The following is a 115080-nucleotide window of genomic DNA, read 5'->3' as shown; positions in this document are numbered from 1 at the left end:
GAAGGAAAGGAGTCACTATCCACTGGCTGGGAAAACCACATGGAGCAGAAAGCAATGACCTGCAGACTACAAACATAGGTATACCCATCCATCGGGGCCACTAAGGCTCATCCTGGACTCTCCTGTCCTTTCCCCTGACATTTCATCCATCTCCAAGCCTCACTGGTTCCTCCCCCCACCTTGGATCTGTTCCCCTCTCTTCCTTGGGACACCCACCTGTTCACACGGCGTCTGGGACGGGGATGCACCTTCCCTGCCCCCAACTAACAGTCACGCAGTTTTGACTGCTTACCAGGCACAGCGCGGCAGGAAGAGGGACATAGCGGTAAACAAACTTGCAAGCCCTGATGCACTCAGCGCCGGTTTTACTCCGACAGCCTCCTGCCTGGCCCTGGGCCTCTAACCCTCACCCTCCTGCCTTCGCCAGAAGGCTCTGACAGTGCCTCCCCGCCTGCACCGTCCACCGGCCAGGGGATGACGCCATGGCGCCGTATATTGCACATCTTCCCCGTTCTGTCCAACGCTAAGCTCCACCTTCCTAGCCGCGGCTTCTTCCAGCGAGCCTCCGCGCATTCGCACCAGCTGTTCCCTCTGCCGGGCGCGCCCTTCCACTCGGGTCTCAGCTACAGTGACACCTCCTCGGAAGCGCCTCCCTTTCTGCACATTATCTTCTACCCTGCAGTTTGCTGCCCGTGCGTTCTGGCTGCACAACCCCGTCTTGCCCACCAGGCCGAATTCCGCCGGCGCAGAAGCTGAGTCTACACGGTAACCCCTCACACCACTAGTGGTAATCGCAAGAACCCATCCCCGCAATGGGCCCGGCCCGCTGAGCCGCCTCTGCCATGCGGGTCCCCACGGCCTGCCGCCAAAGGCCGCAGCACCTGCACACCCCTCCCCTAACACCGCCGCCCGGCCTCTCCCAGCGCGAAGCTGCGGGGTCTGGAGACAAGCGCCTAGGCAAGCCGGGAGGCACGCCGCGAGCCCGGTGCGCACGCGCACGGATAGGGGCGGGGCCACGGCCCCCTTAACCCGCTCCGCGCCGGCCCGCGAGCTACCCACACAGCGCAGTCCTCCCAGCCCCAGAGAGCTGCCAGCTTGCCGACCCCATGAGGGGTGCAGCTAGCCCGGGACAGCCCCAGTCGCCCCTCCAGAGAGGGAGACAGAGTATAAGCGCCCCGACTCCTCTCTCCCCAAAAAGGCCTTGGCCCTTTAACCCTCTCCTCACTCGCACTCATTGGTTGAGGCGGTCTACGTCATCGCTGCGCGCCGGACGAGGGTGCCTTCCCGCTCCCTAATCCTGACGCCAGAGCGGCGCCCGCGTCAGAGGCTGAGGAGAGCGAGCGGAGGTCGTGGCGGCGGGAAGATGTAAGTAGGGGGAATCCGACCCCATCCAAGCTTCAGGGGCCGCCCGCCAGGCTCGGCGGGGCGCATCGTGGAGCCGGCCTGCTCCCCGGCCACGCGGTGACAACGGCGGCCTAGCGGCGCGGTACAGTGTTTGAGAATAAAGAGTGTGGCCCGGGGCGGGCTGAGTGGGAGGCGCCGAGGCCGCGGCCCGGAAGTGGTCGGGGCCGCGGCGGGCGGAAGGGCGCCCTCGCTTCGTCCGCTCTGCGGCGGGCCCAGTGAGGCCCCCGGAATTCGGAGCAGCCGGGAGCTCGGCCTCCGCCCTCGGGGCCTTCTCGCCGGGCTGGAGACCCAGGCCCGCAACGCCGGGCCCTACCCTGGAAGTGCTCGCGGCCCGGCGCCTGGACTGGGGAGTTGTGAGTGAACGCGGACGGTGGGCGGCGAGATCGCGTGTGGGGCCGGTGCCGGTGGGTGCGGAGTTGCTTTGTGGGATGCCCTGGGTGACCGACTGACCCTCCCTTCGAAGCCGTTAATTCAAACATCGACTCCACGAACGTCTGCCGGGTTCCTGTGTGCCGTTCTCGGTGCTAGTCCTTGGGGATAGGCCCCTAACGTCTTGGAGCTCAGTTTGACGGGTAACCCCAGGAGGTAGGATACGGGAAGGTTAAAATCGATGGAGGAGAGGCATGGCTTTTTCTCTTTGTTATTTCGCATGAATTGTGCCTAAAATGTACTTTTAAATGGGGAAGGTGCTCTGAAGATGTGAGCTGAAACGCCGTCTACTCGAGATTTAACTAATTGTTCTCTCCTCTCTCTGGCTGTTGGACGCGCACCTTTCCGGAGGATGGGGGAGGTAATCAAGGTCCTGTGCTGTTACCTGAACTTGTGTAAACAAAGAACCTCAACCTTTGCTTTCTAGTACTCAGGCCACGCCCAGCAAAGCGTTCACTTACTCTGTGGTTCTTAATTTTTAGTGTTTTAAGAATAACCGGTGGTGCTTGTTTTCACAAAGTACATTAGGGCAGATCTTTAGGACGGCGGTGGGGTCCAGGAATCTGCATTCTGGGACAGTTAAACAGTAAGGTAGCCATTGGCCACACGTGGCTATTGAGTACTTGAAATATACCTAGTTCAAATTGAGGTGTTTCAAAGACTTAGTATGGGGAGGTGTAGATGTTTTATTAATGAATTTGTATACTGATTGGTGAAAAGATAATACTTGGTGTGTAGCATGTCAAATAAATATATTACTAATAGTTAACTTTATCTGTTAACCAAGATTTTTTGTAATGCAGCTACTAGAAAATTTTAGAGTACTCTTGTAGCTGGCACTCTTTCTATTGGACAGTGCTGCTCTTGGTGACCCTAATAGGGGCAATCCAGGGACCCCTGTTGAGCATTCAGAGACTGTGTGTGACTTTAGAGTCAAGAATTTATGTGGGAGAAGAGCCTCCAGAGCCTCTCTTCTAACATTAGCTACCGTTTATTGAGCCTTAACTAGGTGCCAAATTAACTCCTTTATGGGTTAATTTGGTTTATGTCCCTGATAACTATGAGGTGTAGGAACTGTCTGTGTCACTGTACTGCTGATGAGAACTTGAGGCTCAGAAAGGTTAAGTGATTTGTCCAAGGTCACACAACAGAGCTTTGAATCAAACCCAGGCAGGCTGACTCCAGACTCTTAACCATTGAATTATACTCACTGATTGTCCAAGGACACTAACCTTATCCAATGTTGCCTGCTGGGTGTCTATAGTACCTTATTATTTTAAAACAAAACATCTTTAAAAATTTTATAGTCCTGGAAAAGAGCAGCAAAAGTGACATTCTCTTTTGTACTTCACTTGCATGTCCAAAGCTGGGTACTCTTTTCTTCAGTCAGAATGTTTATCCAGCATTTTGGCAGCACTATTCACGTGGAAACAGGATCCCGATTGGTGTGCCGTGTCCAAGTTACTTACAGGAAGGTGAGCTAGAGGTAGTTGAGGCTGACATCCCGAGATCTTTGCTTGCAACTCAAGCAGATTGTACAAAACCTCAGTGGAAATACTAAAGACAACAGTCCTGAGGAAACAGGGCACATAATTAATTGTTTGTTCTTGAGTAATATTTACTATTGCTTGTTCACTGAGTACATGGCAGTCCAGGCACTTGGCTAAACCCTTACATGTGGTACCTCATCCAATTCCAATGTCTACTTTTTTCCCTCCAACATTTTATTTTTGAAAAAATGTGAACATACAGAAAAGCTGAAAAAATTTTGTGCAGTGAATAGCCACGTCACCACCACCTAGATTCTACATGATACATTTCTGTTAACATTTGCTTTATTTATATCTAGCCACCCATCAATCTTATTTTTTCTTGCATTTCAAAGTAAGTTGCAGACTTTGGTATACTTCCCCCCCTAACTCATATGCATATCATTAACATTAGTCAGTGTTTACAATGACTATTCTTCAACGGCTTATTTTACTGCTTTTTAAGTGTTCATGGGGAACGTTTCATTTGTTTGTGTTTGGGTATTAAATGTTTTGATGCCGGTACCAGTCACTTTTGAAATGGTTTTTGCTTCCAGTCATATCATATATTCAATGTATCCTACAAAGATTACAGCAATGAAACAAGAAATCTAATCCTATCAGTTGGGTTTTTCTCTGTTCTGCATGCAAATGTGGTGCTGTAGTATTTCTAAAGGACTGTGGAGGGCTCATCATCAAACTTAAGAATGAAAAACGGGTATTGTACCGCCTGTAAAATAACAGGACACCACCATCCACACCGTTCCTTAAGAAAAAGACAAGCTGAGGTGATGGTTCTACCTGTGCCTCCTGTGGGGGCGGGATTCCCCCCCTGAGGAAACAGTGCTCATCCCCCGTGTGTTCCTGGCTTTGTGGATGCTTGCTGCTTACTGTGTTCCTTGCTGCCTTCTCCTGTGCTCAGCTTTTGATTGCAAAGTAGATATGTTGCCTTGCCAATTTACTCTGTAAATCCTTTTATCTTGTTATTAGGCTGCACTTTGGCGTAAATTGCAATCGATTAGGGATCGTTTCTCAGACTCAAGTTAGAAGTGAGAGTTCAGATAAGTGAGGCCGCCATTGCTGCTTTGAACACCTCAGAAGGGGAGAATGGATTTATCAGGAGTGAAAAAGAAGAGCTTGCTAGGAGTCAAAGAAAATAATAAAAAGTCCAGCACTAGGTAATCCTTCTGTTAGATTTTTCTAGTGCTACTTTGGGGGTGCTCATTGCTAGGGACCCTCAGAAAGGGGAAAATTGGAAATGTCTTGAATTTTACAGTGAAAGTGTCCTAAGCCACAGATATTTTGCCCTGTGATTGCCTGGGATTTGTGTAGCCCTTTGGGGTTGTGCTGTTGTTTCAGGGTTCATTCAAAGGGGCATGTAATCTCATACTCTTCCTCACTATCCAGGGCTCCTTCTCCTACCAAACGCAAAGACCGCTCTGATGAGAAGTCCAAGGATCGCTCTAAAGATAAGGGGGCCACCAAGGAGTCAAGCGAGAAGGATCGTGGCAGGGATAAAACTCGAAAGAGACGCAGCGCTTCCAGTGGTAGCAGCAGCACCAGGTGGGGCTGACGGGTTAGAGCATTGCCAGGGCCTCTCGTCCACAGCCGTGTCCCTCTTCCTTCCCGAAGAGCCTGCAGAGTGCTCTGTCTTCTTAAAAAGGAACACACTCAGATTTTTAATAGAGACTCTAATTTATGGCAAACTGGTTTGGGGTTTGCTCTCATTATATACAGGGGATGGTGTTGGGATTCTTTCTTTTCTGGAGATGTTAAGGAATGGGACATCTTGGGGTATGCTTTTCTGTCAAGTGCTTTTGATTTGGAGTTGTGCTTGGATTGCCCTAGCCTGGAGCTTCCTTTTCCTTCTGTTGAAAACCAGCCTGTGTTAGTCAGTAGCTGCCTTCCAAGCTGAGTTAGTGGCTCTGACTTGCCAGGCTCCTCCTTTACCTCCCAGTAGGCAAGGCTTCTGTGTAGGTTGGAAGCAGCTCATTCTTCCTTCCCTATCACTGCACAATATGTATGCTGTTTTCTGTCCCTACCAAGGGCTTTGGCTTAGGGCAGGGATCGGAGGATGTCAGTGTTTGCCCCGCTGGGGAAAGTAGTGGGTTTTGAAAATACGAGGCCAGCGGTTCATCTTGGGAGCATGTGCAGGCTTGCCTGTTCAGTGAAGAAATGCTGCTCCCACCACTTGTCTGTGACCCCCTCCCTCTTGCCCCTCAGGTCTCGGTCCAGCTCTACCTCCAGCTCAGGCTCCAGCACCAGCACAGGCTCCAGCAGCGGATCCAGCTCATCTTCAGCATCAAGCCGCTCAGGAAGTTCCAGCACATCCCGCAGCTCCAGCTCCAGCAGCTCCTCTGGCTCACCGAGTCCGTCTCGGCGCAGACATGACAACAGGCGGCGTTCCCGCTCGAAGTGAGCTCCCTTCCAGCACCACTTCTCCACCCGGGAGTAATTGGCTTGAGGGCTCTCCCCCAAAACCTGTGAATTACCTGGGGACCTAAATTAACAAACGGGGGGCTGTAAAGTCACCGTAGTTATTATAAAAATAGACCAAAAAAGGAGTTTTACTGTCTTAATAGGATTTTTTGTTTTTTCAATCAGATCCAAACCACCCAAAAGAGATGAAAAGGAAAGGAAAAGGCGGAGCCCTTCCCCTAAACCCACCAAAGTGCACATTGGAAGGCTCACCAGGAATGTGACCAAGGTGAGGAATCCTGTTTCTGTCCAGTGGACAGTGGGGTGTGTCTGTTTTGCAAATTTTCAAAGTGGAAAGCTGGAGAAGCAAGCCTCTGCCAGAAGGTGAACTTAGAATGTAGCATTTCGGAGGGCTGACTTGGTGGTGCATGACCAAGTAGAGCACTGGTTAATTCATTTTAATGGAATATATTATATGTATGTGTTTAGATTTACCCCCAGGTGCCAAGGTTGTAGTCATTGTGTAGTGGGTTCTCTGACTCTTACACAAGTGATTAGTGGGTGAGCATTAGTGACTCTTCTTTCTCCCTAGGATCATATCATGGAGATATTCTCCACCTATGGGAAAATTAAAATGATTGACATGCCTGTAGAAAGGATGCACCCCCATCTGTCTAAAGGCTATGCATATGTGGAGTTTGAGAATCCAGATGAGGCCGAGAAGGCGCTGAAGCACATGGACGGAGGTGAGTTAAGCCCTGCCAGCTCCCCTCTGAACCCCTGTTTCTTTGTCCCCTGTCCACGACCAGCTACCCACCACGCATAGTGTGTTTAAAACCGACTTTCAACCTGGCTGCATGTAAGAATCTCCCTGGAGCTCTTTCAAGATTCCAGTTCTTACTCAGTGGGTGGGTGTTTACCAAAAACATGTTTTGTGGAGCATGGTTCTTGAAAAAAAACTCATCAAATATGAATATCAATCAAAGTTTAAGGATCAAATGAACGGTTCCCCCCCGCAAGGAGTATATTATGAATATAACAAAGCATCATTTTTATATGGAAATGTTTTCTTTAATCCTCTCTGAGTCATTCTCTCTCTCTCTCCCTCTCTCTCTCCCTCTCTCTCCCTCTCTCTCCCTCTCTCTCTCTCTCTCTCTCTCTCTCTCTCTTTTTATTTGGCTGCATTGGGTCTTTGTTGCTGTGCACGGGCTTCTCATTGCGTTGGCTTCTCTTGTTGCGGAGCACGGGCTCAGTAGTGGTGACTCGCAGGCTCTAGAGCGCAGGCTCAGTAGTTGTGGCACATGGGCTTAGTTGCTCTGCGGCATGTGGGATCTTCCTGGACCAAGGCTCAAACCCATGTCCCCTGCATTGGCAGGCGGATTCTTAACCACTTCGCTGCTAGGGAAGTCCTGAATCATTTTGTCTTTTGCTAACATTTCAGCATTTTTAGGATAACTTCGCTGAATTCACAAATTTTACCCATTTCCCATAGCCACTTTTTATTCGGTAGAATGATTTGTCAACCTTTGAACGCTTGTGAATAGCTTCAAATTTCGAATAGTCTGCATTTGAAGGAATATGGGATTTGTCTGTGCCCCAGTTCACTGCTGCTGTACTCTAGGCAGCTGGAGCTGAGCCGGGACTGCCCACAGCACTGTGTGGGCTGCCAGGCCAAGTGGGAAGGAGATTCTGAACCCCTTACAATCTTGACATCCTTGGAGGCCCTCTTATACATTTGATAAATAGCCTCACAGGTCTTTGGCCCTTGAGCTCTGGTAGAGTTTGTATACTACAAAATTTTCCTTGGTACTGAGGTACAACTCTTTCAATCTACTTAAATCCCTCTGGAGTGTTTTATGAGTTAAGCATAAACTATGATCCATCCCTCTGCACACTTCAGCTCTTGGCTTTGTTGAGTCACACCTTTGTTTTAGAGACTGTTGATCTTGTGTATTTGATAGAGTCTGAGCACTTGCTAAAAATTTGGGAGACTTGGGCACGTTCAGGATGTGTGTGATTATAAATATTCCACGTTTTCTTAAGATTCTGGTAGGACTTTCCTGTGTGTATTGTGCTGTGCACCACTGAATGGAACAGCTCCACACTGTCTCCAGAAAGAAAGCGGGGGGGGGCTTTGCCTTTACTGGTAGCTAGCCAGAGGATGACTTTGCCTCTGTTGTTACATAGTCAGTGCCTGTGAAATCCCTGACTTGGACTGGCTTTTGGCCATAGGCCAGGGCCACCTTAAGCCGTGTTTACTTAAATTGAGCCTTTCAAGTATGTTGCGAACATAGGTCCAAATTCCTGAGTCACCTTAATACCTCAGAAGTTCCCTTGAAAGTAGGAGCTGAGAAGATAGAAGACCCTCCACTCTTTGGGGGTACACGGGCTGTGCTTGGTCCCCTGAGCAGTCCCTGGACTGGATCCGGGTGCCTTATCCCCTGGGATTCTTGGGTCTGTGCCTCAGTGTCCTTTGCTCTTTCTTTCCCTGAGGTCCTGCGGTTTCCTTGTGCCTCCATTCTGAGCTGCCTCCCCTTGCCGTTCTACGATTTCATTCACACGTGGTTTTAGTACTTGCTGCACGTGGACTCACCTCCCTGAAGCACTTTTTTCAAACTCTTTAGACAGACTTGACAACTCCTGAACATCCTTTCATTTTGTTCCCCACCCCAGAAGTCCCTTCTTCCTCTCGGGCCCCACCTCTCAGGAGATCACAGATCATCCAAAACCCTGGTGCTGATCATCCTTCACCCCACCCCTGGGCTTGCTCACCTGATCCATCACCAAGCTCCGGTGATTATACCTCCCCGTTATCCCTTGAGTTCTTATGTTTCACCCCCATCTCAGTCCTGCCAAAGCCCCCTGCCAGGTCTCCTCACTGCAGTGCCCCCTTCACATTGCTCTTAAGAAGGAAGTTCAAGTGCAACACCACCTTCCAGCTCAGGGCGGGAGCATAGCTCTTCCCCTCACTTAGCAAATTCCAGGCTGTTCTTTAGGTGTTGACTTGGATGGTGCTTCCCGTGGAAGGCTATCCCAATGCACTAAGATTAGGTTCCCTGCTTCCTGGTAGTTTTCTTTATGAAACCTCCAATAACAGTAATTATGAGGTTCTTTCTGTGACCAGAGTAGTTTGTCCTTGTCCCCCCAGGCTCCTCTGTCTCACTCACCATGGTATGCCCATAGCTGGCATTGGGCCTGGCCCAGGGTAGGTGCTTGTTAGATATTTTGTGACTTTATCCTTTTTTCAACAGGACAAATCGATGGCCAGGAGATCACTGCCACTGCTGTGCTGGCCCCCTGGCCTCGGCCACCCCCTAGGCGATTCAGCCCTCCCAGGAGAATGCTGCCACCACCTCCCATGTGGCGCAGGTCACCCCCACGGATGAGGAGAAGGTGAATCACTTCGGGGTCTCACAGGGGACTGGTTAGGGCCAGTTTCCGTTTATCTTATTTACAAACATAAAGTTAGGATGATGACTTTGGGACTTTGTCCAGCCCTGCCTGTCCTCTGTGCCTCATGATGGGGGTGGGAAAGCAGCATTGGCATAGGCAGTCTTCAGAGCTCATCGTGTTCTTTCCAGCTGGGGAAAGGAAGAGCTGCCTGATTGAGGGACCCTCGGGAGGTGTGACCCCTCCCCTCCCTCCATGAGAAAACCGGAAGGGTCAGAGGAGTAGGGGAGAGGCTAACAACACCCTTGGCAGAGGCCAGTGTCAGGCTGTCCTCTGCTAGCGGTGTCAAGGTGCACTTTGCACAGCCCTCGAAGAAGAGAGTGCCTGGGGTCATGCCCTTGGTCTCTAGAACATTTGTGTGTCTCCCAAGGGTTCTGCGTCAGGGACATCCAAAGGGAGCTGTCCTGACTGGAGTGTTGGAGTGTGAAGCTGTGTAGAATTGTTCCCGAAAGAAGGCAGCTTTACCCCTGTGATTCCAGATGCGGAGCTGCTCCCGGGGCGTGGGTTTCATGTCTGATGTGGTTTCTCCTCTTCCCACAGGTCACGTTCCCCTCGGCGCAGGTCCCCTGTGCGCCGGCGATCCCGCTCCCCTGGCCGCCGCCGCCACAGGAGCCGCTCCAGCTCCAACTCCTCCCGATAAGCAGGGCCACCGAAGCTCTGCCCTGTGACTTGTATACCATCCAACTCACTTTTGTCACTTTTCTAGCAGAAGGAGGATCGGTAGGAAAGAAATCCCTCACTCAGGGGCAGGCTTCGAAGGTGAAGGCAGTAATTGCTACATTTCCCCTGGCGGCAGAGTTCCGGCTGCAGGAGTGTTGTTGGTTTGGGGTCGTGCTTATAATGATGCCCTCCAGTTTTCTGGCTAGAAAGCTTCCACATTTCTAGTTCCTGAGAGTCAGTTTAGTGGCAAAGCCAGCAGGGATGAGCAGGGGGCTCCAGGCGGTGGTACAGCCCCAGCCTGGGAGCATGTTTTCCCATTCCACAGATGACGTGGGGTCCATCTGGTGGGCTGGTTGTGCCCTAACCTGTTGGCCTGCAGGGTCCCACAGGAAAGGGTGTGCTTTTACGCAGCTGCCATTCTTGTTAGCCTGGCCCTGTTCCCCTGCTTGAGTCCTCTTCTGACCTCTAGGGCCAAATACCCAAAATGGTTCTTTTCACGTGTACTCATGTGCGTGCACACACACACACACACACACAGACAAACCCATGTCTCCCTTTCTCTCTGAAACTTGTAAGTTGAGAGCCAGCTCTGTCCGGTCATCACAGAACCCCCCGTTGTGTTGGTATTCATGGTGGTCGTGCAGGTTACTTGGGCAACGTGTACATTGCTTTTTTGGCTTTTATTGTACAGTCAGTACTATACATTTTCTGTTTTGAGTTTTGTAACTTTGTAGCATTTTAGATAATATTGTGTTTGTACTTTGTCGTGTAGAGAAAAGAATTGTGTTGAATAAACCTAGGATTAGAGTGCAGCTCGAGTGTTGGGTTCGCTGCCTCCTTCCTGTCCCTTGGCCCCAAAGGCAGCTTCAGTTGTGAGGTAATTAAACATGATTGTCTAAAAAATGTTTTGGTTTCATTCCCACAGTCACAGCTCCAAAACCTCTCAACCAGAAAAACACTGGAAGTGTTTATGAGTGTTGGGCTGCTCCTTGGCTAGACACATTTTAGAAAGAGGTGTTTTTTGTTTTTCTTTATTGGCCACACCATGCAGCATGCAGGATCTTAGTTCCCTAATCAGGGATCAAACCTCTGCCCCCTGCACTGGGAGTGCTGAGTCTTTAACCACTGGACCACCAGGGAAGTCCCAGAAAGAGGTGTTTTATCACCTTTATATTACAGGAGCTTTGAATTCTGCCTGACCAGAAATGTGGATTTCATTTGCTGCTGCTATTTTAGGTGGCCATGGAAAAGCTATTTTCCACCTCAAAAACTGGTTTGTTTCACAAGGAACAATTGAAAACACTTAAGATGTTACAAAAACAAGTCTCAGTTGCCCCCCCCCCCCCCCGTACTTGGCCCTTGGCCCTTACTGTGTCCAGTGTTCAAACTGAATGGTCAGAACAGTGTTCAGGCAGGATCAAGTAAATACAAACACGAGATGTCTCCTTCCCCTTCCTTGTGGGGAGCACTGCAGTTCCACAGTGGTGTGAGAGCACCTCACCCCTTGGGGAAGGTGAAGGGTCAGTTCTTAGTCACCAGGCTATGCTGCCCCACGCCTGTGGCTAAACCACCAGCTGAGATTCCTGGTCCCCCCCACAGGCAGGAGGCGGAGTTCACACTGGCCCCCATCAGCATCCCCTCTAGCATCCTTTCCAGTGCCCACAGCTCTAGCTGACGGCTCTGCGGGGCCGCAAGCTGCCGGGGTCCCCACAGTCCCTGACTACCACTCGGTTCACAACCCTCTCCGGGACTCGCACACTCCGTGACTTACGTGTGGTCCCGGGCCTGGGCGGCTCGATCTTTGCGTGGTGGCGCAGCTGCGAGTCGTGGGGAGGTCGTGGGGAGTGCGGCGTCTGGCCTGTCCGGTTTTCCCTATCGGCGACCCTTCACCCCGCAGCCCCAGCGTCCTGCTCAGCTTAAGCCCGAGGCTCCTCCCGCTCGGGCCTCCGACCGCGGCCTTCGCCGGGTGCAGTAGCCCCCGCCTCCCGGAGGAGAGGCCTAGGCCCTGGGGGCGGGGCGGGCGGCAAGGCCACACCCCGGCGCCGCGACCCCGACCCAGTGCGGTCAAGATGGCGCTGGCGGCTGGAGCGCGCGTCTTGTCGCGTGCCCTGCTCTGCCCGTGTGCGTGACTGGGGGCGGCGGCCGGGTTGGGCAAGGGCCTGGGGAGGGGGGCAGGGGCGCGGCAGGCTAACGGGCCTCGCGCTGCCCTCCGCAGGGGCCTTGCTCCGGGGCGCGACCATCAGGCGGACGGAGCCGACGGCCGGCAGCGTGGACAGCGCGCGGCGTTTCGGGACCCAGCGGGTGCTGGTGGAGCCGGACGCAGCCGCAGGTAAGCGCCCGGAGCGCGGTCGCCCGAGCGCCCGGCCGCCCGGCTGTGGGGAAAGAGGGGGGCGCTGGCAGCAGAGCGGGCTTCACTGGGCAGTGCGTTTGATCTCCCCCAGCTCCAGGCCCAGACCTGGAATCCAGACTCGGGAGAACGCTCGAATTTCTAAAGGCCACGGGATAAAGCCCAATTTTAAAGGCAGTCTCTGTTGAGTTCAAAGCTTAAGGGTCATCAGTCTAGGTGTTTTCGCCCCCCAGTTCATTATGAAGATAAAAATATTTCAGTTTTTAAAGTTTGGGGCATGTGCTCCTTAGCTGTTAAATTGGGAACTAAAATAATTGGAAGTATTTCAGAATAAAATATTTTAATTTTTCTTAATACTCCCAAGTGGCACAGAACCCAGCAGATATTTTTTTAATTAAAGCCAGGAGCCACAAGTGAAGTCACTCCTACCCACTCCCATCAGAACACCTCCTAAAAGTCTCCAAGGGGGATTTTAAAAAGATAGAAAAAGCACTTTTGAAAGAGAAACCAGTGCTTTCTCTACCAGAGGGCACTTCAGAGCTGGGTCCTGAGCAGGCTTGACATCGGAGACGTGCAGTGTCAGATTTTAGGACAAGCTGTCTCATGACCTCCCAGCTCCTGGCCTCAGCCTTTCAAGATGCCTCCCATCCCCAGTCCACTCTGGCTTGGCAGGGAGCCAAGCTCCTCCCCAAAAGGGGCTACAGTTTCAGCCCCCCATAGCCCCCCAGACACGCACAGGTTGTGCATCGCTGCCTGTGCCTGGACTGCTGTCAGGGCACCCACCGTGTTCCTTGGTTCAGTTCTCTAGTTTAGCTCCTCTCTGGGTTGGGGGCTGCCCGAGCCAGGTGATGAGGGGCCCAACTACGAGTCCAACAAAAACCTGAGTTTCTGAAAGGATTGTTTCTGTGACAGATTTGAATATATCAGAACTTGAATAAAACACATTTTTAAAGTATTGAAGTAGGTGGTGGTGGTTGCACAAGATTGTGAATATACTTAATACCACTTAGTTGTACACTTAAAAATGGTTTGAATGGTAGACTTTCTTTTATGTAAACAAGTAAGAAAAAAATTATCAGTGAGACAATTTTTTACCAAAGTGCTTTCCCACCCCACCATGGAAGAACTCGCTAGCTTCACCGGCTTATCGTGGTAGAAGGTTGAGTTTGAGGTCAGAAAGCCAGGCTTGGTTCTGTCCTCACTGCCAGACCTGGGTAACCTTCAGGCATCTTGAGGCTTGGAGGAATTAATGGAATAAAAGTACTTTTTTAAATGTTTTCATTTGAGACTTCCCTGGTGACTCAGTGGTTAAGCATTTGCCTGCCAATGCTGGGGACACGGGTTCAATCCCTGGTCTGGGAAGATCCCACATGCTGTGGAGCAACTAAACCTGTGTGCCACAACTACTCTGAGCCTGTGCTCTAGAGCCCACGTGCCACAACTACTGAAGCCCATGTGTCTAGAGCCCATGCTCCGCAACAAGAGAAGCCACCGCAATGAGAAGCCGACACACCGCAACAAAGAGTAGCCCCTGCTCGCCACAACTAGAGAAGAGCTTGCGCACAGCAACAAAGACCCAATGCTGCCAAAAATAAAATAAATAAATAAATTATAAAAAAAGAAAAAAGAAACTTACCTCCGAACCAAGTTTGGGGAGCTCACTTCTGAAAGTTTTGATTGCTTCTTATTTTTACATGTACATACCTGTAGCCAGTTAATAATTACCTCTTCCTCATAAATCATAGGTCTCAAAAGAGTCTCCTTGCCTTCAGGACTTAATTCTCATTCCTAGAGAATGGTTTGTGTTGACTATCCAGAGATTTCCAAGGCCTTGACCAGGGAGATGTACCCTAAGTGAACGGTGGCATTTCTAAAGCCCTTGGGGTCTGCCCTTGGGCCAGGCAGTGAGAACAGATGGCCCCAGCCGGCCCAGGCCAGCAGCTGCACTGTCCACAAGGGCAGGCCCTACCACTCCTGCTTTCCCTGCTGCTGGCAGTATAAATGAATAGATGGAGTGTTTAAGAACATCTGACCCCTGATATTCTTACTCTCAATCCTTAAACAAGCATGAACCAGAGGCCCCCACTGGCGTTCCTCCTTGCACATCTGGTTTAGTGTTTGCTCACTTACTCAAGAAACTAAGGCCATTTCTTACTCCCCTGAGGATGTAGGACTTACATCTGGGAGAAAAAGATCAACAAAAATTTGTACATGAATGTTCACAGCAGTATTACAATGGCCAAAAGGTGGAACTAACCCAAGTGTCCATCAGCAGGTGACTGGATAAGCAAAACATGCTGTACACAGTTAATGGAACGTTATTTGATCTTAAGAAGGAATGAAGCACTGACACATGCTACTACATAAATGAACCTTGAAAACAGTGAAGACAGACACAAAAGGTCACATATGATTCCACTTATATGAAATGTCCACAACTGGCAAATCCATAGGAACAGGAAAGAGATTACTGATTGCCAGGGGCTGGAACAGGAAGAATGGTAACTGCTGATGGGTACAGGGTTCCCTTTCTTATAAGGTATATGAATCTCACCTCAATTTAAAAAACCCCAAATCTGTGTAGCTTCCCATGGCCTGGTTGAGGGTGCAGGGTAGTTGGGGGTACCTTTCCCATGTTGGGTATGAGTTTTGTCCTTTTCATTTTCAAACTAGGGATCGCCGTGATGAAGTTCAAGAACCCCCCAGTGAACAGCCTCAGCCTAGAGCTGCTGACAGAGTTCATTATCAGCCTGGAAAAGCTGGAGAATGACAAGACCTTCCGAGGCATCATCCTGACTTCGGTGGGTGCTCCTTAGCTCCCCCAAGGCCCCAAGTTCTCAGGTCGAAGTCCAGACTCAGGAGCCCTCCTACACACTTCACATGGTGGAGAAAACCCAGGCGGCCCAGGTGTGGGTGCCACCACAAAGGGCTTCCAGGGCTTGTAGTCCTGGGTGTGGGGGCTCGAGGGGGCCGTGCCATGGGCAGCTGGTTCTCCCGCAGGAGGCTGATCCTTAGTTCCCAGGTCATGCGGTTGTGGAGCCAGACCTGGGGCAAGCCTCGGCCCTCCACACCCAGGGCCAGGATGTAGGTGAGGGCAGGTGACATTTCTGCAGGATACCCTTGAGGCCATTCGACCTCACGAAGGGTGGACCCTGTGCAAACTTGACAACAGCTTCCTGGGGACCTACCCAGGCCAGCCCCAGTGACGGTGCTCATCCCAAAAGCTGTGCCCTCCATTCCCATCTGGGCAGGTCCTAGAGTTGAGGTCTCAGAGGGCAGGCTTTTCCCTTCTGAATTCTCGAGGGGAATGGGAACGGCAGCATTTCCCCTACAAGCCAGCAAATGCTGGTAACAACAGGACTTTGTTGGGTCAGGAAGAGCACTGGGGTCACCTTTCAAGTTAGAAGGAGCCACAGACAGCATAAGCGTCCCCCAAAGCTAAGTGCCACGATACTAGAGACCAATGGGAACACCTTGGCCCTGCCGTCATTAAAGGTGCAGGAAGCAGACGGTCACAGCCTGCTTCCTGCACCTTTTAGGCCAAGGTTTGGAAGGTCCACTGTGGGCTCGCACCTGCTTCCTTAAACCCTCAGGTTGTCCTGGGGTGGCCTGGAGTTGCAGCTCTGGAGAGCCTGGCTGCCTCTGACGAGGGGACCCATCACTGTGCTGGAGGCACGGACCAGCAGGGAACCCTCAGGGGCTGGCCTGATGCACGCACCCAGTGCGTCCCGTGAAGCTGGGGTTTGCAGAGCCAAGCCTTGCCCCATCCCATGGGAGTGAGATGACCTTATTGCTCCAAGGGTAGGACTTATACTGGGTGTAGATCATTTGAGGGAACTTTCTAACCTGCCTAGAGATGCTGAAATTGCCTAGGAACTTTTCACCCTGGATAATTCCTGAAAATACTCCATTTAAGGTGTCATTTCATAGCCTGACGTTTTCTTTATTATGCTCTGAAAATGAGAGAATTGCGTGTCACCAGAGATAGGACCTTTAGAACGAAAGAGGGGAAGACCTGTCGCTTGTCCAGGCCCCCAGCCCCTGTGCTCTGGGGACAGGGAGCCAGCATTTGTCCCTCCGGAGCCTGCGTTCTCCTTGTGACAGTGTCCTCCCCTCCAGCAATGTGTCTGCGCCTCGTGTTCTGTATCAAGTTCCTCCTGTGTACGTAGCACAAGGCCTGGCCCAAAGTGGGTCCTCAGCAAATGTTTTGGAAGGACTTGTGTTAGTTGGGGCCACCTTAACGAAGGACCACCAACGGGTAGCAGTGGGGCAGAACAACAGAAATGTATTCCCTCACGGTCTGGAGGCCACAGGTTCAAAATCAAGGTGTCAACAGGGCCAATCACATCTAGAGGCCATGGGGGAGAATCCTTTGCTTCTGCCAGCTTCGGGGGGCCCCTGGGTTCCTGTACTTGTCTCCATGTGGCTGTCTGCCCTATCTCTGTGTCCAAATCCTCCTCAGAAGGACACCAGTCAAAGGATTTAGGACCCCCATACTCCGGTACGGCCTCATCTTCACTTGATCTCATCTGCAAAGATGCTATTTCTGAATAAGGTCACATTCTTAGGTACTGGGGTGAGGACTTGACCTTGTCTTCTTCGGTGACACAGTTCGGCCCACTACAGATACGTTGCTGAATCACAGAAATCACGGAAATAGGCCAACCCACATCCATTTTCATCTGTCTGGCAGAGGCCATCCCCAGCTGGGATTAATGTGTTTGCTTCTCTCGCATCCAGAATAGAGTTCTTTGCCTTTGCTTCCCTCCAGCGCCAGGACTGTGGGCAAGTGCTGTCAGCCCCTCCAGCTTCTGTGCTGAGAAAATGAATTGGGGAGGCAGTGAGGAGGGGGGAGCCAGGAGCTCATGGTGGGAAGAGATTAAGGAGGAAGGCTGAAAAGCTGAACGTCAGTCCTGCCACATCTTCAGAGCAGGAGCAGCTCCATCCCCCTGCCGTCCCACCCCCAACAGGCGCTGGCTCACGGGTCCCTGCTCGGCCTGTGAGACAGCAGGACGTGGTGTACCGAGCGCCAGTCTTTCCATCCCTGTGGGGCCTTTTTAGTGACAGGAGTGGAACACGTTCCACGTAAACAAAAGGCCAGCCTGCTGGTATCAGTGCACACACAGGCATGTGTGTATATGAGAAACACGGGGCTGCATCTATGCCCTGCACTGCAACTTGCTTTTGTCGCTTAATATAAGGATGTAGAGGACTTCGAGTGTGGCTGCCCCTCCTCACAGACACTGCAGGCAGGGGAGGGGGTTCGGTCGTTGCTGCAGCAGCACATGGTGACCGCGGCCAGTGCTGGTTAGTGATCAGCAACCCCAGGTGCGGTGTTCTCGGGTGAGGGCTGGGGAGCTGCCCCTCCCCTGGCCTGCATTCTTGACAGAGCACCCAGAACCTGGTGCCCATTCCCAGAAGCACCTTCTGCCTTGGTCTGCGCTCCCCACCCCCACTTCAGCGGCTGTGTTGGGGCCTGGGGCGTCCACACAGGACACACGTGCCTTACAGATCCTTCCCCAGGCTTATGTCTCACGTGTGACAGCCCAGGGTAGAGGTCTGTCTTCTTTTTTTTAAAAAAAAGCTAACTGCATGATGACTAGACTGCAGCCATGACATAAGTTGGTCCATCTTTTTTTTTTTTTTTTTAAACAGAAACCATTTTATTTTATTTATTTACTTTTGGCTGTGTCGAGTCTTAGTTGCAGCACGCGGGATCTTTCATTGCGGTTCACAGGCTTAGTTGCCTGCGGCCTGTGGGATCTTAGTTCCCCGACAGGGATCGAACCCACATCCCCTGCACTGGAAGGCAGATTCTTAACCACTGGACCACCAGGGGAGTCCCGAGGTCTGTCTTCTTGACTGCTCACCACTCCCTCCTTCCCTGGCCGGGTCCTGACAGCTCCTTCTGGCCTGCACCGGAGTCTGCAGTTTGCTTTTGGGGTACATCAGAACATGTGTCCCCTCCGACTGTCAGGAGTCCTCCCCCGCCCCTGAGTTCCTCTGCCCAGGATGAGTACAGAGGTATGCACAGAGTCCAGTGTGTTTATGTCCCTGGGGGAGCACCTGGCCCTGCTGCCTTTTCTTCCAGTTTGAAGCTGGAAAGGGAAGAATATCCCAGGATGCAGAAGGAACAGAGTCCAAGGGAGGTCCAGGCTGCCTCCCTGGAGCCCCCAGCTCTGGGCTTCTGGAGGCAGCATCCTGCTGCCCAAGCATGACCTCAGTTCCCCTGTCTCTTGAGCACCTGTGGGCTCCCTGGGCCCTGGGGCTGTGTTGGCACTGTGGGGCAGACTCTGACGGGGCCCCTGCCCACCCCCCCCCACCTCCCCAGGACTGCCCCAGGGTCTTCTCCGCAGGCCTGGACCTGACAGAGATGTGCGGGAAGAACCCGGCCCACTACGCCGAGTACTGGAAGGCGGTGCAGGAGCTGTGGCTGCGGCTGTACCTATCCAACCTGGTGCTGATCGCCGCCATCAACGTGAGTGTCCCCGCTCCCGAGGGGCCTCCATGGCTCGCTGCGGGCCAGCCCTTAGGGTGGGTGTGGATGTGGCCCTGCCCTCAAAAAGCCCTCAGAGAGGCAGGGGGCAGTCGGGAGACCCTCAGAGGTGCACAGGTCAGCTTGCCATTACAGACCAGGTGAAGGGGTGGGGCTGGGGGGGACTTGCTCACTGAGGTGGGGGTGAGTGTGGGGGCAGGAACCAGGGCCCATGGTCAACGTGGTCCAGCAGGAGGGTTATGAGGGTGGGGGCAAGTGGGATCAGATCTACATTTTGGGAATATCACTTTGGCCTAACCTAGGGAAGGCAGGGGTGGGGCTAAGGCCAGAGAGGTGCCAGGAGGGCCTGAGCTGGGTGGAGAGGAGGGATGGCCAGAGTCAGGAAGACTCCATGGGGTGTGGTGGCCGCTGACAGCCTCTGTTTGGGGCAGTGGATGTATGAGATGAGGGCAGGGTGAGGTCGGGCCTCGGAGGACCTCCTGCTGGAGGAGAGGAGAGGCCGCTTGCTGCCCTGACATGTGCGTGAGAACAGAGGGGGTGTTCTGGGCCTGAGCGCTGGCCACCTTGCCAGTGCCCGCGGCCTCAGGCTGATGGGCAAGCCGGAGCCCCTTGTGCGCACACCCCCAGTGTTGGTACAGCATCCTGGGGGCTGGAAGCACCCAAGAGCTCACGGCCACCTGAGGCCCTTCCTTGGGACCCTGGGTCTCTGGAAGATGACCGGAACCAGCCACAGCAGCACCCAGAGCCCGTTGGTCCTGCTTCCCCTGTAGGGAGCCTGCCCGGCCGGAGGCTGCCTTATCTCCCTCACCTGCGACTACCGGATCCTGGCTGACAACCCCAAGTACCTCATTGGGCTGAACGAGACCCTGCTGGGCATCGTCGCCCCCTTCTGGTAAGACCGGGGGCTGCACCCACACTCCACCAGACCCGGGGCTGAACCCACCACCGCCCCCCCACCCGACCCCCATTCCCCGGGAGCCCTGAGCCCACCGTGAGTGGGTGTCTGCTTCCAGGTTCAAAGACACCCTTGTGAACACCATTGGGCATCGTGCCTCAGAGCAGGCCCTGCAGCTGGGGTTGCTCTTTCTGCCAGCAGAGGCCCTCCAGGTGGGCCTGGTGGACCAGGTGGTGCCTGAGGACCAGGTGCTGAGCACAGCGCTCTCGGTGATGGCCCGGTGGATGGCCATTCCAGGTGAGGGGCGTGGCGGGGGGGGGGCAACAGCTGTGGGTACCGGTGGGCAAGTAGAGAGCCCCGTCCCCTCCCCAGCCTGGAGCTTCTGGTGAGACAGGAGGTTCTCAAGCAATTCACAAATGAGCCATTCACAATAGCAGACTGACCTAGTGTCCTGAGGCTGATGTAACAAATTACCACAAGAGGGGGAGTTGCGGGGCAGGGGGGTGCTTAAAACAAGGGAAATGCATTCTCTCTCAGTCTGGAGGCCAGAAGTCTAAAATCGGTGTGGGCAGGCCCTCGCTCCTGCCAGAGGCTCTGGGGGAGGCTCCTTCCTGCCTCTTTCAGTTTTGGGGGCTCCAGGTGTCCTTGGCTGTGGCTGCGTCACTCCCATCCCTGCTGTGTCTTCACATGACCTTCTCCCACAGTGTGTCTCTATATCTCAGAGCTCCCTCTCCTTTTACGGACACCTGTCCCTGGATTTAGGGCCCACCCTGAATCCAAGATGATCTCAGTTACACCTGCAAAGACCTTTTTCCAAGTAAGGTCTCTTGCAGATACTTTTTTGGGGTCCACTGTTCAACTCACTACACAGACAACTGGAAACAGCTTGTGTGTCTGTGTATAGAAATAGGGCTGCTTGGGACTTCTCTGGTGGTCCAGTGGTTAAGACTGCCTGCTTCCACTGCAGGGGGTGCAGGTTCGATCCCTGGTCAGGGAACTAAGATCCCACATGCAATGTGGCCAAAAAAGAAATAGGGCTGCTTATATCAACTATGGTAGAAACCAGGGATCAGCAGGCTGTCTGTAAAGAGCCAGGGAGATTTTCGGCTTTGTTGGTCACATGGTCTCTGCCATAACGCCAGAGCAGGAGGGCGGACTTAGAGCACGTGAACTAACAAGCGTGTCTGTGTTCCAATAAAACCAGGCCACCGAATTCTGAATTTCATGTAATTTTCACGTATCACAAAATATTACCCTTTTAAAATTTTTTCCATCTATATAAAAATGTAAATACCATTCTTGGCTCTTGAGCTCTGGGGGGCCAGGTTTGCCGATGCCTGACACAGACAAATGCCTGAATACCGTGCAGCCATTAATTATGTTGTAAAAGAGTATGTAGTGACATGGAAAATATTGCCGACAATATAGTTGAGGGAAAATAACAGGTTAAAAAGGCAACTTTCACAATATCATCCTGTATGATTTTAAAGGAAATCGATGGACAGTAGGGAACAGGTGGCTTTCATTTTCTTCTCTTTGCTCATTTGAATTTTCTAAGTTTTCTACCGGAGTTTCAGTTGGAACTCCCTTGGAAAGCTTGGGAATACCACTGTCCCAGAGAAGAGCATGGGTTTTCACAGGTGGGACCCATCTTCTTTAGATCACGCTCGACAGCTGACCAAGAACATGATGCGAAAGACCACGGTAGATCGCCTGGTGAAGCAGCGCGACGCGGACATCCAGAACTTTGTCAGTTTCATCTCCAGAGACTCCATCCAGAAGTCCCTGCAGATGTACTTAGAAAAGCTCAAACAAAAGAAAGGCTAAGGGCTGGGCTGCCATGCAGGGTTTTTAGCCGTTTGCACCCTTCTGGGGGCCCTATGGTTCCAAGGGATTTAAAGAAGGTGTTTTCCAATTTAAACGTACTTTTAGCTCTTTGTTTTGCTCATCTCCCTAAAAGGCCTGTTCCTTGTAGCCATAGTCCTAAGGCCTGTTACCACTCACGAGTACCCTTTGTGCATGGCGGGTGGGCAGATGGGCACAGCTGGCAAGCAGTGTCTTGATTTGGGAATCATAAAGTGGTAGATGGCACCCTTCTGGACCTCAGCGATGTCACTGTTGAGTGTCTCCTCTCCCAGAGCAGAATAAAGCCCTTGAGTTTCCCATCCCTGGCTGGTGGGATGCCTGACTGCTGGAGGCATAAGGCCAGGTAGTTGTGGGCCCTGGCAAGCCACACAAGAAAAGGAAAAGGGAAAAGCCCTTGGGCTGCCATGGTTTTTTGTTTGGATGGAAAGCCTGTATAAATTTCAGAGAAATTGGGTGACTTGGAGAGGGAGGAGGGAGGCATTTTACATCACAGGTGTCCTAAATCTGACTTTAGAAAGATCTAACAAGAAAAGCTTGTTCAGATTCTTGAAACAAAGGTTTTTCTCTCCCATACAATTCAGGCCAGTTAAATCCTGCCAAAGGTGAGACGCTTCGAAAACCAGAAACCTCATCAGGCCCCTGTCATTTACACTGTGTACCCCAGTTCTACTTGTTCCCAATCCTCAGGTGATGGGTTTACTCAGGGTGCAGGCCACTGTCCTCCCTGCTGAGTCCTTGCCCAGCCCAGGGCTCCTGAGGAAGAAGCTACCAGGAAGGCACCTTTGAAGGGGCTGTAACCACTGTGAGCTGTTCAGGTTCTGTGGACAGGACCTTAACCCAACCTGCCTGCTCACCACTGAGGAGGCTCTCCACATGTCCCAGCGCCGCCAGCCGGCTGGTTGCAGGGGGCCAGCCTTCTTGACCTCCCCCCCGCCAACTGCAGTGCTGGGTAGGAAAGGACCCTCATACACAAGTGCCTGTGAGTGGCCTGCAGGCCTGGGAACCGGGGCCATAGGAGGAACACTGAAGACTGGGAGGTTGGCCTCGCACATCCACCCTACACCCTGTGTGAGCACTTACCCCAGCTGCACTCAGTACAGGTTCTTGAAAGCATTTAGTTTGCACAAAGAGCGAGCAGGGAGCTTCAGCCAGTGAGCACAGGAGCTGCCTTCTGGAGCCAGCCTGGTCTGGAGGTGGTCAGTTCCCAGCAGGATGTGGAATGGGCAGGCCAGGCTGTCCCTGTCCCCTAAATGGGTTGGGACCGGGGACCTGCTTGGCTGCAAGACGAAGGTTTGTGCCCCAGAAGAGCTGAGTCCTAAGAAAGGACATGAAGGCTTCGGAGCCAACACGTGTGTGTGGTCCTGGCTGAGGGTTCGCTGTTTATTGAGCTCAGCTGTATGCCCAGTGCTCTACGAGGTGCTTCTCACAACTTTATGAGGTAGTGGTGGCGGCCCATTTCACGATGGGGAAACAGGCTCGGAGTAGTCCCATCACTTGTCCAGGCCCAGCTGACCCTACCCTGCAGCCCTGTGGGGTTTCCTCCTTGTGGCCAGAGTCTGCAGGCAGCCTGCCCTGGCCAGGGTTCAGGGCTGTCAGTAGGACTTGAGGGTCACCTCCACAGGAAAATGGTCACTGATGGCCAGGGCCTGAAGGGAGAAGGGGCCAACTCTGAGGCCCTGCTGAGCAGCCAGTCCTCCCTCAGGCTCCACCCCCAGAAAACTGCCCCATCTCCCCCCAGGAAGGGGCCCACTGGGTGTCCACAAACCACTGCATCTGGGGGTGGGGGAACAGACCAGCGAGGCCTGGGCTATCCAGCCCAGCTGTGCGAGTTCAGTGGGAGCATGGCCTCGGGACCCCACTCTGGGGAGGTAAAGAGCTTCCTGTACTGCCATCCCAGATTTGTTCCATTCAGCCAGAACTGAACCTTTAAGGGCCTTTTCTAGAAACAGTGCAGGGAGGGGAGCGCCAGGTGTACTGAGGTTGGGCCTTGCTCCTACTGGGCCCAGCACTCGCCTGAGCCTGGTACAGGCCAAATTCCTCCTGGAAGTCGTATACGGCGGCCGACTGGGGCTTCAGACTGCTGCGCAGGCGGGCACCACAGACCACGATGCGGTCGTAAGCACAGTCTGACTTGCCCACCGTGGTGTCGGCGCTGTCCGGGATGAGCCACTTGAAGACCTCGCTGCTGCGCAGGCGATGGCCGGCCAGTCCTGAGCCTGCACGTAGCTGCAGTCGGCGTTGAAGTCGCCCAGAAACAGCATGTCCTGTGGGGCACCGCGGAACTGGGTCTGAGGCTGCGGGAGGGGCCGCGCGCGCAGAGCCTCACGCTTGTGGCCGACCCCCAGGGCGCACCTCCGGGACCCTGGGCCGTGGGGCAGGGCGGGGCCGCACGGACATAGGGGCTTACGTAGGTGCCCCACTTGTCTATCACGTCCAGGTACACATCGTAGAGCGCGTCGATCTCGGCTACAGCTTGGTGCGGTGCCGCGTGCAGCGGAATCAACACTAACTCCTCGGCAGCTGCAGGAGGTAGATGTCAGGGGCTGGGGCGGGGCCAGCGGGACGGGCGGGGCCTGCGGGACGGGCGGGGCCTCACCTGACCCGGGTGCCGAGAACTTGACCACGAAAGGTTCACGACTGAAGGCGTCCTCCGGGTCCAGGTACTGGTACGTGTCCACGACCGACACCGTGTCCTTCCTGGGTGTAGAGGGTGGGTGGGCGCCCCAAGTGGGCCCCCTCCTGCCCTGCGCACCCCTCCCCCGCATCCCCGCCCCTCACCTGTAGACGAACAGGTACGTTTCCTTATACTGGTCCCGACCCAGGGGCTTACTGCTCACGAAGCTGTACTCGTGCCTGGACACGCTGCGGAGACACCGGCCAAGCCCGGGGTCAAGGCATCGCTCGGAGACCTGGGCCCACGTTGGGCCCTGCCCGCCATACCTGTTGATCAGCTCCATGAGCGCGGATACAGCGCTCAGGTCGGAGTCCCGCACCTCCTGCACCAGCGTGATGTCATAGCCAGCCAGGATCTGGGGGAGGGGCCGGCAGGTGCGGGGTCACGTGTGCGCGGCAAATTAGCCCGCGGAGCCCAGCTACAACCCCGTCCAGGGTCCCCAGCCTCACTTGCGCGATGATGCCGCTGTAGGCCGGGTCTGACACTTTGCTGTCGCCGAAGCTCCGGATGTTGAAAGCTCCGATGCGCAGCGCCGCGTCTCCTGCAGCCCCTAGCGCCCAGAGCGCAGCCAATACGGCCAGGGGCCTGCCCATGGCGCAAAGCTGGCGGGCTTAGAGGGACAGACACAGCCCGCGTGAGCGCGGACGTGGAATCGGACACACCAGGCCACCCTTCTCAGTCCCGGCTGCTGGGACGCGGGGGCTGGGCAGGTTCTGCCACCCTTTGGTGGCTGGCAGGAAGGCATATCCTCCCCCTGCCACTCTCCAGGTCTCCCCAAAGTGGTGGGCTGGGCTTACGGCCGTGGCCGTTCTCCTCCGTGGGGAAACGGAGGCCCAAATATTGAGACTCCATTCACATCCAGCCCCCGGCTCAGTACCCCGCCCCCCCCCCCAGACTCACCTGAGGTATGTGGATTGGCTGTGTCAGAGGCTTAGGATCTGGGTCCCAGTAGAAGTCAGAGGTCCCAGCTGGGGGTGTGTCTGCAGCACAGGACAGACTGCAAGGGCTTGGTCTAGCAGCAGCTCTGGCGCCCCAGCTCCGTGAGTATTTGAAACCCTGCTCCAGGGAGGGGCCGGGACTGCACTGGGTCCCGCCCCCTCCACGAATTGGACACTGTAACTCCTAGCTCCCATTCCCACAGAGACCACCCCCACCCCCGCAGGGCAAGGCGGCAGGGGATCCACCTTGAGACTGCTGTGGTGCCCCCAAGCCTGTTAGAACAGGGACTCAGAAGGCCCTGCCACCCCAAGAGCTACATCAGGACTGGGAAAGAGGACCAGACATGCCCACGGTCCAGGTCTTGCTCCTGTCCCTGCCCCCAAGAAACTCGGTCACCCAGAATCTCCCTCAAGCTGCATCTCTTCAGGGAAACTAAGTCAACACAATCAGGAAAGACCGGCCCCATTTGTGGCCCAGCATCTCCTGCTGCTTCTCCACGTGCTGTCACCTCAAGGTAAAAAGCCGAGACTCCTAGGTCTCCCAGTCTCATTCCCCGGCCCCAGGGAGGCCCCAGGGTTGGAGGCTAGGAAGCAGCATCCCCTCCCACCCACCTCTATGGGCCTCAGGAAGCTGGGGTCACAGCTCCAGCTGGGCAAGGCAGCAGCAGGAGGCTGCCTGTCCACATACCAATGACACCCACACACTGCCAAGGTGCCGCCAGCCCTGTTGGGATCCCTGGGCGGGCAGGGGCTGCCACAGAGGAACCTGCCAGGGCAGTGGCACCAGCCCCTGAGGCTGCCACTGCCGCAACATCACAAGCGGCGGGTTTTCATCTTTTATTGTAAAGCAACCAAAAACTCTGTGTATTTACACTTCCACATCTCCTCTGAACGCCTGAGTTCTATGCCCATCTTCTCTGTACTCGGCCAGGCAGGCAAGGGCAGGGCACTCGGGGTCCTCACCCCCTGCCCCAGCCCAGCCCCCCGGGACCCTGCAGGCGCCCGTGTTAGACGATGACTGTCTGCACCTCAAGCTGGCCCTCCGGCGAGGCGATGACCAGCTCTCCCGCATGCTCCAGGATCTCAATGTCCTCTGATGAAACCATGGTCACAGTGGCTTGCTCGGCGCCATTTGTACCCGAGCGGGCTGTGAGCACAGTGCCCTCGCTGATGGCCGAGGCCAGCGTCATGGCCACCTGCTCCGTCAGGCTCTCGGGGGTGGCGATAGTGATGGTGTCAGCAGCAGCTGCCTCTGTGCCCAGCCCTGCCTCCTGGTCCATGGTCACATTCTGCACGATGATCTGGTGCCCGGCGCTGGCCTGGTGCACGATCTGCTGCACTACCTTCATGATGTGACTGTCCACCTGTGGGTGGCTCAAGGCTCAGCCCATGAGTCTGGTGAGGGTGCCAGGCCACCCCACCCCGCCCATCCCCCAGCCCCTCACCTCTGTCTGGGTGCCCTCGATGATCTCCGTGGCTTCGCTGGTCTCTGCATCATCCGCAGTGGCCTGGACGGAGGATCAGAAGTCAGCCTTGCCCGCCCCAGGCCCCATCCGAACTCTGGTGGCCCCATACCCACCTCGATGATGTACTCCTGGGTGTCGGCTACCACGGATGAGAACTCGACCAACACGGTGTGCGGGTCGTCGGCGAGGACGGCGGCGGCTGCTGCAGGGCTCTCCTCGGACACCAGCAACTCCTCTACCTCCAGCAGGCAGCCCCCTGTGGCAGGGAGCTCGGTCAGGGCTGGACGGCCGCGGCCCCCCACCCCGTCCCTGCCACCTCCCGGCCCTACCTTTGGTGCGCAGGTGCCGGTTGAGTGTGCCATGCTCGGCAAAGCCGCGGCCACACTTGTAGCACTTGAAGGGCTTCTCGCCCGTGTGGTGCCGCACGTGCCGCACCAGCGAGCCCTTCTCCCGGAAGCCTCGGCTGCAGAACGGGCACACGTGCGGCTTCTCCTCCAGGTGTGTCCGGAAGTGCACCTGCTGGGCATTCTGTGGAGACCCACCATCAGGGCCAGCCTGGCCTTGGCTCTCCCAGCCCCCTCTGAGGGCCCCGGTTAGGACTGAGCAGGCTGTCAGGTGAGGGGTGAGGAGGGAGGTCTGGGGGCACGGAACAAGGGACAAATCTGGCTTAGGGAGCAGGGAGCCCACAGATGGGGGATCAGGGGCCCACCTTGGTCTTGTAGCACTTGCCACACTCGGGACAGGGGTAGGGCCTCTCATCTGAATGGACACGCCGGTGGCCACGGACGTGGGCGATGGTCTTGTAGAGCTTCCCGCAGTCCCCACAGCGGAAACGGCGCTCGTGCACGTGCACCTCCTGGTGCTTCTTGAGCAGGTAGGCCTTGGGGAAGGCCTTGCCACACTGCGGGCATGTGAATGGCCTCGGCCCTGGGGCCACACTCCGTGTCAGGCCGGGACCACCACCCGAGGGCGCCACCCTAGCCACCTGCCCACAGGCAACCCTGACCATCCACGGCACACCCGAGAGCCCCTCCTGGCTACCCACGGCCGTCCACTGCCCAGTACCCCCACCATCCTGCCACCCACCTGCGTGGCCTCTTTTGTGGGCCTCCAGGGTGGCCGCCGTTGGGAAGGTCTCACTGCACTGAGGGCACGGGTGGGTCCTGGGCACAGCTGAGGCCTCACTGGCCACCTGCTGGGGGACCACAGCACACCTCTAGTACCCATTGCGGGCTGGGCCCAAGCAGCACCGTGGAGGCCAGACCGAGGCACCCTGACCCTGGGAGGCTCCATAATGGGCCCAAGGAAGGCGATAAACAGATCAGGGGACAAAGTCACTGCAGACAGTGATGCAACTTTCCACCTCAGGGAGCACAGCAAGGAGGCTGGTGGCGGCCAGGATAGCATGGTGACTTTGTACCCAAGGTCCAGCCCCCCAGAAGGGGCACGCCGGCAGCGCAGGCACCTACTGTCTCCACCTGTTCCACCTCCAGCAGCGGCAGTTCTGGGGGACCATCTCCCAGGGGCTGGGGACTGGACACAGTGGGAGGGGCTGGCTCCAGGGCTCCCTCCTCCCCAGGGACCCGCTCAAGGACAATGCCGGAGTTCTGCATGGCCTGGTGCAGCAGGTTCTCACGGCTGCCCTCGCTGGAACAGGGAAGCTCCTCAGGGCCGGGGGGCTGCAGGGGAGGCAAAGGGAGGCTGGCCAGGCAGCCCGGCACGCAGCACCCACCCGCCACCACCGCACAGGGCAGCCCCAGGGGCCCCCGTGCATACCTGGCATCTTCACTCAGGAATGCCCCTGGGAGCCCCACAGCCCACTCCACCTGCCTTCCCCTGCCCCACCTCATCCCCAGCTCACTCTCCGTTGCCCCTCCCTGCCATGACCTGGGTCTCCCATTTCCCCACCCAGCAACCAGACTGAGCAGCAGGAAGGCAGGCCCATGTCAGTCCTGTTCCCAATGGAGCCAGTGTCCAGAACAGAGCCTGGTGCTGAGCAGACAAAGGCCTCCCCTGACCTATCCCCACCTCTGGGGTGAGGGCTTTCATGCCCAGGGGAAGCTCTTGCATCTGGACGTGGACTTCGTGGATGACAGTGCCCTTGGCATCTGTCACCAGGTGAATCACAGGCGAAGTTTCCATGGGCCCACCTGTCATTGCCGATGATGTAACAGTCCCCACGGTGGAGGCACCAGGCCCTTTAAGGCAGAACCAAGAGAATCCATGAAGAAACACCCAACCAGGGTGGCACTCAGAGAGCAGGCAGGGCCGGGGCAGGGAGCCCCTGACCACACTGACCTGTGGGAGTGTCCTCTTTGCCAACAACCACATCTTTGCTCATGCTGAAGCGGATTTTTTCTGTGCACGGGGTGAGAGACTTGAGGTGCCGGGTCAGCGCACCCGACTCGCGGAAGCTCTTTCCACACTTGGCACACTTATAGGGACGCTCATCTGCAGAGAGAATGGCGTCAGCCTCGGGCGGGACGCTGACTTGGTTCTGAGGGGAAGGCAGGCCTGGAGTACCACCAGGAGGAAGGGGCCACGAAGCCTAGGAGCCGGGGCACCCCCAGGGCCAGCGGCAGCGTGCTGTGCAGCTCCCGGCCCCAGGCCCGAGGCCGGCTCACCTGTGTGCCGCCGGTGGTGCCGGATGAGTGAGCCTTTGGTGCGAAAGGAGGCCCCACACAGTTTGCACTCGTGGTCCTTTCGGCTACTGTGGGTGACCATGTGGGCCTTAAGGATGCTGCCCTGTGGGGGAGGGGCGGCGAGGCTCAGGCACCTCCCTGGGCAGGAGCGGGAAGGCCTGGCTCCCACAGCCAGTGCGCCCGCGGCCCCAGGGCCTCACCGTCTTGAAGGTCTTGTGGCACAGCATGCACACGTAGCGGCCGTCCTTGTTCACCAGCAGCTTGACCTGGGCCTGCTCACCCTCCCCAGAGAGCCCAGGCCCCTGACAGTTGGGGCTGCCCTGGGCCTCTGCCATCCCGCTGTCCCCCGGCTCCGCCTCAGAGGCCACGATGACCTCTTTGATGTGTCCACCACCTGAGGAGAGGCAGATGAGCCTGAGCCTTGGGATGCCATGGGCCCTGCTGCTTCCTCGGATCCCAGCCCGAGGACACTGCTGTGGCACAGTGGAGTTGTCTTGACCAACCCCCAGCCCCAGCACATGGCGCCTGCTCAGCCTGAAAGGGTGGGAGGTACTGTGCTCTGACTCCATGGAGCTGCCTAGAGGAGGTCCAGGCCTCCAGAATGTGTTCAGCAGGGAAACCCACCATGAGCACGGATGCCCCCTCCCCTCAGCCAAGAGGCACGCACGACTAGATGTGCACAGGGGTCCCGCCGTGTCCAAGGGCAGCAGAGTTCCGGCACAGAGGCAGTGGACAGGCCAACTCGCCACCATCGGCCTCCTCGCTGCTCTGGCTCCGGCTAACGTGAGGAGGAAATGCCTCTGGGGATCACCCACTAGCATCGGTTTCAAGACAGGCAGGCAAGAGACCCAGCCTGGGAGAGGGAGCGCTCGACACGCCTAGGACAGTCTGAGGAAGGAAGGCTGTGCTTTTGCAGCTCTCATGGGGGTTGAAGAAATCTGACACTGTGCAAAGCTAAGCTGTAAACACACTTCACAATTTCTGCTCATGAAAACAACACGTGGCAATCGGTTGTGAAGCCGCTTCTTAGAAACCATCTCAATCAGGCTGGCATCGTGTTTTGACAAGCCATTTTCCCAAAACAGAACAGAAGTGCCGTGACTCAAACAATTAAGGGCACCTCTCCCTCCTGCCCTAGCTGACATGCTTGAAGCTTTATTTTTCCTCCCCCTCAGGAGTGAATTTCCAAAAGAACAGGGATTTCTGCCAGGCTAGGACTTGAGTTTGAGTGTGGCACAGCAGACAGAGGGATCAGAGAAGGGGGGAACGTGGCTGCCCCGAGTCCAGAGACAGAATGCATATTTGTTTCCAGGGAAGAGGCAGGAGAGCCTGCAGTGGGTATCCAGCCCCCTGTGCAGTCCCTGGGAACTGCACCCCCCAGCCCAGCAAGGACTGAGAACCCCCAGCCCTGTGATGCCAGCAGCTGGTGGTTTAGGACTCTGGCCTGGGCTCCAGATCGCTGAGCAGCTGACACCAAAGGGACATTTGGGGTACCCAGGATGCCTGCAAAGGGGAAATTCCCAAAGGGGAAACTCCCAAGGGTGCAAGAGAGGCTGCGGGTGCCCAGAGAGGAGCCCCTGGAGCACAAGGAGCTGCCCAGCCGCGGGCTTGGGCCAGCTGGAGGCTGGATGGTAGGCAGGGCCTGGCTAGCCAGGGGGCCAGAGCCTGGAGATGCTGCCTGAACCCAGGGAACCTGTTTTCCCATATGACACCACCACCCAAGAAGCCAAACTCCACACCAGGGCTGGGCATGGCCCCACCTCCCACGTCAGCCGTCTTATCCCAGAGGAGCAACAGGCAACCGTCCTCGTCCACAGGAATGTCGGGGGAAAGACAGTGTGGAGACAGGGACAGGTCCTGTAGCTTCCCTGGGATGGGACCTTGGCAGAACAGCCTGCTCTGAGGTTCCCCTCCCCCAGGTCGCCTCCCCACCTCTTCCTACTCCAGCTGGTCCCAAGGGCTTCCCAAGGCCAAGTTCTACCTGTTGCCCAAACCTGTTTCCTGTCCAGTCACCTACTCACGTCCCTGCCAAGGCCCCTGCCCATTCCCTTCCCAACCTCCCGTGCCATCAGGCCCAGTCCAGCCTCCCTGCACTGCCACACTCACACCCAGCCCCCGGCTCCCTCGGGCTGCCCTTTGAATGTCCCAGCTGCACGCTCACCTGCCTCCTATTAAGCAGCACGTGACCCAATCCAGACCGCTCAACACCCCAACACTCCCTGCCCTACTGCACTTTAAAAAAGCCATCAAAGAGCCTGACTTGGCGTTGTATGCTCTTAAAGGCCATGTGAGAATCAGGATAGGAATCGCCACCCCCACGCCGGAGGGAGTGAGCACTGGGGAGGTGAAGGCCAAGGTCGGGCAGCAGGTCAGGGCAGAGCTGGAGCAGCAGGTGCACCCCACGCACACCCCAGCCTGACCCTCCAGAGCCAACTGTGGGGTGGGAAGTAGGAACCAGGGTTGGGGTTGGAGGGTGGCAAAAAAGTAGGGAAGATTCCAAAAGAACCAGGGCAGAGACAGTCCGGGGCAGCAGCAGGAGAGAGCAGCCAGCTGATGATTTATGCACAAAGTGAAGACTCCCCGAGGCCCAGGTGTCCCCCAGGGCTGCCCAGGTTCTGGGCTTCCGCTTTCTGGGCAGGGCAGGGCCTGGTGGCCAATGCCTGCTCTTGCTGCAGGCCCTGCCCTGGGGAAGGTGCACACAAGGTCTCAGCCCCTCCTCAGCCAGGCTTTGCTCTCGGGACAGCAGAGGGGCACAGGCAGCAGAGGTCCCCAGCTTCCAGCCTTGACCGTGGATGACTAACAGGTCAGCAATGCCTCAGCACTGAGAAAGCCACACGTGAACAGCCATGGTGGGGCCAAACCAGCTTACCGACAATGTCAGGAGTGTGGCTGATGTCTGCCGTGAGAGTGGCTGCCTCCACCACGATGTGGGCCACGGTGATGGGCTCCTCTGAGCCTGCTGCTGCTGGCTCCACCTGCCATTGGGTGACAGGGGACAGAGGAGACTCGTCTCCAGGGCTCCAGAGCTCAGGTTTATGTCCATGCAGGATGGCTGGGGTGGGGCCTCTCATCTCCCCCAACGGACCACTGCTCTGAGCCTGACTCCCAGCCTGAACCCTCCACCCCAGGCCCAGGGGTCGGCCCCATCACTCTAATGCCTCCAGCCACCAAGGGCCCCATGGGGAGCCCTGAGCACCCTCAGGGAGGACTCCAGGATGAAGTGACTAGAAGCTCCAGCTTGAGGCTCAGCTGGCTCTGCAGAGATGAAGGTGAGCACCTCCATCTACAGCCCAGCCAGGTGATCGGGGCAAAGGCCCCCCAGGGATGTGGGGCCGGGGGCCTTCTGGAGGAGAGGACACCTCTGGGAGGGGCAGGAAAAGAGCACAGAGTCAGAGTGAGACAATTCTGGGCCCACTCCTCTGGGCCATTCCCGGGGTGACCAGAGGCACCTGACTTCTCTTCGAGTCTCCTTTCCCACTTCCATAGGATGAGGATGACAAGAGCGCCCACAGGGGTGCCATGGGCCTCAGTAGACTGTGCGTATACAGCCCGAGTACACACCGAGTGCAACAAAGTTGGCCATTTTTATGACAGAGTTGTGGGATCCCCAGGAACCATATGTACAGGACAGGAGACAAAAGGACAAAAGCCACCATGATATCCCTAAGCCAGGGCAGGCCCTCAGGCTTCAAAAAAGGAGGGACCCCAGGCCCCAACTGTGCAGGCTTCAACCAGAGGCTGCTGAGAGGGCCCGCATCCCAGGCCATCCGGGAAAGCCCAGAGCACCGCCGGGAGTCACCCACCCACAGCCGGATGCCTGCCCTCTGCCCACCCCGGTGGCACAGGTCCGTCTCGACATGCCTCCACCTCCTCATCCTGCTGTCCGCCGAGGGGCAGGGTGGAGGGCACGCACGTGTGCAATGGCAGTAGGGGGATGCTACCTCCTGACCCAGCAGCGCAGTAGCATTGGTGGCAGGCAGGGCCTCCTGGGGCACCCGCTGGCAGACCTTCTGGAGCTTGTGCTGAACAAAGTCCTCCAAGGCGGTGAACTCCGCCTGGCAGCGGCCACATCGGTGCACGTCATCCTCATCTGCAACGAGCCTGCGGTCAGTGGGGCTTGGGAGGGATTCCAGCCCCAGGCAGATGCACCCAAGGGTGGCATCAGAACCAGAGACGCCTTCCCCAGCCCTCCCAAAGGGGCTGAGAACACTCTTGGGAGCCCAGGTTGCCAGGCCTTCTCCGGGGGTCTACAGCAGTGCCCACCCTAGGAAGAGCAGCATCCAGCAGGGGATAACCCTGACCATGCACTTAGGCTGTAGGGATCCAAAACGCCTACTTCACAGATAAGGGGAGAGAGGCCCAGGGAGCAGCTGGGAGGCAGAGGGATTCAGCCAAGCTGGTTTGGGGACAGTGGAGGACCAGGGTTTAAGACTGGTTGGGGTTTGCATGTGCCCTTGGGCACCTCAGTGACCAGGTCTGGGTCTGTTTCTTCATCTGTAAAATGGGCTGACTCAGTGTGTGTGTACAGGCTCTAGCTGAGAGGCCAGTCCTCAGCAAACATGGGAGAGGTAGGGCACCCTCAACCCATGACCACTCTTTTCTCACTCTGACTTCTGCTTCACTGGTTCCAAACAGGCGGCACCTCCGTACTCTGGTGAAGACGCGCAGGGTGGGACTTCCCAGAGGGGTTCCACACCCCAGGGCCATGGGCCACCGCACCTGAGCCCCTCACCATCTGGGCTGACCAGCCAGTGCCTGCCCCAGGTCCTGCAGGAGAGACTTCCGGCTCAATGAGTCCCCTACTATGTGCTGGGCATCTTACTGGGGCCAGCAGCAAATCCGGCCAGCACCCTGAGGAAACAGAAGTGACTACTCCCTCTCTAGAAAAACAACTTGAGATTCAAGGCCACCCAGCTGGTGCGTGTTGGGGCCAGAACCTGAACTTGAGGATCTACCCCAGACACCCTGCTGTTTACCCCAAGGGATAGGGGGATGCTCCTTCTGCTTTCATAAACGTCTGCCAGTTCCCACCACCTCACTGCAGTCCCACATCAAGGTCAAACCCAGGCCTGGAGGACAGAAGGAGCCCAGTTGATGTCTACTGGATTAATGAGCAAAGGGCCAAACCACAGCCAAGACTCACAGAAGGCCACCTGACAGAGGACGGTCCCCTCCAGATGGTTCACAGTCACAAGCCAAGCACTGAGGTGACTGTACCCTCCTAACCCTCCCACCCCACTCCCCAAGTCTGACTCAGCACCAGCGTGTTGCCATTGAAGGAATCCCCACCACAGAAGGGGACACACCCGGCCCCTGTAACACTGAGTGAGATAAGGCCCTGGGTAAGCCCAGCAGGGCACAGCAACCTCCAAAGAGACCCCTCTGCGGGTAGCACTGCCCCCCATGCCAAGCTACCTACCCAAGCTGGAATAAGGAGCAAGAAATGATGTACTGAGAATTACAAATCTTGTGGGGACAAAGACCACCACCCCGATATCACCACCAACCCCCTCCTGCCTGGCCCAGTCTAAAGCTTCCTGGGACAAGCTCAGAGGGTAGAGACCAGAATTCTGTCTCCAAAAGCTATCAGTGCCCCTGTGTGTCCCCAGAACTGTTCTCAGAGATTCACATACATCCTCTATTTTGATTCTCACCACCATCCTATGAGGCAGCAGAACCCAGAAGTTAAGGGAGTGGCTTGAGGAGTCACACAATCCTGGTATCCAACAAGTCCTTGGTACTTACTAGCTGGGTGACCTGGTCACTTTCACATCTTTGAACCTCAATTTTCCTCATCCACAAAATGGGAATAATAATAGTAATAATAATAATGGCATCTAGGGCTGGCTTGAGAATGAAAAATGCTGATGCATGGAAAGTACTCGATACATTATCCTCAACAGTAGCATCCCTATTCTGTAAGGGGTAATGGAGGCTCAGAGAGGTATGTGGTTACCTGCCCAGGATCAAACAGCTAGAAAGTGGCAGGTCTGGGACAGAGCTGGCTGCAGCTTTCCAGCACTGGGCTCTGCTGCCTCCCCCCGGGTGCTGGAAAGACCCGAGGCCCCGCCCTCCCGGAGCCTCCAGTCACACCCCGGCCAGGGCCCCAGTGGCCCATCAGGTGAAGTGGGAGGGGGCGCGGAGGAGGGCAGGGCCCTGTCGAGACTGGGAGGCAGAGGGGGGCCGGGCCGCTGGCCTGAGGGCGGGGCAGGCAGTGGAGGCGATCGCCGAGGTCTACACTGACAGCCCCGGTGGCTTGGACACAGGTGAGTATCCGCGGGTGGGCACTGGAGCCCACGGGGGTGATGGGCGCCCCTCCAGGGTTAGGCCTGAGGATCTGAGGAAACCAGGGGGCTCGTGGAAGGCTATGAGGGGTGCCGTGGGGACCTGTGAGGTCTGCAAGGAACCGGGCCTGGGAGGGTCTGTCGCGCCATCAGCTCAGGCCCTCGGGGCCTCCACCAGCCAAGCTGAGCCGTCCCCACCCTGGCCGCTCCCGGCCCCGTCCGGCCCTGTTACCTTCCTCGCTAAAGGGCGCCGGGAGGCCAAGGAAGCCACCGGGGGCCAAGGCCGCCGCCGCCGCCGCCGCCGCCGCAACCCCGCCCTCGCCCGCTTCCTGCCCGGCTTCGGCCCGGGCTTCTGCCGTATGCGCGGCTGTTACCCGCACTGCCATCGCGCCCTCCATGTCGCAACGCGCCGCAGGAAGATGGCGGATTTACGACCGTGTCGTCATAACAACGGGCCGCGCCAAGGCTAGCGAGAAGACGGGAGGAGGGCGATGGGGCGGAGCCAGGATGGGTTTGATTGGCAGGAGGCGGGGCGGAGTCCGAAGGGTGTGGCCTGGAACCGCAGAGGCGGGGCCAAGCTCAGGGAGAGAAGAGACGGGGCGGGACTACTGGGAGTGGTGTAGTTACGGTGGAGAGGACTGACAGGAGGAGGATCGGGGCCTGGGAGGGCCCGCTGGGCGTGGCTGGGGCTGGGTTCCGGCAGCTCCTTCAAGGCTCTAGCGAACTGGCGGCGCCAACTGACCGGCCCTGAGCCGGTGCTGCCGCCGCAGGTGCCCAGCCGCGATCCGAGCTCGAGTGGGCGGCTGCCGAGACGCCGCCCCAGCTCGGACCAGTAGAGTGGTGCTCGCTGCCCGCCCCCGACCCCCTCGGGTGGCAGAACCTCCCTTGATGGTTGACCCAGCCACAGGGGAAAACCCGAGTTGGGGATGGCTCACGGGTAGCTTCACTAACCCTTTCATTCTTTATTTATTTTTTATTTTATTTATTTTTTATTTTTATTTTTGGCTGCGTTGGGTCTTCGTTGCTGTGTGCGGGCTTTCTCTGGTTGCGGTGGGCAGGGGCTGCTCTTCATTGCGGTGCGCGGGCTTCTCACTGCAGTGGCTTCTCTTGTTGTGGAGCGCGGGCTCTAGGCGTGCCGGCTTCAGTAGTTGTGGCACACGAGCTCTAGATAGCAGGTAAGTACACATAAAAATTACCATTAGTGACAGTACATTCACAATGTTGTGCAACTATCACCAACATGTAGTTAGAGAACGTTGTCATCATTCCAAAAGGAAACCTGTACGCATTAGCAGTCACTCCCCATTCTCCCCTCCCCCCAGCCCCTAGCAAACCACTTTCTTTCTCTGTGGATTTGCTTTTTTTGGACATTTCATATAAACAGAATTACACGCGTGGTCTTTTTCATCTGGTTTTTTTCACTTTAGTATGATGTTTTTGAGGTTTATCCAGGTTGTAGCATGCAGCAGTACTTCATTCCTTTTTGTGGCTGAATAATATTCCATTATATGAATAGACTGATTTTCATTTTTCACGTCTGGGTTGTTTCCACCTAATCTACAATTGTAAATAGTGCTGCTATGAACATGTGCATACAGATTCTTTTTATTCTTTTTAAGGTAGCATTAGTTCTTTGAAGCTAAGTGCGTTCTAGGATTTTCTCATTTAAGATACCAATCATCCCCATCTTGAAGAAGAAACTGAGGCACAGAACTGATGGAACACTTGCCCAAGGGCAGACCAAAGATCTAACCCAGGTCTGTCCAGAGTCATGGGCTAGAAACCCACAGGTCGTGCTCTCCCAGCTTGGTTATTCTCTGTGGCTCAGCCCAGTGCTAGATTCCAAAGACTCAGGTGAATCAGACCCAGTTCCCTCCAGGAAGGCCAATCTCCGGGAAAGACCAAGCACGGACACAAGGGCCCAGACAGAGAGTGGGCAGCTCTGCCCTGGGAAGGACACCAGCAGAGATTGTCTGCATGCTGGGGCTGCCCAGCTAAGGAACTGAGGACCCTTAGCCTGTCAGGAGCTGGGATGTGTGAGGCACAGATTGGATCACCAGAAGTCAGGCTGGGGTAAAAATGGGGCTGCTTTCTGCAGGGGGCTTGCTCACCATTGCAGGCATTTAAACAGAGAGTGACAGTGTTTCAGAAGGATCCTCCTGACTGTGGTGCAGGAAAAGAAGATCTAGGATGGACAGTCTCTGAGAGGGACAAACAGGCGGAGGAGCAGGTGGGTACTTATGGAGCAGGAGGGATCTAGGGGGCACCTGGGAAGAGAGGACCAGGAGGACACCTCACTTGAGGATGTGTGGGGGAGTGATGGGAAAGCCAGCATCAGAGAGGAAGAGGAAGACCACTAGAGGAATGGAGTGGGGGTGGATTTCAAAGACAGAGCACAGCCTGGCTGTGGATGGACATGAGGAGGAGCTGGCCCCGGGGAGACAGACAACCTGCCCTGCTCCATGCTCCAGAGCCTGTAGGACAGAGTTGTCAGGGACGGGCCAGGGCTCCTGCCTGGTTATTCCCTGGGGGTCAGAAAAGGGAATCCTGACCCAGTGAGCTCTAGGCCCCACCTCAGCTGAAGCCCAGGCAGACCAGCGGCAACAGGAGTGGGCCTGAGGTCACTGGAAGGCGGAGTGGCCAGGGGCAGGCCTTCTCCCTTCCCCAAAGTCCTCCTTCCTCCAGATGGCCTCCTTTCCCACCCTGCCCTCGGCGTGGGCTCCACCTGCACACTGTGTGTTTGATAGTCAATAATGGCTTCTCTGTGGTCAGAGCCTGACAGGAACTCCATTATCCTTTATGATGGCTACTCAATCTCCCTTCCTTGGATGTACTTAAATCTATTCAACCAATCCCATGTTGAAGATTATTTAGGTTGCTTCCAATTTTTTTTTTTGCCACTTCAGTCCTTTTTCCTTTCTTTTTTTTTTTAAGGGTTTGTTGTTGTTGTTTTGTTTTGTTTTGGCTGCGCCGTGCGGCTTGCGGGATCTTGGTTCCCCAACCAGGGATCGAACCCACACCTTCGGCAGTGAAACCTCGGAGTCCTAACCACTGGACTGCCAGGGAATTCCCTTCAGTCCTTTTTCAATGACACCCTTTTTTGCTTAGCTCATTGGAAGTGATAACATCTGTGAAAACATTTTCAGTGGCTATTGGTATTTTCTAATACAATTCAAATCCATGCAATGCTATGAAGATTAGTGTCCTTGTACCACCTAAGTCCACGCCCCACTCCACCTGTGGTCCAGCTTCCTCACTTGGTAGGACCCTGGTGCCGTCCATTCGCAGGTATATAATGAGCACCTACTGTGTGTCAGGGACACAAAGCGATTGATCATGCTGTGCTCCTCTCCCATCCAGATGCATGGCACCTTGTCCAAGGACAGTCCTCCCCAATAAAGGGCACCGTCCTTTCCAACCTCCTTCAGGACCTTGTCCACAGCCATCCCCTCTCTTGATACTGGCCGTTCCATCTCTCCCACTATGCCAGCTCAGACTCTACAACCTACAGGGGATGTTAAACCAAACAGAGCTCAGCTTTGGGGTCAGCTGAGTTTAATCCCAACTCTGCATTGTTCAGCTGGTGACTCTCTGTGGCTCAGTTTCCTCATCTGTAAATGGGGACACTAATTGTCTCTGCCTCTCAGGGTTGTCCTGTGATTCTGACAAGGTAATGCAGGTAAGAAGCAGCACTCAGTGCCTAGATGCTTACTGAGTGCCCAGTAAACCAAGGCAACCGGGCAAGTACTGCACCAGGCAGCCTACGGCTGAACAGAGCAGTGTTTTCTCATTCTGGCCAGTGAACCACCTACACTGAATGTTTCCGGGTGTTAAAGCAGGATTTGTGATCTTCTGTCAAATCCAGTTCTTCCCAGTGTCAGTCGGCTCCACCAACAAAACTGAGTGGGAAGACACAGGGAGGAAGGTGCTGCTCCCCTCCTGGCTAGTGGGTGCGCCAGGCAGGAACACTGCATATCCTGCCCTCGTGGGCCATGGCCCCTGCCCTCCAGGTGTTCCCAGGCCAGCCAAGACCAAAGAACAGGCTGAAGGTAAACAATCAGGGCCTTAAGGGTACTGAGGTTACTGGCTTTACCTCATGGGTTTGGGGGTGAGGGGTGTCCAGAGTAGACATTATGGAGATTTGGGGCCCAAGAGAGGAGCAGGGATTTGACACGCTAGGAGTTGGAGGCCTGGATCGCCTGTCACAGGGTAAGCGCTCAGGAAGCTGGGGCCTGCTATTCTGTCACGTGGCCCTAGTGAAAGTAATAAGGAGAAACATACACCTACTCTATGAACTGGGAATTCCACTCCTAGGTATATACCCAAGAGAAATGAGGGCCCACATCCACAAATGAGTGTGTAGGAACAAGAACCTTCATAGGGACATTATTTACAATAGCTCCAAACTGGAAGCGACCCAAATGTCCATCACCTGGAGAAAAATCAGGGGAGTATATTCTTACAATGACCCATGTGGCAATTAAAAAAAAAAAAACAGAAGAATGGATTTCACAGATATTATGTTGATCCAAAAGAAGCAAGACTCAGAGGAGTACACAGGGTAAGCTCCTGTAAGACGGTCTAGAACAGGCAAAGGAGGCTATGACTCACTCTATGGTGACAGAAGTCAGAAAAGCAGTTCGGGGAGGGGTACCGCTATGGACTGGATTGTGACTTGAGGGAACTTTCTGGAGTGATGGAAATATTCTATACCTTGATCTAGGGTATGTTTTTATATACATATATAAATTTATTTATTGTTGGCTGCGTTGGGTCTTGGTTACTGCGTGGGGGCTTTCTCTAGTTGTGTCGAGCAGGGGCTACTCTTCATTGCGGTGCGTGGGCTTCTCATTGCGGTGGCTTCTCTTGTTGCAGAGCACAGGCTCTAGGCACGCAGGCTCCAGTAGCTGTGGCACACAGGCTGTAGAGCGCAGGCTCAGTAGTTGTGGCGCACGGGCTTAGTTGCTCTGCGGCATGTGGGATCTTCCCGGACTAGGGCTCGAACCCGTGTCCCCTGCATTGGCAGGTGGATTCTTAACCGCTGAGCCACAAGGGAAGTCCTGGGCTATGTTTACACATGCATAACAGGGATGTAAAAATTCCATCAAGCTGCACACTTAAAATTTATGCAATTTACTGTATGTTACGCCTCCATAAAAGTTAATACCTAATAATGATGATAATAGCGACCAATTGTTGAGTGCTTGTTCTAGGCACTACTGCCCTTCTCTTAGACCCTAAAGCCACTGTCTTGTAATTACTCGTCCACATGACCACCAAGGCACAAGGAAAGCGTTTTTGCGAACGACTGGAAATGAGAACGTGACGCTTGTTGGGAAGGAGCCTGCGGCTGGCTCTCAGGAATGGCCGTAGTCGGCCCACGCGCAGACACTGTCCGGACTGTGTCCACGGCGGAGGGCACAGCCCAGCCCCGCCCTGGCAAAGGTGCGGACGTGACTCCGGCCTAAAAGGGGACCGCGGCCCCGCCTTCTGCCGCGGTGCTACGGTGAGCCCCGCCGGCAAGATCGGAGACAAGCCAGCCAATCAGCAGCCGGCTCGGCCGGTTTGGGGGGGGGGTCACTGGATTAAGGGCCTCCGTCACCTAAGCTGACCAAGAGCCTCCAATGGGCGAGCTGCCCCGCGGCAGCCAATGAACGGCAGGCTTACGTCCTGCGCCGACTCTCCAGCTCCTCCGCTGAATTTCCGCAGTGAGCGTCCCACGCAGAATGCCGGTTGGCTCCCTGCCAGCCAGTCACCGGGGCGCCTAGGGCCTGGCAGCCAATGGCTGCCTGCCTGCCCGCGCCGGACCGTGAAGGTTGGCGCTGCGCTCCTGCAGCCCGCGGGAGGCGGGGGCGGATTGGCGCAGGCGGTGTCCAATGGGCGGCAAGTGCGAGGCGCGTGGCCAATGAGTGAGCCGGGGGCGGGGCGGGGGCGGTGGCGGGCGGCTGCGAGGAAGAGCTGGCGGTCGGTGGCGGCGGCGGCGGCGGCGGCGGCGGCGGGCCATGGCGGAGGTGGAGGCCGGCGGCGACGAGGGCCGCTGCGTGCGGCTGAATGCCAAGCGGGCCCAGGAGCTGCTGGCCGACGTGGACACGGTGCTGTTCGACTGCGACGGCGTGCTGTGGCGCGGTGAGACGGCGGTCTCCGGCGCGCCCGAGACCCTGACGGCGCTGCGGGCCCGCGGCAAGCGCCTCGGCTTCATCACCAACAACAGCAGCAAGACCCGCGAGGCCTACGCCGAGAAGCTGCGGCGCCTGGGCTTCGGCGGCCCGACGGGGCCCGGCGCCGGCAGCGAGGTCTTCGGCACGGCCTACTGTACCGCGCTCTACCTGCGCCAGCGCCTGACCGGTCTACCGACCCCCAAGGCCTACGTGCTGGGCAGCGTGGCCCTGGCCACCGAGCTGGAGGCCGTGGGCGTCTCCTGCGTGGGCGTGGGGCCCGAGCCGCTGCAGGGCGACGGCCCCAGCGCCTGGCTGGATGAGCCCCTGGAGCCTGATGTGCGCGCCGTCGTGGTGGGCTTCGACCCACACTTCAGCTACATGAAGCTCACGAAGGCTGTGCGCTACCTGCAGCAGCCCGGCTGCCTGCTCGTGGGCACCAACATGGACAACCGGCTCCCACTCGAGAACGGCCGCTTCATCGCGGGTCCGTGCGCCCCGGGGGAGGGAGGCTGGAGGGCGAGCGACGGGTCCCTCCCGGCCTCTGACCCCCGGCACTCTCCTCCTTTCCTTCTCCGCCCCGCAGGTACCGGCTGTCTGGTCCGAGCCGTGGAGATGGCCGCGCAGCGCCAAGCCGACGTCATAGGGAAGCCCAGCCGCTTCATCTTCGACTGCGTGTCCCAGGAATATGGCATCAACCCGGAGCGCACCATCATGGTGGGTGATCGCCTGGACACAGACATCCTCCTGGGCGTCACTTGTGGTCTGAAGACCATCCTGACCCTCACTGGGGTCTCCACTCTGCGGGATGTGAAGAGTAATCAGGAAAGTGACTGCCTGTCTAAGAAGAAAATGGTCCCTGACTTCTATGTTGACAGCATAGCCGACCTTTTGCCTGCCCTTCAAGGTTAAAGATTTAGTGTCTTTAATCTCCAAAATAAAAAAAAATTGAAAATCACCCAAATTAATAGGTGGGGCTTAAGCATCACTCAGCTAGGTGGCTTCAAGTTTGCTTACTTGGAGTTAAGCAAAGGTACTAGTTGTTAACCTTGTAAGTAAATGTTTGGGGGGTTGGATTTTTACAAATGCTTATATTTTAAGATGCACTTTTAAGCTTGGAGGGCATTGTGGGGGTCCTGGGCCTTAGGTGCCAATTGGTCTTGCAGTTGGGTTCAGCATATGTCTAGGATTCAGGTAACCTTGGGGCCTGCTAATGGGACTGAGGTGGGTCTAGGGGTGTCATGTATTTTATTGAAAATTTCAGGGATCTTGGGGAGGAGGGGCTGATTATTTTGACTGTTGTGAGAAACCCAGGGCCCCGTCTGTGTGGTCATCAGCAGAGGAGCCTACTGCTGCCTCAGCCCCTCACCTGCAGGTTGGGAGTGGAGGAAAGGGCTGGTCTCAGGTGGTGTCTCCCTGTCCATGGGGTGTGGGTGCTGCCCTCACCACCACCCCACACTTCCTTAAAAACCACTCTGATGTCACAATTGAGTGTATGTTCCGTTTTAGATACCCAGGGCTGCAACTCCTCATGCACGATTGTGCAGTTCTGTAAACTCAGCCTGGCTAAACCTCATCTTTTCCAAATGTGCATATAAACCCAGGTGACTTGGACTGAGCATATTGTTTGCTGAGCGCCAGGAGGGTATGAATGCCTTCGTTGAACTCTGGGCTGCCGTGCAGGGAGCTCAGAGCAGCATTGGTACCAAAAGTTTTTTTAACTTTTGAACAACTTTGTCAGGTGGTGGAATTGAACCGTAAGCGTGTCGATTAATAGCTGTGCTCTGTCTTGTAGGGAAAATCCCACTGAAGAAGTCTCCGTGCCCCGCAGCCAGCAGTATGGCCAAAGGCATGTGCTGGCTAAGGAATGCTTGTCACCCAAGGCTCCCTCTGGGTAGAGGAGGAAAGAGGTGTCCCTCAAAACAAGAAGTCGTTTTACAGAGCATCCAGTCTTTTCCTGTCTTGGTTGGGATGGGTGTCATATGTCAATGGTCCATGAGGCCACCTATTTTGACCCTGGAGTCCCTTGTCAGTTGCCATCTGGAGGACTGGAAGGGTCCACTGGCTAGCCAAGGGTTTTTGGCAGGGGGCCGTGCTTTTTCTGCCTGTTCCCTAAGTTGCTGACCGTTGAGAATAGGCCTGATAAGCAGACTCTCTGGCCGCACTTGTAGGGTAGGGCCTGGGAAGCTGTTCCTTTTGGCCGACTCCTTCCTGGCGCCTCGCCCTGCACCCAGTGGCATCTGCCCAGATCTTGTGACTTTTCTCCTAGCCCCAGGGTCACAGTGCTCCTTCATTAACTCTCGTAAGAGTGCTCAGAGCAATAAAGGGTGTCCTGAGCCTCCAGCTCCCCCCAGGCCTGGGTGTCTGGGGTTCGGACTCTGCCGTGGGCAACACGAGGGCAGCGGGCGCCTGTGAGGTTGGTGGTGCTGACGTTGGCTCTGCGAGGTCGGCTCAAGGTGGGTCAGGATATTGAGCAGGCCTGTCAGGGCGTTGTCACCCACACCAGGAACACGCGGCAGGTGCAGCAGCCAGCAACACCTCCCTTTTCTGCTGGGCGGCGGCCCGGGAGCCCTGTGCATCATGTCTACACCCCATTGCACTGTGTGAACCCAAAGGTATATTAAACTCTCAAACCCCAGCTGACTCTGGTGTTCCTCGCTCTCGCCTAGACAGCAGCCTTCACACAGGGTGCAGCTGTCTCACCACAGCTGGGCAGTGGAAAGGGCAGCAGGGCCGGGTACATTCAGTACAAGGCCATTCTGGGATTCCAATTCCAGAGTTGGGACGCTGACCACAGCAACTCCACCCCATTTCAGGCCCACTGCAGGGAGTCAGGTTCTGAAGAATCAGGAAAAACAAGGGACAAAGAAAGTATGAAAGGGCCATGGGGTGAAGCCGGTTAAGGAATGCACTTCCTGAAAGCTGCCAGTGCTGAGGGCCAGTAACTGTTGGGATCCACAGCATCAAGCAGCTAGAAATGCGCGGCACCAGTCAGAGAAAGCCACGCTGGGCAGGGCAGGGGTCAGTGGACATGAGGCTGACCTAACCATCCTGGGGCGTGCAGGAGATTTCAGGAAGCTGTCCTCACCGCAGTGGAGCCTCCTGGAAGCCATCCTGGTCTCAGGCAGGCACCTACCTGGGGGGGTGCCCTGTGTTGGTGGGGGCTGGGAAGCAGCTGGGAGCAGCTGGGGTGCATGGGGAGGAAAGGGAAGTGGCACAGAGTCCCATGCCTGTCATTCATGAAACAGGCACTTGTTAATGGTCTGCTGCGTGCCAGGCCCTGTACCGAGTCCTGGGAGTGTAGAGGTAACCCGAGAGACTAGAAACAGGCTTCTTTAGGAAAAATTAAATCTGCCCCCAACTAGACTCCCTATATAAAGTCGGCCAGGCCTCAGCTGCTCTCTGTGCCAGCCGCTGGGTCCTGACTTCCACAGTGGCCACGCTCTCATGACCTCCCGTGACCATGTGTGCTCTGGTCTGCACAGGCCAGGTGTTGGGAGAGCCAGGCACAGTGACGAGCAGCCTCCCCAGGTGACCTGTCTCTGACCCGGATATCAGGTAGCTGGGCTGGGGAGGAGGCAGGGGGGTCAGGAGGGGAAGGGGCCAGGTCGATTGTTTGACTCATCGGAGGTGTCCTGAGGTTTCCCGGGCTGCAGCAGACAATCAGCACATTGTCACCAGGGCTGCATCATGGAGCAGGGGAGCTGCCGGGCCGAGAGACCCGGGTCTGGACCTGTCGGGGTGAGTGCCTCCCACCACTCGGTGCCCTCTCCTTGGACAAAGACCCAGGGCCTGTCCTGCAGGGGCAGGAGAAGCGTCCACCTCCCATACCTCCTCAGCCCCTTCCTTCCCTGAGCCAGCCTGTTGCCTGGTCTCTACTCCAGGCCCCACTGACTGCAATGTGCCTCCACGTGAAGACCAAGCCCTGCCACGGGGGCTGGAGAGCTCCTGGCCTCCTACTGCTGCTGCTGGCACTGGCCACCGCTGGGGCTGTGGCTGGAGGGCTTCTTGGCTTCGCTCACAGCCCTCTCAAGGTGAGGCCCCCTCAGGACCCGGGCAGGGCACAGACAGTGGGGAGGAGGAGGAGAGACCAGCATAGCCCACACTTCCAGTGGAGCCAGGGCTCGGAGCAGACAGCAGGAGGACCAGAGGGGTGGCGGGGTTAGAAGCCTCGCAGCAGGGCTGGGGGAGTGTTGGGGTCTGCTCCAGCCTGGCCAGCTGAGCTCCTGCTTCCCACTCTTAGCCACTGCTGCAGACGCTCCGTCTGACCCTCCCGAGCCCCAGGGTACCCTGGTCCAACCAAACCGAACAGGTGGACGTGGCCCAGAACGTGGCAACCATCAGGGTGACTCCAGCTCAGAGCAACGGCAGCTGGGCAGTGCTGTTCGACGGGCAGAGCGTGAGTGGCCTGGGGAGGGGGGTGGGGGCGGGGGTGGATGTTCAGGTGGCCCTGCCTCACCTGCCTGCCTTCCCAGGGTTGTGTCTGTTACCGCCCCTCAGAGCACCGGGCCTGCTTCCTCCGCCTGATGGAACCCCGAGACCGCGAGACCCTGCAGCTGCTGGTGAACACCTCTTGGGTAAGGAGCCTCCAGCCAGGGGCCAGACAAAGGGTCCTGTGTGTGGTCTGGGCCCGGGGCAGGATGGGGCTCCAGTTTCAGGGGAACAGAAGCTCTATCTTCCTTTGGTTGAGGCTGCTGACAAGAGCCAGGGCAGGGCTGGCACAATGCCAGCATGTCCAGGGACATGTGGGCCCAACCCAGCCAGGGGCAGTGCGAGTGTCCTTCTCTGCAGCCCCAAGGGACTCGCAGCCCCAGCCAGGACACCCACTATGCCCAGGAGCTGCTGGCAGTGCTTGGGAGCCGTGAGGTGGACCCTGCCCAGGTGGGGGCTTCTGTGCGGAACCTTTGTGCAAAGACCCCCATTTACTGGGCCCGACGAGCAGAGAGTGAGTTGGGGCAGGCTGTGCGGAGGGGCCTGGGCTCCCGCAGGACAGTCGGTGGCGGGGTGGGGAAGGAGTCCTTTAGGGATCATGGAGGCCCCTCCCCCCAGGGCCCCAGAGGCAGCGGCTGATCTACCTATGCATCGACATCTGCTTCCCAAGCAACATCTGCATGTCCGTCTGCTTTTATTACCTCCCGGACTAAGCCCTTGCAGCGCAGCCCCTCAGGCCAGCCAGCTGGCTGGCGCGATCACCAGTCCATGGAGGGTAGCCGCTGGCGGGGCTAATAAACAACTCCACCTGGCCATGACGGTGTCCTCTGTGGCCTCGGGACACGAAACAGTGGCAGGGAGGGGAAGGAGGAGGCACTGGCTTGGGGATGGGCACCAGCCTCGGATCCCCCTCAGCGGCTCTACGCCCTGTGGGTCCAGAATTTCTGAAGGGAATGCAAGCTGCCTAGGGTGGGCCTCCTGAGCCTCCTCACATCCATGTAAGCAGCCGGGGCTGAGAGAGTCCCAGGATGGACCAGCCTGGCCAGTCTAGTCTGGCCAGGGACCAGGGTAGGTCAGTCAGGTCCAGCGAGCCTAGGATGGTAGAGACCAGCCATGGGGTGTCACTCTGATCTGGGCAGCTGGACAGACACATCCAGCTGGTGCCGCCTGGACAGCTGCCTGCAATCCTGAGGGGACACAGGTTAGCCCAGCACACTGTCGTTGAAGGCCAAGCAGACAACAGCTTTCTGGTGGCCGCCGTACTCTCTCTTGATCTCTCCCGTCTCCACGCACCAGAGCCGGGCCAGGTTGTCAGAGGAAGCTGCAGGGAGGGAGAGCGTGGGTGGCGGCTCAGAGTGCAGCCCCAGGCCGGGCCAACGGGCGCGGGGAGGCACGGCAGGCAGGCGGGGCTCACCGGTGACTATGTACTGGGAGTCCCCCGAGAAGGCGCAGCCCCACATCCAGCCTCGGGATGACTCTCCAGGGTTGCTGCTCTTGATGCTCAGCTCCGTCATCAGGGAGAAGTTGGACGTCCTCCAAATCTTGCATGTCTGGTCGGCCGAGCAGGTGGCGAGGAGCCTGGGGGTGGGTGTGAGCGTGGCAGGGGTGTCATCAACGGCCACTCCCATCCTGTACCCCCTTGCCGTCCTCCAAGCAGGCCCAACGCATTAGGCCCTCAGCCCCAGGCACACTGCTTCCTCCCCGCAGCCATGCAAGGGCTCCCGGCCCCCCAGGCCCTGCACACACGTGGAGTCTGGGCTGAAGCGGCACTGCAGGGCGTAGCGGGTGTGTGCTGGGATCTTGGTCTTGGGGATGAGCTGTGTCACCTCGTCACCAATGCCCCCAGTCAGGTTCCAGACATAGCAGTTCCCCTGTGGTGTAGGAGGGAAGTCACGGGAGGCCCGGAGCCTCCGGTCTGACAGGTGGGGAAGGATGCCCTGGCAGCAAGACCTAGATCCAGGGGCTGCCATCCAACATTGTGGCTGTGCACAAGGATCTGGGGGCCAGGGGACATGTGACAGGCACATCTGGCCCTGCCTGCAAGGAGCACCTGGGTGACCTGGCCCCAACCAAGGGCCATCCATACCTGATGAGCTGAGGGCAGGAGGCCATGCCTGGCCTTCCTGAAGGATGCCGCTGGCCAACAAGAATGTGAAGAACAAGATGAGAGGAGAGCACCCAGATAGAGGGAACAGCAGGGCAAAGGCTTGGAAGTGGGCGGTCTGGGGATGTCGGGAACAACTGATTTGCTGAGACTGAATGGACGTTAAAGGAAGAAAATGAGGCTGGATAGGAGTCCAGGGGTCAAATCACAGTGTCCTGAGGCCCTGGTAAGGAGCCTAGGGCATCTTGCAGTTCACCCAGGGAAGGATGCAGTCAGGCTGGTACTGCTGAAGGATGCTCTGGCAGTCGAGGGAAAATGGGTTAGGGGCAGGGGGAGGTCACAGAGGAAGGAAGGAGGTCAGAGAGGCTGCAATCACTGTCGGGAGAGACGAGGGAAACTTGGATCAGGAGGAGACAGGGAGGAGAAAGAAACGGACAACTGGAAAGACTCTGGAGATGGAGGTGACTGGACTGCTGGGTGGGCTATGGCAGGTAGCGAGAGGCAGCATCAGGAGTGACACCCAGGTTTCTGGCTTTGGTGGCTGGGTCAGAGCTGAAGCCCAGGACGGGGAAGCAGGACTGTGGGGGGAGGGTAGGGGCCAGAGGGACATCTGGGGAATAAGCCCACCTTCAGGGAATAAGGGAGGTAAGGGGCTGGGAGCTGAGCTGCACACCCGTCCCTGGGACTCACAGTGCTATTGACCGCGGCCATGTAGCTAGCATCCGGGTCGATGTGGGCCGATGTGATAGAGACCTCAGGCTCCGGGATCAGCTGCTCGTTGTGGTCAGTTTTCAAGTCCCAGATGTGGATGGCGCCGCTCTGGTCACCCACAATGAGTTCTGCCTGAGGTGCAGGGGATGTGAGGTGGGGCAGGACCCCTGCCCTCCAAAGCCCCAGGGTGCCCAGCCCTGTGCTTCCCCCTCACCTGGTTGGGGTGCAGGCACACACAGTTAATGGGCGCATTCACCTGGAAGATCCGCTGACACTGCAGGTTCCGGGACCTTCGAGGTGGGGGACACACTCTGTCTATAGTGGATGCCATTGGTACTCCACCGAAAGGCCCTTTCCCTGGCTACTTATCTTGTCTCTCTACGATGGGAGCTATCCCATAGGAAATACTTGGGCGGTTTGGCCCTCCCCAGGGGCAGCTTGAAGCCAATAACTGACTCAGAGGGGCATAAAGGGTGGCCCCTTGCCTCAAGGCGGGGCTCATTGTTTGATGCAGTTCATTCCAGAGCTGCCTATTGGATCAGGCTGAGGCTCTGCTTGTCTCTGTGGGTCTTCATCCCTGCCCTATCTTTCCTCACTTGGCCCTCAGTAAGTCACCTGCACAGAAAACCCCGTCTCAGCCTCTGCTTGGAGGGGACCTGACCTAAGACAGTCTCCCAGCCTGGCCCTCACCCCCACACACCCAGGCAGCAGACCCCTCCTGCCCAGTACCCCACACCTGAGGTCCCAGATCCGGGCAGTGCAGTCCTCCCCACCAGTGTACATCCAGCGGCCGTCCTCGTGGAAGCCCACAGACGCGATGTTCTTGTTGACCCCATCATAGCTGATGATGGGGTTGGGGTTATTGGAGTTGAGATCATACATGCGAATGTGCTGGTAACCTAGGGGCACAGGCCAAACTGAAGTGTGGCTGCGCCTAGATGGACCTGTGAGAAATCAGGGGTTGGGGTCGAGAGTACAGGTACCTGCAGCAGCAATCATGCTGCGGTCAGGTGTGATCTCCAGCGCGTTCACCTGCTAGGTCTGTTAAGGAAGATGACAAACAGAGCCCATCCTTCCCACCGGAGGCCTTTGCCCAGACTGTTATCCCTACCAGGCATCCTGCCCAGCACCACCTGCCCCAATTCCACAGTGGAGGATACGGAGTCCTGGTGCTGCACCGTTCGCGTACAGATCCCGCTGTGGGCCTGCCAGAACCGCACCGTGTGGTCATAGCCTGCAGTGGCCAAGATGACGGGGTCACTGCCCACCGTACCTGGAGACGTGTTCATGGTGTGGCTGCTTGAAAGACTCGGATCTACACAGGGCCCTAGTTCTGACCGGCAGGAGTCAGAGATCAGAGCATCCGGAGAAGAGAGAGGAGTGCAGTGTTTAGGGAATACTCTCTATGTCCTAAACAGATTACAACAGATTACTCGGTGCTAAAAAATAAAATCATCCCCATTTTAGATGTGGGGAAACTGAGGCTCAGAGAGGTTCAGGGATACGCGTGACACCCGGCGAAGGACAGCGCCGAGCTCCAAGGCGCATGCTCCGTTCCCCGTCCCAAGAACCCTGCCGGAATGCCACCCTACCCGCGGCCGGCAGGGGACAGTCACGTCCGGGGCGCCACTCCGCCGCAGGGCCGGGCCGCGCATGCGCAGCGAAGGGGGCAGGCCGGAGGGAAAAGCCTGAATGCTACGGCTGCGCATGCGTAGCAGGCCGGTGGCTGGACCTGATGGGCGGGGGCGCTTTCTGGCTGGACCCTCGAGCTTCCCGGTGCTCCGTCGACCACCCTGACTCCGTCCCGCTGAGCCAGCTTCCCCCGGGCGCGCTCTCCCGGCCACTGAAAGCCGCTTTCCAGCCCTCGCCCCGCGGCCTCCGTACCTTACTTGCTGCTCTGCGTTCCGCCGTGGTCCAGGACGCCTAGCGGAGCCGGAGCAAGTCGATAGAGGCCGAGGCTGAGCGTAGAGTTATCGATGGGCCATTAGGGCGACACCAAGGGGCGTAAGGGGAGCAGGCACGGGGACGAGACTAGAGTTCTGGGGCAGGGCCTCCTCAATACGGGCCTCTGCGGTATCGGGCGGCGCCGGTGGACGAAGCAGCGACCCCAGCCTTCTCCCCACTCGGGCACCTCACCCTTCTGAGACCCATTCTCCAGGCCGGGTTGCACCATCGACTCCCTCCCATCCATCCCCTGATTCCCACGCGGGGCTAGGATTCCTAGGTAAATTACAGGACATCCAGTTGCATTTGAATTCAGATAAACAACATGTTTTGTTTTGCTAAGTATAAGTATATCCCAAATGTTTCATGGGATATACTTATACTAAAAAGTTCTTCGTCGCCTAGGTGAAATTCAAGTGTAGCTAGTTGTCCTGTGGTTTTATTTGCTAGATCAGGCAACCCTACTCTGGTCCCTTTCAGGACTGTCCAGCCAGGGTCTGACCCTCGGGTCCCCTCACTAATCCCAGTGACCCCTCAAAAACTGGGGTCCCTCTTGCTGCTTTTTCCATCCAGCCTTCCCACACTCTACACACGTGGCCTCATCCTCGAAAGAGTCCTTGAGACAGGCTCTCCCATGGTTTCTTCCCACCATGCTTAAAAATGCAGCTCCACCCCCCCTTCCTTCCTCAGGCCCCTTGATCAAGGCCATGTCCCCTGCCTATCCACCCAGGCCCTGGGTCCCGGGAACCTTCTTTCCTGTACCTTCCCCACCTCCCCTCTTTCCTTCCCCTCAGCATTTCAACACCATAAAACAACTTAAAACTCTTTCCAGCCTGCTCTCTTTCAAAGATCTGTTCTCACTTCTCACTCACTGCTTGACCCTGTCATGTCTTTTACTCCCAGCTCTCCAGTGAAAATTTCACGAGGTCCCTGGCCATCTCACATTGCCAGACCCAGTGGATACTTTTCCTTCTGCATCTCGCCACATCTGTCTGCACAGTGGCTGACAGCACTGCTCCTAGAAAACTCCCGTGACCGCCACCCAGCTTCTTGCCCTGCACTCAGTCTCTTACTCTGCCTTCCCCTAAAGGCTGGTGGCCTCCAGAGTTCCTGTCTCCACACTATCCCTGGGGGCTCTTGCCCACTCTTCAGGGCTTTCAGTACCATCCCTGGTCCGGGGCCTTTCCACCCTGTCTCCAGCTCACATCCGGCTCCCTGTTTGACATTTTCCATTGAAGGCCCCATGGACACCACTTTCCACGGCCAAGACAGTTCATGATCAACCTGCCCCCAAAGGCTTCCCCTTCTGTGGGCAGTGCCCACCCATGTATGACAGTGAGGCAAGATGGGCCACCACTCCCTCTCCTGGAACAGCCTCCCCACACCCACTCCTGCCCCCTCCAGGCTGTCCTTCACATTACAGAGTGGTCTTCTAAAAACCTAAGTCTGACCCCTGTTAGAAGCCTGCAGGGGTCCCCCGTTACCCTCCAGACTCCTGGGCCCAGCCCCTGCCAACCCTGCGGCTTCTCCTTCTCTCCACTACACAAGCCATGAGTGAACAACAGTCTCAGAATTCACTACACCCTCTCTTTGAATGTTTGCCCACACCTAGAATGCTTCACCTCTACCTCTTCAACTGCTGAACTGTTTTTTTCAGGACTTTTCATAGCATTTTGAGAGCTTATTCTGTGTGGGGGGCTATACTGGGTGTTTTGTTTTAATTGAGGTGAAATTCACATTACATGAAAGTAACCATTTTTAACTGAACAATTCAGTGGCACTTAGTACCTTCACAGTTGTGCAAACACCACTTCTATCTAGTTTCAGAACATTTCCATCATCCCCAAAGAACCCCATCTCCCCCACCGCCAGTTAAGCACTCACTCACCATCCCCCCACCCCACCTCCCCTCAGCCCCTGGCAACCAGTAATCTGCTTTCTGTCTCTATGGATTTACCTCTTCTGGACATTTCATATAAATGAAATCCTACAACAGACCTTTTGTGTCTGGCTTTTTTCACTGGGCATAACATTTTCAAGGTTCATCCAGGTTGTAGCCTGTGTCAGTACTTCATTCCTTTTTATGGCTGAATAATATTCCATTGTGTGGATGGACCCCATTTTATTTATCCATTCATCTGTTCATTGATGGAAACTTGAGTTGTTTCCACTTCTTAGCTATTACAAATGAAATTTTCTGTACAAGTATCTCTTTGAGTACACGTTTTAATTTTTCTTGGGTATATACTAGGAGTGGAATTGCTGCATCGTGTGGTAATTCCATGTTTAACTTTTCGAGGAACTGCCAAACTATGCTGAGCGTTTTACCCACATTCTGCATTGGGTCCTCACAATAACCCTGCCAAGGAGGAACCACCCCCTATTTTGGAGGCGAGAAAACTGAGGCTCAGAGAAGTAGAGTCATGTATCCAAGGGCACGTGGCTAGAACATGGCAGAACCCATCCTGCTGGGCTCATCCCTCCCCTGATCTCCCCGCTTCTGGCTGAGGTGACTACTTCCCAGGCAACCTCCGCACCTCATACATCCTCTTCATCTTCCTCTCTACGTAGAGGAGCTCCCCAGGGCAGCTCCACCAGGCTCAGAGGCAGCTCTGGGGAGTGGCAGATGGATATGTGGGCTTGGAAGCCTGGGAGAGGAAGAGCCCTGTGAACCCTAGCACCTGAACGATGTCCGGAGCAGGATAAACCCTGAGAGCCTGAGAGCGGGAGAGAGAGGTGAGAGCAAAGGAGGTCTGGAAGACTCAGCCAGATGTCTGTGGGGTATCTGTGGCCCAGGGGGGCAAGTCCTGAGCTGTCTGCCTTTTTGTGGGGACTCTGGGTGGAGGGCTGCACATGTCCCATGCCTATGGGTAACTGAGAGACCAGGCCAGGCTCCATGCCCAGCCTGAGCAGCCCCAGCATCTCTGCTGGGCAGGAAGGGGAGATAGGACCCATGGTTGTTGATCCCTTCTTATGTACCAAGCATCAGCTGAGCACTTTACAGAGGTGGCATCTTTGAGAAGATGGAAACCTTGGCAGCTATCATGCTTCATGCTCCCAGCAGCCCGTGAGGAGGGTACATTCGTCATCCCCAGTTTATACTTAAGGGGCTGGGCATCAGGGCTCTGGGGGGCTGGGAGGGGTACCAGGGAGTCCCTGAGCGGGCGCACAGCTGGTGGACAGGAGCAGGGGTTGCGCTGCTGCCAGGGGAAGGGGGAGGTTGCCGTGCAGCTGGGAAGGGGGCCAGCCCAGGCTGCAGTGAAGCAGCAGCCAGCTCTACTCCAGGCTGAGCCTCAGCAATTCTGCTGGCTCAGCGGCCCCTCCTCCTGGGATCGTCCTCGGAGGTCTGACTTCCTGGAGGGCTGCCCAAGTCCCACGCCTCTGCATCCTCATACCCCCAGCCAGAGTAGATGGCCTGCTGTGCTGCCCCCGTCCCCAGGCTGGGGGGACCCCAGGAAGATTCACATCTCTGTTTCCAGATGGACCCTCCCATCAGCCTTGGACTGCAGGCAGAGCTGCTGACCCATTTTCCAGATGAGGCAGCTGAGCTTAGGGAGCTTGTCCCAGGTTCACTGGGCTGGTGGGTAGCGGATCTAGAATTCCTGACTCCTCCTAGGGCGTTAGCCTCACTTACCAGGATGAATCTAGTAGACTCTGTACAGCTTTCTTCCCAGGTCTGTCCTCCAGAAGGTGGACCACACGGCAAGTTGCCCAAGCCTAGGTCTGAGGAGTGACTAAGGGCTACCTGTTTGTTGGGTAGAGTTGGAGCTGGAGCTGGAAGTGGGCAGAGAACGGAGGTGAGGCAGCTGGAGGCAGGGGCCAATTCATTTCCCAGAGCTATGCAATAATTCGCAACTAGAACTTGGCCTTTCAGTTCATGATGAAGGTGTATTTGTCAAGGTAGGATGACAGAATATATTTTATTTAATACATTATTAGCATGATTTATAACATTTGAATACTTAGACATTTGGTGTGTGGGCCTCTGTTTGTACTCTTGCCCCAGCCCTGAAAATGTTAGGCTCAGGCCAGAGTGGTTTGCCTTAGCTAGCCAAAACATGAAAATAATGGTAAGGATAATAACTATCTTTTTTTTTTCTTTTGTAGTGTTTCCTGTGTGCTAGGCACACTGCTTGGCTCTGCAGACACGAAGATGAATAAAATGCAACTGCTACCCAGATGGCCCAGGTAGGAAGGCCCAAGAATATCACAATATCCACAGAAGCTATTTGCTGAGAACTTACTAATTTCTGTGAGGTGCTTTATGAATAGCATCACAGTTAATCCTCAAATAATCTACTGAGAGGTATCATTCCCCCATTTTATGGAGGGGGAACTGAGACTCAGAAAGACAAAGTGACTGGAAAAACAAACCTGGTAAGAGGCAGATCTGGGACAAATGAAGAGGCCGATGTGGGTTCAAATCTCAGACTCATGACCTGGAGACTCTGGGACCTCAGGTGAGTCACTTGGCTTTTCTGAGCCTCACTTTCTTCATTTGTAAAAAGGGCACAGTAAGTCCAAGCTCATCTATGAAGTGACCAGCATGGTGCCTGACCCAGCAGGTGCCCAGGAATTGGTCACCATAAAGGGTGGGGGGAAGGGCCCTTGTGTTTAGGGACCCCTGTGGGAGCCCAGCACAGTGGGAGGCATAGGCTTGCTCCCTAAATTTCACAGAAGAGTCCACGGAGGGGACTGACCAGCTGTCCAGATCAGGGACTCCCAGTGCCTGCTGCTTGCCCTCCTCCACACTCTGGCCACCTTCTTCCTGGACCAGCTTGATGGCCTGGGCCATAGGGAGATGGGGGGGTGTCCAGCCATCATATGTGTGAACCTTCCCAAGGTTCTAACAACTTTGCCTGGTTGGGGTGATGATATGCCCCTCCCTGCAAATGAGGAAACTGAACCTGGGCCAGGACACAGACCCCAACCAGTCTGTCTCTAGAATGCTGCAGCCATGGCAAGGTGAAGACCGGAGGCTAAGACCCAGGAGGTCAGAAGGGAGAGACCTCTGGATGTGTGGGGGGTGGGTGGGGGGAGGGTGAGTGTCAAGCAGAACAGTTCCCTGTGGGGCTGCCAGAATCTGTGCCTGGAGGCTGGGGGTAAGCAGGCTTCTGTGGGGTTCATACTGCTGCTGGGCAGGGCTGTAACCCCATTGGTGCTGCGAATGGGGGGACTGAAACCCCCTGGGTGGTAGACCTGAAGAGTTACACCCCAGTTGGTGCTGGGGATGGGGGAGCTGAGCCCCTCTTAGTGGTAAGTGTGAGGGGCTGAACCCCAGTTGGTGCTGGGCAGGTGCACTGAGGTTGGGGTTCGACTGAGGAGGGGGCGGTGGGGGGTCGCCTAGCATTGTTTGTGGAGAGAGCCAGAGGTTGCAGGGCATGAAGGTGCAGTTGCGGGAGGGGGAGGGCGGGTTCCCTGACACCGAATTCATTATTGGGAGATTCCTCTTCACAGTCCTTCGACACCTCCCACGGGAACCACGGGCCAGAAATGTCTGACAGCCCCCGGCGGGCCGGCTTCTGTGCCGCCGATGCCCGGGTATCTCCATGCCCAGGTCCCCGCCCGCCCACTGCCTGAGTCCCTCCCCCCGTGGGTCCCGCAGCCTCTGGAAGCCTCTCTCAGGCTCTGCCTGGCGCCGCCGCCGACTCGGGGCTCAGTGTCCGGCCCCCCGGCGGCTGCTGTCCCTAGCCCCTGGCGGTCGCCGGGGCCGCGGGGGGTCCGCAGAGGCCGGGCCTGATCCGCGCGGCCCGCACGTGGGGAGGGGGCGTCTCGGGAGGACGGGTCCTAATGTAGGGGCGGAGCCAAGGAGTCGGGCGCGCGGCCGGCGCGGGCGCACCGAGGTCAGCGGCCGCGGAAGGGGGACCCAGGCGTCCGGGAGGTGGCGCCAGGTGCCGCGCCCCCACCCAGCTCCCGCCGCCGCCGGCCCCCGCCCCGCTCCCGCCGCCGCCGGCCCCCGCCCCCGGGCCGCCCCCCGCCCGTGACGCGCTCCCCGCCCCCTCCGCGCCGGGAGACCGAGACCGAACCGGAGCCCGAGGACAGCGAGGGGCGCGGGCGGCGGAGGAGGCTGCGGGGGAGGGAGGAGGATGCGGCGGGTGCCGTGGGGCCGCCGCCGCCTCTGAGCCGCGCCGAGCGCACGGAGCTCAGCCGCGTCGCTGCGGCCCCGGTCGCGCCATGGGGAAGGAGCAGGAACTGGTGCAGGCGGTGAAGGCGGAGGACGTGGGGACCGCGCAGAGGCTGCTGCAGAGGCCGCGGCCCGGAAAGGCCAGTGAGTGCGGGGGGTACGGGGGGTGCGGAGAGCGGGCGCGAGCCGCGGCGCGCCCCGGGGCCGTCTCCAGCGCCGAGCCCCCCACCCCGCCCGGTGCAGGGCGGGGAGGGGGATGCTGTCGGGTCCCCGGGGGCGGGGCGGGGCCAGCAGTGCCCAGACCCTCCGTCTGCGCCCCCCGCTGCCAGCACTGAAGGAGGGGCTGTATCGAGTGCCAGGCCGTCACCTGAGCCCCCCAGCGGGCACCTGGCGGCACCCACCTTCCAGGCCGCAGGCATTCGCATCCCTCTCTCCTGCCTCCGTTCCCCTCCCTTCCCGGGCTTCGGGCTGACAGCTGGAGGTCTCTTCTGGGCCTTTAAAGGGCGAGGCGGATTCCCCCCCACGCCATGGAGAGAGGGAGGGGCCTCTTGCGGTAAGGGAAGACCACAGGGCTGACAGTCTCTGTCAGACCCCCTCCCCGCCCCATGTTTAATAACGTGCTTAGCAGGAAGGGGGGGTGGCAGGACCATGCTGGGGGTGTGGCTGCCCAGGCATGGCCGGCTGGGGGCCATTTACTGAAGGGGGAGCAGAGGCCCAAGGTCGCCCAGCCCAGGGCAGGCTGAGTTCGAGGTAGGTGCAGACCCTGGTCCTCTCTGGCTTCCCTGCTGGAAAATGAGACTGGGGGGGGGAGGGGGTCTCCCACTGGCCATCCTGGGCTTGTTCTGTGGGGGTCCCAGGGGATGGTTGGAAGCTTGGTGCCCTGATCCCAGCACTCATCCCAGCTCAGCCTGGAGCCTCCCCCGGGGACTCTGGAGATGGATGGATGGGCGTGTGGACCAGCCGCGTGTGTGACTGCGCATGTATGGCCGTGTCAGTGTGTCAGGGCACCTGTGCGGGCGCGGGCAGGGCTCTGCTGGGTAGCAGGTGGGGTCTGGGTGCCCCGACTCCCCATGCCACCCCCTGGGACTGTATGTAAGCCAGGGAGGTACCCTCCCATCTCTCCAGGGGAGATGCTGAGAACTGAGACAGCCTCTGGGGCAGGTGGGGGTAGGTCCTTGAGCCCCAGGAGGACCCCTCCCACTGCAGCCCTTGCCTGGCTGCTACTATCTGCTCTGTGCAATTAGAGAGCTACACATCTGTGCCTCGCAAGAACACATACACAGGTGGGCCCTGCCTTCCACACCGGAGGCCCAGGGATAGTCTGCCAGTTAGGGCTGGCTTCAGGGCCTCAGTGTTCAGAAAGGGAGGGCTTTCAGGCAGAGGCAACCTTAGCTGAGCCTCAAAAGCAGGCTCAGGGATTGAGAGGTGGAAGGCAAGGCAAAGTCTTCCACCTAGTGGCCATCGACCTTGGGCACAGGCATCTCCAGTCTCTGGGCTTCAGTCTCCTCATCTGTAGGATGGGGACGTTTGTGGTCCCTGCTTCATAGCATTGTTGTAAGGACAGCGAGTACACGCATGAAGCTCAGGCACTTAGTAAGTGCTCCGGAAGTGCTAACTGTGGCCATTCCCTAGACGGCCCAGGGCGGTGCGCCAAGGAAGTGGGGGGCATCAGATTTGGGGACTCCTCCCCCCTTCTACTCTGGCCATCTGGGGGAGGTGTGGGGACCTTTACCTCTACCTGTGTCTCCGCCTAGATCTCTGCATTTGACCCTGCATGGCCTGGTCTCCGGGTAGGAGAGACACCTGCCCTGGCACCCGAATCTGGGCTCTCTGACTCACAGGGGCGGGCATAATAAATCAGATGGAGAAATCCCTCCATGAATTAGCTCGGTTGTCATGGCAACACTGGCCTGCTTTGGAGTAAGATGTATTTTGATTCAGCAAAGTACAGCTGGAGTTTGGGCCATGGGGTAGGGGCATCCAGCGGTGCTCCCTGGGGCCCCCAACTCCAGAGGTGTTCCCACGATTCTTGTTTCCACAGTCTCCTCCCTGTGCTGACACCTTCCCTTCACCCCACACCCCAGTGACACCCCAGGCTCTGTCAGCACCCCTATCCTGCCTGAAGGGAGCCTCCACTTACAGGCACAGGCACCGTCACCCTTAGCAATCATCCTTGAAGTGAAGAAGAGACTGCCAGGGAGAGAAAATACTGGGGTGGAGGTTGGTCTTCTGGGGTGTGGGCAGATACCCTGCCCTTCCTTCGGGCCCAACCTCCCCTTTCTTCCATTTCACTGAAGACTACGGCCAGCACTCCTGTGCTCACTCACCTTGGCCCACTAAGAGTTCCCTTCCAGCGTCTGGCTCAGAGCTGCCTGCCCTGGGGGATTTGAGAGGGTGCCTTTCTATGCTGGAGGCCACAGGGCTCAGCCAATCTGAGGTGGGAGCAGAGGAGGCCAAGACCACGTCCCTATAGGAGACAGATGTGGCTCTGTGGAGGTGGCTTGTGTGTGGCTTCCGTGGTTGGAGGAGCATCTTGGCAGAGGGGTGGAGGGAGGCCACAAGGGTAGAGTGGAAAAGGGTCTGGGGTGGGCTCCCCTCAGGGCCTCTGCAGCTGGAGTTTGGAGGTGACTTCAAAGGTAGGGGTAGGGCTTCCCTGGTGGCGCTGTGGTTGAGAGTCCGCCTGCCGATGCAGGGGACGCGGGTTCGTGCCCCGGTCCGGGAAGATCCCACATGCCGCGGAGCGGCTGGGCCCGTGAGCCGTGGCCACTGAGCCTGCACGTCCGGAGCCTGTGCTCCGCAACAGGAGAGGCCACAACAGTGAGAGGCCCGAGTACCACAAAAAAAAAAAAAAAAAAAAAGGTAGGGGTAGTATCAGGAGAGCAGTTAGAGGGCTGGGGTGATAGGAGACCGGAGAGCCCAAGTCATGGGGGCGGTCAGGGGCAAGGCATATGCACTATGACTGATGGCAATCTGTAGGACTTAGTGCCCTTGTGGAAAAGGGAAAGGGGCTCCTGGGGCCTTCAGCTTATCCCCACTTTCCCTCCTCTCTCCCACCTACCCAGGCCCCTGAAGCCGTGCTCTGCTCCAGCTTCATTCAGGGCACCTGTCTCCATGAGGTGCAGCCCCCCAGCCCCAGGCAGGCTGAAGTTCTGGGACCTTCCCGGGTGTCCAGTGTCCCCATGGGAATTGGGGGTGCTTCAAGACCTCAAGCCCCCCTTCATCCAATTCCAGTACTTTTCCTCTTTGAGGAGACCGGTGGCCGGAAGGGGGGCGGGGAAGATGACCTTAGCAAGATGCTCCTTCTCCTGTGGGGAGTGATCCTCTTCTGGATGGAGACACCCTCTCCCCACTGGTGTCTGTGTCACTTCCTGGGCCTCAATCTCCAGCCCCTCTGAGATTTCAGCACCTGCAGCTGTGACTGGGCAAGCAGGTGGGCCTGGCCTCGGGCGCCACTCAGAGCACCTGGCTCCGTAGCTGCCTGGGCACCCTGGCTGCGGGAGGGAGGAGAGCGAGCTGGCCTGGGAAGTCTTGTGGGGAGAAGCTGAGAACTGGCTACATGGGAACTAAGAAGGGTGGGGGGCAGCAGACATTAGAGTTGGGGGGCAGAGCCTTTTGGTGGGGGAATGTGCTGAGGGTGGGCTTGAGCAAGGCAGGGGTGCTTGGGGACAGCGATGCCTGGGCTCCCTTCAGCTTTACGACAAGGGACCGTGGCAGGCCCGGCCGCATAATCCACAGAGCCCAGCGCAAAATGAAAATGGTGGGGGGGTGACTTGTCCAAAAAAATAATAGGACTTCCCTGGTGGTCCAGTGGTTAAGACTCCACGCTTCCACTGCAGCGGGCGCGGGTTCAATCCCTGGTCAGGGAAGTTCCGCATGCCACAAGATAGGGCCAAAAAAACCCCCCAAAAACAAACAAAATAACAATCTTGCGACAGCAGAGCATCCAGCCAGGTGTGGGGCTCTTCTGAGTGGTTGCACAGGTGACACACTTGAAGCCGGCTCTGGCAGGTGGACAAAGTGTGTGGGATGAGGGTACAGTTCAGTCACCAGTTACTGAGCACTGTGTGTGCACCTGGTACTGTTTTAGCCAGCAAGGATACGGCAGTGAGCAAAACAGATAAAAACCATTGTCCTCTTGGAGCCTGTAATTTAGTGATGGAGATGGACAATAAACAAGATAAATGGTGGTATGAGGGCTAAAGAGAAAAATACAACAGACACGAGATGGGAAGGGGATTACCGTTTTCTTTATTATTTATTATTTATTTTTTGGCCACACCGCACAGCTTGCAGGATCTTAGTTCCCCAACCAGGGACTGAACCTGGGCCATGGCAGTGAAAGTGCCGAGTCCTAACCACTGGACCACCAGGAAACTCCCAGGGGATTACCATTTTAGATGGGGGAGGAGGCTTTGACAAGCAGGTCTTGGATAGAGACCTGAAGGACATGAAGAGGGAATAATGGGGATAATTGAGAGAAGAATGGCTCACACACACACACACACACACACACACACACACACACACACACACACAGCATGTGCAAAGGCCCTGTGGCAGGGGAGACAGGTGTGTTGGAGTGCCATCAAGGAGGCTCAGGTGGCTGGAACAGGGGTGAGGAGGAAGTTGAAGTGAAAGGAGGGCTGCATCATACAGGGCTATTGTCCGGCTTTGACCTCCAACCCCATTGAGACAGGAGCAATGGGACCGGACCCATGTTCTAACGGGGTCCCCCTGACCTCAGTGGGTATGGAGGATGGACTGGAGGGGGCAGGGTGGAAATGGGGATGCCAGGGGGAGGTGATGGCAGTGGTCCTTCGAGGGATGCTGGCCTGGCCCAGGGTGGTGATGATGGTACTGGTGAGAAAGGGTAGGATTCCAGGTGTGCTTTGAAAGTGTCTTGAAAGTAGAGCCAACAGGATTGACCGATGGAGAAGTTATAAGGGCTCAAGAAAGGACCCAGGGCTGCCTACAAGGTTTTTCCCTGGACCACCACGCGGAAGGAGGGGTGGCACTGCTGCCAACTTAGACAGCCGGTAGCATCAGCCAAGTGTCTGAGGTGGGGGGAGGGGCAGGGGAGTGGAGATGCCTCTTGTCCTGGAGCCTCAGCTCTTCGGCTCTTCACCGGAGAAGCCCCTTGCTGGGGAGGGTGGGGTGGGATTCCTATAGGGCTAGTATTAGGAACTGCCACGTGCTGAGCTGACTCTGTGTCAGACCCTTCATGTGTTGTCTGGAGGCGCCCTTAGGCCTGTGAGGCTGGCCCTGTTAGACCCTTTGAGCTCACAGCCAAGGCCTCAGGGCTAGTAAGGGGCAGAGGGAGGATTTGAATTCAGGCCCGTCTGACTTTGTGGGCCATTGGGGGACCCACACCCTATATCCAAAAGCTGAGAACTGAGGCCGGAGCAGCCGGGGCTGCTGTTGGTCACAGAGCAGGCCCTGCAGCAGCCCCTCTGTGACTCGACTCCCTCAGCCCCCTGCCCCCATCCCTGTCCTGAGCCTGGACAAAGGGGCTTCTGTCCTGCCAGCCCCTCCCTCACAGAGTGACTGACCCACAAATGGTTTATGTAATCGTGGCCCAGACAGGCAGGGGATTGGCCCGAGTCCGGTTGGACCTGAGCCCACGGGGAGGGCATCGGTGGGCTCCCCTCCTCTGGCAGGCGGCTGGTGGAGGCCAGGACTGGGGACGCCCCGGGAGGAGACTGGGACCCCCAAGGGAGGGCTGGAGCCCCTCGGGCTTCAGGCGGGCTGACCCTGGGGCCTGCGCATGCCCCCATAGATGAGGGGGCCATTGTAATGTGGTTGCTTGGAGGCACTGGCCCACTTGCCTGCCTCCCCATCCTGCCCTGCCAAATGGGGCTCATCTACACAGGCCAGGCCCGGGGCTGGGAGTTGGGGGAGGCTGAACCCTGGAAATGCAGATCTTCCCCAGAGATACCCCCATTTCCGGGTGTTCCAGCCTTCCTGGGCCACCCCCGGCCCCATCTGGGTCCTTCTGAGAGACAGATTGGGCTGGCTCTCTCCCTCCCACCATTGGCAGGTGCTCAGCCAGCGTCTCAAGGGAGGGGGGTTCATGTGCACATGTGTGCGCCTGTGTGGGTGTACAGCCCTGGCTTCTGTTCCCAGACAGGGACAGGGCCTATGAACCTCCCAACGTCTTAGTTCAGTGGGAAACCAAGGGCCAAAAGCTGGTACCTGATGCTGAGTGCTGGAAACAGGGTTGAATGAATGAACGTTTCTAGACTAAAGACCTAGATAGCTTTGGCTCTGAGCCTGCCAGGGAGCTAGCCAGCCGCTCTCTGCCTGCTCTCTGTCTAGAGGGGGCTGGGACCCAGGTAGGCCTCAGTAGGGGCTGGACGGAGCCTCCCTCACCATGTCTCCTTCCCACCCCAGAGCTCCTGGGCTCCACCAAGAAGATCAATGTCAATTTCCAAGACCCAGATGGGTGAGTTCTCAGCCCGGGGAGATGTCAGTCTGGTATGGGGGTCAAGGACTCCTGGGGAAGGCAGGTTGCCCGGCTCCTTGCCCATACATGTCTGTCACCTGTCCCAGCTTTTCTGCCCTGCACCACGCAGCCCTGAATGGCAACACGGAATTGATCACCCTGCTGCTGGAGGCCCAGGCTGCTGTGGACATCAAGGACAACAAAGGCAAGGCCTGTCAGGGACCTCAGAGCCAGAGGCAGGGGGTCAAGGTCAAAATTGGGGTCCCTGGAGGCCAGGATGGCCCCTCAACTGAGGTCTCAGCCCCGGGTCTTGGTCTGGGTTGAGGCAGGTTCTCATGGGATCAGCGTCTTAGAAGTCAGGGTTGGGTTCAGGGTCAGGGGCTAGCTCCCAACCGCCCCCTTGCCCCCAGGCATGCGGCCGCTACACTATGCGGCCTGGCAGGGCCGGAAGGAGCCCATGAAGCTGGTGCTGAAGGCAGGCTCAGCGGTGAATGTCCCGTCTGATGAGGGCCACATCCCCCTGCACTTGGCGGCCCAGCATGGTCACTACGACGTGGTAAGGACCACCTCAAGGGTGACAGGGTGCCTGGGGCAGAATGAGCCCGACGGATGCATTGGGCCTGACCACACCCTGTGGTCCCTGCAGTCTGAGATGCTGCTCCAGCACCAGTCCAACCCGTGCATGGTGGACAACTCGGGGAAGACGCCCCTGGACCTTGCCTGTGAGTTCGGCCGCGTTGGGGTAAGTCTCCCCAGGGAGCTGAGTGGGACTCCAACAACTCCTGGGGTGGGAATGGGAGACAAACTGCAGCTCCCCACCCCATTCCTGGGCCCCCCTACTCTGACCCCTCCTTCCAGGTGGTCCAGCTGCTCCTGAGCAGCAACATGTGTGCGGCCTTGCTAGAGCCCCGGCCAGGGGACACCACCAACCCCAATGGCACCAGCCCCCTGCACCTGGCAGCCAAGAACGGCCACATCGACATCATCAGGTATGGCCGTGGGGAGGGGGCGGGGTAAGGGGCACCCAGCCTTGGGGTTCCTGCTCCTGGCTTGGCAATAAGACAGGAGCAGCCAGGGAGCCATGGGGATGTGGTGAGGTCTCTGGATACGAAGGATGCCTCAAGCCGCCCACATAAAGGATGTACTGGAGGGGGGTGGGGAGTGGTCTTCTATAGCCCCACAGCCTGTGCCACTTGCTGGGTGACCTTGAGGAGACTCTTAACTTCTCTGAGCCTCAGTTTCCTCATCCTTAAAGTGGGCATCGCAGCACTGCCTACACTAGGATGAGACGAGATAGGAGTGTGAAGGGTTAACACAGGGAGGGGTTGTCGGGGATGTGGGACAGGGTTAGCTCATCCTCAGCCCCCAGGAACTGGAGCCCGGCTTGGGGGTGCTGGGGCAGAGGGCTCTCTGTGCAGGGCCCTGCCTGCTCCTCCTACCTCCCTGTCAGACTCCTCCTCCAAGCTGGCATTGACATTAACCGCCAGACCAAGTCCGGCACGGCCCTGCACGAGGCCGCACTCTGTGGGAAGACGGAAGTGGTTCGGCTGCTGCTCGATGTGAGTTAGGGGCCAGAGGGAGCTGGGGTCAAGTGGGGGTGTAGGGGGCTCCTGAGAGTCCTCACCCTCTGGCACATACAGAACGGGATCAATGCCCACGTGAGGAACACCTACAGCCAGACAGCCCTGGACATCGTGCACCAATTCACCACCTCCCAGGCCAGCAAGGAGATCAAGCAGCTGCTGCGAGGTGGGCCCGGGCGGGGCAGGGGGGCAGGGCTGGGGCCTGGGCCAGGCCGGCTCACAGGACTGGGGGGTCTGCCACCTCCTGTGTCCCCAGAGGCCTCGGCAGCCCTGCAGGTCCGGGCAACCAAGGATTATTGCAACAATTACGACCTGACCAGCCTCAATGTGAAAGCCGGGGACATTATCACAGTAAGGATGGCCTGGGGCTGCTGGAACAGGGATGAATGGGACCTGGGATGCTCCCCGCAACACCTGGCAGCAACTGGGGGGTATGAGCAGGAGGCCAAGGCCACCTACCCACTTGACATGGAGGGGTGTCTCCCTGAGCATGCTCCTTCCACCGTATCTGACCAGGTCCTCGAGCAGCATCCAGACGGCCGGTGGAAGGGCTGTATCCATGACAACAGGACAGGCAATGACCGTGTGGGCTACTTCCCTTCCTCCCTGGGCGAGGCCATCATCAAGCGAGCAGGCAAGTCCCACCTGGGGATGGGCTCGCGGGCCAGAAGGAAGCAGGTGCACGGTGTTTTGGGTGGTAGGGCAAGGATTGTCAGCTCTAGTCATTGCTAGGTGTGGGGTCCAGAGTGTGTCTTGCCAGCTGTCTCCTCATCAGCGTCCCCAGACCCACTCCTTCATGTATTCAACAGACATTGCATGCCAGGCACTAGGAGTAGATGGACGTCATTCTTGCTCCCAAGGAGCTTGCCCTCGGGGAGGGAGGGGAGAAGGGAACAGTAAAATAAATGTGGAAGGAAACGTACCAACCAGTGACACAGAGATTGCAGTTGGAGACCCACTTTAGACAAGTGTGGACAGAGAAGACCCTGAGAAGTGGGAGGGGCTGGCCACAGGCAGAGCATTCCAGGCAGCAGGAACCACACGTGCAAAGGCACTGAAGCAGGACAGAGTGTGACTGTGTAAGGGTCCAAAGGAGCCCAGTGTGGCTGACTTGGTGACAGAGAGGGAGGGGGTGCAGGATGAGGCCATAGGGCCATGGAATGGCTTCAGATGGGGGACTGGTGTGATTGGTTTACCCCACAGAGAGGATATGGAGATTGACAGGCCGGGTGAGAGGGCAGAGGGGAGCCAGTTAGGAGGTGTGGCCAATCCACCCAAGGTCATCGAGTTCCCTGGGGTGAGGAGCCTGGACCCAGGCTCCTGGGGGCCTCCTCCCTCCCCCTGCTCCCCAGGCACAGAGGGGTTTGCACTCTCCTGCAATTCCCTACTCCCACCTACAGGACCACAGGATAGCCTGGCCTGCGCCCCTCTCTACCATGCTCTCCTGCTCTCAAATGTCCAAGGTTGGGAAGGGCCTTCTGAGGGTCGCTCAGCTCCTCGAACACAGGGCAGGAGGAGGCTGTACTGACCCCCCAGGCACGTGTGTGTCCAGCCTCTGCTCTGCACAGACTTGGGGGCCAGGCCAGGGGATGCCCCAGGCCTGGGCCAGTCCAGGATTCAGGGAGACTGTGCTTGGCCAGCAGGTTCCCGAGCAGGCGCCGAACCAAGCCCACCCCAGGGATGCAGCTCAGCAGGGCCCTCTGCACCTCCCGAGGAGATCTGGGTGCTGAGGAAGCCATTTGCAGGTAGGTGCGGGCCTCTGGAGGGTGGTGGTGGTGGCACTTCTGCAAGGCAGCACCTGGGCTATGCAGGGCTGGCACTAGCTGATGCTGCTCCCTCCTGCTGGCAGGCGGGGACCGCAGTGGCAGCTTGAGCAGTGTGGCCAGTGGCCGGAGCAGCGGGGGCCACACCCTGCACGCAGGCTCTGAAGGGGTCAAGGTAGGTGGGTTGGTGGCAGGACCAGGATGGCCTGTGTCTAGAGCAGCACTGGCCAGCCAGCCTGTCTGGGTTGCAGCTCCTGGCCACGGTGCTCTCCCAGAAGTCTGTCTCCGACTCCAGCCCCGGGGACAGTCCTGTCAAGCCTCCGGAGGGCTCTTCAGGTAAGAGCAAGGACACAGCACTGCTGGCCTGGCCGGGAGGTAGCCCCCAGGCAGCCATTGCCCCACCATACCCTCTCGTCCCCAGGTGCCACCCGGTCCCAGACTCCAGTGACCCATGCTGGGCAGGTCTATGGGGAGCAGCCATCCAAAAAGCTGGAGACAGCATCGGAGGGCAAGGTACAAGGCCTGGGCCGGCTGCAGGTGGGGGGGCACCCAGGGCAGCCTGCCTGGCTTGGCCGCAGCACGGCCAGGGCCCTTGACAGGCCGGGCCCGTCCTTCTGTTGGTCTGTCAGTCTGTGTGTGTAGCTGTTGTCTCTTGTACACGCTGTGCGTGTAAGCTAGTGTGTCTAGGAAGTGTGACACAGGTGTGAGGTGAGTGGGGGTGTGTTTGTGTGGCTGGTGTGATTGTGATGCGGGCACATGTGCACATGTGTGTGTGTGGAATGGCATGGATGTGAGTCAAGCCAAGGCGTGTATGTGGGTGAGACAGGTCCTGTGTGCATGCACCTGCGTGCTAGGGTGGGCGTGAGCTGCTGGCTGAGTCCTCCTGCATTCCTCTGGGTAGAGCCCACCTTCTGGGGTGTAGAGGGGAAGCACTAAATTGCCCCGCCTGAGGCCCCATTCCCAGAGCCCCTCACACGGGGCCACACTGCAGGGTGTCTCTGGTCCAGGAATGGGGGGGACGGTCAGGGAGGCCTGTGATGTGGACAGCAGCTGGACCCTCCTGGTGGAGATCACAGAAGGAGGCCGAGGTGCTGGACAGTGCTCAAGACAGCGGCACCCAGGACCACAGAGCGAGGAGGAGCACCCGGGCCAGGCTGACGGGGCCTGGCTGCAGACGGCCCAGCGGACAGCAGATTGCACTGCGTGGTCTTCAGCTGAGCAGAGAAGGAGGCGCCGCGGTGGCTGGGGTGCATGCCTGGCGGGGGAGCAGGCGGGCAAGCCTGCAGCGGGTGCCTTGTGTCTTCCAGGGCGCCGAGGCTGTCAGCCAGTGGCTTGCCACGTTCCAGCTGCAGCTCTACGCCCCCAACTTCATCAGCGCCGGCTATGACCTGCCCACCATCAGCCGCATGACCCCTGAGGTGAGCTGCCCGAAGGCTATCTACCAGCTGACCCAGAGATGGGCCCCCAGCCTCTGCTAATGGGCCTCTCCTCCACCTAGGACCTCACGGCCATCGGGGTCACCAAGCCAGGCCACCGGAAGAAGATCACTGCAGAGATCAGCGGCCTGAGCATCCCCGACTGGCTGCCTGAGCACAAACCCGTAAGGCCCCCTGCACCCCAGTGGCCAGTCCCAGGTTGGGCAGACAGACAGACAGACAGCCTGCCTCCCTGGCTACAGCCCACCCCTGCCCTCCGGGGAGTCCAGAGAGAGGAGAGCAGAGGATGACCTCTGTTTGTCCGTCAGGGGCACTGGGGCCTGCCTCCCTGGGGCAGGGGCAGAGGCAGTGGTGACCAGCTCTGAGGGCTGTCAGGGCAAGGGGAGCCTGAAGCCTGGAGAGTCCCCATCTCCACTGTGTGTTCCACACTCAGGCAGCCACACAGGGCCACCGGAGCCACCCGGCACACCACAGCACTGCCCATCACACACCCACCCAGACACTGCAGGGGGCCATGGGGATGGGACGTGCTTGCACACACCCAGGCACATGTATGGGGAAGACGCTTGTGTGTGCTTCGGGTACCCAGCACGCGTATGCTAAATACATTCAAGGCACCCACTGGTGACTGCACACACTGGCTGACAGCCACACCAGCCGCGGCCCATGCTGTCACGAACAGGCAGTCTGTGGTGGGACAGGCTCTGGGCTGGGAGAAGATGGGCCCAGGGCCTGTCACATCCATGCTGCCTCTCTGGGCCTTGCGCTGTGCTTCGGGCTCCCACCCGTCTGTGAGGGAGATGCCATGGCCACCGAGAGCCCCAGGGCTGTGGGTTGGTGACAGGTGGGTTTGTGCTCATCCACTCTGCCTCACCCCACTCAGTCAGCGGCTCAGGGGTCCTCCCACCCAGCACGTCTGGGTCCCAGGGGCTTCACTTTGCTTGTGCACCCAAGGAGGTGACCGAGTGTCCTGTGTTGGTGCATGAGTGACATCCAGCTGGGAGTGTGGACGGGTGAATGCCATTCAGGGAGCCAGCCACCGGTGGTTCTGGGTGAAGACCATCACAGATATTTGCCAGGCGTGTGACGAGGCTGTGTGACGTGTGCCTGATGCTGGTGGGGAAGTGGTGAGAGGGCGTGAGCATGACTCAGAGGGGTGTCAGTGCCCGTGGATGGCTGGGATGCAGGGTGTGTGTATACACGTATCTGGTCGGTGGTGCTGTGTATCTGTGTCCATGACGTGTGTGGTGTGTCCACGTGGATGCTGTCCCCATGGCTGCCTGGGCAGGTGAGGAAGCGCATTCTTCCCCCTCCCCCAAAGGGTATCCTGAGGAGAGAGTCACCCCTCTGTGTGTGTTTGCATATGTTCTCAAGTGTGTGTGAGCTGGCCTTGGGCTCCTGTCAAGGCTGCACTGTCTCCAAAGCTGACGCCTCGGGCCTGTCTGTTTGTCCTTCCGTCTCTCTGTGCCAGGCTGGCCCGGTGCCCTCTCCTCTGACAGCTCTGAGTAATAGGCAGGGTGTGGGCAGCCAGCTCGGGCTGCCCTCTGTGTCCCCTGCTCCGTAGGCTAACCTGGCCATGTGGCTGTCCATGATTGGCCTGGCTCAGTACTACAAGGTGCTGGTGGACAACGGCTACGAGAACATCGACTTCATCACCGACATCACCTGGGAAGACCTGCAGGAGATCGGCATCACCAAGCTGGGTGAGGCCCCACCCCGCCCCCACTGCCTCCTGGTCCCCGCCACCCTCCCTGGCCTGACCTGCCCCCCGCCCGACTCAGGACACCAGAAGAAGTTGATGCTGGCAGTGAGGAAACTGGCAGAGCTGCAGAAGGCAGAGTACGCCAAGTATGAGGGGGGACCCCTGCGCCGGAAGGTACCACAGTCACTTGAAGTGATGGCCATCGAGTCGCCACCCCCACCCGAGCCTGCCCCGGCTGACTGCCAGTCTCCTAAGATGACCACCTTCCAGGACAGTGAGCTCAGCGGTGAGCTGCAGGCTGCCCTGACGGGCCCGGCTGAAGGGGCTGCCGCTGCCGCTGCCCCTACTGAGAAGCCCTCCAACCACCTGCCACCCACCCCAAGGGCCTCCATGCGGCAGGAGCCCAGCCTGGGTGGGCGGGCACGGCACATGAGCAGTTCTCAGGAGCTGCTGGGCGACGGGCCCCCAGGGCCTGGCAGCCCCATGTCACGAAGCCAGGAGTACCTGCTGGAGGAGGGGCCGGCCCCGGGTACCCCCCCCAAGGAGGCCCGGCCCAGCCGCCACGGCCACAGCGTCAAGCGGGCCAGTGTGCCCCCAGTGCCTGGCAAGCCGCGGCAGGTCCTTCCACCAGGTACCAGCCACTTCACGCCCCCCCAGACTCCCACAAAAGCCCGGCCAGGCTCCCCGCAAGCCCTGGGGGGGCCTCATGGTCCAGCCCCAGCCACAGCCAAGGTGAAGCCCACCCCACAGCTGCTGCCACCGATGGAGCGACCCATGTCACCCCGCTCGCTGCCTCAGTCACCCACACACCGTGGCTTTGCCTACGTGCTGCCCCAACCCGTGGAGAGCGAGACAGGGCCGGCTGCTCCGGGGCCTGCGCCTGCGGCCATGCCCGCGCCTGTGCCCACGCTGTGCCTGCCCCCTGAGGCCGACATGGAGTCAGGGCGGCCCAAGAAGCGTGCCCACAGCCTGAATCGCTATGCGGCGTCTGACAGCGAGCCGGAGCGGGACGAGCTGCTGGTGCCGGCCACGGTGGGGCCCTACGCCACAGTCCAGCGGCGCGTGGGCCGCAGCCACTCAGTGCGGGCACCTGCTGGCGCTGACAAGAACGTCAACCGCAGCCAGTCGTTCGCTGTGCGGCCGCGAAAGAAGGGCCCCCCCCCACCCCCACCCAAGCGCTCCAGCTCATCCATGGCCAGTGCCAACCTGGCTGATGAGTCAGTGCCAGATGCGGAGACTGAGGTGGCTGGGGCTGAGGACGGCCGGCTGGGGGTCCGGGCACAGCGCCGGCGGGCTAGTGACCTGGCTGGCAGTGTGGACACAGGAAGCGCTGGCAGCGTGAAGAGCATTGCAGCCATGCTCGAGCTGTCATCCATTGGGGGTGGGGGCCGGGCAGCCCGCAGGCCCCCTGAGGGCCACCCCATGCTTCGCCCCGCCAGCCCAGAGCCAGGCCGGGTGGCAACGGTGTTGGCCTCGGTGAAGCACAAGGAGGCCATTGGGCCTGACGGCGAGGTGGTGAACCGGCGCCGCACACTGAGTGGGCCTGTCACAGGACTTCTGGCCACTGCTCGCCGGGGTCCGGGAGAGCCAGGGGGGCCTGCAGATCACGGCCACGTTGTGGAAGATGGCGCTACCCGGCAGCGGCCTCGAGGTCCAGCCAAGGGTGAGGCGGGTGTGGAGGGCCCACCACTGGCCAGGGTGGAGGCCAGTGCCACGCTCAAGAGGCGCATCCGAGCCAAGCAGAGCCAGCAGGAGAATGTCAAGTTCATCCTCACTGAGTCCGACACGGTCAAGCGCCGGCCCAAGGCCAAGGAGAGGGAGGCAGGTCCCGAGCCTCCCCTACCACCACTGTCCGTGTACCAGAATGGAACAGGCACTGTGCGCCGCCGTCCGGCCTCTGAGCAGGCTGGGCCCCCAGAGCTGCCCCCGCCACCGCCACCCGCTGAGCCCCCGCCCTCTGACCTGTTGCACCTGCCCCCGCTGCCCCCGCCAGACAGTGATGCCCGGAAGCCGGCCAAGCCACCTGTCTCTCCCAAGCCCATTCTGGCTCAGCCCGTGCCCAAGATCCAGGGCTCACCCACACCTGCCTCCAAGAAGGTGCCACTGCCAGGTCCTGGCAGCCCAGGTAGGTTGCAGGGAACCAGCTGGGGAAGGGCCCTCCTCCAGCTCCCCATGCCATGGTCTGAGGGGTTTTCCACTTCTTGGATTTGATGAAGGCCAGGTGGAGTGGGGTGGGAAAGTATCCTCAGACCCTCTCGTCCATCCACCCACTGGACCACTTCACCAACGAGAGCTGAGACAAGGGTGGATGATCCTTACATTCCTCAGCGAAGGAGACACAGAAACCCATGAATAGCAGCACCTGTGGAAGGAGGACAGGCCCACGATGCTGGAAGGCTAAGGGAGGATTCTGACCTGGCTGTAAAATGACCCAAGCACAGGAGGGAGGGGAGAGACTTCCAGGCAGAAGGATCAGAGGTGCAAAGGCCCTGTGGCATTCAAGCAACGGAAGGGCCGGTGTCTGCAACAGGCCACACCTGGAGGGGAATGGAGGTGGGGGGCGGACCGGGCGGGGTTTGGAAGCAGTGACCCAAGCAGGCCTGCACAGGGAAGCGCGCTCCCTGGCAGCCTCAGGGAGGCCGGGGGCGGAGGGCTGGAGCTGGAGCCCGGCGGCAGTGCAAAGGGCGTTATCTCTAATTCCGGGTTCGAGGCAGGGCGCTTGGGCAGGGCTTATGCCGGGATGGGCAGCGCGCGCGCCGCGCGACCTCCCACCCCGGTGCGACTCTCTTCTTCCCCGCAGAGGTGAAGCGTGCCCACGGCACGCCGCCGCCCGTGTCTCCCAAGCCGCCACCACCGCCCACGGCGCCCAAGCCGGCCAAGGCAGCGGCGGGGCTGCAGTCGGGCAGCGCCAGCCCGTCGCCCTCGCCGGCACGCCAGCCGCCTGCTGCCCTCACCAAGCCCGCCAGCACGCCACCCTCGCTGAGTGCCAGCCCGGCCAGGCCCCCGTCCCCCGGTGTGCCCGCGCTGCACGTGCCCGCCAAGCCGCCGCGCGCTGCTGCAGCGGTAGCCGGGCCCCCCGCCGCGCCCGACGGCGCCTCGCCGGGGGACAGCGCCAGGCAGAAGCTTGAGGAGACAAGCGCGTGCCTGGCGGCGGCGCTGCAAGCCGTAGAAGAGAAGATCCGGCAGGAGGACGCGCAAGGCTCGCGGTAGGTGCAGGACCCGGTCCGGCGTGGGCGTAGGTGGGGGGCTGTGCGCTCCCGCGGCGGGTGCACACCTGGAGGCTGCCCGGCGAGAGCGGGGCCGAGTTGCGCCGGGCCCGAGTTGCGCCGGGCACGGCCTGGCGTGGGCGGGGCTCTACGAGCTGCCCCAGTCCCCAACAGAGGCTACTGTGAGTGGGCAGGGGGCGGAGCGGGGCAGATGTGGGGAGTACGTGGACTGATCCGGCCCCGCCCCTGAATGCGGGGGCGTGGCCTCCGCGAGGGGCGGGACTTCGCGCTGAATGGGCGGGACATGGGGGCTGGAAGTTCTGCGCTGACCCAGCCAGTTCACGCTGCGCCCGCCCCCAGCCCCTCGGCCGCCGAGAAGAGCACCGGCAGCATCCTGGACGACATTGGCAGCATGTTTGACGACCTGGCCGACCAGCTGGACGCCATGCTGGAGTGACGCGGCCGCCCAAGTTCGGCCCACCCGCGCCGCCTGGGCTCCGGCCCGCACACTGACCTTTACCTCAGGATGGGTACCTCTGGGGGCGGCGCGAGCGGGCAGGGCGGTGGACCAAGGGGGAGGGGTGCAGGGGGCAGCCCGCTAGGCGGCCGCGGGCACGAGGCGGGGGTGGGCCGTTCTGTCCAGACCCCGCACAAGCACAACTCCTGCCCCTGGGCCCAGCTTGGAGGACTGCCTGGTTGGTGGACCCAAGGGCTCTGGGCAGATGCTGCTGCCTTGTGGGTGCCCTTCCTTATCTGCTGCTCCCTGTGCAATAACTGCTGGGCCACCTGCCCACCCACTACCAGGCTCTGCCCGCTGTGGGTGGAGGAGGGGAAACTCCTGAACCGCCTGCCCTGAGTCCAGGTTGGGTCCACCCTGGGAGGCAGCGGGAGGGGGGCAGCTGCTGTAGCCCCCTCCCCAATCTGTGGCAGAGCACAGGCCTATGCCCAGCACAGAACTGCCCATTGGGGACCTCTGCCAGCCACTCCAGCGCAGCACAAGGGGCTGGGGTTGGGCCCCCTGCCCCACTGCACCCCCCTCCCTAAATATAAGCTATTGAAGAGTATTAATTTATTGGGAATAAGCTGAGGCAGATTTCCCCAGAGAAACAAAAAGGTATAACTTTAACAAATATATATTTAAAGAAAGAAGAAATATTATTGATTCTATAGAAAACCATTTACCAACTGCAAGGACGCTGGAGTCCAGCTCAAGACAAAAGCTGTTAGAGGCCCCGGCCATCTGTCTGTGTATCCTTCCCTCCCTCTGTCCAGGAGTGGCCAGACCCCCGAGCCCAGTAGCACAAACAGGAGGCTGGGGTCTGGGGGAGGGGTCTGTGCTCCGCCAGGGCCTTCCCTCTGCTCTCTCTCCTAACTTCTCTGCATCTGAAGAACTTGAAGGATGTGCCTTGCTCGCCGCTGGGCTGTGTCATCCACGCCGTGGAGACAGTGGGGAGGGCTCTGCCTCTCCCATGGGTGCTGGTGTTAGGGTGCATCTGGGCTTCAGGGGAGCTGTGTGCACAGCGTGGTGAACGTGGGCGCGTCAGTTGGGTGACAGCAGTGGGTGCAGGGCATGCATGCCAGGCTGCGTGTGAGGGTGTGCCCAACCCTCCCTCCTTGGGGCCCTGAGCTGGCCCCACGCAGCCAGCCCACCCCCGCTCCAGTTCCTACAGACGCTCTGCTCATGGTCTGAGGCCGTGTTGTGTGGTCGTTCTCGCCTTCTTCCTCTGTCTCCCCACTCCAAAAACTACTGACTGGCCTCCTCTATCGTGTCTGCTGATCCACGTGTTGGGCACAACTTTGACATTTCTTAACAAAAAAGAGAATTAAAAAGCGCCGAAAACCAGCGATTGTGATTCGGGTGGGCTGAGGGGGTCTGCCAAGGTGGTGCCTGGGTGTGTGGGGCCCCTTCCAGTGGTCATGTGCTGGCACGTCCCCGGGTGGGTGGGCCTGGCCAGCTACCTGGCCTCTCCTCAGTGGGTGGCCCAGGCCAGGGCCAGCAGGTGGGGAGGGGGGGTCCGGGCAGGGAGCTACTGTCAGCTGTCAATAAACAGCAGAATATGGAGCTGCCTGGCTCACTTTTTTGGGGTATGTACATTGGGGCAAGTGGGGGGCTAGCCTGTTCCCGACAGGGAGGAGAAGCCACCAAGAGTGTACATCCTGGGGATATCAACAGGAGCCTCCTGTGGTCCCTGCCCAGCTTCCCACCCCAGCTTCTCTCACACTGGCTGCTGGTGCCTGTGCTCCCCAGTGTCCTCAGGTGGCCTCTTCCTCCCCCTGAGGACCATCCCCATTCAAAGCCACAGTCTGTGCAGCTTTTATTTCAATCAGGAAGTAATCAAATTTATACACAGTCTAAAAACAGTAGAAAAGGTGAGTAAAAAGGCCCACAGTCCATCTGGAGTGGGGATGGAGGGTGGGCCTGGTGAGCGTCGTACCTGGCACCCAGACGGTCTGGGCACTGTCCTGGCAGTGACGATGACAAGGCCAAGCAGAGAGAGGCTCACTGGGCGCAGGGCAGGGAGGGCATTGTCTGCCTGGCTGAGTCTGCCTGCCTGTTCCCATGGGGTAGGCAGAGACCCCAAGACCAGTCATGTGGCTCGCCAGACTTGGACAGGCCTAGGTCAGGCCCAGAGGAAGCCAAGACCTGGCCTGGATTCTGTTAGCAAGTCCACACCTGCAGGGGAAAGGCTCTGTTTCAGGTGCCCCTTTGGCCATCCAGTCCCAGAGCCAGCTGCCGTCCATACCTGCCTTCACTGCCCCCTGCCCAGGGCTGCTAGATCCCAACTCCCCCACCCCCGCTCCCCCCATGCAGCCCCTTTGGATGGCCTGAGCCAAGGCACTGACCTTCACGGTGCTGTCCACGGCTCCCGAGAAGAGCCGGCCCCGGGACACTGCCAGCGCAGTCACACTGCCCTGGTGACGCAGCAGAGTCTGCGTGCAGATCATGTTGTCCATACTCCAGACCTGGGGGCACATGGGACATGAGGACCGCCCAGGCCTGGCACCCGCCCTGAGCCTCCCACTGTCGGTAGGCCAGCTCGCACCCTGAGAGACCGGTCGTAGGATGCGCTGAAGACTTTGGTCTGGTCTGGCGTCGAGATGACCGCCAGGGCATACACAGTGCCAACGTGTCCTGTCAGGGTCCGCACTTGCTCCTTAGACTCAATGTCCCACACCTGAGGGGGTGGCACAGGCAGGTCAGAGACACAGACGGGGAGGACAGGGGCCCAGAGTCAGACCCTGCCCTTTGGCATCCACTCTTACATGGATGAGGTTCTCGTAGGTGCCACAGACAATGTGGTGATTCGTCACGGCAATAGAGTAGACGCTGCCGCCAGATGTCTGCAGGACGTGGATGCAGTCGAGGGTCCGGATGTCCCAGATCTATGGGCAAGTGCGGGCCACTTGGTCCCAGGCCAGGCGCCTCATCCCCTGGGCCTCTCAGCAGCCCACCACCCAGGGTGCATGTGAGGGTCTCCCCACGCTGGCAGCGTGGGGGCAGGGCAGATGGAGCCGGCACAGGGAGGGCGCACCTTGATTGTCTGGTAGGAGCCGCTGTACAGGTAGCTCTGGGCAGCCACCAGGGCCCGCACCCAGTGGTTGAGGCCGGTGAGCTCCTTCTTCAGCTTCAGCTCGGTGCCCACAATGTCCCACACCTGTGGGAGTGGCTGTGAGCGCAGGCCTGGGGGGCAGGCACCGGCACCCTGCCGCCCCGCACACACGTACACCACCTTGCCTGACCTTGATGGCCTTCAGGGAGCCGCTGAAGAGCATGTTGTGTGAGGAGACCAGCGTGCACACCGGGTTGTCGTGGGCCCGGATCGTGTTCACCTTCTGCAGGTTCTGGATGTCCCAAACCTGGCGGGAGGGAGGACGGGAAGCCTTAGGCCCTGGCCGAGCCCAGGCCCCAATGGCACAGTGAGCCTGGGGGTCCCGGCCCGCCCGCCGGCCCCACTCACGATGATGGTGCAGTCGGCTGAGCCGCTGTAGAGCTTGCACCTGGGGAAGCAAAGCCAAGGTGTCAGGGTGCGAGAAGCCAGTACCCTCGCTGACAATGCCCTGGCCAGGCTGGGGGAGCACTGGCCACTGGGAACCAGCAGCCTGGGCCATTGCCAGGATCACTGCTGAGCCCAGCCTTGGTTTTCCTGCCTTAGCGAGGGGACCTTGGAAGTGGAGGCCCAGCCCCGTGCCTGCCTGGCAAGCATCTGACAGCTGAGCTGGGAGGTAATTACCCCTGTTAGTGTTGTTGGCAGTCAAGCTGTTGCTTCCTGTGAGCCAGCATCTCTCTCTCATACACACACACTCACACACTCACGCCCACAAGAAGCCTCATGACACAAGACAGGAGGGAAGGTCTAGAAGGGGCACCCTAGGGGTGAGGGGGTGGCCAGGCAGGCTTCTCTGTGGTGCTGCGCCCCGGGCTCTGGCTGTCGGCCAGCAGTAGCTGAGGCCCTGCCTCCATTCTCTGGTCCCACCTCTGTCCTCTGGCTGCCTGAGGCTCTCCAGGGCCAAGGCTCTGCTCTGTGAATGTACGGCTTCAGAGGTGGAAGGCCCACATGCTGCCACCCATGATTCAGCCCTGCTCAGGGTCGAGGGCGTCTCCCAGGAGGAGCAGACAAGAGCCACTCTAGGACACGTGCAGCCACGGACTCAAGCTTACAGCCCACAGGACCTCCCATCCCTGGCTCCACATGGGCCCCGTGGTCTGTGGACACACGTGTGCCTGCACTCACCCCTGGATGCAGAGTGCCAGCACAATGCCATCATGGCCCTCCAGCGTCTTCTGGCACTTGTAGGTGGTACACGTGTCCCACACCTGCAGAGACCAGGATCAGGGCAGGTCCCAGCAGGGTCAGCCCAGTGGCAGGGGGCACCATGGCAGGAATGACGTGAGCATGGGGGGAGGGGAGAAAGCCCCATCCATGAGCAGGCCTGGAGCCGGCAGAGGCTGGTGTGCAATGCCCACCCCTGCCCCGCCAGGCTGCCAAGCCCCTAGGCAGGACCCTACCCACCTTGATGGTCTTGTCAGAGGAGCCGCTGAAGAGCAGGTCCCCCATTGAGTAGACGCAGAGACACCAGACAGGGCCCTGGTGACCCACAAAAGTTCCTTTGCACTTGAAGATCTGCTGTGGGTCGTAGGCTGCAGAGAGATGGGGGAACTGGTGATGGGGGAACTGGAGGGGGCTTCGGGGATGGCGGCGGGAGCGGCAGTGGGCCCATACTCACATCCTAGGATGCCCATGTTCAGCCGTGCATTGATGTGGGACAGCTCGTCCTGCGAGGCCAAGAGTAGAGCAGAGGGTGGGGTGGGCGGGGCTCCACAGCCCTCCATGGCCCCAGGCCTGAGCTCTGCCAGGGCAGGGCAGATGCAGCAACAGCCCTCCCAGCACAGACACCTAATCATAAGTGGGAACAAGCCTCCTGCTGGGACCCAAGCTGAGAGATGGTCCTGTGTCCCCCACCCCACCCCACCTCCCTGCATCAGGCCCCTGCCCGCTCACATTCAACATGGACGCGTCCCTCCGGAACTCCATGAGGTCCTCGCTGAGCTTGCTCTGGTTTTCATCCAGGACATCTGTGTAGCAGGGACCAGAAGAAGGGTGTCAGGGACCAGGAGGAGGGGCTGCACCCCTGCCACCTCTGGGCCAGGCTCTCACCGAACTTGAGTTCCAGGCTCTTCTCCAGCTGGTCGATCTTCTCTGAGAGCTTGCCCAACATGGAGCGCAGGAAGGCGATCTCCTGGTCCTTCTGGGCCAGTGCCACGTGCATCTCGTGGAAGCGGTCATCCGTCTGCTGAAGGAACTCCTTCAGGCCCTCGAAGCGGCAGGTCTCCAAGTGCGTCTCATACGTGTCCTGGTTTCCAATGAACGTGCACCTGGAGAGACAGGACAGCTGCCCTGCCCACCTGTTCAACTGCCCGCCCAGTTGGGCCCTTCCCTTTGCCTCCCCAACCCCAAGAATCTCTCTCAAATCCCACTTGTGTGCCCACTGCAGCCCCAATGGGCCACCATCCTCTGCATACCTGCATGCCCACCAACCCACCTACCCACCCTGCTTCTACCCAGCAATCCAGTCACTTCACTCCTGCTCAGAGCTCTTCAAGGGCTCCTCCACCACCTCACCAGCTTCTGCCCTAAAGAGCCAGCTGCTGCCTCTTCTCCCACCCCCACCTCCCCTCTGCTGCCGGAAGCCCTCACCCAGGTCTTTGCCTGGCTCGTGCCCACGCATGCATTCATTCTCAGCTCGTGCCTTCCCCAACCACCCGCAGCTCCCTGACCGCTCCGTCCCCCGTGTTCCCATGGTGCGCAGGTCTCCTCAGCACCTGTACCTCAGTTTGTAATTACATAGACGATGGTGTGGTTCCCGCTAAGGTCGTCTCCCCAGAGCCTGGCAGACAAGTGGATCTCAACCAAGGTTTGCTGAAGGAGGGACCGTGAATGCCAGCGCAGGCCCACTCGCCCCCTCAGGTCCGCCCACCCCCACCCCGGGGCAGCCCCGTGCGCCCACCCCCGCCCACTCACCCGTACTTGGAGTGGGGACACTTGATGTGCTCGCACTCCTTGAGATGTGCCTCCAAGTTCATCTTGAGAAGGGGCGGGCAGCTGGGGTTGTTGGGGCACCGCACAGGCCTGTAGTCACAGCTGCCCTCGTGGTCCCTGGAGGAGGTGGGACGTGGGGGGGGGCTGAGTCCCCAGGGGCACTGGTTCTCAGTACCCCTGGGGGGTGGGGACTGGGGATGGAGGGGGGCACTTACTTCCGGGCGCTGAGCTTGATGGTGAAGGGACACCCTCGGGGGTCCACCTCAAAGACAGTGGGCTTCCCGCCCCCCACTGCCCGACAACCGTGCCTGCAGTGGATGAAGAGCTCGCCAATCTGCTCAGCCACTGCGATGTTGTTCACCACCACCGTCAGCTTGGCATTGTCCACGGGACACTTCTCTGGGGGGGAGGGCATGCTGACCCCACAGCCCACCCAGCCACCATCTCCCCTGGCAGCCCTGCCCTGGGCACTGTGGCCAGGCTGCTCTGGGGGAGACCATTCCCTGGTGGGCGGCAGGCCTGGAACATGCTCCCCCAGCTGGGTGGGCTGAGCCTCTGTCAGGGGCCTAATCCACCCATCTACCTTCCCCGCTGGGGCGCCCGTAACAGGAAAGGGTGCACGGCTGGGCCACCAAGAATGACCACTGGGTGAGCAGGTGGTGGCAGAGGCCTCTCAGTTGACCCGAGAGTCTGGGGCAGGGCCAAGAGAGCTGAGGACAGAGCACAGAGAGGGCCAGTCCTGGGCCAGCTGCTAAGGCCTGAGACGGTGAGGCCGGCAGCCTTGACAGCAGGGGCAGCATCCGAGAGGGTGGGCACTGTGCCCAGAAGGCCCACCCACACCCGCCGTGGGGCGGGCTCTGAGCTGCCGTGCTCGGGCTCTGAGCTGCCGTGCTCGTCAAGGTCTTGAGCCTGGCCCGAGCCTGGCCTGAGCAGTCACCCAGGAACCACTGCCGCAGGAGGACTAGGGAGAAGCGGCTGTGCAGCCAGGGTCTCCATCAGTGCTGGACCCAGGCCGGACGTCCCCGGAGGGACCTCCCACCGCTGGGGAATAAAGTTGGCCGAGCCTAGGCTGAGAGGGCCCTACCTGACTTCAAGGCGCATCTTCGACAGAAGGTGTGCTGTGGAGACAATGGGCGGATTGGGGTGTGGCCGCAGAGCTGCCCCCACCCCGTGCCCACTGCAAAGGGCACCTGCTGGGCGGCCAGACCAGGCCTGTGAGCGAGGCCAAGGCTCCCCATGAAAGGGGCCTCACGGTGGTGCACAGGTCGGGGAGGGGCAGCCTCACCCCACACGTGGTGATCACAGGGTCCTTGAACACACTGCAGCAGAGCTGGCAGCAGAGCTTCACCGAGGGCTGCTCGGCAAACACCAGCGGCTCCTAGAACAGGCAGGGCTGGGTGAGGGTGGGGCCTGGGACTGCTGACATGAGTGCGGGCACCCAGGGCCCCAGCCCCTTCCTCTGCGGGCCTGGGCTGCCCTCTTGGGGTGGAAGCACCTCTGCCAGGATGTGTCCTGAGAGGAGGAGTCCGCTGAAGCCTACAGCTGGGCCTGAGCTCCAGCAGACCTGAGCAGGAAGGACCCCTCCAGCCATGCCCTCACCCCATGACACCTACCCTCTCCCTGGGACAGAGACTAGAAAGGGCCCCACGTGGAACCCGCCTTTCATTCCCAAAGCTGATGCCTGGGCAGCCCCTAGGGTGGGGAGTGAGAAGAAGGTGCTTGGGGGACCCAGCCCAGCCCCCCGAGTCCCTGACGTGGACCCGTGCGGATCAGGGGCCCCGATCAGGGCCTGAGGGGAAGGTGCCCCCACCGCCCCAGGACGGGGAGGGTCCCTTGGAGTCTGCACCGAGCCTGCCCGGCCACACCTACCGGCTCCTCCTCCTCCTCGGGCAGCGAGAATGTGGAGCGCAGGGACATGCTGGACTCTGAGTGCAGGGAGCGGACGGAGATGGCCGAGTCAGAGCGGCGTGGGGTGCTGATGGGGGGCTGCGGGCAGACAGGAGGCCGTCAGCTGGCAGGAGGGCCGGGCTCGGACCCCCGTCCCAGTGGGCGCCCACTTAGCCCACAGCCCGGCTGTGCGCGGGGAGCCGGTGTGACGCCCAGGCCCCGCCTGCCTGGCAGTCCCGGCCCTGTGGTTGGGACGCCTGCTTACATCTGCCAACTTTCTTTGTGTAAATGGAGAGACTTCCTGCTATTCAATTCTACGAGGACACGCTCGGCCTGCTTCCTGCTTCCCGTGAGGGAATGTAGGCCGCAGAGGGGACACCTCCACCAGCCAATCCCGGGGCAGGGGTGGCCACGGCCCCCAGACTGCTGGAGGGAAGGGGGTGGAAGGCTGGCCGCGGGAAGCTGCAGGGCTCCAGGTGCCCGCTGGGCTCAGCCACCCGCCTGGCCGTCCTGGCCGGGGACACTAGCCCAGGCCAGTGAGGCTCCCTGAGGGGAGGTGGGGACACCCCCACCAAACCCCAACCAAGCTTCTGAGAGCAGGAGGGGGGGCCACGGGTGCTCGTCTCTGTCTGAGCCACCAGAAACACGGATCTGGGGGAGTGCCAGGGCAAGGGGTACTGTCCCTTCCTCCCCTCTGGGCCTGGAACCCTCCAGAAGAGATACTCCAAGAGCAATCGCTCCCCACGCTCTTCCCCTCCTGCCCCGAAGCTTCATTCATGAGCCATAAACCTCCTGCCTCCACGCCCAGCCCACCTGCCCCCTCTAGGTCCCAGCCACTCTGGGACCTGGCTGCCTCTGTCTGAGCCTCTGTGGGTGTGGGGACTGTTGGAATGATCCCCTCCCCGCCAGCCCGGGGTGTGGGACCCACAGCGGGCAGAGGGAGGCTGGCCGGGCAGTTCCAGGGGCCGGCTTCCCCGAGCGGGTGCAGCAGAGATCAGTGTCCCCAGCATGCCCGCAGACAGGGACCTCCCTCACCAGGGCAGCACCCACCTCCCGTCACAGCATCTCAAGTGGCATTTTTGCATGGAAATGCCACATGAGGAACAAGAGGGGAAATCAGAAGAAGTGAGTCAAGTTATCCCCAGGGCAGCGATGGAAACCAGAGGGTGAGAGTAGGTCCAGACAGGAGCTGGACTAAGCATACGGGGCCTGGCCTGGCTCTGTTCTCCCCTGCCCCCCTGCCCGCCTGCCCCTTGCTGGGCTCCCACTCCTCCTGAGTGAAGAGGCTGTGGCTGCCAGGCCTGGGCTGGGGGCAGGGTAGCTGGCCCTAAGGTACAGAGCCTGGGGGAAGGCCTGGCTCCCCAGGGCAAGCAGAGGGGGCAGCCTGTGGGGGCCGAACATCCAACAGAGATGGTGCCCAGGTGGCCACGGCTCAGGGCCCTCACAGCACACGCCTACCTCCTTAGAGCCACCAAAACCTAAGGATTCCAGAAACCACAGGCACGGGGAATTCACTTCCTTCAAGGCCCAGCTGGGCAGGCGAGCCTTCTGTTCCCAGCCTCACTCCATGGGCAGGTCACAGGTCCCGGAGACCGAGGCAGGCAGAGCCCAAGGGAAGGGGGAGCTCGTGTTTAGGGAGGGCCTAGTGCAGTGCTGGGCACACAAACGTGTTTGTTTGAATAATTAAAAATACTTTTTTTCTCTCTATTAAATAGGAAACAAAGGCCTGGCTGCCCAGCATGAGGAGAAGCCTTCGGTGCTGGGAGGCTAGAAGGGCTGGAGCACTGACCGGGGTCTGTCGGGGGCTCTGAGGGAAAGCAGAAAGCAGGCACAGGAGAGGTGAGTGGCAGTGGGAGGTTGCTCGCATCCCACCCCCACCAGCCAGGCCAGCCTTCGCTTCCCGCAGCAGTCCCAGAGCCGGGCGAGGACCGACAAACAGGGAATGGCCACTGTGACCCTGGCCACACGGCCTGGGTACTGACAGCCAGCTCCAACTCTGACCCAAAGCCCTTCCTCACTGACCCCAGCCTGGGCCTATCCATCTTTCCCCACCTGCTGAACCCCGTCTCCCTCGTCAGGAACCCCAAACTCGGGGCCTCTGCCTCTACCCGGCAACCTACCCATTCATCCTCTGCTCAACAACAGATGAAGCTTTAAAAATGGGGTTTTTTCCCTGGTGGTGCAGTGGTTGAGAATCCGCCTGCCAATGCAGGGGACATGGGTTCGAGCCCTGGTCCAGGAAGATCCCACATGCCGTGGAGCAACTAAGCCTGTGCGCCACAACTACTGAGCCTGTACTCTAGAGCCTGTGAGCCACAACTACTGAAGCCTGTACGCCCTAGAGCCCGTGCTCCGCAACAAGAGAAGCCACCGCAATGAGAAGCCTGCGCACTGCAAAGAAGAGTAGACCCCCCTTGCTGCAACTAAAGCCCATGTGCAGCAACGAAGACCCAATGCAGCCAAAATAAATAAATAAATATTTTTTAAAAGGGGATCTGATCTAGTTACCCTCCCGAATGAACCTTCTGTGGCTCCCACTCCCACAAGATAGAGCCAAACTTGCCTCCTCTCAGCCTGCAGGCGCCACACCCTCTGGCTCAGCCACCTTCACCAGCGCCTCTCTCTGGAAACCCAGCCATGGGTGCTCAGGCCTCAGGGTGTCGCACATGCTGGGCCTCTGACACCAGCTCGCTTCACCCTCAGACCTGAGCTCGCGGCTGAGGCTCCACCTTCAGCTACTCCTGGGCCCTGGGCGCCTGGAGGGAGGGCATGGTGGGAGGCAGGCTCTGGAGGGGTGGGGAGGGGGGAGCGAGGTGCAGACCTACCATGCTGTCCTCCTCGTCCCGTGGGGAGTAGGCGAGGGAGCTGGAGGAAGAGGGCGTCCTGCGGTGCTGTTTGTATGTGCTGGTCCCATCAGCTGCGAAGAAAACAGGGCTGAGATGCCGCGAGCGGGGCCGTGCGGGGAGGCCTGACCACCGTGGCAGGCAGTGGGCTCCTTCGCAGATGGGCCAGGCAGGGGCGGAGGCTGGGCTGGGGGTTGTGGTTGCCTCCCCAGGTCTAACCAGTGCCTGCAGCTCACCTGCAGGGCTCAGCCTGCCCTGGACAGTCCCAGAGCTGAGTCCAGAAGCTCCCAGCCCCAGCCCTGCCACCCACAGGCAGAGAGGTCCGAGGCCCCTCAGCTGGTACGTGGTGGGGCCAGGATGGCAGCCTGGTGGTCTAGGTCCCCTCTCCGCCCACCTCTTCCCCTGGTGCGGCCAGAATCAGGAACCGGCCACAGGCCCTCTTGGCCTCCTACAGGGAAGGCTGCTGAAGGCATGGTCCTCCTCCTCCTGCACGTCACCCCAGCTGCCCAGAGAAGGCACTGGTCAGGGGTCCACGTGGGAATAGGAGCCAGCCTCACAGGCCCTGAAGGCAGCAGCCAGAGGCCTACAGTGGCCAACACTGGTCTCAGGCCCCAGCCAGGGCCAGATGTCACAACAACCAGCCCCAAAGGCCTGGTTCATGATCCAGGCTTCAAATGGCTGCCCTGTGACTGGGCCTCAGTTTCTCTGTCTGTAATGAGAGGGGCTGGGCGAGGCAACTGTTCGTGCCTGGTCACTGGCTCTGACCATCCCTGATACTGAGGGAGTCGCTGGGTTGGCCACGGGCGAGACAGGCCCCCGTTACTCTCTGCCCAGGAGCTTTCGACTGCCACGACAGGGTGCTACATGGTTTCTAAAGCTGGATAAGAAATTAAAGAACAATTACTCGGGTGATGCGATTAAGGGGTATGTATATTTGTTTTTTCCTCAGAAAAGAACATCTAAGAATAAAGGAGGGCTCTTTCACAGCCCCTGAGGGGGTCACCCAGTGGTAAAAAGGAGCCTGTGTGAGCGATGTCCATGGCGGCCTGGTGACCCCACTGAAAAGTGTATCCAGAAGATACCGTGGAAAAGCAATTAAAAAACTAATTAGCAGCTGGTGTTCTCCTACGAAGGGCAGTCCTGAAAAGGCAAAAGAACACACACTGCTCCCCAGAAGCACCGGTCCTGACAGGAGGGGCCCCATGCCCTCATGTCTTCGGGAAGGAGGCTGTGCCCTCGTGGTCTAGTTCCTCACCACCTCCCAGAACACACAGTGCTGAGGGCTCAACCATGGGACCAGACTCGGGAAAGGACCCCGTGAGTACTTCTTATCACCTCCCCATGCCCAGCCTGGTCCCCAGTCCTGACCTTTCAGGGCCTGCTAGAAGCCTGTGTGGGACGAGTCAGGGGTCGCTTGATAAAGGACAGGTGTGCAAAGTGGTGCCGGAGAAGTCGGACGGCCCACCCCAGAGAGGTGGCAGGCGAGGCCCCGGGAGGCAGGTGCAGGAGGATGTGGGGTTGTGGGAGGAGGATGTGGCAGTGGAACAGGAGGGAGCAGGATGGGGGACTCCTGCCCAGCCCAGGTTGGCCTGGGCTCACAGGCTCACCTTTTGTGATGGTGGTGACAGCCGAAAAGGCGGGCCCGAAGGTCGTTTCCATTCTGGTCTGGAGAGAGAACAGAGGAGACTTGGCCTTGACCCCAGCGAGGATGTGGACACACACGTGGACATGAGCTGACATGCTTTCTCACTAACGAGTCCACATGCGTGCATATACTCAGACATGCCAACCACACACACGGCATGGCCCACCCGAGGGACCTCCAGGTAGGGAGAGGACTGCTCTGGTAGCTCTTCTGGGGCCCTGGGTATGTGGGGTGTGCACAGAGGCAGACCATTCCCCGAGGGTGTCCCCCTTACCCCGGTGGCGGCGTCTGGGGTAGGAAGGTTGCTAGGCCCCCCGGAGAAGCGGTTGTAGCGGGCGCTCTTGCCCGAGCTCATGCTCTAGAGAGGCATCTAAGGTCCTCGGGCAGCATCCCCTATGGGTGGAGCACAAATGAAGGGCTTTGGAGATGGTGGCCAAGCCCCTGTCGGTTGGTGGGGCCGCTCCACACAGGCAGGCCCCCTCTGGCCAGTCCACCACAAGGCACGCTTCAGTCTCTCTCCACCACCAATCCCAACAAGGGCAGGTCCATGCGGGCAAAGTCCCTTCCCCTCCCTCCCGTCCCAGGTGTGCACAGGCCAGAGAAAAGGAGGAGACCCTGGGTTCAAGTAGGCAGCTGACACTCAGTTCTACCTTGCTTTAAGGCTTAACCCTTTGGAAAAGCCCACCAGCTCCACCCCAGAGCTGGAGAGCCCCTCACCCCTGCTCTGTCTGCTCCTCTGGGTCCGAGGTCTGAATGTCCCTGGGGCCAAGGCTGGGTATACACAGCAGGACAAAGCCACAGGCCTGTTTCCTGCCAGGGCAGGTGTGGTCAGGCCGAAGCCACCTGGTCTGCAGGATGTCGGGGATGCTGGCTGTGCCCGCAGAGAACCTGTGGGTGACGTACTTGGAGCCCAGCCCCTCACCAGCCTCATCACATGCAGAAAGCGCCTTCGGGTGGGGGAGGAGCGAAGAACTCCGACTCTTGACCTTGTACAGGTCACCCACTCCAGGAACAAAGGGTGCCCCAGTGTGACCCAGTCTCAAGGGCTGGGGTGGCAGGGAGAAGGCACAGTGGGAATCATCCCAGGTCTCTGGTGACTCCCATCCAAGAAGAGAGGGGCTAGATGGGCCCTGAGAGAGCTGGCCAGGCCCAGGTGTACCCACAGAGTAGGAAGAGATTAGAAAGAAAAGGAGACCCAGTCAGCAGCTCACACTAGGACGGGACCCCAGGGAGAGCTGCTCCATTCCCGAGACAGTGCCCACCCTGTGGTGGCCCTATCAGCAGGCACCCCCTGGGAGCGGTCTTCCCCATGTCAGGACCCTCAACAGTCTGTAGCCAGGAGCACAGCCTCCCCCTGCAGCAGTCGGCTGTGTTGAGAGCCACGAGACCGCCGGCTTGAAGCCAAGCTCCCCACGGGGAGGAAGGCCAGACGCTCAGGACTGCTGTCAACAGGCCCACTTGAGCTCTCCACCTCAGGAGACCCCCAGCAGCATCCCCGGGACTGTGGGCTCATTGCCTGGTGCCCGGCCCAGCCATCAGACCAGCATCAGGAACTGCTCTAGGAGGTCAGGCTCATCTTGCTCCTGGGGCCGCGTGGCAGGCAGGGGCCCACTCTGTGGTCTGGAGTCCTGCAGGACTGTGAGGCTCCAGGGGGGAAGGGCTGCTAAGCCCCCCACACTGTGGGAGAAGGCGGGAGATGCTCTCTGCCCCCTACTGTGAGTCCAGCAGAGAGCAACTGTACAGTCCAGCTGGTTCTGGCACCTTCCACACCAGGTCCTCCTGACCTGGACCATGTAGCGATGTCCACCCCCCACCCCCCCACGGCCAAGCAGTGTGACCTGGGGCCCACCCAATGGTCCCCCAACCCGGCCTGCAGGTCTGCAGGGAGGGGGTGGGCTCTCAAGCATACCCGGCCCTCTGCACTGTGCTCCCAAGCTGCCCACCCCTTCAAATGCCACCTGCACGCCACCCCCCCAAACTTTGAGACTCAGGCATTGACAGGGTGGCTCTTGGCCCCTGCAATTGGCACTGCCATGAGGCACCTCCGCCGCAGGGCTCTGAGCCCCTGTGGGTCTGGCTATATAGGGGGTCCTGAGAGCTTGGCCAAAGCCCCCCTGTCCTGCCCACCACTCTCCCTGGTGCGACTCGAGGGGCTTGGCTGCCTGCCCCAGCCCAGGCTCTCTGGTGGCTTGTCCTCTCAGGGGAGAGACGGGGGCTCCTGAGAGTGGGCAGCGCCAGGCCCTCAGGCAGAGGGGTGAAAGGGGCTTGTCCCGAAGCCCACCTCCAGCCCCGCTGCGAGTCTGCATGCTAAGCAGGAAGTCTTGGAGGCCACCCTGCTTGGGGTAAGGACACTCTAGCTGCAGTGAGGCCCAGACAGTGGAGAGTAGGAGCTCCAAGATTCCTCACATCAGCATGAAAAGCTCCATCCTTTGGGGAAACCCAGGGTTGGCTCCAGCCTTAGCACCACGGGGGCGGAAGTGGGGGGTGTCACAGGGAGGCCACTGGCTGACACTGACCTGGATTTTACAATCCATCTGCTCCTTCCAGTGCAAGCTCCCAGGGCCAAGAAGCCAGCTGCTGGCTCCAGCAAGCGGCACCCACGGTCCGGGTGGCCAGGACCACAGCAGGCGCTCCCCCAGGACCTCAGCCAGCCCGCTGCCTGGCCCCCTTCGGTGCCGGGTGCCCAAGTGCCTGTTGCTGCAGCCTGGGAGAGCTGGCGTCTGGCTGTCCTGCACTCTGAAGTGAAGTAAACAGAAAGGCACGCAGGGCCCGCAGGGCAACATGCAAATCAGGCCGGAAAGTCCGCAGACAGCCAATAGCGGTCAGGCCCGGTAGGGGATGTACAAGACCGGCCAGTGAACCAAGCTGAGTGAGGGAAGGAGGGAGGGAACCATTTCCCGGTTCACAGGGTTCAGTGTGCAGCCCCAGCCCTGGACAGGGGGGTGGGGGGAAGACCCTGCTCGCCCCGCCCACCCGGAACCAGAACCAGAGATTGCATCCAGAGCATCTCAGAATTGAGCAAGATGCCCTCAGCCTGCACTCAGGCCGGTCCCTGGGGGCTGCATTTCGCAATAATAGTCTTCCCCAGTATCCTTTGGCTCTGGAGGCCAAAACCCCAGAAACACAACAGCACACGCAGCACTCCCCTGGTTGGGGCTACAGGGAGGCTGGGCCAGCCGTCCTGGGGGTGTGCCCTGGCCCCCCAGAGAAGGAGGCCTCTTCCCCACCCCACAGTCAGCCTGAGGCTCTTAGGCAGGCAGGAAGTTGTCAACTAGAGCAAGAATCCTCAGCCAACCCAGAGCCTGGCCTCTCTCAAACTGGGAAAAGCCGTGTGGGATGGGCCAACTAGGGAGACCTGGGGCTGGGGAGGGCGAGAAAGGGCTTCCCCTCAGTCCTTCCCCACTCCCTGCCAAGTCCCCACACCTGTTCCCAGGTGCCTCAGCAGAGCCCAGGGGAGGGACTCAGGGATTCTATCCCAGAAAGAGAAAAGCCCCCAGGTCCTGATGGAAATGGGGCTGTCCACCTTGGATAAGGCTGATGGGAGAGTGGGACCAACGGATGCTTAGAGTCCGTGCAGGAGCAGCCCGTCCCCTGCCTCGCCTGAGCCAGGGGTCAAGACCCAGGGGTCTTTGTCCACCCACATCCATGTCTAAGGGGCTCCTGGGGTCTGCGGTGCACTCACCACCCAATGAGGAACCAGCGATCTGCCCAGAATGCCCCAGCCCCTGCACTTCTCCACCACAGCCCCTCTTCAGGAAAGCCCCTCACCAGCCCCCTTCTCTGAGCAGCCTGCGCAGGAGGGCAGGCCAGCTCCATCGGGGCCCCTCCTCAGCCTGTCCCCTGGAGGGAGCCCAAAGGGATCTTCTGGGGCCTCACCCTCAGGACTGTGGGACATGACCCCCCTTTCCCTTAGTAAGTACCCAGAGTGGGTGTGGGTTAGGCATGGTCCCGTGGCTGGCAGCCAGTGGAGCGGTGGCCTAGGCTGGCCATGCCAGAGCTGGGGGCAGTGGGGTGGCCAGACGAGGCCGAGCCCCACCTCAAGGCAGCTCCTCTGATAGCCCTAGGCAGCAGATGTGGTGGGGTTCCCTGAACAGCACATGCTGAGCCAGCGAGGGGGTGGACTGCCCTATAAATGTCGTCAGGCCACACGTTTGGCACCGACTGCCCCAGGGAGGAGCGTGGGTGGCTCGGGAATCCTCGGCCCTTCCTGCCACGGAGCCGTGGGTGGCCAGCTGGCTGGACTGTGGCCGGAGCTCCAGGTGCAGCCCCTGGCATCACCTGCAGACTGCACAGCCCCCCAGTAAGCCCTTCCCTGGTCCCCCAGGTCCCCAGGCCCAAGCCCAGGCCAGGTTGCCAAATCCTATAGACACAGGCCCGGTTGCCATAGCAAAGCCACACACACTTCCCCTGGCTGTTTCCTGGAGTCCCCTTCATATGCCTTTTCCATCCCAAACAGGAAGGGTGTGATGTTGGGAACCCCCTCAGCAGGCCCTGATCTGACGTCTGCCCGGCCTCCCTTCCCTCCCAGCACTCAGCCCAGACCTTTGCCCTCACCTTGCCATCCTTCCCTCGGTATTCACAGCCTGGACTCCCCAGAGGTTTCAAAGCTGCCTGCCTAGACACCTGCTGTGACCTCCCCTCCCAAGGGCTCTGCCCCCTTGCACCCTCCACCCAGGCTCCTGGCCTTTCCTGTCCAGGTCCAGCCTCTCCAGCCTCCCCGGGCCCCTGTGCTAGAGGGAGGGAGTCTCTCCTGCTCTGTGGCCTGGCCTTAACCCCCACTTGGCAATGGGAATGCCTTCCCTTCCCCAGTGCCCTTGGGGCCAGCCTCATCTCCCCATCCTTTATCTCCCACATCTCATGGCCATGTATGAGGTGGGAACCTGGCCCAGCCTGGGGGACATGCAGAGGGCTTCCTGGAGGAAGGAGTTGGCCAGATCCAGAGCAGGGAGAGAATGTTCTGGGAAGAGGTGGCATTCATCCCCCTATCTCAGTGTCCGGCTGCAGGGCCACTTTTTCCTGTCCACACCTTCCCTCCACTTCAGTGCCCAGCCTAGCTTCGACTGCAGGGGCGGAACTGGGAAGCATGTCCCTAAATTAGTGGGTCTAAACTCATGGAAACAGGCCCTGGGCCTTCACCCAAGAGCCAAGTGGCCAGCAGTGCCTGGGCCCAGTCTGCACCTCCAGGCTCCCTTGGCCGTTTTCTCATCACTCCCTGCGTGGCTTCTGTCTCCTGGGCTTCCTCCTTCTTGCTCCCCTGTAGAAGTCAGGAAGGGCACGCAGTCCCTGGGCCAGATCTGGGTCTGGAGGTGACCGGGAGCGTGGAGGGCAGAGGTCTGGCCCAGCCCACTCCTCTGTCTAGCCCTCACCATCCAGCCTTCTGGCACATTCCTCCAGTCCTGGTGTCTGCTGGGCTGCTCCTTCCCCGCCGGGTGCCCTCCCTAGGTGCTCTTGGGATTGTTCACCCCTCCAAAAGGCTTCCAGACAGGCCGCCTCCTCCTGCTTAGGGCGGCCAAGGGCCAGGTATGCACAGTGACGTCAGCACCACCCCAATGCCCACCTCCTGCTTCGCCTGCCCCACCTGACTCCACGCTCCTCTGGGGAGCATCCATACCTCTTCTGCCCCACAGCCAGTGCACAGCGAACACTGAAGGCATCTGTTGAGAGGGGTTGGTGGGTCCATCTTCATGGGTCTGAGCCAGAGGTCTGAAGTCCTAGGTGCCCACCCACAAGTGCCAGACTCAGACCTGAGTTCAAATTCTGCTTCTGCCACTTAACAGGTGTGCGACTCTGGGCAAGTTACTTGCCTGCCAGGTCCTCGGATTTCTCACCTATTAAATGGAGTGGATGTACCCAAGTCTGGAAGGAACTGTGCGAGATGCCATGTGAGTTAACAGTGAAGGCTCCACTGACATCAGCTCCTCCTTGAAAACTGAAAATGGAAGCTGAGAGGCCACCCCAGGCACAGACAGCCAGCGAGGGGTCATGACCAAGGCTGACCAAAGCCCTGTTCCTTCTGCTTCCTCTGTTGCCGCAGGCAAGCTGAGGAGCTCCACCTTGCATGTAAGCCAGCCCCTCCCCAAGCCATGCCAGCTAGCGGCCAAATCACCGTGTCGGGGCTGCCGAAGCCTCCCAAGTGGCTCAGGCCCTTCAACTGCATCTTCTTCCATTTCCCAAACTGTTCATTCCTTTGTCCAGCCAACTGGCTAAGGTTCACATCCACTGCAGGCCAGGCCTTACGCTCCTTCCCAGCCTGTCTCTTTCAGCCAGACTGCCCTTTTCCCTGCTCTTCCCCCGAGGGAGGTTCTGGCTTCCTGGAGATAGTACTGCTATAGGATGCAGGCACCTTGAGACACAGGGCCTGAGGTTTCCATGGAGAAACTTGAATCCGCAGAGCAGTGAAAAGTGGGAATTTATGACGGAGAGGGGAAGGGGTGTGGGAAGGGAGAGGCCCAAGAAAAGGAATGAGGAAGAGAGAGGCCACATAGTTGGCAAAGGCCAGGGGGTGGGCAGGTCCCAGGAGAGGGGGCCTGTTGGGGGGGAGGGGTCTGAGGGATGGGAGAAGGGTGTGCTGACAGGCTGGGCAGCATAGAGCTCTAAGCAAGGGACACAGCAAAGTAGGGTGGAACCCCTCCCCACTAGAGCAGGGTGCCATCCAGCAGGACCCCAGACTCATCCGCAGCTGACCACCCTGACCTGGCTCAAGACAACCAGGCCCGGGCAGCCAGACCCAGTGAGAACTAGGAGAGGAGGGCCCCAACCCACTCTCCTCTGCACACAAGCCAGCCTCCTCACTCTCTCCTACTTCCCCACTGAAGCTAGCAGTCCATCCTCCACTCACAACCAGAGGCTCTTTATTAGACTTAGACCTGATGCCCTCTCTCCTGTGCTTGAGTCCTCCAACAGCCTCCCTTGTAAGCACAATACAATCCCCATCCTGCACTCTGGTGTGTCTTCACCAATTCACCTCTCATGACGTTGCCAGTACCCGCGGGTGTCCGCTGAGCTTCCTCACCCTGGGCCTTTGCACATCTTGCTACCTCTGCCCAAAAAGCTCTTCCAGCAACTTTCCAGGACGGGATGCTCACTGTAGGTGCCCCCTCCCCAAGCCATTCAGGAGCCCCTGGTACTCTCTTTCTTAACACCTTGCTTCTTTTTTTCATGGCACCTATCACAAATCCTCATGACTGTGTCTGTGCATTGTCAATCCCGCACCTCTCTCTAGATCACCCGTTCTCAAAGCGGGTATGCTTGGAAATGTCTGGAGACATCTTTGGTTGTCACCTCGGGGGTGGGGGAGGTTACTGGTATCCAGTGGGTGGACACCAGGGATACTGCTCAGCACCCTACAAGGCACAGCAGGGAATGATGGGCACGAAGTATCAAGAGTGGCGAGGTTGTGACAAACCCTGAACGAGAAGAGCCTAGGAGAACTGGGATCATGCTCTCCGCAGTCTCCCCGCGCCTACCACAGTGCTGGGCACCCGGCGGCGATCAGTAAACGCAGGAAGAAGGAATGAATAAAGGAGAGAATGGAGAAAGGGAATGAGTGACGGACCAGCTGACAGACAGACGGACTGACCGGGGAGACCCCGGAGCGTCTCAGCCCCGCCCCCCAGGCCCGACCCATTCCCCAGACACCAACACGCCGGCCCTCCGCCCCACCGCGCGGGCCCAAGGCGCGAGCCCCAGGCCCGGCACGCCGCTAGGACACTCACCCGCCCGTGGCCGCTCGGGAATCGCAGCGCCACCCTCCCGCTTCATCGTGCCCCCTCTATCGCTGGCCGGGAAAGGGACAGGACGTTCGAGCCGGAAGCGCTCAGGCGCTGTGCCCGCCGGGATTTGCAGTTCCCTGGCTCTCGGGGCCCCAGGCGGCCGCCTTACTCGAGGCTCTTCAGAAACTACGACTTCCGGCGGCTCAGATGTTGCGGGGCGGGATTGGTGGCTTCAGAATCACTCTATGTTGCAGATCGGACTCTGATTGGCTATATATATCCGTCGCTCACAGTTAAGTTCAATGGCCTCTGCAAAAGGGTGGAGCTTCGGGTGTCGGGTCAGGGAGACCGCCCCCAAAAGAAATGTCAAGGCTCGATTGGTGGAGACTTGGAGAGTAGAGAAAGGAGCGTATCAGCGGTGAAGAGGGCAGATACTTCCGCTGGGATTGCCCAATCGCAGAGGTGGAGCAGTTTCTATAAGAGCTTGAGCCGCAGGCTTCTGCGTTCTTTCCGAATCAAGTACGAGGTCGTAAGGTTTGTCTCTTGTTTTTCCGTACGTCACGGTCAAGGGAGGAACCGGGCCCAGAGCGGGTTGGGGAAGTGGCCCAAACCTGCCAACCTAGACCCCGGGTCCAGCCTCCGCCTGAAACCCATCTTGGTCTTCAGCATTCTACACGTTTCTGCCCCCAGTTCCGTCGGGAAGTCGCAATCTCCAGATCTGTTTCCCTGTATAGGTAAGGCTGGGCTGGGCCTGGTTTCCCAAATTCAGTTCCGAGCCTGTGATGAATTGCTTTAATTTCTGACACCTCGCATGAAAACTGCACGCGCAGTCTGATTATTTTGCAAGACTGAGGCTTTAGGGTGCGCCTTCTTGATGGAAGTGCCTGGGGGGTGAAAACAGGTCTTGCCGGAAATGGCAGGATTGGGCATCTGTCTGCATTTGGGCGGTTTCTGACTTTCAGGACTGTCGGTGATCCGGCTGGAGACCTTGAGGTAAATCAGCATCAGTCTAGGGGCCTTGGTGCCCTGACTCGGATCCCTGGATTCAAGGTAGATCATGGGCCTTGCCCAGCTGCGCGTGGAGACCTCTGGCTTCTTCCTCTCTCTGCCTTTCTTCTTTTTTAAGGCGTCCCTCTTTGGCGGGAAGCTGGGATTTTGCACCATTTGGGGAAAGGATTTCTTGAACCTCATTCCTAAACTGCTCCCGCAACATTGCGAAATCCAGTGCTATGTCGGGTAGAATTCACAGGACTCTTCAGGTTTTATTTTTGTTACCAAGAAAGCAGGGTGAATGACTTTGGACTCTTCTGTTGCTTAGTCTCCTATCTCGCCATCTACCGACACTCCTTTGCCCTCGTGCCACCTTCCAGTGCGCCCAACTCCAGTAATCCCACTCTGTGCAGCTCCTGTAATCACGAGACGTGGGGAATCAGAACCCTCCCGTTTTTCTAGACAGTCTTCTCTTAGCTACATTCCAACTCTTAAGGGGGAAACAGAGCCTTTTCTACTCTACAAGTACCTGTACTTCTCCAGATTCCCTTGGCCAATCCCAAACCCTTCTTCCCTATGCTCTTCTGTACCCAACGATACCCCAGGTTGAAAGTGCTGGTCCTGCTGGAGTAAGCCATAGTGGAACTTCCTATTGCCCAGGACCAGGGAAAATACGCCCACTTAGGGAAGTGGCATATGGCAAAGGCACAATCAAGAGTACATGCGCCCTTCTTCTTAACCGATTTAGCCCAATGCAAACAAAGACTGGGCCAATTTTCTGAAGACCCTAGTAGGTTCACGGGGGATTTCAGGCCCTAACCCTGGCCCTTGATTTAACTTGGAAGGACGTCCAAATGATCTTACCTACCTGCTGTACCCATGAGGAGAAGCAGAGGATATGGGCAGCAGCACAGGTGTACGCCGACCAGTTTGCCAGGGACCAGCCCAACATTTATGTCCCAAATCATAAGCCCATTTGGGATTATAATTGCCTGGGGGGGGGAAGGCCAGGAATCACGAGGTCCAGTGCCTATTAGAAGGAACGAGAAAGTGCATTTGGAAGCCAGTCAATTATGAAAAGGTCAAGGAAGTGACCCAAGAGGAAGAAGAAAGCCCTGTTCTCTTTCAGGGACAGCTTGTGGAGGCTTTTTAGAAAATTTGCTAACAGATCTCTCTGCTCCCAGGGTTCAGTCCCTGCTGCCCCTGATATTAGGCAAAAACTCCAAAAGTTAGTTAGGCCCACAAACTCCTAGAGGTGGCCTTTGGAATATTTTATAATGGAGATCAAACTGAGGAAGAGGATAGAACTCAACATGGAAAAAGGCACGCCGAGGCTCACGCTAAACTGATAGCTGTTGCTGTCAGCCGTGCCTTGCAACCTCAGGGCAACCCAAAGAGGGCAAGAAGGTTCAACCATCAGTCCGGAGGCAAGACCAAGGGGGGATGCTTCAAATGCAAGTCACCTGACCATTGGGCCCATGAGTACCAGAAGAAGCTCCCGGGCCTTGCCCAGTCTGCAAACAGACCAGTCATTGGAGATGGGACTGCCCTTGGTCCCCAAGGGGAATGGGGGCTCCTGCTCCTGAGATGGCCATGCTGGATAACTGAAGCAGCCCAGGGATTCTGGCGGTTCCCCCCGTCCCCACAAGATGTCTATCTCCTTTGAGGAGCCCCTGGTGGCAGGTAAGATCAGTTTTTTAAATTGATACAGAAGCTACTTGCTCTGCCCTGATTTCTCACGCTGGGCCTCTTTCCTCTAAAAACTGCAGTGACTGGTGTCAATGGAAAGCCTCGTACCCTTCACTTCTCTGGGGCTCTCACTGGCCATTTTGAACATGCCTTTTTAGTTGAGTATCCTACCCCACTACTAGGGAGAGATCTTCTGGGCTCCCTCAAGGCGATACTGTTAGGAGGCCCCGAGCAGAGCAACCCCTTATCTTAACCCTGGCTAAGGCAGATCAACACAGGAGCAAGGGCTTGTTCCCAGCGATATTCTACAAGCAGTGAACCTTGCAGCAAACTGGACAAAGGAGTCCCTGGGAGGGCTATAAATGCCCAACCTGCAGAAACTAGCCTTAAGCCAGAAGCTGCTTACCCTAACCAGAGACTAGTACCCCATTAGGTTAGGCAAAAAAGGGGTTACAACCCCTCATACATAAATTTTTAAAACATAGCCTCTTGGTTCCCTGTCAGTCTCAATGCAATACTCCTATTTTGTCAGTTAAGCCTAATGGGATATAGGGTGGTGCAAGACCTCAGCAGTAAAAGAGGCAGTGGTTCCTATACTCCCCCTTGTGGCCAATTCTTATAATATATTAGCCCAAGACCTTGTAAATGCTAAATGGTTTACTGTGCTCAACCTCAAGGATGCCTTCTTTTACATCCCAGTTCATCCCTCACAATATTTGTTTGCCTTCGAGTGGACTAACCCCCACTCGGGCCAGATGCAACAATACACCTGGACAACACTACCTACCACGGGTTTGGGGGCAGCTCACAGTGTTTGCCCAGGCCCTGGGAAAGGAACCAAGGGAAATAGGCCTAAAAGGGGCTATGCTACAGCATGCAGATGATATATTAATATGTAGCCCCACCGTGGAGGCTCAAGTGAGAACATCATTGAAGTTCTTAATTTCCTTGAGGTCCAGGGTTACAGGATCTCCTAGAAAAAGGCACAAATCTCAATGCAACAAGTTAAATACATGGGACACATTATAAACCCTGGAAGTAGACAGCTGTCGCAAGATAGAAAACGAGTATGTTAGGCCTAAGTGCCCCAAAGACGTTTCTTTGTACCTTTTTACAAAGGTAAAAAGGCAGGGTTTTGCTGACTCTTGATCCCAGGGTTTGGGCTAATGTCTAAGCTCCTGTATGAAGCCATTAAAAGCCCAGATACCGAACCATTACTTCGGGCTGAGGAACACAGGAAAAGGCTTTTAATAGTATCAAACAGGTCCTCATTAAAGCTCCTGCTCTGGGTCTCCTCAGTTTTAAAAAGCCATTCATTTTGTAAGAAGTCCTAACCCCCTAAAAGCTCTGGGCGACCTAAAAGAAACTAGAAGTTCCTCGGCCAATAGGCTATTTTTCCACACAACTAGATGGTGTGCCCTGAGGTTGGCCTGGCTGCTTTCGGCCAGCAGCTGCCACCACTTTATCAGTGGAAGAAGCTAACAAGCTTACCTTGGACGGCCACTGGAAGTCCAGACCCCCGCCCCCCAACATCAAGTACAAAGGTTTCTAGAGATCAAAGGCCACCACTGGCTAACTGGAGGCCACTGTACTAAGTACCAGGGTTTACTTGACTCCCCAGAGGTAACCCTCAAAACTCCCAACACTGAGAAAAACGGAACCCTCTTAACACTGTTGGTGGGAATGTAAATTGGTGCAGCCACTATGGAAAACAGTATGGAGGTTCCTAAAACTACAGTTGCCATAGGATCCTGCAATCCCACTCCTGGACATATACCCAGACAAAACTATAATTTGAAAAGATACATGCACCCCAGTGTTCACTGCAGCACTATTTGCAACAGCCAAGACGTGGAAACAACCTAAATGTCCAGTAGAGTAGTGGATAAAGATGTAGATATATACAATGGAATACTACTCAGCCATTAAAAAGAATGAAATAATGCCATTTGCAGCAACATGGATGGACCTAGAAATACTAAGTGGAGTAAGTTAGACATACCATATGGTTTATTTGTGGAATCCAAACTATACAAAGGAACATCTGAAAAACAGGCTCAGAGAAAAGACTTGTGGTGGCTTGGGGGAGGGAAGGACTAGGAGTTTGGGGTTAGATGCAAACTAATATATAGGATAGATAAACAGGGTACTGTATAGCACAAGAAACTGTATTCAGTATCTTGTAATAAACCATAACGGAAAAGATGGAAAAGTATATACATATAAGTGAATCACTTTGCTGTACACCAGAAACTAACAACATTGTAAATCAACTGTACGTCAATAAAATTAACTTGCTACACCCTCAACCCAACTACACTGATGCCTGCTGAAATCCCAAAGGTAATACATTCCTACCTTGACCAGGTTTATCCCTATAGGCCTGATATGACAGATCAAGACATTGACAATCCTGAGGAAGAATGGTTTACTGATGGCAGTTCATTAAGGACGGGCTCAGGAGGGTAGAGCATCATAGAGGTGAAAACTTTTGCTGCCCATGGCAGCCCAGAAGGCCGAACTCTAACCCAAACCTTAATCCTAGGGGAAGGAAAAATTGTAAACATACTCTAAATAAGCCTACCTCGTTCTACATGCCAATGGAGCTATATGGAAAGAGGACTTGAATGCAAAATATTCCCCTGTAAAGTATGGGGCTGAGATCTCACAGAGGCAGCTCAAAAACCAAGCAAATCAAGTAACAGTCATTCACTGCCATGGACACCAAAAGGGAATCTCCCAAATTATCAAAGGGAACAATAGGGCAGATGGAGAAGCAGAGAAAATCCTGATACAACAAATGACAATCCCATCCTTTACCCCTTACAACATGCCCAGGTACTACTGAGGAAACCTGGGCGCAAGAAAAAGGGTGAACTAAGGGAACAGAAGGCTGGTGATGCATCAAAAATTGCTTTTTCTGACCAATGGAAAATCAAAGGGCTACGTGATTTTTCTCCATCTGGGGAAGGATACTGTGTACAGTGGTTTTCTGGCTTTTCACGAGAAAATGACTCCCAGATATTAAAGGGTTACTTGAGCCTGTGCCCTGTGCCACCCATAAATAAGGAGGGCATCTCAAACCCCGCCCCCCGTTTGTTAGCCCAGTCCAGCAACGTGGGCCTTAGCCAGGAGAGGACTGCCAAATGGATTTCACTCAGAAGGCCTCTTTCCAGGGCTTCAAATATTAGTCTTTGTGGGTAGTTTTACTGGATGGGTGGAGGCCTTTCCCACTAGGAGAGAAAAGGCAACTGAAGTGGCTAGAGCACTTCTGAAGGAAATTATCCCTAGGTTTGGGTTGCCCTGACACCTCCAGATTGACAGTGGACCCTCAATTCATAGCAAAGGTTACCCAAAAGACCCTAGGAAATAGATACTACCTTTATTTGTCCTGCAGACCTCAGTCCTCAGGAAAGGTGGAACAGACCAGTCATACCCTAAAGAAAACCTTGGGTAAGCTCTTAGCAGGAAATATCAGAACCTGGTAATAGCAGGTGGTGCCACCTGCTGCCAGCGGGGCAGCCCCTAAAATAACTAGGTTGAGCCCCTTTGAAATGACATGGTAGGCTATTCCTCACCCTGGACATGGTAACCAGCTGAGAAAGCTAGGCACACCTTAAATACATTATTAACCTGGGCCAGGTCGGAAGGGGGCTATTCAAGAATGGAAACAGTTCAGCTCTCCCCAGATAACAGCCCCAGTTACTCCAGTGTAAACCCTGGGTACTGGGTGCTCTTAAAGACCTGGAAAAATGAGTCCCCTGGTGACGAGCTACTCCCAAAGCAAAACAGTCTTTTAGCAAGTTTTGGTAAGCACCCCTACAGTGGTTAAACTTAATGGAGTCACTAGTTGGGTTCATCTACCCAGAATTAAACCTGTTTCCACTGATCTGTTACAGGAACCTGAAGACCCACATCCCAGCTATTCCTGTGAACCTGCCCAAGACCTCAAATACCTCTTCAAGAAGGTGATCCCCAAGCCAGTGACAACTGCATTGATAAGTAAACTCTCACTTTGACATTAATTTATTTCGGGCTCTCTGGGTAACAAAAGCAAGATAAGTGACGGTAGGCTGGGAGCCCGTATTTGTTACTGGGCTCTTGTTTACTGCAGGATTTCTTTCAACACTACTTGCATTCTGGTTGCTTCCTAAATTAGAACTCTGATGTCATCATGAAGTTATTAGTCACCCCAACTTTTCTCCCCCTCCTTTGGGGATTCATGTCAGGGGAGTGAGGATCCAACGCAATAGTAAATCTCAAGAATTATTGTTCAGGGAGAGAATCTGTCTCAGTGCTGGGTTCTAACATCCCAATCCTCAAAGCGACGCCTATAAGCTTAAAGAATTAAGCTACACATCCAGTAATGATGACCTTGAACTTACTCTGGCTGAAGGTCCTGCAACCCCTGCTCCCCTCAGTCCACATCCAGCCCTTGGCACAGCTTCCATGCCTGGACCTGACCCCTCTCGTTAGTGTATCCAGCACACAAAGCTCCCCCCATCAAAGCATATTTGTCTTCTACTCTGTCATGAAGGTAACTCATCTTGCTGCCCATGCCAGAAGCCTGGACTAAATTCTGCAATGCACCAGCAGTTGACATCACCGCCATTACCCCTAATTTTAATTTAGAAGATCAAACAGTTAACGCCACCCATTGGTTCCTCCAAGATCAGCTGGCTGGTGGGATGTGTCTCCTGGACAGGCCTGGCGCCAAGCGTCTAACATATCTTCCCTGCGTGTAGTACATGTTTTTTGCCTCTCCCAAAGCCTTCGAAAAGACTCATACACCCTTATTCAGTGGTGGGATCCTTTCTTCCAACTGTACTGGAACCCCCCCCTTGGGCAGACTCTACTGAAGTGGTTTAATTCCACAACAGTATGTCAGGCATGTGCCCCTCCCAGACATCTATTCCTTTGTGGTCCAGGTGCAAACTGACTGTCCTCTTCAAAAAACCCCAATTCCTCTTTCCCTTTCCTGGGATTAGCTGTGGCCTTTCCTTGTATAGACAGTGCTCTGTTTACAGGACAATGTAACACTAGGCCAACTGAGTAACCAAACAAACCCAGGTATTGCCATCTATAACATCACCCACCTCTGGGGCAAAAGGGCAATTGGTCTCCTTTCGGCAGAAAATGGAGCTGCCATTGGTTTGGTGGCCCCTTGGGGAAGCTTTGTTTATCGTGAAGTGGTGCTCCACAGTCTTTCAGATGCCCTGTCCTGAGTGAATCCACAGGGAATGCACTCACCAGACTCTCATTGTCTCTAAGTTCCTTGGCTAGTAAAGTGATGGCTAATAGACTGGCCTTAGACTTCCTCCTAGCCAAACAAGGAGGAGTATGTGCAGTTATCAAGACATGTTGCACCTACATCAATAACTCTGGGCTAGTAGAAGAGGACGTCAAGAAAATGTGACCACGCCAAATGGCTTCATTCCTTCAGACAGGGTAACCCAAGCGCTGACCTAGACTGCAATTAAGGAGATGTTACCAAGTGAGACCTGGTTCTTGCCCCCTGCTTGGACCTCTAGTTGCCATAATCCTTTTACTGAACTTTGGCCCCTGCCTTTTTAATCTGCTTGTTAAGTTTGCTTCCAGGTTGCAACAGTTCCACATCAAGATGATGGTGATGTAGGGATTCCAGCCATTCCCTGAATAGATCGTACTGGAATAGCAGAAGTCACCCTGGGGCCCCTGGACAAAACAGGGCAAGAGTTCCGTGGCCCCAATTAGGTAGGGTCCATGAGCCCAGTGCCAGCCTGAAGAAGCTACAGAAGACAGACCTCCGCCCCTCATCCTCCCAATAAAGAGTTCTTGGGGTCCTCGTCACTTGGGAGATTTGAGGTAAGAGATAGGTGGCTGAGCAGCTGCAACCATTTCTCCTGCTGACACTTCAAGATAAGGTAGTAGCAGGAGCTTCGGGCCCTGACTGGGTGGAAGACAAAGTAACTAGTTTCCTCATTCTTGTGGGTCAAGGGGATTTTCCAGCCCAACACATCTGTTTCACAGTCTTGGTCTCTTCTGGATTCTTGGTCTCGTTGGATTCTGTTCTCAAAGACATCTATAAGTCTCTGAAGTGCTTAGCAATAAAGCAAAGGTGGTGAGTTGATTGGAGCACACGTGTCTTTATTTTCATGCCTGTTTGCACCCCAGCGGACTCCATGGGATGACTGGGTCATCTCTGGGCAGTCTCGGTTAGGGGCAGAGCATGAAAATGGAAGTTCGCGCCAGTGACTTGCCACCTATTTGGACAGCCTTCTCTGTTTTTACCTGTAAGGATAGGTTTTCTTTTGTGCCTTTGCCTTGGGGTGGGTGGTGAACTCTTAATTCCTGTAATTCCTCACTAACAGTCCCTGAGCATTGCTTTTTTTCAATGGACAAGGTAGGCACTCCAGAAAACACAACTTTATTCACTAGGACTGGAAACAAAAACTCTCAATCAAAACACTTCAAGATTTTAGTACAAGGTGGAGTGCCCTGCCCACCCCCCTGGCTTGACCTTGCCAAGCCCAGGCCCTGTATCAGCCTGCTGAGATGGTGCCCTGGTCAGCAGGCGAGGGCTGGCAGTCCTGGTTTGCCTGACATTTCTGTGGCTTCCCACATGCTATTCACTGCATTACAAAGCCACAGCCTTGGCATCCTCCAGGGTAACATGAAAGACCCTGTTGATGTTTGAACCAGGGCCTCCTGGTGGGTGGGCTGGTAGCAGGCAGCTCTGGTCCTTGATATGATTCGTGGTGAAGCCCTCTGCCCCAGGTGTGGGCAGGAATCCTGCCTGGGCAGGATGTGCAGCTGCAGACATGGCTTTCTAGGTGTTCAGGCACTGTACACAGGGCACGGGCACCGTGGTCCGGAGGACCAGGTGCCTGCCAGTCTATACGTTGTTGGGTAGCCCTCCTGTGAAGAAGCTGGTTGCTCTTCTGTGAAGGCCTTGGGGGCACAGCCCTCAGCAGCAGGTGAAGGAGGGCTGCGGACCCTCTGGCTTCCTGAAGCCTGTTTGTTGGGGCTGAGGCTCTGGATGGCTGCCCAGACGAGGGAAGGGCAAGGCTCAGCCTGGGATTCCTAGAAACAGACACCCTGGGACTGGCTGCTGGGTGGTGAAGTCAGGGGTGTGTAGACACTATCCAGTCTTCCAGGAGAACACCCTGGTGGCCATCCCCAGCCAGGTTCAGGGTTTGCAGCAGGAGGCCCCCCGGCCCTCCCTCTTGATATAGTCGTGCAGCTGAAAGCGAGGCTCACTGGGAGCTTTCATGCAGCGCTGCTTCAACTCCCTGTGGGGCAGGGATGACCATGGAATAGGGTGGCCTGTACCCCCGACAAGGGGATTCAGACGCTGGGTCTGGGGGTCTTCCTGATAACTGCCAGGACTTACTTTGCTATGGCCATGAAAGCCAAGTCCACATTGAGGCCCATCTTGGCGCTGGTCTCCATGAACGGCAGCCCGTACTCCTGCAAACAGCCGTTGGCAACCTGGTGGGGACAGCTCAGGCCCTGCAGCCCCAGGGGCACTCTGGCTGCCCACCCAACCGCAGCTCACCTTGGCCAGCTTCTCCCCATCCTCCCTTTTCACCACACGCTCCTGGGCAGAGTCCACCTGGCACAGCAGTCTTGGTGAGAGTTGGCCCCAGCTCACTCCCCTACCTCCCTCCACCCTCTGTAGAGCCAGGGTAGATGAGACAGGCTGGGGTGCCCACCTTGTTCCCCAGCAGCATAAGTACCACGTCATGCTGGGCGTACTCCTGGATCTCTGTCAGCCAGGCCTGTGGGGGGAGAGCTGAGGACAGGCTGGAGGCTGGAGCTCCTGGCACCCCTTGCCCCCCTCCAGGACACACCCCACAGAGTGCCTGTCAGTGTCTGGCTAACAGGAGGGCCCCTGAACTAGTGCTCCCCATGTGCTGTGCAGGGGCGATCCAACAGGTACCTTATCTAAGGAGTTGGGCTGGTGGACTAGAAGGTCACCCCAGCCTCCTTCAGCTCATTCTCAACCTGAACCACTGTACTTAGGCCATTAGGAGCCCAGAGGGGCAGTCTTTTCCTCTCCACACTGTCAGTAGGGACCTCAACTCTCTGGGATCCTGATGCCATCTGTGCCTGAGGGAGGCTGGGGATGGGGTCAGGCGCCATCTCGGCCTGTCTCCACCACCAGGAAGGAAGCCACTGACCTGGATGCTGTTGAAGGAGGCCTTGTTGGTGACGTCATAGAGCAGCAGCAGTGCTGGGGGCAGAGGGCCAGTGAGGACACCTGCAGAGCCCACAGTGGCTCCCCATCACCCTCACCCTCATGCATCGCACCCTTCACACTTCTGCCCACTCACACCCAGGGTGCTCTACTCCAAGCAGAAGCCTCGGGAGTGTGGCCCCGACTCCCTGGAGCTAGGGTACGGTGCCCATGAGCTCACCATGAGCGTCTCGGTAGTAGGCATGGGTGACACTGCGGAACCTTTCCTGGCCAGCCGTGTCCCAGATCTGCAGCAAGGGCATAGTGTAGCTGTCAGGGCTGCCCAGTCCTTCCCAGGTGCCCCTGCCCTCAATTCCCCCTCCCCCAGTCACCTCTCACCTGCAGCTTCACCTTCATGCCATCCACATCCAGAACTTTGTTCTGAAACACAACCAGCCAGCTCCAAGGAGGGCCCAGGGCCGAGTGCACCATCTTAGGCAGCAGCTAGACTGGTGCCACCCTCCGGTGGGGGATGGGGGGGAAGGGGGTGGATAGGGTGGGGGAGGCAGGCGGTGCCAGGCCAGGACTGAGCCTGGGACTGAGGGGACCCCGGTGTGTCCCTAATTCATTATCCCTGGCCTCAGCTGGCTCTGCCTCCAGGGCCCACCTGGTTCTTGACTACTTCACTGCCCTCTACCTACAGGTAACGCTTCCCCTTGAATCCAAGTCCTGGTGTCCACCCAGCTCTCCCCCATACCTCCTACATCTCCTGCTGCTGAGCCCCTCCTGGTGACCTGTGCACAGAGGGTGCTCAGGCCGCTCCCGCTTAGCTGGCTGTCCTGATGGACTGGAAGGTTGCCGCCCTCCATGGCTAGCTGTGTCCATTCTGGGCCGGGTGGTTTTTCCTCTGCCCCTCCTGGAGGCCTGACACACAGCCCCACCAGCTCCCCTGCCCTGCAGGGCCCCCGGTCCACACCCACCCCAGTCACTCACTGAGTCCTGCACCCAGCCCCTCCCCTCTCCTTTACCGCAGCTGCCCTCCTCCGCCTGGTGCCCAGCCCCGGTGGCTTCCCTGAGCCTACTTGCCGGTTCAGCTTCACACTGCACGCCTGCCCCCTGCACTCTGCTCCTAGGTCTCAAGGCCCTGCTCCAGCCCCCTCTCCCAGGCCACCAGCACTTCTCACAGCTCTGCACACACTGCTCCTTTTGCTTAGAGCCACTTGCATGACTTAATTTGAAGTCGTGTGACCCCAGGCTCATTACTAACACTGTGCCTCAGTTTCCCCATCCACAAATGGGGGTAGCCAGGGTGCTCATCACTTGGCTGCCCCTATTACTTTATGAGCTACTGTATGCAAAGCACTGAGAAACGAGTCTGGCCTGGTACGAGCTAAAGTGTTTGTTGTAATTTGAAAGCCTCTCTTCCTGCTCCGACGGCAGCTGCCTGAGGATAGGGCCCCATGCAGTAAGCACAGAGCCCAGAACTTGGCCTGGTACACAGTGCGTGCTCATTATGTGCTTGCTTGCTGGCTGATGATGCTCCCTAGCCAGGCCCTCCCAGTTCAGGACTAGGGCAGGGAGTGGCTCAACCCCGGTTCCTATCTGCTGGGGTGGGGACAGGAGCTGCTAACCACCAGCTGAGGCCCCAGGCAGCGGAAACAGCACCACCTCCCTCTTCACCCAGCGCCTGCTGTCAGGGTGCTTCTGGGTCTCCAGGGAACTGGGTGCAGCCATCTGTCCCGCTGCAGGGAGGCTGGGGAGGACATCCCGCCTTCCCTGGCACCCTGAACAGGGGTGTGAACCACACAGCCTCACCACCTGCCCCAGAGCCAAGAGGGAGGTGAGAAGGGGGGAGGTGAGGCCAGAACAGGCAGAGGACTGGGCCTAAACCTCCCCCTTCTGTCACCTCAACCCTTACTTCATCCCAGAGGACCTGAGGGGCTGTGCCCCCACAGATAGGGTAGAGAATGGCTCCCCAGACTGGACGGAGCCCCCCATTCCCAGTCCCCAGAAGGAGCCTCCCTGCCAGCCTTCTGCTGACTGGGTCTAATGAAAGGGTGAGAAAAATGCAAATTTGGGATTTGCTGAGAACACATCACCTCAGCACGTGGAATTTAGACTGATGCCTGAGCTCTGCATGCCTAAGGCTGTGGCCCCCATCATTCCCCTGTGACCCCACAGGCTGCTTGGGGTGCTGGAGGGCACTTGGGGAGCCAAGAGTCGAGGGACATACCCCAGAAGGACCCCAGGACATAGCCCTCTAGCAGGGGGTGAGGTGGTGAGGGGGCTCCGCCAGGGAAAGCATCCAGGTGGGAGCATTTCCCATAAGCCTCCTCACCCAAGGGCAGGGACTTCTCCCTGGTTCTGAGACTGGGTGTGTGCTTCAATGCCTCAGCCATCTGTCTGGTATGGCCTGGGCAGGCCACCTGGCACTTCAGGGCCCCTCTGTACAGTGGGGCAGCGATGCTGGCCTCCTGAGTGGACACGGGTCTTGAGTTCCCATGGGGACACCAGCATCCACCGCCCCCAGTGCACAAGATACAGCCCCCAGGGTCGTGCCAGCCCCAGGCACAGGGGTACCATCTCTGCTTCGATTGTATACAGCCAACACCTCTCTCCAGGACCTTGAGATGTCGGGAGGCAGGCAGCTTGGTGGTTAAGGCATCTCACCTCAACCACCTTGACCGTGGGAGCCAGGTGGTCCAGCCAGGAGCTCCACCTCATGAGCCTGTCGGTGCCACAGGGATAATGGAGAACCGGAGAACCAGCTGCCCAGGGGTGTTTCGAGCAGCTATTAGCTGGTGTTGGGGGCCCAGGGCATCGGCTGGGCCCAGTCAGTGCTCGGGACATCAGCCTCCACTCTTACCCTGAAGTCGATGCCCACAGTGGAGATGAAGGTCCCTGCCAGGAAAGCGCCATCCTTAAAGCGCACGAGTAAACAGGTCTTCCCCACGCCCGAGTCTCCCACCAGCATGACCTGGGGCACAAAGAAAGAGCAGAGGGGACCTGGGTGCTGGCCCACCCGGAGGGGTGTCTGGTCTTCTCTGAGCTGGCCTGGTCAGATGGGCTGTGGGTGAGGGTCAGGAGTGGAGGGAGGTATCCTAAGTCTGCAGGTTCAGCAGGGCCTGGGGGAGACACAGAGCCTGGACTTCCATCTTCCACCTCTAGAAGGTTCTGTCCCCTCTCCTGAACATTGGCCTGTCTCCATCAGTGGGGAGTGGGAGTAGCTGCCTTCATCCAGGGGCTGCTACCTGGACACCATGCTTGGTCTGGAAGGGGAGCATTTGGGGCTTAGTGGGGAGCAGAACCTGAGGGTTGACCGCTGGGAGGCCTGGGTGGGGGGCCTCTGTGCCAGGGGGCTTCTTCCAATCCCAGCAAGGCTCTAGAGGAATTTGCCAAGTGATGGTCAGATTTTGACATGAGGAGAGGCTCAGACCACGTCTGTGGACAGGGAGGGGCAGTCAGGCCTCCCTCTCCTCCCCTCCCCCAGCCTGTTGCCAAAGGCTCCAAAACCCAAAGATGGGCCTGCCACCCCCGCCCCCACAATTCACAAGCTTCTGCCTTGGCCTGAAGGAGGCCCCAGCATTCCCCACCAAACCGGCAAACCTCTTCTTAGTCTCGCCTCCTAAAGAGAAGAGACCAAAAGACCCTGGGGGTGAGAGAAGGCAGCATGTGGGAAATGATGGGCGTGGGTGGGGGCAGAAGCATAAGGGAACAGGGAGAGGACACCTGCCAGGCTCTTACTTCCGCAGGACCCCTTGTCCGGCCATGCCAGCTAGGTGGGGAGGGGGAGGGGCAGGCCCTGTCATATATTGGGTATCCCAAACCCGGGTTTGACAGCTGTGTGTGTGTGTGTGTGTGTGTGTGTGTGTGTGTGTGTGTGTGTGATGCACCGCGCCAGCCATGCCAACTGCAGCTGCGGGGTGCCGCTCGAGCCAGCTCCTCGCCAAAGGTCTGCAGGGCCCTGCACCCTCCCCACTCGGCTCCGACCGGACGCCACCTGCTGCGCTCGCATGGGGCTGGGGGTGCCCGGCTCACCTTGAAGGCGACGTCGTAGAAGTCGCCGCCGCCGCCAAGCGAAGACCGGCCGGGTTGCGGGGGCCTGTTGGGAGGTGCCTCGGGGCCAGGGCGCGCAGTCCCGGGGCGCACGGGCTGGGACCCGTGGGTGGCGGGCAGTGCGGAGGTAGCGGGCGCGCTACCCCTCTTGCTCTTGGGGGTCTTTTTCCTGGACATGGCAGGCGGGCTGGCGGGCGCTCAGTACGCTCCCGCTGCAGCCGCCGCGCCCCGGGACACCCTGCTCCCCGCGCCCTCGGAGCCAGACCCAGACCCTAAGCCGAAACTGTCCCGCGGCGTCTGCAACTACCTCCCCGGCGCCCAGCTCCGCGCTGCCCCGCCCCCGCCGCCCCCGCCGCCCCGCAGCCCCGCAGCCACTCAGGCCCGGCCTCCCGCCGCCGCTACCAATGGCCGCTCTCGGGCGGGGCCATGCAAATGAGATGGCCTCCCCGGGGGCGGGGTCAGGAGGTCCGGGCCCTGCCCTGGGTGCTCGGGGTCCGAGCACCTCTGTCCATTGGGGGCAGCTACCTCCCTGCCCTAGAGCCAGCGACGCCCTTCCATATCTGCATCGGGCCTGGGTGCGGGTTGGGGGCGGTGGGTGAGGGAGGGAGTACCCAGCGTCCTGTCGTTCCTCTGCTGGCTGTGCACCACCCCGCCCGGCTCTGCCCCTTGCCCAGTGACCCCCACTGGACTGCCTCCGGGCCTGGGACAAGGAGAGTGCCGTGAGATGGGGGCACTGAGGCAGTGGACTTGCGTGGGATAGGCACCCTGGGATTCTGTCCCTTCTCCGCCGGAGATGCCACCTAGCCTGCTGCGGCACCGACCCCCTCCCTTCCAGGGCAGGAGGGTCCAGGAAGCTCCAACACTCGGGCTTGGCAAACAAACCCGGGTGCGCCCGCCGCTCGGGGCTCAGCTGACAGCTGGTTATCAGAGACAGGACATAGCGGCCAGGCTGAGCGGCAGGGCTGAGCCGGCAGGGCGCTCTACCCTGCAGCTTCTGCCTGCTGGACTGAAGCTTCAGGATCCTTGGGGAAAGGGAAGTCACTGTCACAGCCAGCAGCAGGCCCTCTGAGAGTCCCCTCCCCTGGGGTTCTGCCCTCAGGGATCTGGGAGGTGAAAGAGGTGGGAGGCCCCTCTGCCAGGCTGTGGCTGTCTCCTTGGCTTTCCAGTGCTTTCAAGTGCTGATAATCCAAACTCTATGCTGGTCCCTGGCAGACTCCTCTCCAGGACCTGGCACCTGCTCCCCTCCTGGACTTCCTGGGGCTCTGTCCCAGGACTTCCACCCACCCAAGATGCTCTGGGTTTTGAGAGTGAGGCTGAGGTGGTCATGGAATCCTGGGAGTGGTGAGCAGAGATGCCCCTCTCCCAGGGCTTGGGGGCAGCAGGTGCAGACGAAGGGCAGCCCTCCTGCTCTGTCCTCCTCTGTCCTGAGACATGACAGCTGTTACTGGGAGCCTGGGCCCTTCAGAGGCCTGAGCCCTCTCAGCTGGCAGTGCCCAGAGTCCAAATAATTATAATGGGCAGAAGCTGTCTCTAGGGCTCAGAGGTCTGGGAAAACACAGATGGAAGGATGCCGCCCAACAAAGCAATTCCTCGAAAGGGCCTGGCAGGGCCCTGCATGGGAGAGGCTTTGGAAAGCTGCCCTTCACCGAGCGCCATCGTGTGCCAGGTGCATGTCATCTTTAGAACTATCCTGTGAGGTGGGTGCTGCTCTGATCCCCAGTGTTCAGATGGGAAATTGAGGCCCAGAGAGGGGAAGGGAGATGTCCAAGGTCACCAGGCAGGAAGTGGCAGAGCCGGGATTTCTACGTGGGAACTCTGGCTCCAGAGAGCATAAACTGTTCCCGGCAGGGTTTGCCCAGAGGTTCCCTGGAGACAGAGACCTATCCCTCAGGGCTCTGTCAGAGCTGGGGACCAACCTGAGGAAGCCCTCTGAGAGTCCCCTGGCGTCCTTTTCTGTCTCGCTCCTCTGGCTCCTCACTTCTTCCAGGCCAGATGCGGTTAGTGAAGCCTGCAGTGGGGGTGTTGGGTTCCCACTGCTGGGGCCCTGGGGACTCCAGGTGTCTCACTCCCAGGAGGCCAACATCAGGGAGGTTGGCCCAGGGTCTCAGGTAGGGGATGCCCACTGGCCCTAGCATCCTAGGCAGTGGGCTCCCTACATCCTCCTGCCAGCTGCTGCCAGAGCATGGCCAGGGCATGGGAACCACAGAGGAGTTTGGGTGCCCTAGGGGTGGGGCGTCCTGAGTTGGGGAGTGGGCTGCTGATAGGGTAACCAGGAAGAGAGAAGGAGGCAGGCATTCCAGAGAGAGTGGGAAGCTAGGAGGGGAGAGAAGCTGAGAGCAGAGGAGAAAGACTTGACCTTGCAACCTTTAAAATTAGGAGAGTATATAAAAATCCAGGTCTCTCATTTCTCTTGAAAAGAGGGAATTCTTGGTCCCTGCCTCGCAGCACCACTTCTTGCCTTTCTTGCCTTCCTACAGTCCTCCTAATCTTTGATCATTATGTCTCTTGGTTCCTCTATTTGCCATCTGTCTCACTCTCTGGAATGTAAGCTCTCTGGGCACAGGAAACAGCTTGTCTTGCTCACTGTCATATCCCTGGCAGCTGGCTCCAGGCTGCAACAAACAGTTATTAAATTGGTGAAAGAAGTATGAGTTAAAAATGTGGGCCCCACTTCAAGAGGACACATCATTACCAATAAGGATTTAAGGGAGAACATGCCTCAACATACAATGAGAGTAAGACTAGTGTGATGAGTAGTGAGAGCAAGGCTTTGTGGAGGAGGGGCATTTGCACTGGGCTTTGAAGATTGAGCAGGAGTCCAACAGAGGTGGAGATAGAGAAACTTGCCAGGTGGAGAGAGTGAATATGTTCAGGCTCAGAGAGCCTGAGCAGAAGAGGCCAAAGTGTGGTCCAGTGGCTTGGAAGAAATGGGTGCTAATTCAATAGGTAACATAGGAGGGGGCTAGATTGTAAGGTGAATTTGAATGTTTTGCCTAGGAGCTTGGAAATTGTTCAGTGAGAAGTAGGGAGCCATGCATGGTTTCTGAGGAGAGCAATGGAGAGAGGGCACTGCTATAGGAATACAGGGAGTGGCCAGGAGGGGATGGATGGTGCAGCCTGTGGACAGGGAGATGAGTTTGAGGGGACTGCAGTAGCCCATGGGGAAGTAATGGGGATGGAGGAGAACTCCAGGAGAGACAGAATCTGCAGGCCCAGAGGGGAGGCAAGAAAGAGTCAGAGCCCCTGGGGCAGAGACAGAGGGTGCTAAGATGGATTAAAGATGGCAAATTCTTTGCTACTCTTCCCAGTGAGGGGGAGGGTCTATGTCTCCTACCCTGGCAGGAGCTGTGATTACTTTGACCAATGGAGGTGACCCTGTGCCTGTTTCTGGACCCAGACCTTCCAGATTGGCAGCTCTCCCTTCCTGTCTCCTGGAACACTTATTCTTGGAACCCAGCTGCCATACTGTGAGAAAGCCAAGGTGGCCTCATGGAGAAGCCCAGGTGGAGAGGACCCCACTTGCCATCTACGTGAGTGAAGAAGACACCCTGGCAGGTTCCATGCAGAGCCAAGGTGAGCTGTCCCCACCGAGCACTGCGTCCCGGCCACACTGCAGACTCTGAGCATTTGGAAATGTCTGTCACATGGCATAGAGAAGGAGAACAGGTACCCAGCAAGGGGGAGAAAAGGGACCAGTTTGGTGGGAAAGTTCAGGAAGGTAGCTTTGGCGGGATCTGGGGATGCCCAGATTCTCGGGATCTTCTAATCTAGAGAGAAGACCTCCCACAGGCCAGGCCAGGTCCCTGAAGCAGGGTTTGGAGTTGAAGTGAGCCCTGGGGCTGAGGTACAGGTGAGGAGTGAGGTCTGTGTCCCTGGGGAGGGGGATACAGACTTACAAGCCCTCAACCCTTCCGGTATAGGGCTGGCTCTGCTGGACAGGGGAGGGGCTACATGGTTCCATGTCCCAGCAAAGGGATGGAACAACCCCAGGACTCACTTCTGGACCCTTATCCCAGCACCCTCTGCTGGCCCAGATTCCTGGTCCCCTCATGTCCAGGGCCTTCAGCTCCCACACTCTGCCCTCTGACTTGCCCTTCCATGTGTCTGACCCCCTTGTCCTAGAGTGATGTGTGCCATGAGTCCCCAGACACGAGAACCCTCTGGAACCTATGACCTGGGGCAGTCTCTCTCTGGAACCCGATTTTCCAAGCCCTCAAGCTTCACGCTCACATTCCCAGTCACCCAGTCACAGGGTGTGGCCCTCAAGCCAGGCAGCCTTAGACAGGAATGAGAGTCCTCCTCGACCTTTGTCCCAGGCTCTGCTTGGAGCCTCCTCCTCTGGACAAACTTCCCGGGCTTCTCCCACCCCAACTCTTGCTCCGCAAATACGGAAACACGTTTGCTCTCCAGTGGTTCTTGGGGGACTTCACTGCCTCCACGCCAGCCTGTGAGCTTCCAGAGTACAGTGCCCATCGTGCCCACTCCTGCCCTCACCAAGCACGGGAATGAGAGCTACAGGACTGAGCAGGGCAGAGTGAGGCTGGGCTTCAGCGTCCTTTAGCAAAGGGGGAAGGGCAGAGCCCCCAAAACTTGTGCCCTCAGAGCACCCCCCAAGAAGACAGTCCTAAGGAATTCAGCTGTCTGCGATCTGAGGACAAGGGACCCTGGCTGGGAGTGGTGCCAGAAGGCAGAGGCCCCGGCTGGGTCCCTGGCTTGCTGACTGACCTCGGGCGTGTAGCATACACAGTCTGGGCCTGCTCCCCTCTCTGTGAAATGAGGGGGCGGGAGGAACTGATCTCCGAGGTCCCTTCCAGCTCAAACACCTTATGTTCTATGAAATCCTTGTGAACGTTGCTATGGAGACATCAGAGAGGAACTGCAGCAGCACGGAATGTGACTTCCACCAGAGTTACCTGAGGAAGCAGCTCGTGTCAGAGGAGCCCTCCCCGCACCGCCCCAGAGGCGCGGGTGCACAGGGGCCACACTGAGTGTCCTGCTCCCAAGAGGACACACCTACCTGCCCCGCCCTCCCCCATGTGACACTGAGGCCCTGTAGGTAGTAAGGGGTGGGTGTCCATCCCTGCCTGAGTGGAAAAGGACCAATTGGTGGGAGGGCTGGAGCACAGGGCTGTTTCCCTGTAGGTCCGCCCTCTGTCCTTGCTTCCCACAGCTGCTCAGGTACTCACACCTGAATACTCTTGGCGGTCTCAGGACATAAAACGTGCCTGCCGCAGAGTGGTGCGTGCGGGGGGAGGCCTCAATCTGATCCATACTCTGCACTGAGGCCCCATGTGGGTGAGACCTCTGGACTCCAGCAGCACAGAACACCGCCAGCTGCCTCGTGGCTCCAGGGTACCACACATGGCCTCATGGCAGGGGAGTCATCGGTGTTGGTGTAAAGGAATAAAATGAACCCTGGTGTAACCATGACAACCACTGAAGTCTGCGCACTTGGAGTACCCCTGGAGTGGGCCAAGTGCTTCACTTGCATTGTCTTTTCTTTTCTCTTAATTATAAAAATAATATATGAGTTTTGCAGGCATGTCAACAACACAAAAGGGAAAGGCAAGAATAAAAGTCTTCATTCCCCCACCAGATCTTGTCCTTCAGGAGTAACCACTATTAGGTTTGGTAATGGCTCCTGGGTGAGTTTCCTATTGCTGCTGTGGCACAAACACAGTGGCACAAGACAACTCAAATTTATCATCCTACACTCAGAGGCCAGAAGTGTGAGATGAGTCTAATGGGACTAAAGTCAAGGTGTCAGCAAGGCTGATTCCTTCTGGGGGCTCCAGGGGAGAATCCTTGCCTCTTCAGCTTCTGGTGGCCTCCAGCTTTCCTTGGCTCGTGGCCACATCACTGCAATTTCCATTTCCATAGCCACTTGGCCTTCTCTTCTTCTGCCATCAAATCTGCTTATTTATTTATTTTTTTAGCCATGCTGCACGGCTTGTGGGATCTCAGTTCCACGACCAGGGATTGAAGCAGGCCCTCGGCAGTGGAAGTGCAGAGTCCTAACCACTGAACTGCCAGGGAATTCCCAAATCTCCTTATAAGGACATTTGTGACTACATTTATGGCCCACCTGGATAGTCCAGGATCATCCCCCACCTCAAGATCATTAATTTAATCACATCTGCAAGGCCCCTTTTGCCATGGAAGGTAACATTCACAGGTTCTGGGGATTAGGACCTGTATATCTTTGGGGTCCATTATTCAGCTGCAACAGGGCCATTCAAGTTTTCTATTTTGGGACTTTGAAACAAGGGTTCTGTGGCTGAACAGACCTAAAAGTCACTGGACTAAGGATTCCTTTTTCTATCTTTGTCCAAGTTTTTTTAGGTATCCAAATTATGTTACTAAACACATTGCATATTTATGCATAAATATGCATAAAGTACATTGAGATATGATCCTTGTTCTCTAAGAGTATAAATAAAATCATAACTATCTGATCTTTCC

At 57.9% G+C, this 115080-nt stretch overlaps 10 protein-coding genes and 1 long non-coding RNA gene across 27 annotated transcripts; 6 read left to right on the top strand and 5 right to left on the bottom strand.

Moving 5' to 3' along the window:
- Positions 1 to 1097: 1097 nt before the first annotated feature.
- RNPS1 (RNA binding protein with serine rich domain 1) lies at positions 1098 to 10708 on the top strand. 3 transcript variants are annotated; one of them, XM_079946578.1, is made up of 8 exons: positions 1102 to 1365; positions 4353 to 4540; positions 4770 to 4925; positions 5586 to 5777; positions 5967 to 6069; positions 6373 to 6526; positions 9032 to 9173; positions 9771 to 10708. In XM_079946578.1, the coding sequence occupies exons 2-8, from the start codon at positions 4470 to 4472 to the stop codon at positions 9868 to 9870; spliced, it is 918 nt and encodes a 305-aa protein (XP_079802704.1). In that variant the 5' UTR covers positions 1102 to 1365; positions 4353 to 4469; the 3' UTR covers positions 9871 to 10708. The 3 variants fall into 3 exon arrangements, with proteins under 3 accessions (XP_079802706.1, XP_079802704.1, XP_079802705.1); XM_079946579.1 differs by lacking the exon at positions 1102 to 1365 and adding an exon at positions 1552 to 1757; XM_079946580.1 differs by lacking the exon at positions 4353 to 4540 and having other exon boundaries at positions 1098 to 1365.
- A 1232-nt stretch (positions 10709 to 11940) lies between these two features.
- On the top strand, positions 11941 to 23062 carry ECI1 (enoyl-CoA delta isomerase 1). The gene is made up of 7 exons (XM_079945982.1): positions 11941 to 12011; positions 12106 to 12219; positions 14911 to 15038; positions 18569 to 18715; positions 19504 to 19625; positions 19747 to 19925; positions 21289 to 23062. Exons 1-7 carry the CDS (start codon positions 11960 to 11962, stop codon positions 21453 to 21455), a joined length of 909 nt encoding a protein of 302 aa, XP_079802108.1. The 5' UTR covers positions 11941 to 11959; the 3' UTR covers positions 21456 to 23062.
- DNASE1L2 (deoxyribonuclease 1 like 2) lies at positions 23013 to 25151 on the bottom strand. The gene is given in 8 exon segments (XM_079945981.1): positions 23013 to 23140; positions 23508 to 23692; positions 23695 to 23758; positions 23902 to 24014; positions 24091 to 24191; positions 24273 to 24523; positions 24618 to 24778; positions 25069 to 25151. Coding segments are annotated over 7 exon segments (912 nt in total). The 5' UTR covers positions 24762 to 24778; positions 25069 to 25151; the 3' UTR covers positions 23013 to 23086.
- A 639-nt stretch (positions 25152 to 25790) lies between these two features.
- E4F1 (E4F transcription factor 1) lies at positions 25791 to 36665 on the bottom strand. 7 transcript variants are annotated; one of them, XM_079945974.1, is made up of 14 exons: positions 35731 to 36665; positions 33156 to 33304; positions 32084 to 32189; positions 29415 to 29608; positions 29197 to 29317; positions 28871 to 29023; positions 28601 to 28770; positions 28042 to 28251; positions 27659 to 27767; positions 27282 to 27499; positions 26902 to 27100; positions 26686 to 26828; positions 26552 to 26614; positions 25791 to 26470 (listed from the first exon to the last, which is right to left on the bottom strand). In XM_079945974.1, exons 1-14 carry the CDS (start codon positions 35894 to 35896, stop codon positions 26114 to 26116), a joined length of 2358 nt encoding a protein of 785 aa, XP_079802100.1. In that variant the 5' UTR covers positions 35897 to 36665; the 3' UTR covers positions 25791 to 26113. The 7 variants fall into 7 exon arrangements, with proteins under 7 accessions (XP_079802100.1, XP_079802104.1, XP_079802103.1 ...); XM_079945978.1 differs by having other exon boundaries at positions 27659 to 27764; XM_079945977.1 differs by lacking the exon at positions 35731 to 36665 and having other exon boundaries at positions 33156 to 33444.
- Positions 36666 to 41467: 4802 nt separating this feature from the next.
- PGP (phosphoglycolate phosphatase) lies at positions 41468 to 45041 on the top strand. 2 transcript variants are annotated; one of them, XM_079945980.1, is made up of 3 exons: positions 41468 to 42140; positions 42240 to 42370; positions 43449 to 45041. In XM_079945980.1, the coding sequence occupies exons 1-3, from the start codon at positions 41501 to 41503 to the stop codon at positions 43461 to 43463; spliced, it is 786 nt and encodes a 261-aa protein (XP_079802106.1). In that variant the 5' UTR covers positions 41468 to 41500; the 3' UTR covers positions 43464 to 45041. The 2 variants fall into 2 exon arrangements, with proteins under 2 accessions (XP_079802106.1, XP_079802105.1); XM_079945979.1 differs by having other exon boundaries at positions 42240 to 45041.
- A 133-nt stretch (positions 45042 to 45174) lies between these two features.
- On the top strand, positions 45175 to 46803 carry BRICD5 (BRICHOS domain containing 5). Its single transcript, XM_079945804.1, has 7 exons — positions 45175 to 45211; positions 45335 to 45394; positions 45538 to 45687; positions 45897 to 46052; positions 46129 to 46230; positions 46445 to 46598; positions 46703 to 46803. Exons 2-7 carry the CDS (start codon positions 45344 to 45346, stop codon positions 46795 to 46797), a joined length of 708 nt encoding a protein of 235 aa, XP_079801930.1. The 5' UTR covers positions 45175 to 45211; positions 45335 to 45343; the 3' UTR covers positions 46798 to 46803.
- Positions 46804 to 46820: 17 nt separating this feature from the next.
- Positions 46821 to 50812, bottom strand: MLST8 (MTOR associated protein, LST8 homolog). 4 transcript variants are annotated; one of them, XM_079945802.1, is made up of 9 exons: positions 50784 to 50809; positions 50060 to 50232; positions 49883 to 49934; positions 49636 to 49798; positions 49114 to 49189; positions 48879 to 49031; positions 47831 to 47955; positions 47499 to 47662; positions 46821 to 47405 (listed from the first exon to the last, which is right to left on the bottom strand). In XM_079945802.1, exons 2-9 carry the CDS (start codon positions 50186 to 50188, stop codon positions 47287 to 47289), a joined length of 981 nt encoding a protein of 326 aa, XP_079801928.1. In that variant the 5' UTR covers positions 50189 to 50232; positions 50784 to 50809; the 3' UTR covers positions 46821 to 47286. The 4 variants fall into 4 exon arrangements, with proteins under 4 accessions (XP_079801928.1, XP_079801927.1, XP_079801926.1 ...); XM_079945801.1 differs by having other exon boundaries at positions 50060 to 50309; positions 50784 to 50804; XM_079945803.1 differs by having other exon boundaries at positions 46824 to 47405; positions 50060 to 50133; positions 50784 to 50812.
- Positions 50813 to 56733: 5921 nt separating this feature from the next.
- Positions 56734 to 75307, top strand: CASKIN1 (CASK interacting protein 1). The gene is made up of 20 exons (XM_079944052.1): positions 56734 to 57111; positions 63358 to 63409; positions 63517 to 63614; positions 63820 to 63965; positions 64056 to 64151; positions 64268 to 64398; positions 64860 to 64968; positions 65050 to 65158; positions 65249 to 65343; positions 65509 to 65626; positions 66636 to 66737; positions 66842 to 66930; positions 67007 to 67091; positions 67177 to 67268; positions 68063 to 68173; positions 68254 to 68355; positions 69756 to 69894; positions 69973 to 72018; positions 72694 to 73099; positions 73460 to 75307. Exons 1-20 carry the CDS (start codon positions 57018 to 57020, stop codon positions 73554 to 73556), a joined length of 4317 nt encoding a protein of 1438 aa, XP_079800178.1. The 5' UTR covers positions 56734 to 57017; the 3' UTR covers positions 73557 to 75307.
- Positions 75308 to 75390: 83 nt separating this feature from the next.
- On the bottom strand, positions 75391 to 93801 carry TRAF7 (TNF receptor associated factor 7). Of its 5 annotated transcripts, none has more exons than XM_079944870.1 (21): positions 93729 to 93801; positions 86288 to 86406; positions 85976 to 86033; positions 84351 to 84442; positions 81508 to 81624; positions 80924 to 81016; positions 80723 to 80756; positions 79854 to 80037; positions 79621 to 79755; positions 78757 to 78974; positions 78601 to 78674; positions 78326 to 78374; positions 78112 to 78239; positions 77833 to 77915; positions 77059 to 77098; positions 76841 to 76957; positions 76633 to 76755; positions 76364 to 76483; positions 76144 to 76275; positions 75944 to 76063; positions 75391 to 75773 (listed from the first exon to the last, which is right to left on the bottom strand). In XM_079944870.1, the coding sequence occupies exons 2-21, from the start codon at positions 86366 to 86368 to the stop codon at positions 75759 to 75761; spliced, it is 2013 nt and encodes a 670-aa protein (XP_079800996.1). In that variant the 5' UTR covers positions 86369 to 86406; positions 93729 to 93801; the 3' UTR covers positions 75391 to 75758. The 5 variants fall into 5 exon arrangements, with proteins under 5 accessions (XP_079800996.1, XP_079800998.1, XP_079800997.1 ...); XM_079944872.1 differs by having other exon boundaries at positions 79627 to 79755; XM_079944871.1 differs by lacking the exon at positions 93729 to 93801 and adding an exon at positions 88530 to 88740.
- Positions 93802 to 94249: 448 nt separating this feature from the next.
- LOC307199057 lies at positions 94250 to 102513 on the top strand. Its single transcript, XR_013831730.1, has 3 exons — positions 94250 to 94459; positions 94688 to 94775; positions 100304 to 102513. It is a non-coding gene; the product is annotated as an uncharacterized lncRNA (long non-coding RNA).
- Positions 102514 to 102654: 141 nt separating this feature from the next.
- On the bottom strand, positions 102655 to 108979 carry RAB26 (RAB26, member RAS oncogene family). The gene is made up of 9 exons (XM_079946577.1): positions 108601 to 108979; positions 107423 to 107539; positions 104962 to 105066; positions 104804 to 104870; positions 104567 to 104619; positions 104099 to 104164; positions 103942 to 103998; positions 103777 to 103853; positions 102655 to 103675 (listed from the first exon to the last, which is right to left on the bottom strand). The coding sequence occupies exons 1-9, from the start codon at positions 108793 to 108795 to the stop codon at positions 103573 to 103575; spliced, it is 840 nt and encodes a 279-aa protein (XP_079802703.1). The 5' UTR covers positions 108796 to 108979; the 3' UTR covers positions 102655 to 103572.
- Between the last annotated feature and the right edge of the window lie 6101 nt (positions 108980 to 115080).

This window comes from Stenella coeruleoalba (assembly GCF_951394435.1).
Source record: "Stenella coeruleoalba genome assembly, chromosome: 15".
In the NCBI taxonomy this organism is placed as follows: domain Eukaryota; kingdom Metazoa; phylum Chordata; class Mammalia; order Artiodactyla; family Delphinidae; genus Stenella; species Stenella coeruleoalba.
The sequence above is the reverse complement of the archived record's forward strand: the minus strand, read 5'-3'. Positions and strand labels throughout refer to the sequence as shown.

What these genes read in the sequence shown, in the direction of transcription:
- CASKIN1 (XM_079944052.1), top strand. Translation starts at nt 57,018, where the DNA reads ATGGGGAAGGAGCAGGAACTGGTGCAGGCGGTGAAGGCGGAGGACGTG. An exon ending in GTGAGTTCGGCCGCGTTGGG is followed by an intron (nt 64,152 to 64,267) that starts GTAAGTCTCCCC and finishes CCCTCCTTCCAG; the next exon opens with GTGGTCCAGCTGCTCCTGAG. An exon ending in GCTGAGGAAGCCATTTGCAG is followed by an intron (nt 66,738 to 66,841) that starts GTAGGTGCGGGC and finishes TCCTGCTGGCAG; the next exon opens with GCGGGGACCGCAGTGGCAGC.
- RNPS1 (XM_079946578.1), top strand. Translation starts at nt 4,470, where the DNA reads ATGGATTTATCAGGAGTGAAAAAGAAGAGCTTGCTAGGAGTCAAAGAA. An exon ending in AATAAAAAGTCCAGCACTAG is followed by an intron (nt 4,541 to 4,769) that starts GTAATCCTTCTG and finishes CTCACTATCCAG; the next exon opens with GGCTCCTTCTCCTACCAAAC. An exon ending in AGTGGTAGCAGCAGCACCAG is followed by an intron (nt 4,926 to 5,585) that starts GTGGGGCTGACG and finishes CTTGCCCCTCAG; the next exon opens with GTCTCGGTCCAGCTCTACCT.
- ECI1 (XM_079945982.1), top strand. Translation starts at nt 11,960, where the DNA reads ATGGCGCTGGCGGCTGGAGCGCGCGTCTTGTCGCGTGCCCTGCTCTGC. An exon ending in GAGGCATCATCCTGACTTCG is followed by an intron (nt 15,039 to 18,568) that starts GTGGGTGCTCCT and finishes CCACCTCCCCAG; the next exon opens with GACTGCCCCAGGGTCTTCTC. An exon ending in GGCATCGTCGCCCCCTTCTG is followed by an intron (nt 19,626 to 19,746) that starts GTAAGACCGGGG and finishes GTCTGCTTCCAG; the next exon opens with GTTCAAAGACACCCTTGTGA.
- RAB26 (XM_079946577.1), bottom strand. Translation starts at nt 108,795, where the DNA reads ATGTCCAGGAAAAAGACCCCCAAGAGCAAGAGGGGTAGCGCGCCCGCT. An exon ending in TCTACGACGTCGCCTTCAAG is followed by an intron (nt 107,540 to 108,600) that starts GTGAGCCGGGCA and finishes TTTGTGCCCCAG; the next exon opens with GTCATGCTGGTGGGAGACTC. An exon ending in TTATGCTGCTGGGGAACAAG is followed by an intron (nt 103,999 to 104,098) that starts GTGGGCACCCCA and finishes CTGCTGTGCCAG; the next exon opens with GTGGACTCTGCCCAGGAGCG.
- E4F1 (XM_079945972.1), bottom strand. Translation starts at nt 30,035, where the DNA reads ATGCTAGTGGGTGATCCCCAGAGGCATTTCCTCCTCACGTTAGCCGGA. An exon ending in CAAAGAGGACACTCCCACAG is followed by an intron (nt 28,771 to 28,870) that starts GTCAGTGTGGTC and finishes TCTGCCTTAAAG; the next exon opens with GGCCTGGTGCCTCCACCGTG. An exon ending in CCACAAAAGAGGCCACGCAG is followed by an intron (nt 27,500 to 27,658) that starts GTGGGTGGCAGG and finishes GTGTGGCCCCAG; the next exon opens with GGCCGAGGCCATTCACATGC.
- TRAF7 (XM_079944870.1), bottom strand. Translation starts at nt 86,368, where the DNA reads ATGAGCTCGGGCAAGAGCGCCCGCTACAACCGCTTCTCCGGGGGGCCT. An exon ending in GAGCCTGGAACTCAAGTTCG is followed by an intron (nt 78,675 to 78,756) that starts GTGAGAGCCTGG and finishes CCTGCTACACAG; the next exon opens with ATGTCCTGGATGAAAACCAG. An exon ending in CAGCCGACTGCACCATCATC is followed by an intron (nt 76,958 to 77,058) that starts GTGAGTGGGGCC and finishes CCCTCCCGCCAG; the next exon opens with GTTTGGGACATCCAGAACCT.
- PGP (XM_079945979.1), top strand. Translation starts at nt 41,501, where the DNA reads ATGGCGGAGGTGGAGGCCGGCGGCGACGAGGGCCGCTGCGTGCGGCTG. An exon ending in GAACGGCCGCTTCATCGCGG is followed by an intron (nt 42,141 to 42,239) that starts GTCCGTGCGCCC and finishes TCCGCCCCGCAG; the next exon opens with GTACCGGCTGTCTGGTCCGA.
- BRICD5 (XM_079945804.1), top strand. Translation starts at nt 45,344, where the DNA reads ATGGAGCAGGGGAGCTGCCGGGCCGAGAGACCCGGGTCTGGACCTGTC. An exon ending in CCGGGTCTGGACCTGTCGGG is followed by an intron (nt 45,395 to 45,537) that starts GTGAGTGCCTCC and finishes TCTCTACTCCAG; the next exon opens with GCCCCACTGACTGCAATGTG. An exon ending in TGCTGTTCGACGGGCAGAGC is followed by an intron (nt 46,053 to 46,128) that starts GTGAGTGGCCTG and finishes CTGCCTTCCCAG; the next exon opens with GGTTGTGTCTGTTACCGCCC.
- MLST8 (XM_079945802.1), bottom strand. Translation starts at nt 50,188, where the DNA reads ATGAACACGTCTCCAGGTACGGTGGGCAGTGACCCCGTCATCTTGGCC. An exon ending in TGTGCCTGCACCCCAACCAG is followed by an intron (nt 49,032 to 49,113) that starts GTGAGGGGGAAG and finishes CCTGCACCTCAG; the next exon opens with GCAGAACTCATTGTGGGTGA. An exon ending in TGGCCGCGGTCAATAGCACT is followed by an intron (nt 47,956 to 48,878) that starts GTGAGTCCCAGG and finishes CCTACACCACAG; the next exon opens with GGGAACTGCTATGTCTGGAA.